At 55.3% G+C, this 117,489-nt stretch overlaps 6 protein-coding genes across 14 annotated transcripts; 3 read left to right on the forward strand and 3 right to left on the reverse strand.

Moving 5' to 3' along the window:
- Positions 1 to 5,019: 5,019 nt before the first annotated feature.
- UBXN6 (UBX domain protein 6) lies at positions 5,020 to 18,293 on the forward strand. The gene is made up of 10 exons (XM_081231483.1): positions 5,020 to 5,202; positions 8,476 to 8,639; positions 9,098 to 9,162; positions 10,226 to 10,354; positions 14,062 to 14,159; positions 14,716 to 14,791; positions 15,505 to 15,589; positions 15,698 to 16,048; positions 16,215 to 16,363; positions 16,926 to 18,293. Exons 1-10 carry the CDS (start codon positions 5,120 to 5,122, stop codon positions 17,049 to 17,051), a joined length of 1,326 nt encoding a protein of 441 aa, XP_081087609.1. The 5' UTR covers positions 5,020 to 5,119; the 3' UTR covers positions 17,052 to 18,293.
- Positions 18,294 to 19,439: 1,146 nt separating this feature from the next.
- On the reverse strand, positions 19,440 to 46,221 carry CHAF1A (chromatin assembly factor 1 subunit A). 2 transcript variants are annotated; one of them, XM_081231481.1, is made up of 15 exons: positions 46,045 to 46,221; positions 43,512 to 43,562; positions 41,357 to 42,222; positions 35,118 to 35,174; positions 32,646 to 32,875; positions 32,438 to 32,498; positions 32,035 to 32,103; positions 29,369 to 29,595; positions 28,717 to 28,885; positions 28,478 to 28,558; positions 27,970 to 28,062; positions 26,978 to 27,230; positions 25,822 to 26,312; positions 20,493 to 20,589; positions 19,440 to 19,922 (listed from the first exon to the last, which is right to left on the reverse strand). In XM_081231481.1, the coding sequence occupies exons 1-15, from the start codon at positions 46,094 to 46,096 to the stop codon at positions 19,822 to 19,824; spliced, it is 2,898 nt and encodes a 965-aa protein (XP_081087607.1). In that variant the 5' UTR covers positions 46,097 to 46,221; the 3' UTR covers positions 19,440 to 19,821. The 2 variants fall into 2 exon arrangements, with proteins under 2 accessions (XP_081087607.1, XP_081087608.1); XM_081231482.1 differs by lacking the exon at positions 46,045 to 46,221 and adding an exon at positions 45,582 to 45,694.
- Positions 46,222 to 48,740: 2,519 nt separating this feature from the next.
- On the forward strand, positions 48,741 to 80,351 carry SH3GL1 (SH3 domain containing GRB2 like 1, endophilin A2). 3 transcript variants are annotated; one of them, XM_081233097.1, is made up of 10 exons: positions 48,741 to 48,964; positions 74,622 to 74,690; positions 75,024 to 75,096; positions 75,917 to 76,060; positions 76,461 to 76,594; positions 76,777 to 76,935; positions 77,302 to 77,405; positions 78,083 to 78,207; positions 78,371 to 78,433; positions 78,844 to 80,351. In XM_081233097.1, the coding sequence occupies exons 1-10, from the start codon at positions 48,920 to 48,922 to the stop codon at positions 79,038 to 79,040; spliced, it is 1,113 nt and encodes a 370-aa protein (XP_081089223.1). In that variant the 5' UTR covers positions 48,741 to 48,919; the 3' UTR covers positions 79,041 to 80,351. The 3 variants fall into 3 exon arrangements, with proteins under 3 accessions (XP_081089223.1, XP_081089225.1, XP_081089224.1); XM_081233098.1 differs by having other exon boundaries at positions 48,742 to 48,964; positions 78,374 to 78,433; XM_081233099.1 differs by lacking the exon at positions 78,083 to 78,207 and having other exon boundaries at positions 78,374 to 78,433; positions 78,844 to 79,013.
- Positions 80,352 to 80,466: 115 nt separating this feature from the next.
- MPND (MPN domain containing) lies at positions 80,467 to 89,768 on the reverse strand. Of its 3 annotated transcripts, XM_081233094.1 has the most exons (14): positions 89,683 to 89,768; positions 89,323 to 89,585; positions 88,349 to 88,585; positions 85,869 to 86,001; positions 85,235 to 85,319; positions 84,790 to 85,034; positions 84,572 to 84,644; positions 84,417 to 84,493; positions 84,196 to 84,239; positions 83,422 to 83,590; positions 83,265 to 83,335; positions 82,395 to 82,484; positions 81,615 to 81,707; positions 80,467 to 80,816 (listed from the first exon to the last, which is right to left on the reverse strand). In XM_081233094.1, exons 1-14 carry the CDS (start codon positions 89,687 to 89,689, stop codon positions 80,730 to 80,732), a joined length of 1,674 nt encoding a protein of 557 aa, XP_081089220.1. In that variant the 5' UTR covers positions 89,690 to 89,768; the 3' UTR covers positions 80,467 to 80,729. The 3 variants fall into 3 exon arrangements, with proteins under 3 accessions (XP_081089220.1, XP_081089221.1, XP_081089222.1); XM_081233096.1 differs by lacking the exon at positions 84,196 to 84,239 and having other exon boundaries at positions 80,476 to 80,816; positions 84,938 to 85,034; XM_081233095.1 differs by lacking the exon at positions 84,196 to 84,239 and having other exon boundaries at positions 80,470 to 80,816; positions 84,417 to 84,644; positions 84,938 to 85,034.
- Positions 89,769 to 95,738: 5,970 nt separating this feature from the next.
- Positions 95,739 to 105,912, forward strand: STAP2 (signal transducing adaptor family member 2). 2 transcript variants are annotated; one of them, XM_081233103.1, is made up of 13 exons: positions 95,739 to 95,902; positions 99,507 to 99,578; positions 99,718 to 99,840; positions 101,726 to 101,782; positions 102,502 to 102,602; positions 103,086 to 103,220; positions 103,573 to 103,642; positions 103,735 to 103,837; positions 103,963 to 104,028; positions 105,008 to 105,163; positions 105,250 to 105,342; positions 105,419 to 105,499; positions 105,754 to 105,912. In XM_081233103.1, the coding sequence occupies exons 1-13, from the start codon at positions 95,801 to 95,803 to the stop codon at positions 105,894 to 105,896; spliced, it is 1,302 nt and encodes a 433-aa protein (XP_081089229.1). In that variant the 5' UTR covers positions 95,739 to 95,800; the 3' UTR covers positions 105,897 to 105,912. The 2 variants fall into 2 exon arrangements, with proteins under 2 accessions (XP_081089229.1, XP_081089230.1); XM_081233104.1 differs by lacking the exon at positions 105,754 to 105,912 and adding an exon at positions 105,662 to 105,747.
- Positions 105,913 to 106,112: 200 nt separating this feature from the next.
- Positions 106,113 to 117,108, reverse strand: FSD1 (fibronectin type III and SPRY domain containing 1). 3 transcript variants are annotated; one of them, XM_081233101.1, is made up of 13 exons: positions 116,993 to 117,108; positions 115,903 to 115,998; positions 115,607 to 115,738; positions 114,735 to 114,836; positions 114,019 to 114,041; positions 113,727 to 113,848; positions 112,992 to 113,201; positions 109,457 to 109,555; positions 108,497 to 108,656; positions 108,064 to 108,143; positions 106,838 to 107,089; positions 106,646 to 106,734; positions 106,114 to 106,544 (listed from the first exon to the last, which is right to left on the reverse strand). In XM_081233101.1, exons 1-13 carry the CDS (start codon positions 117,005 to 117,007, stop codon positions 106,434 to 106,436), a joined length of 1,491 nt encoding a protein of 496 aa, XP_081089227.1. In that variant the 5' UTR covers positions 117,008 to 117,108; the 3' UTR covers positions 106,114 to 106,433. The 3 variants fall into 3 exon arrangements, with proteins under 3 accessions (XP_081089228.1, XP_081089227.1, XP_081089226.1); XM_081233102.1 differs by lacking the exon at positions 106,646 to 106,734 and having other exon boundaries at positions 106,113 to 106,544; XM_081233100.1 differs by having other exon boundaries at positions 106,393 to 106,734.
- Positions 117,109 to 117,489: the final 381 nt, after the last annotated feature.

Below are 117,489 nucleotides of genomic sequence, written 5' to 3' on the forward strand. Positions count from 1 at the left end.
GGCAACAAAATCTGCCTTTAAATAAGCTCCCAGGACTTGCCTGGTGGTCCACTGGGTAAGACTCCGTGCTGCCAAGGCAGGGGGCCGGGGTTCGATCCTGCAACTAAGAAGTCCGCATGTCCCAACTAAGAAGCCCGCATGCTCCGACTAAAGATCCCTCATGCCGCAACAAAGATCACACGCACTGCAACTAAGACCCAGCACAGCCAAAATAAGTTAATAAATAAATCAATATTTTTAAAAATACATAAACAAGTTCCCCATGGGATTTGAGTTAGCATTATGGTTCAAGAAGCACCCACTGAAGTGTGATTGGGGTCTGATGGTCCTGGGTTTGAATCATCCCTCTGCAAGCTGCGGGGATATGAACAAGTCCATCCAGAACTTTGCAACCTCTCCTATAAATCGGTGAGAAATATCAGTACTTGTTTCCTAGGGTTATTTAGCCTAGGGGTTGTATTCATTTCCTATTGCTTTCGTAACAGATTACTACAAACTTAGTGGCTTAAAACAATGCAAATCTATTTTGACCATTCTGGAGGTCAAAAGACCCAAATGGGTCTCACTGGGCTAAAATCCAAATATAGGCAGAATTGCACTCCTTCTGGAGGCTTGAGGGGAGAATCAGTTTCCTTGCCTTTTCCAGTTCCTAGAAGCCGCCTGCGTTCCTTGGCTTGTGGCTTCTTCCTCCATCTTCAAAGCTGCAATAGCAAATCATGTCCTTCTCATACTGCTGTGGTCGTCACATCTTCTCTGACCCTCCTGCCTCCTTCTTATAAGGACCCTGTGATTTCGTGGGGCACATTCAAAGAATCCAGGATCATGTCCGCATCTCAAGGTTCCTGATTTAGTGACATCTGCAGCATCTCTTTTGCCACAAATGTCACCATATTCACAGGTTCTCAGGATTAAGGCATGGTCATTTTTAGGGAGCACTATTCTGCTGACCCCAGGGATTAAAAGTATGGACCCTTTAGGGTCTTCTGTGGCGGTCCAGATGTTGAGACTTCTCCTTCCAATGCAGGGGGTGCAGGTTCGATCCCTGGTCAGGGAGCTAAGATCCCACATGCCTCAGAGCCAAAAAACCAAAACAGAAAACAGAAGCAATATTATAACAAATTCCATACAGACTTTAAAAATGGTCCACATCTGGTTTCCCTGGTGGCGCAGTGGTTGGGAGTCCGCCTGCCGATGCAGGGGACACAGGTTCGTGCCCCGGTCCGGGAGGATCCCACATCCCGCGGAGCGGCTGGGCCCGTGAGCCATGGCCGCTGAGCCTGCGCGTCCGGCGCCTATGCTCCGCAACGGGAGAGGCCACAACAGTGAGAGGCCCGCGTACCACAAAAAAAAAAAAAAAAAAAAGGGAAGTTGGATACTGTCCCAACCTATAAAGGTAACTTGCCATTTCAAAAATTAAAGAGCCAAAAAACAAAAACTTACTTCCAGCTTTGAGATCTAACATCAAATCATGATTTTGGTGCACTGCCAAACTTAAGTCTCCGTGGCTTAGGAAAAAACTTTTTTCTCTGTTGTCCAAATAGTATTGTATAGTGAGAAAAAAAAAAAGACTATTTGCTTGATGGAGAGTTAAAAGACCTGGATTCCTGTCCAAATTCAGCCACTTAATTAGTTTTCTCTATCTCAAACCATGAAAACAAAGGATACCACTGAACAAGCATTATGTCATATTTGTCACATTATGCTATATTTAGTCCGTACTGTTCCTTTCCTTCCATCCCAGAATGAGCTGAAACTTTACTGAGCATACTGGAGCCTTTGAGAAAGTCAAATAAAGAGCAACCCTCTTCGCCATTCACAAAAAAAAAAAAAAAAAAGTGAGTCACCAAGTCCAGCCCACATTCAAGGAGAGGGGAATTAGGCTCCACCTTTGGAAAGTAGGAGCACCAAAGACTTTATGGACATATTTTAAAAGCACCACAACCTTACACCTATATTCAACAATTGTTAACATTTTTCCATATGTGCTTTATATATGTGTGTGAATATATACATATTTGGTTTTAAACATTTGAAAGTTTCATACATCCATCATGACCCTTCACCCCTAAATACTTCAGCATTTCCTAAGAATAGGGACGTTTTATTACATAAGTGCAATACTTTTATCACAGCAAAGAAAATTCATATTTATGCCAAGATATTATTTAATATTCAGTCCATTTCTAATTTTCATTGTTCTAAGAAGTTTTTGCAGCTTTTTTTTTAAACAGGGATCAAATCAAGGTTCTTGCACTACAAGTAAAGATTATATTCCTCTAATCCCTTTTACTTAGAATCTTGTTTATTTTTCACAACGTTGATGTTCTAGAGCAAACAGGTCAGTCAGCTTGGAGAATGTCTCACAGTCTGGATTTGTCTATCTCCTCATGAGGCTGTTTTTTTTTTTTTTTTTTTTTTTGGCAGGGGACGGAGCATGCCACTCGGCTTGTGGGATCTTATTTCCCCGACCAGGGATTGAACCCGGGCCCTCAGCAGTGAAAGTGCCAAGTCCTAACCACTGGACGGCCAGGGAATTCCCTTGTGAGGCTGTTTTATTCTTTGTCCATCCCTTGTAATTCCCATAAATTAGACCTAGAGGCTTAATCCAATTGTCTTTTTTTTTTTTTTTTGGCTGTGTTGGGTCTTCGTTGCTGCGCATGAGATTCCCCTAGTTGCAGCGAGCAGGGGCTACTTATCCTTGCGGTGTGCGGGCTTCTCATTGCGGTGGCTTTTCTTGATGTAGAGCACAGGCTCTAGGCGTGCAGGCTTTAGTAGTTGCGGCCCGTGGGCTCAGCAGTTGTGGCTCATGGGCTCTAGAACGCAGGCTCAGTAGTTGTGGTGCACAGGCTTAGTTGCTCCGCGGCACCTGGGATCTTCCCAGACCAGGGCTCGAACTTGTGTCCCCTGCATTGGCAGGCAGATTCTTAACCACTGTGCCACCATGGAAGTCCCCCAACTGTCTTATATATATATATATATTTTTTTTAAAGAAGATGTTGGGGGTAGGAGTTTTTATTAATTAATTAATTTATTTTTGCTGTGTTGCGTCTTCATTTCTGTGTGAGGGCTTTCTCTAGTTGTGGCAAGCGGGGGCCACTCTTCATCGCGGTGCGCGGGCCTCTCACTATCGCGGCCTCTTGTTGCGGAGCACAGGCTCCAGACGCGCAGGCTCAGTAGTCGTGGCTCACGGGCCTAGTTACTCCGCGGCATGTGGGATCCTCCCAGACCAGGGCTCGAACCCGTGTCCCCTGCATTAGCAGGCAGATTCTCAACCACTGCGCCACTAGGGAAGCCCTGTCTTATATTTTATTTATTTTTTTCTTCTATTAGTGGAAACTAATGCGGAACGTCCCCGCCCAGGAATCAAACCCATGCCCCTGCATTCAAAGTGTGGAGTCTTAACCACTGGACTACCAGGGAAGTCCTTATTTTATTTTTAAATTTTTTTGGCTGCACTGCGAGGCATATGGGATCGTAGTTCCCAGACCAGGGGTAGAACACATGCCCCCTGCAGAGGAAGCACGGAGTCTTAATTATTGGACTGCCAGGGAAGTCCCATTCGTCTTGTATTTTAAAATATTATTTTCTATCATAAAAGTCATAGAACCCCATTAAAGAAAACTTGGAAACTAGGGGGAAAAAAAGAGAAAAATCCTCTGTAATCCCCCCAACCCAAATAACCAGTGTTAGAGTTTTGCCCTTCTTCTCTGCCTTGTTTTTCCATAGCATGCTTTCTACACTGTAAACCAGTGGGCAGTGTCTCATCTATTGCAGTTTTACTCAGTGCTCTAGTATGGTAGGCAGCCTTCAACCTGGACCCCAGTGATCTCCGCCTCCCGGCATTCACATTTTTTAATTTTTAATTAATTTATTTTTTGGCTGCATTGGGTCTTCGTTGCTGCACACGGGCTTTCTCTAGTTGCAGCGAGCAGGGGCTACTGTTTGTTGCGGTGCCCGGGCTTCTCACTGCGGTGGCTTCTCTTGTTGCAGAGCATGGGCTCTAGGTGCACGGGCTTCAGTAGTTGTGGTGCATGGGCTTAGTTGCTCTGCGGCATGTGGGATCTTCCCAGACCAGGGATCCAACCTGTGTCTCTGCATTGGCAGGTGGATTCTTTTTTTTTTCTTTTTTCTTTATTTATTGGCTGCATTGGGTCTTTGTTGCTGTGCGCGGGCTTTCTGTAGTTGCGGCAAGCGAGGGCTACTCTTTGTTGTGGTGTGCGGCCTTCTCACTGCGGTGGCTTCTCTTTGTTGCGGAGCACAGGCTCTAGGCATGCAGGCTGCAGTAGTTGTGGCACACAAGCTTAGTTGCTCCACGGCATGTGGGATCTTCCCAGACCAGGGCTGGAACCCGTGTCCCCTGCACTGGCAGGCGGATTCTTAACCACTAAGCCACTAGGGAAGTCCAGCAGGTGCTATTCTTATCCCCATTTCACAGATAGGAAACTGAAATTCAGGAAGGTTAAAGTTTGGGCGGCACCAGATTCTTCCATTCTTCCTTAAACTTCGTCAATGCTCTGAGGATAATCTCCCGATCTCCTTAATTTAAACCCCGTGGGGTCCGCCATCGTGGGTCCCCAAGCCCCAGCTCTGTGCATCCTCTTCATTCTCTCCCACACTGTGTGCGTGGGGGACTACTAGGGCGGACCACCGGGTTGGCTTGTGGGGACCTTGAATGCCCCCACATTGAGTTGGGACTTTATCACGTAACCGCCGGGGAGCCAGAGGTGGTTCTTGAGGAGGGAAACGGACAAGGCCAGCGCCTTCTCCGTGGGGTTGTAGTTCTGTCCCTCCCTCTCCTGTCACTCACTCCTTGGGGAACGCGGTGGAAGGCGCCCAAGCACAGCCTCCCGCTGGAAGCGCCCTCGTTGCCCCTGGCAACAGAGTCCAGGAGAACCACCGAGACGCGGCCCGACAGTGCAGAGCGCTCACTCCGGGCCAGCAAGGCGCGAAGATCTAGAAAGCGGCGTCTGACCGATTGTCACGTGGGCTGCCCTCGGGAAGGCGGGACTTCCGGCGGCCCAGTATTTTCTTTCCGGTTGTTGGCTCCTCCGGCCCCTCCCTTACCGGCCCCTTCGCCCCCCTCCCCCCGCGGCCCCCCGCCGCCGGGCCCGCCGCCACCATGAAGAAATTCTTTCAAGAGATCAAGGCCGACGTCAAGTTCAAGAGTGCGGGGCCCGGTCAGAAGCTCACTGAGTCGGTGGGGTGCGTGACAGGCGCTGAGGCTTGAGGCCCGGGGGCGGAGATCAGCGGAGGGGGAGGGGCGGGGAGGCCAGGGAAGACGAGAGGCCGGGAGGGGCGGCAGAGAGAGCATGGGGAGAAACCTCGGGGGGCGGGGCAAGAGGGAGGGAGTGGGAGTAGGGGGGAGGGGAGGCCTCCGGGGGCGGGGCAGGAGGGGGCGAGGCTGGAGGGGGCGGGGCTGCAGAAAGTGAGGGGGTCCCTGGAGAGACCCTAGGGGGTTAGGGCGGGCGGTAAGGGAGAGGCTGGGGATGCGGAGAAGGGGCCCTGAAGAGGCATCGCATAGGGCTTGGGGGAATCTAGGTGACCAGAGATTGGGGACTGAGCCTGGAGAAACAGGTAGAGCTGGGGTCGCAAAAAGTCGTGAGGCTTAGACTCTGTGGCGATAGGGGTCTGGGCCTTGGTTCTGGAGCAGGAGGGAGGACGGGTTGAGGATCTGGAAGGCCAGGGAGCCTGAGGCGTTGTTGGAAGGGTGGTCAGGGACTTGGGAGGTGCGGATGCACTGGGTGGGTGGTGGGTTCTGCGAGGGGCTGAGGAAGGTCTGGGAGCAGAAGGGAGGCAGGTGGGTGGAGCTGGGGAGCTGGGGGAGTCTGCTACCGGAAGGAGGTGGCGGGCCTCGTGGGTGATGGCTGAGTGGCCTGGAGGTCCCGAGGGTGACTTGGGAGGGGAGGGGAGGTGGCCTGCATTTCCAGGCCTCTGTGACTTATCTGGGGAGGACTTGGAGAAGAGAAGGGCCTGGGGCCACAATGGAGACTCCATGGGCAGGTGTGAGGGGCCAGTGCTGTGCAGAGGATAGTGAAGAGCTGGAGCAGGTGAGGATGCCAGACTGAGGGCCGGTGGGCTGAGAAGGAGGCTCCACTGGGGGGGATGGGATGAGAAGAGGGAGTTCAGGAGGGGCTGGGGCTGCTACCAGGAGCTACAGAGGGGGCTGGGGGACCCGAGGGGTTTAGGTTCGGGAGTGACTGAAGAAAGAGGTCAGCCTGGGGAGGGGTCTGTGAGGCATAATGGAAGGGATTGTGAAGAGGTCGGGGCTGGGAGGGGGTCGGAGGAGAGGCAGGGAGGCTGGCAGGAAGGGGTGGTGAGGGCATCATGAGGCAGTGGGGGTGGGTGAGGGAGAGTGGGTGCGTGGCAAGGACATCAGGGCATCTGTCACGAGGATTGGGGGCCCCTGGGGTTCTTGGGAGGGGACAAAGGAGTAGTGGGACAAAGGAGGCCCATGAGGGTCAGATCCATGAGTACGGGAGGGAAGTGCAGGTCCTGGGAGCCTGGGGCGGTGACAGGGGAGGAGGGCAGCTTAAGAGGGGCCCAGGGAGAGCCGTGGGCCAGACAAGGGGGTTCATTCATTTGTTCATCAAGTAGCGGGTGGAGGTGGGGGGCTGGTGCAGCTGGACTGTGTGTGACAGGAAGGAGGTGGGGGCTGATGGCTGTGTCAGACTGGAGGCCTGGGAGGACAGGAGAGGGGAGTCACATGGAGATCCAAGCTTCTGTGACATACCTGGAGCCGGACTGGAGACTCAGGGTGCGTGCGAGGGTGTGTGTCCAGCACTGTTACGGCATGAAAATCCCTGCCCTCTCAGGGCTCACATTGTAGTGGGGAGAGGTGGACAAGTAGAACAATACATAAACAATGAAAGATCAGCCCTGAAGAAAAATAAACACGGTCCAGAGAGTGAACCATGTGGGTGACTGTTAGGTGGTCTGGGAATGCCTCTCTGAGAAGGTGACTTTTGAGCGAGAGCTGGATGAGGTGAGACTCAGCCGTGTGGAAATCAACCCCTCTCTGTCTCTGTCTCTCTCTCTCACTCACACACACACACACACACACACACACACAGTTGAAGCGGTGCCTGTCCCTCCCAGGCAGAACACTCCAGGCAGAAGGCACAGAAAGTGCAAAGGTCCTGTGGTAGGAGGTTGGGTCTGTGTGAAGAACAGCAGGGAGTATAGATAGGAGTGAACAAGGGAAAGGGGCAGGTTGTGAAGGGCCTGTAGCGTGCGGAGGCTGCAGGATTCTGTCCTGCATGGGATGAGAGGGCTTTGTGCAGAGGAGTGACTGGGTTTTTAGAAGGATCCCTCTGGCTGCCCAGAGGAGCCATGAAGCAGGTGAGTGAGGGGTCTTGGAAAAATGGCGTTTTCATGGAAAGATGGGGCTAGGGTGGCACTACGTGACTTGTCTTTTCTTCGACCTGAAACTCTCAGCTGTTGGGAGGGCGGGAGAGAGGGGCCGGGATGGGCAGGAAGCTCCCGGAGGCCTGGAGACAAGAAAAGAGGGCTGCCTGATGTCTGAGCAGAGTGGGAAGCATGAGGGCCATGAACTCAGAGCCTTGGCTCCTGAGAAGGTTCTAGAGATATAGCACAGATGATTCCAACTAGTGGCATCAGGAGAGGGTCCTGAGGAAAGGAGGGTGAGGCAGGTGAGTCAGACCCTGGTGGGAAGAAGGCCATCTCTGCTGAAACGTCAAGGCCAGGTCGTTCTCGAGCTAGGTTGGGTTAGGAAGCTGCCCATCCTGTGGGATGATCACCCTGCCTACTTCCCAGGGTGGAGAGGAGATTAAACCAGATCTTTGTTTGGGGTTTTTTTTGGCCATGCTGCGCAGCATGCCGGATCTTAGTTCCCTGACCAGGGATCAAACCCGAGCCCAAGACAGTGAGAGCACCGAGTCCTAACCACGGGACCGCCAGGGAAGTCCCTAAACCAGATCCTTGTAACACTCCACGCAGGGCCTGCGTGCGGCCTGGCCTGCTGCCCGAGCTTCCATGACCCTCTGGGGCTTGTGAAAGGGCGTCTGGAGCACTCGCTGGGAGGCACGTTGCCATGCGTAATAGACGCGCTGAGCGACAGCTAGCTCCTGGTGTGCTGTCTGGCACACAGTAGGTGCTCAGTAGATGAAGCCTCCATGTCTCACCCTCGTAGACAGTAAGGGTGGAGCCTCTCGCTCAGGGAAGGGGGCGAAGAGCATCAGCCCCTGCGGACGGTAGGCGTGCTCTTACCTCGCCTGACAGATGACTCCGAGGCCCAGGCCGTGCAGGATTTGTCCAAAGTGGTGGGCAGGGCGGGAAGCAGAGTCACTGTCTGCCTCCTGAGGCTCCTCCGTCTGCGTTAGACCCGTCTGGTGGCCGTGGTGGCCCCTGGGGCAGAGGCCCATGTCTGTCTGCTGGGGCAGGAGCAGAAGTGGGAGAGGGACAAAAGCTCTTCTATCTGCCCCCACGTCACCTCACGGTCCCACCACATCTCCCTAGGGAGAAGGCCCCCAAAGAAAAGCCCAGCAAGCCGGCGCTCCGGCAGCCCCGCCAGGGACCCACCGATGAGGCACAGATGGCGGCCGCGGCGGCCCTGGCCCGGCTCGAGCAGAAGCAGCCCAGGGCGCGGGGCCCCACGTCACAGGAGTCCATCCGGAGCCAGGGTGAGCCTCGGCTGTCCTTGGGCCACGGGGGTGGGGACGGGGGCGCGGTGGAGCGGGCCTCTGCCCCTCTGTCCTCGAGGCTGATCCTTGACTTTTCATGCGTTCCAGGTCCTGTGCTTGGCTCTGGCTGAAAATAATTTCATAGCCAGCGATTCGGGGTGGGAGGAGGGTTTAAATCACAGCTGTGAGCCAGTCCACAAAGGGGCCATGCAGGTGGAAATGCCAAGGGGTCTGCTGTGGTCTGGGCGGCACGGATGTCAGGGAGGTTGCAGAGGGGAGGGTTGGGACTCAGAGGAGGAGGGGGAACGTGTGGCCTGGCGCAGCCTGGGGGCATGGAGAGGTTGGCGGGCTGGGAGCACCTCGAGCTGGAAGGACTAGAATTTGACCCACACGAGGGTCCGTGCCGGGGAATGGTGTGCCTGGCTCGCACACTGACCCGTCCCTGCCTCTCCCCGCAGTGAGAAAGGAACTTCAAGCTGAAGCGACTGTCAGTGGGAGCCCAGAGGCCCCAGGGACCAACCCGGTAAAAGCATCACGATGGCAGCATGACACCCAAGGGGTGGCCTGGGGCTGGCAGGGGAGCTGGGAGCCCTCAGAGTGCCCGCTTGGGCTCTCTTCTGTGTTTGGTCTGATTGGTGCCCAGCCCTGGGCGGTAAGCATCTGGTGCTGGAGAGGGTAGGGAGATGCAGAAGGGACAGCGGGGTGGATCGAGGTCATCTCTGGCCTCAGGACGCTGGGGATCCCCGTGGTTGAGGGCAGTGTCATCTGGGACCTGCGTGCTTGGCATCTAATGACACCAGGCCCAGGCCCTGGGGGAGGAACTGCACCTCCGTTAAGTTCCCTCCCTCCCCTGTAACCCCATGAAGGTAGGTGCTGTTACAGTTCCCACTTTTCAGAAGAGAAAACTGAGGTTCAGAGAGGTGAGGCCCGGTGCCCTTGGTCATGCACCTCGAAACCAGCAGGGGCAGGACTGGAACCCCAGTCTGTCTGAGTCCAAAGCCCTTAGCCTTAGCGCTGCCCTCTGCTGCCTTCCTCGGATACAGGAGGGCACCACGGAGACTGGTGTAGTCAGGGAGGCCTTCCTGGAGGAGGCAGGCCTCAAAGGAGGACTTGGCAGAAACTGTGTTCTGAGCAGCACCACCTGTGAGGCCTCACTGAATTTCAGAATGGAAGGGACCCTGGATATTACCTAGGAATTGAGGCCCAGAACAAGGCTGGGACTCGTCCAGGGCACCGTGACTCCTCACTCTCCCACCAAAGCCCCTTCCTCACCAGGTAGGGGGGCAGGAAGAGCAGGAACGATCAATTCAGCACTTACACCATGTCCGGAGCTGCTCCACGCTTTCCGTTCCTTACCTTGTTGAATTCTGAGGTGGTCCCTCGAGGACATCTTACAGACCAGAAGACAGGCTCAGAGGGGCTTGGCCACTGGGCCACGGTGTCCCATGGCTAATAGGCAGAGGGGACAGCATTGGGACCAGGATGTCTGGCTCCCAGGGCCACGCTCTCAGGATTGTGGCACTCGGGCAGCTCGGGGTGGCCTCTGTCCACAGTCTAGGCTCAGACACCCTCACCCATCCTCCCAGGTGCCCAAGCCCAAAGAGGAGGGCTCGACCCACCTGGCAGTGCCCGGAGTGTACTTCACCTGCCCGCTCACAGGGGCCATCCTGAGGAAGGACCAGCGGGACGCCTGCATCAGAGAGGCCATTCTCTCGGTGAGTGCCGGCCCCGGTGCCGGAGCCACCCCCCGGAAGCCCGGGTGGCACAGAGCATATGCTGTGGTTCTGTTCTAACCTCTCTAAAGAGGGAATACTTACCTGAGGGACGGAATTCAAGATACAGAAGGGTAGGCGGGGAAAAGCCACCTCCCACCCACCTCATGGCCATTCTCCCTGAGGCAGCAGCTGTAAGTAGTCTAGGCCCCTTTTCAGAGATGCTCCAAATATGCACAAACTACCAATGCATCTATATCTGCCACACGTGCTGTGTGTTTGTTTTACGTAAAAGGTAATGTACCGTTCACGCCTGACGTGGAAACTGCTAGGTATTATATCAGTACAGAAAGAACTTCCACATTTTTTTCCCCTTAAAACTCTGTATTTGGAAATAATTTAAAACCTAAAGAAAAATCACAAGGAGAACAAAAAGAACATGTGAACATCCTTTACTCAGGGTGGGAGTGTCCTATTACTGTTCTGACAGATTACTACGAACTTGGTGCCTCCAGACAGCATGCCTCTTATAATTCTGGAAATTAGAAGTGGGAGTTGGGTCTCACAGGGCCACAGTCAAGTTGGCCGCAGGGCAGTGTGCCTTCTGGGAGCCCTAGGGGGAGTCAGGCTGTCTGTACTCCATGGCTCCTTCTCCGTCTTCACAGCCAGCGGTGCCAGGCCAGGTCTTTCCCAGCTGCCATCTCTCTGCTTCTCTCTCTCTCTCTCTTCCCCCTTTTAAGGGCCCTTGTGATTCCATTGGGCTCACCTGGCTAATCCAAGCTAATCTCCCTATTTTAAGGTCCACTGATCAGCAGGCTAACTCCATCTGTCACCTCCACACCCCCTGACCCATAACATACTCCCAGGTTCCAGGGATCAGGTCACAAATATGTATGTCATTCTGCCCATCTTACTCACATTTTCCAGTTGCTAACATTTTTACCCCATTGGCTCTGTCACAGCTCTCTGTTTTTTTCTGAGCAGTTCAAAAGCCTGCATTCTCCACAGTGATTGCGTGATGACTCATGGCAAATTGTTCCCTGACTCTTTAACCAACCCCGTGTTGATAAGCGCATAGGAAGTTTCCAGTCTTTTGCTAGTGAGGACAATATTTATGATGAAAACCTTGTCTGTACATCACTTTGAGCTGTAGGCTCCATTCCAGAAGCAGAGTTGTTGGGACAGAGGACAGCGTGTAGGGCTTTGGATAGTTGTCACCAGATGAACCTCCATGTGGGTTGTCCTGATTCACACTCACCCAGCAGTGTGTGAGAAAATACCCATTTCCCTGTCCCCCATTGTCACTGTGGGTTACCAAACATTTTTTGTCTTTACCCAAACTGATTGGTAAAAATAATATCTCAGCATAGCTTTAGTGTGCATTTCCTTTTTTTGGCTTAGGTTGGCTGTGTTTTCATATGAGAATGCATCCTTTGCCCATTTTTGTGTTGGGTGGTGGGTTTTTTTTTCTTATTGATTTGTAGGCACTCTTTACATATTAGGAAAAACTAGCCTTTTGCCTATGATCTGAGTTGTGAATATTTTTCTCCAGTTGTTTACTTTTAGAGTTGGCTTATGGTCATATGGCCATGTAGAAATTTTTAATCTCTATGTAATTCAATGTGTCGGTCTTATTTTATGGCTTCTGGGTTTTGTGACCTACTCAGGAAGGCCTTCCCCACTTCAGGATTAAAACAACTCTTCCATGGTTTTTCTAGTGCTTTTCTGTTTTGTCTTTTGTTGTTTGCTTTGAAGCTTTTTTTTTTTTTTTTTTTTTTTGCGGTACGCGGCCCTCTCACTGTTGTGGCCTCTCCCGTTGTGGAGCACAGGCTCCGGATGCGCAGGCTCAGTGGCCATGGCTCATGGGCCTAGCCGCTCCGCGGCATGTGGGATCTTCCTGGACCCGGGCATGAACCCGCATCCCCTGCATCGGCAGGCAGACTCTCAACCACTGCGCCACCAGGGAAGCCCTGTTTAAAGCTTTGATCCCACTAGAATTATACCTGTGTAGAATAGGATGCATGGAGCTAGTGTTATTTCTTTTTTTTTCCCGGATAGTTATCCAGTTTTCCCCAATCCTCATTTATTGAAACACCTGTCTTTTGGCCACTGTGAAATATGCCGTTATCACAAAGTAGATCCCTACATGGATTCAGTTCCTTTCTGGATGTGTCTGTTCCTTTGTCCCCTTGTCCGTTCATGTGCCCTGGTCCTAATTTAAACGAGGCTGCAGGCTGCCTAGGAACATCTGAGAACAGCATTTGGAGCTGCAGCTCTTCCCTGGGTGGGTGGGTGTGCTTGTCCTGAGGAGGCTGGAGTAGGGGGCGCTCAGCCTGGCTCAGCCGTGTCCTGAGGACGCCCCCCATCTTACTGCTGCTTCTCTGCAGACCCGATTTCTCTGCCCTTACACATCTTTTTGTCCTGCTCTGGCAACTTACTGGCAGACTGGGCTGGGTCCCAATTTGAAGTTCCCAGGAGAGCTGGCCCAGTTCAGATCAGACAACTAAGTGACACAGCTGTGGCTGCTGAAGGCTCACCCCAGTGTAGCTGAGGGAAGGTAGCTGGGGCAGGGTGGAAGCCCCACAGCTGCCTTCCAGGAGCTGTGGCTGGGCTTCTGCAGGGCTGCCCAGGGGTAGATCTGAGTGGGCCAGGTCTTCTGTGCTCTTGATTCATCACCTCTGGTGACCCAGCTGTTCACCCCCACCATTTTTTTGTTTTCTTTTTGGCCACACCTTGCGGCATGCGGAACTTCCCCGACCAGGGATCGAACCCATGGCCCCTGCAGTGGAGGCGCGGAGTCTTAACCACTGGACTGCCAGGGAGGCCCCACCCCCACTATTATCCAGGCGGTGCAAATGACTTTGGGGCTGACGCGGGTGCCAGCCCCACTCGCCATGTAACTAGTGACTTTCTGGGGCTGCAGAGAAACACCACCACACGGTGTGGCCGTGTGCAGTGGCTATCCAGAGTGTGAGCAGATCTGCTGCCCAGTCTTGCCCCTCGCCTTAGTTATCCATTCTCAGCCTCTCCTCGCTGGGGTGCTGTTCGCAGGGTCCCCGGGGGTGCCCAGAGGCTGGGCCGGTCGAGGGATCAACTGTGGGCCCTGCGACCTCTCCATCTGCAGCTCCTCCTCTTCCAGAGAAGCAGGTGGAGCCCCCAAGATGTGGGGACCGGTCAGTGATGTCTCCACTATCTTGCCTCCCCCAGGAGTGACCAGGCAGCTGCAGGTCACAGACCTCTTTTGTGTCCTGTCTCTGCCACCTCTGTCTGTTTCTAGAACGCCCTCGTAGGGATGGGGGATGAGGAGGGACGGCAGGTCCGCAGTGGCCGGCGGGTCCTGGGCACTCAGCTGCTGCGCCCTTGGTGGCGCTCAGTGCTGGCGTTGGGCACCAAAGCCAGAGCGGTAGGCAAAGGTCTGTGTCACGCCGACCCGAGGGGTGGCGTAACCTGGGCTGCCATCGCCCCCTTTTCCCTAGACGTGAGGGCAGGGCTGAGGCCCCAGGCTGGAGTCATCAAAAGGGCTTTCCTCCTCCTTTTTCTGCTGTTGAGTTTGCTTCTGTCCCACACTAGGGCCTGCTGTGAGACAGTTCTTACTGTTGTCACCGGTGTCACTGCTGCCACCTGAGTGCTGAGACCTGGCTGCTTCGCTGGCATGGCCTCCAGGCCCTGAGGTGGACGCTTTCTGACTCAGCTTTCCTCCCTCCTCCCAGCACTTTTCCACCGACCCAGTGGCCGCCTCCATCATGAAGATCCACACGTTCAACAAGGACCGGGACCGGGTGAAGCTGGGCGTGGACACCATCGCCAGGTGAGCAGGTGGCCCCCTCCCACCGGGGTGCCAGCTCCTGGGCCTCCATCACGATCGGCTGAGGGGCCCCGGAGGGAGCACGGCCCTGGGAGTGAGGCCAGGCCCCACCCTTCACTCCCCCTCGCCCTTGGGGAAGGGGCTTGGCCTCTCTGGGCCTCAGTTTACCAGTGTTTAGAACGAAGAGGTTTACTGAATCGGGGGTTCCCAACCCTGGCTTCCCTTTGGGATCATCAGAAGAATGTGAAGCAGGCAGGGTCACCCCCACCGCCAACTCCTCTGATGGGAGTAGGTCGGGGGCGGGGCCAGAAGTCTGTGTTGCTCAGCAACCCCCAAGCCAGCTCTGGGGACCCATCAGCTCTGGCTCTGGTTGCTCCACCCCCACCACGGTGGCTCCTTGGCGCCCTCAGGGGGAGGCAGGACTGAGGAGGAGGCCCAGTGTCGGGGGCACCAGGGGTTGGGCTCTATGGGGTGTACCAGGTATGACGGCAGCCTTCCCGAGGGTCACTCTTAGCACGAGCCGGTGTGGCTCTAAGCTGCTCTTCCCTGTCCGCCCCAGGTACCTGGACAACATCCACCTGCATCCCGACGAGGAGAAGTACCGGAAGATCAAGCTTCAGAACAAGGTGTTCCAGGTGAGGGCTGCCATCAGAGTGACTTAGCCTGGGGTGGCCGGCGTGGCCGGGCCTGTGAGGCCACCCAGGACCCAGGCTGGCGGTGGGAGCAGCTGGTCTGCAGCCAGCCAGTGGTGGCCAGAGCCGGCTGCAGAAGGGCCCTTGCAGGGCTTGGGAGTTGAGGTGGGCAGAAGGTGCCAGGCGGGGAGGGAGGGCTTCGTGAGCACAGGAAGAGCGCAGGATGAGCACAGTACGCGTACACTGTCTGCTCTCGCCACCAACCCACGGCGTGACTCGACTTTTCTTTGAATTAGCTGGGAACACATCGGCACTGGGGAGATTTTTCACGCAAACGCAGACTTCTGGTTTCTGTGGAGAAATCGCAGGGTCCTAGCACTCTGGCCCATGGTACCCGTGCAGCTGGCGGAGCCCCGCTCTCTCCTGGGGGTCCCCACCCACATCCAGCATCCCAGAGCTTGCCTCCCCCACTTCTGGGGACTCCCAGCCTCCGCTGTCCTTTGGCTCTTCAGCCTTCTTCACCCTGGTGTTGACCTTTTGGGATCCCAGGCCCTCTGTGAGCTCACCCCTGCAGACAGCTTTGGGGGTTCATCCTGTCCAGGGGCAGCGGCCACTCAGACTGGGTACTCTGGGCCAGAAGGGCGGGGTGGGCAGTGAGGCCGGTGGGGCATGAGGAGGCCCCAAGGGTCCCGCATGACCTCTGGCTCTGCTCTCAGGAGCGCATTAACTGCCTGGAAGGGACCCACGAGTTTTTTGAGGCCATCGGCTTCCAGAAGGTGCTGCTTCCGACCCCCAACCAGGGTAAGAGAAAAAGAGAAGGGCTGTGGCTGAGCCCAGGGGTGGGAGGGGTGGGAGGAGCCCGGCTCGGGGGTCTCCCTGCCACGGCAGTGACGTGCCCACGTGTCCCAGAGGGCCCCGAGGAGTTCTATGTGCTGAGCGAGGCCGCCCTGGCCCAGCCCCAGAGCCTGGAGCAGCACAAGGAGCAGCTGCTGCGCGCCGAGCCCGTGCGGGCCACACTGGCCCGCCAGCGCCGGGTCTTCCGGCCCTCGCCACTGGCCTCCCAGTTCGACCTGCCTGCGGACTTCTTCAGCCTCACGGCGGAGGAGCTCAAGCGAGAGCAGCGGCTGCGGTCAGAGGCCGTGGAGCGGCTGAGCGTGCTGCGGACCAAGGCCATGCGCGAGCGGGAGGAGCAGAGGGAGATGCGCAAGTACACGTACACGCTGCTGCGCGTGCGCTTTCCCGACGGCTGCCTCCTCCAGGGTGCGTGCCGGGTGCTGGCAATGCTGCCTCGGGTCCGCTGTGCGCCGGCAGGAGCAGCCTGCTCTGGTCTGAGCTCGTCCCGGGGGAGGAGGCCGAGGGCTCAGGGGGCTGGGTGGGCTCAGGGGGCCTCCCACGAGCTCCAGCGCCACTCTTGTCCCCCCGCCAGGGACCTTCTACGCCCGGGAGCGGGCGGCAGCACTGTACGCGTTTGTCCGGGAGGCCTTGCAGATGGACTGGCTGCCTTTTGAGCTGCTGGCCTTGGGAGGGCAGAAGTTGTTGGAGGACGAGAACCTGGCCTTCAATGAGTGCGGGCTGGTGAGTGACGGGCTCCCCGCACAGTGGATCCGGGTTCTCTGGGTTCTTGTTGAATCGGCACAAACCCCCGAGGAGGGGGATGCTCTTCGGTTGGGGATGGCATTAGGGGATGGGGTCCTGGGGCCAGGCTCCCTGGGTGTGAGTCCCACCTTTCCACTTCTTTACCATGTGATCTTGAGTAACTTCTGTGTCTACAAAATGGGAATGTGCCCAGTGTGTTAGAGTCCTCTGTGGCGCAGAGCCAAGGTGGCGTTCAAAACGCAAGGAATTACTGGGGAGGGTGCAGGAGGGGGCTAGAGGGCGGTCAGACCCTGATTCAGGGAGGCCTGGACAGGAAGTTTTGAGTGCTGCCCGACGCTGGGTTGGCTTCAGCCAGGCCAGGGGGCGTCCCCAAGCCCGGGTCATCATCAGAGGAGCCCCTGTTACGAGGGGACTGAGAGTGCATGGGTGTGCCGTCAGCGGCGGGGAGCAGCCCCTACTCCAGCAGGAAGATTTGAACGTGAAGCGGGAGCTCTGTCACGTAAAGGCCAGAGCGAGGCTTAGGCTTCTTACTCCACTGCAGGTGCCCTCGGCCCTCCTGACCTTCTCGTGGGATGCAGCCGTGCTAGCAGACATCAGGGCTGCGGGGGCCCAGCCAGACTCATCTGTCCTGAAACCCGAGCTCCTGTCGGCCATCAAGAAGCTCTAATGAAACAAAAGCAGGGTTGGCTTCAGCCCCTGTGGGGTCTGTCTCATGCTCTCTCCCTGCTTCCTCCACACTCCTCTCGTCCCCGGTCCCCCCACCACTCCGGGGCCTCCCAGCCTCCTCCGGAACCTCCTCCTGCCCACGGGCACCACAGGCATGGGGAAGGGTGCTGGTTGGCCGTGGACGTGTGCTGAGACTGCCACCTAGATGGGGCAGCCACTAGTAGCCTGCTTAGAGAAGCCCAGGCCCAGTCCCCGTGTGCTGTGGCCCCAGTGGCTGCGGCTAGCCCTGAGGTGACTGGCACAAGAACGAGACACTGGGCCTGTCAGGACACGGTGTGTAAAATTCTAAACCTGAATAAATAGGGTGTTTGACTAGTTTCCCGGTGGTGAGTTGAAGCCGTGGGAGGCAGCATAGGGTGGCAGCTCTGTAGAGCTGCCGGCAGGCGAGGCCCGGCCGTGGCTCCCGGTGAAGTGGGGCCAGGCGGACACCCCGCGGCCACCTGGGCACCCAGGAGCCCCTCACGTCTGAGGCGAGCTCTTCACTTCCTGCACCTTCCTAATTGTTGTCCCCACCAGCCTGATGAGCCAGCCCTGCTGAGCGCTTCCCAGGGCCCCGGAGCCTTGCAGGCCCCACAGGGCAAGCTCCCCCAGATGTCCACATCCTCCTCCCCGGAACCTGTGAATGCATTACTTTATGTGACACAGGGACTTGGCCTGTGATTGAGGATGAGATGGGAGGTGGCCCTGGGTTAACCTGGTGAGTTCTGATGTGTGGAGGAAAACAGAAGGGATGCGGAGATGTGGAGGAAGGGGCCACATGCCAAGGTTGGCCTCCAACAGCTGGAAGAGGGACATAAACAGATTCCCCCTAGAGCTTCCAGCGGGAACCAGCCCTGCTGACACCTGATTCTGAGCCAGTGAGGCCCTTGTCGGACTTCCGCCCCCCAGAACTGCCGGTAGAACAAGTCTGGCGGTTCATTGCAGCAGCCGAGGGGAGCCAACACAGACAGGGGGGCCAAGGCCTGGAGGGGGTGGGCACTCGCCCCTGGTCACACCTCTGCCAGGAAACACCTGAGCCCCCGCTCCTGACCACTCATCTGGATCGTCCCCTCCCTCTCACCTGCAGCCTGGCCCCGGGCTGTGGCCCCTACTGGACCCTTGCCTTCACGGAGGCCAGTGGTGGCTGGTTCTCTGGCCACTGTGAGATTAAAGCATCCAGGCCCCCAATGTGATTAGAACAAAATTCCCTGGTAACCCCGTCAGCCACACGCGCTTTGCCTCCCACCTGGGCCGCCGGCAGCTCTGTTCTCACATGCGGGCAGGACCTAGGCCCATCCTCCTTTGCCGCTTCATCTCCGGAACCCAGCACTGCCTCGGCTTGATACCCTACTCTCGACTCCCACTAGGAGTCGGCTGCAAATTGTCAGGTGGCAACTGAAAGTTTTAAGGCGACGTGACTGCTGCAGGTAGTCACATCACAGGTGGAGTCACACCTGCGTCCTCTCCCTGTGCTGGCACTCAGCCTCACCCCACCTGCAGCAGCTCATCCTGGATGGGGCCAGGGTCCTCACCCCACAACTGGGGTGCTTGTCAGCCCCACCCGTGCGGAGCTGGAGAGGAATGGGACCCTTCCAGGAGGATTGGGGTGCTGCCAGGAGAGGCAGGCCCGGCAGGGACCTGGCCCCCACATGGCGAGCTCCCCGGGGCTAGGGTCGTGTTGCCCTGTTTCGGGTGTATCCACAGTCAACACTGAACCATTCTTCACAATGAGATGCCAGCCGACTCTTCTCTCTCGGGAACAGCGGCAATAAAGACAGCATGATGTGAGGGGCCGGCAGACGGGAGCCCGGTTCCGATGGAGTCTGTGAATTCTGCCAAAATCTCAGCAGCTCCAGGTCCTCAGCGCATGCTCGGACGCCTCTGAGGGGCCTATCACAGCCCGGTCCGAGGGCTGCTCCAGGGCCTCGGAGGCCAGGGCTCAGCAGGCGCCGTGGCTGGCTCCACGCTGCTCAGCTTCAACACTCCCGAGGGGTGGCCTGACCCAGCGGTCGGTTCTGGAAGCCAGGATTCAGCTCCTGGAGGCTGGGAATACCTCTGCTCGCCTACCCGAGGGGCAGGAGGGATTAACCGGCGTAAGCCACCTGCCGAGAAGCCCTCACCTTGAACTAGGTCAGTGGGGAGGTTGAGGATTTCACAACAAAGAGGTGGGACGGCACTTTTGCAAAGCGTAAAGCTTTATACACATGCCACAAGTCTATGCGTGGCGGAGAAGGGGCAGCGGGGTGGGGAGCGGACACCCGACGGCACAGAGCGCTGGGCTCGGGCCCAGGGCAATGGACGCACCACTCACAGAAGTGACGTGTTTGAAAAAATCGACAGACATGCTAGGTCAGGCTAGACAATAGTTTATACACATCCATGTCAGGTCCAGGTGCCACGCCGCACCCGAGGGGCTTCAATTCATTTACAAGCATCGCATCACAGTGCCTGCCAGGGGTCCGGAGAGCACAACCAGGCTTCCCCCGGGCAGGTCATCACACCACAATAATGCTTTATTAAGGGACAGAATAATATGCAGCTTTGGGGGGGAAATTTTTACAAATATCAAGAAGAACTAATCAAGCATCCTATATAAAACTTTCCAAACTTCCAGGGAGGTCTGCGAAGCAGGACAAAGTGCTCTTTACACAGGAATCAGGACTTTCAAGTATCTGAGTGGCATTGAAAATACCCTAACCATTCTACGTACATACACGGGCCAGTCGGGGCGCTCAGGAGGGGCCGAGCGAGCTGGAGGCCACGAGGCTCTCACTGGTGTCCATTCCCACAGACCCCCCAGCTCCAGGAGTTGTTCCACACGGGGCCTGGATGTCTGCAAAGCAAGAGAGGGAGGAGCCTCAGCCGCCGTGTCCGCTGTGGGGCCGGGCAGGCTGCCCGCTCCTCACTAGAGCTTGGGCTGCGTCCACCTCAAGCCCGTGTGCTTCCGTGGCACTTTCCAGCGGCTTTACCCTTGACCTTCCAGAGCAGGGGAAGCCCGTGGCAAAGATGAGGAAAGTGGGCAGCAAGGCCCTGTGGCTTGCTGGAGCTCATGCTGCCGAGGATGGCCGGCCTGGGGCTCACTGCCCCTGGGAAGCTTAGTTCAGAGGCTGCCCCTCACCAGTGCCGGCGCCCCACCCCGGACCCTCCCTCCCTGACACGGCTCATTACCACCAACCTTCAGGTCTCTGGTTTCCTAAATGCAGCTTTCAGACCAGGGCAGGCGGCCCAGGGCCTGGGCTGGAGCCTACTGCCTGCGTCACCATCAGACCGGCCCGCCCAGTGCCTTCCAGGGCCTCCTCACTCAGTCCCCGTTAGTCAAGAGGCGAGCGGGAGAGTGACCGTAACCGTTCTTCCCTTTCCTGCCAGCCTGAAGGAAAAGAGGAGGGTTTGGGACCCTTCTCACCCCCAACATCCGAGATGTCCATGATCACACAGTCGCCTTCCTCCTCCTCCTCCTCCTCTGTGTCCGCCTGGAAGCCGTCCAGGTCCCCAGCTCCGACCTGAACAGACAAAGGTGCACGGCCGTCAGCAGCAGCAGACGGACGGTGTGACCCCTCCCGCCACCCGCTTCCCTACTCCTGACCTCCTCTGCCCATCTTGGCAACAAAATTTGAGGAGTCTGTTTGACGGGTTATGATCCAAGGAAACTTTGGGGGAGTTCTCTCAAATGAACTAATTATGTTCAGATTTCTGAAAACTACCCCCATCGTTATTTACCTGATTACAAAAATAATTTGTTTATTGTTTTTGAATTAGAACTCTGGGTTTCCGGTTTGGTTTGAAAGAGAGATGGATAAAGCACACACTTTCTCTGAATTATTATTTGGACTAAGTGGCTGAGAAGTTAGTTGGTCAGTGTTTTCTTCGCTGCCCCACAGCTTCATCCCCTCTGCCTGATGCTTGGTAACTCTCTCCCTCTGACTGAGGCTCCAACCAGTTCTGCCTGTGAGGACACCATCTGCCCTCTGTGGACAGGGGTTGGGAGGGGTGGGAAGGCTGTATGGAGGGTAGGATTTACAGTGAGATTCCCAGGCTGTTTTCATTGGCTTCCACCAGAGGGGACAGAGAGACAGACTGTGGAAAGTAACAGGACCGATTTTATACATCACCCATCCACACGCGGCTCGCACTCTGTACATGAACAAAGAGCCAGCAGAGGCGGTGGAGTTGGGGCTACTTCCGCGGGGAGGCTATTTCTCAAAACACTCCTGGAGTTCCTCTGCTACAGAAGTCTCCGTTTGCCTGGAAAAGGGACGACAGCACACCGGGGCTGTCCGCCTTGCCCACGGTCCTCCAGCCTGGCCGGCAGACGGGGCTCAAGCTCGCAGCCCCCTCAGTGCTAGTGTAAAAGCTCCACGCTGGGCTCCTCGGGCTGGGAGCCACCGAGGCAGGAATGGCCCCAGGCAGGCAGGGGCACCTCTGGGGACGCTGTAGGCAGTTTCCAGCTACCTGTTTCAAGAGAGCTGACTGGCCAAGACGAACAGACAGCGCAGCTCTCCCCCGCGCTGCCCTGGAGGTACTGGTTTGGGTTGGGTGAGCAATGGGACAGATGTGTCTCTTGGAGCTCTCCCCAGCCCCTGGGCCCTCCAGACAGGAAGCCAAGTGCAGACGAATGAGGAATTCTCGGAGGAACCACCGCCCACAGCCCCGCAGGCACGCGACAGGTTTCAAGTCTCTGAAGTGAGGGTTCAGGACGGCGCTCTGAGTCCTGCTGTGCTGAGGGCCACGGGACAGCTCGCCACGCTGCTGTCACTACTGCAGGGGAGGGTGCAGCGCCGGAAAGTGAGCCTCTGGAGTAGGAAGACACTGAACCACAGAACATGGAGACTGGAAAGGGCAAATGCCGCCCCTGCCCATGTAAAAATAAGACCAAGGCCGAAGGGTTGAGCTGCCGTGGGGCCGCACACACACTTGGTGGCATAACTGGCACCTGACCTCAGCCTGTTCGATTCACTAGATCATGGTACCTTGTAAACCCATAAGGTAGCATGGCTACTTTGGACTCTAAATGAAAAGATTTTAGAATTCCCACAAATTGAAAAAGCCCAACCCAAGCTAAACTATTCATATGCATTTACAGTTTAGCAACAATTACCCCCAAGCGTGTGGAAGGATCAGTTAGTGGCTTTACCAAAACGCAAGGGGAAGCATTCCCATGCTCCCAGGCCTCCTCCAATCCCGACCTCAGAAACTTCCATCCGTGGCTCCCACTTTATGCTGGCACCATGCAGCACAGGCCCTGCTCAACGCACACCCAGAGCTATCCTCCCACCCACCCTTCCAAATCAACCAGCATTTTGTCGGTCAACGTCTCATTGAACCAGCCTCTCTTGCAGCTGGGGTGGCTATGCCAGAGCATTCCAGCCAGAAAGATAAGGTGGAAGTCTGCCACCCCTCCAGCCAAACGGGAATCCTTCCCAGGGTGGGCTTGGCCATCCTCGTCTTGCTGGCTGGAGGCACAGCAGCCGTTCTGCCACCATGAAGACAAGGCCACAAACTAAAGCAGGAGGGAGCGCGACAGGAGGTGCCTGGCCCCGGACGACAATGTTCACAAGCTCCGGACTTCTTGTTGCTGGAGACAAACTCCCATGAGTTTAAGGTGACGCAGGGGGCTTTATACCTGAGGCCTGCACAGTCCCAGGGGACCAAGTGCTGTCACAAGCAGGGTGTCCCACCTCGAGCACTCAAAGGAGCAGCGGGGATGACTCCCCACTGCCCTGAACAGCCGGTGCTCTGAGCTTCCCTTCCCAGGATGCACCCATTGTGCTGGCCCACGCTGTGGTCCGGGGTCCTTCCCACAGGATTCCCTGAGAAGGGGCTTTTAAACTGCAGACTTTAGCACCTACCCCACACCCACTGAATCAGAACCGCTGGGCCCAGCACACCCAGAACCACCGGCTGTGAAGCCTTCCGTGAGTCCCCGCCATACCGCAGAGCCTCTTCAAGAACTGTGAACGGGGAGAAGCCGCACTGACTGCTGTTCACGTGTGTCTCGTGGGATGAAAGGCGTCACTGACTCTCATGAATCAACCCCTCTCACTTGGGGAGGGGCACCCAGTCTATGTGGGAGCATTTTCTCGTTCCTGGTAGCTCAGTAAACAACGAAGCACCAATGAAACGTAAGAATCCACGTCAAGTGCCTGGCGTGAGGAAAGTAATAAGGGCTAAACAGTCGTTTTCCACGTAGAGAAACACAGGCAATGTACACGCGTGGGGACGGCCACACCAGGAGAGGAAGAGCAGAGAGGGGCTCAGGAAGACAGCTGTGTCTCTCGCGAGAATCTAAGGGAGGGCTGACGGGGACAGGAGCCCACGCACACTGCTTGGATAAGGACACTAAGGAGGTCTTCCAGACCCAGCCCCTTTCAAATGGGCTCTCTGGCCAGTTTCAACCAGAGCAGTCACACTCGCGGTCCTGCTAAGATTGTCTGGCTAATGACATCGACCGTGAAAAGGCTCTGCGGCTTGAACACATAACAGATTGCCTTGGGTCGAGGCCCAGGGAGGGAAGTGTTTGTGGGGCTGGGGCCCCCAACTCCTCACCAGGTGGGCTCCCCCAGTACCAAGCTGTGTCCACAGGCCTCACAGGGACAGGGGCTGGAGAGTGGCAGGAACAGCCGGCATTACCACACCGGACGGTTCTGACGGTCCCTCTTGCTGTGACAGTTTAGGAAGCAGGTTTACGTCGCACCCAAGACCTCATTGGTCTGTGGGCCGCAGGGAGAAGGCTACACGTCACTCCAGGAGCCGTTGCCCCCCCACCCCGCCCCCGGCCTCCTCACCCTGATGGCCACACACTAACTAACAGCAGAGGAGCAGGGGGCGGGGGTGGGGGCGGACGCGGACGCCGGCTCCCCTCTGTCTCCGTCACCACCCAGCCTTCAGCAGCAGCTCCTGGAGTGGCAGCACCCCCGAGGAGAGCCCGGGGTGTGAGCGGAAGACCCAGCTCCTCCTCGTAAAATCAAGTCTCCCCACATCTCTAGGTCTGTGAGATGCCTGCCTCAAGTGAGGACCTGGTGGGCTTCCCTGGTGGCGCAGTGCTTAAGAATCCGCCTGCCAATGCAGGGGACACGGGTTCGAGCCCTGGTCCAGGAAGATCCCACATGCCGCGGAGCAACTAAGCCCGTGCACCACAACTACTAAGCCTGCGCTCTAGAGCCCGCGAACCATAACTACTGAGCCTGCACGCCACAACTACTGCAGCCTGCATGCCTGTGCTCCGTAACAAGAGAAGCCACCGCAATGAGAAGCCCTTATGCCGCAACAAAGAGCAGCCCCCGCTCACCACGACTAGAGAAAGCCCACGTGCAGCAACAAAGACCCAAAACACAGCCAAAAATAAGATTTTTTAAAAATTAGAGGCTTCCCTGGTGGCGCAGTGGTTAGGGATCCACCTGCCAATGCAGGGGACACAGGTTTGAGTCCTGGTCCGGGAAGATCCCACATGCCGCAGAGCAACTAAGCCCATGAGCCACAACTACTGAGCCTGCGCTCTAGAGCCCGTGAGCCACAACTACTGAGCCCGTGAGCCACAACTACTGAGCCCACGTGCCACAACTACTGAGCCCACGTGCCACAACTACTGAGGTCGCGTGCCTAGAGCCCGTGCTCCGCAACAAGAGGAGCCACCATGCTAAGAAGCCTGCGCACCGCAACAAAAAGTAGCCCCCGCTCGCCGCAACTAGAGAAAGCCCACGTGCAGCAACAAAGACCCAACGCAGCCAAAAGTAAATAAAAGGAATAAAATCTATCTTTAGAAAAGAAAAAAGTGAGGACCCAGTGCTCACACCACAGGTTTCCAGTAAGAGTAGCTACAAGAACAGACTCATTCACGCCCACATTCCAGTAAGAGAAAGAACAATCAAAAGTGGACCCAGGCCGAGGCTCGGGCCCCAGCCTCTGGGTGTCCAGGCAGCACTGGAGACTTCACTCTGGGGACCAGCGTCTCTCAGGAAGCCTGCCCACCACCAGGCAAGGGCAGGCCCCTCGCAACACATGTCCCCACGGGGCCACGTGCTTCCTCCTCCACGCGCTGTCAGGCTGCAATCACGTGGCTGACTGTCCGCTCCACCGACCCCCATCTGTGTCTCCCATTAGATGGTGTTTTGCTCACCACTGTCTACAAGGCCTAGCAGGGTACCTAGTGCACAGCAAGTGCTTAGTAACTGTGTTAACTGAGTGCCAAAACTAAATAAAAGCCACGACATGGAACATTATTCAGCACTAAAAAGAAATGAGTTCTCAAGCCATGAAAACACAGGGAAGAAGTTTAAAGGCACACGACTAAGTGAAAGAAGCCCATGGAAACACTAAACGGATGAGTGGCTGCCAGGGGTTGGAGGGAGGGAAGGATGAATAGGTGTATCGTGGGGGTTTTTAGGGCAGTGACGCTATTCTGTATGACACTGTAATGCTGGATACAAGTCCTCATACATCTGTCCAAACCCACAGGATGCACAGCACCAAGAGTGAACGCTAGTAAACCACAAAGTCTCAGTGACAGTGACGTGTCCATGTAGGTTCATTAGTTGCAACTGCCCAGAGCACAGCTCTGGCTGGGGACGCTGATACTGGGGGGGAGGCTGTGCATGGCAGGGGCAGGAGGCACACGGGAAATCTCTGTACCTTCCCCTCAATTTTGGTCAGTTTTGTCACCTCAATTTTGCTGTAAATCGAAAACTGCTCTAAAAAGAAAGATTGTTAAAGATAACAAAGCTGCTGCGGGGTCTCACCTGCCCGTCATGCCGGCGCTTCTTCATGAACTGGGTGATGCACATGCTGCCCACCGACTTCCTCTTGAGCGAGACAGGCGTCCCCTGGCTGGGCCCTGCGGCGGGGATGCTGCCACTGTCCTCCCTGGTGGCCGAGGGCACTGTGGTGACGTAACTCCACTGGCAGGGCACGGGCAGGTGCTCCTGGGCAAAGCTCTTTAGCACCTGTGGGTGGACGTACCAGCACATCCTGTAGTCGGGTCTCTTCTCATATACCGAGTTCTCAGAAATAATCCGCTTGAGCCTGGCCTTGGAGGGAACGGCGGTGTCCTCGCCGGCGGTGGGGGTCTGTGGGCGGGAAGGGCCAGGGCTCGGGGGGCTGGCGGCGCTGAGCTCAGGGCTGCCGGCGTCCTTGCTGAGCAGTCCTCGGCGGCAGCACTCCTGGAACTCCCGGATGATCACCTTGCTGCCATTCACGTTCCCGTGCAGCAGCGGGAGCAGCTGGGCCAAGACTGGCAGGGAGGGGGGGACGCGTGGATGAGACTCGGGGCGGGATGGGATAAACGTGGCACCTGGGTTCCCCAATCTGTCACCGAGGCCGAGAAACACGGTCAGCTTCGGGTGGCCTTTTTTTCCCTTCTGGTTTTATTGCGATATAATCAACACACGGCACCATGTAAGTTTAAGGTGAGCAGTAAAATGCTTACTGACATCATGAAATGACCAACCATGATAGGTTTAGTGCGGGTGGCTTTTTATGGGTGGACTTAAGACACATGAACTTGCTCCAGAAGAGATTCTGAGAGGCCCAAGCCCCAGGAGGCAGGACTCGTTGGGATAAAACTGTCATGTCTCACTTCATGTGCCTGTTTCCTTAGTAACAGTCCTCATGTTCTCCTGGGTAGCAGGCCCTCCCCCGCTTTGAAGAGCTAGGGATGTGTGTGCTGGTTGGGCAAACGGGACGACTGAAGTGGCTGCCCCGTGCTGCTCCCGTGAGTGTCACAGAAAGCACACATGTGCTCAACAAGCGCTGGCTTTGGCTATTTTTTTTTAAGAACTTCTGAATTACCATGCCACGTGCCTAGGAAGTCTCCTGCCTGCCCCAGGCCTGGAACTCCCTGGGCCTGGAGGAGGTGGGAGCCCGAGCCCTCCGTCCCCACCCGTCCCCGGCACTCACTCTGCTGGTCCCTCTTCTCTCTCTTGGAGGCCTTGGGCGTCTGCTCTTCCTCGGGGGGCGCAGTCTCCAGCAGGCAGGCTGTGAACTGCTGCAGCACCTTCAGGTCAGCTCTGCTATCCCTGTCGGCCGCCCAGACACAGCCGATCTTCACGGGCTGGAGGATGCGGAACCTCTTCCCCTTGGCCAGAAACTCGTCCCACTCCTTGGCCTTCAGTTTCTGGCGAACCTTGTGGTTCTCCGGGTCGGCACACTCCTTGCAGGTTAGAGAGCAGACGCTTGCTCAGGGTCCCCCTCCCCGGCACCCATGATCCCAGCCTCTAGGGCAGTGAGAGCACGTGCAGGGGCAGGCCAGCGAGGAACAGCGCCCACCCAGCTTCCAAGCCCCGACGGGTGATGAAACAGGCAGAGAGCATTTTCGGACTGAGCAATAACTGGCACTTTCCCCCATTTGGTGCCTTAGGTGCATCTGCCCCCTCTGGCCATCCCCGGATAGTCACAGGTGTTTTTTATTACCTCGCCAGTAAGCCTCTTAATGCCACTGTGGGTTTTCTGGTTAACATGTGATCCTGAAGCTGAAATCACCATGCCCGGCCCTCTCCCACCCCAGACTGGTGCCACTGTCTAAGGCAGATACACTGCGGGCCCAACGAGACCTGTCTGCCTCGTTGGCTGGAAACGTACGAAGAACACAGGCCCTGCAAGTCTGGCTCTGAGACAAGTCACTCCCGCAGTGGCATCAGCCCTGTCAGCTTCCCCACTACCCAAACACCACAACCCGGCAGGCCTTCGGAGCCCTAGAAATGGCTCCCTCAACAGTCCCACCATCTGGCAGAACTGAGAAAGCTGGGGGGGCGGGAGTGCTGAGGCTCTGAGGCTGTGGGGAGCGAGGTCCACGCGGAATCGGCCGTGGGGGTGGGCTGAGACCTATGTCACCACCCCCAGGTCGGCAGCCACCAAGCTCTGGACCCGTTCCCTCCCCGTTCACCCCTCACCTCGGTTACTCCTTCATCCTCAGACAGGTACCCATGGGGCACGAAGAAACCATCATCCTCATCCTCATCCTCTCCCACCTCATCATCGTCATCCTCAAGAAGAGAAAAAAGTACGTTCATGATGTGTGGAAACAACACATGCTTCACGTAAAATTTTAACCTGTGAACGTCTAAGAAAGAAAGAGCCTCCTACTGCTTCCAGTCTCATTCCTATGCACACCCTGAGGGATCAGCCAAAATCCCATTACCCAGCCCCACTGTGCTCCAGCGGGGGTGGGGGTCAGGCAGGACACAGATAAGCAAGGCCCAGATGTAAAGCAGCGGGAGCGGCGGGCCCCTTGGGGAGGCAGCAAGCAGGCGGGCCCGTCCAGAGGCGGGCGGACGCTGCCCCGTCCACCGCCAGGCAGGTTACTGCCACCCAGTAAGGTTTTCCCAGAACAGCCGTAAACCCGGACGCTGTGTGTGACGGAGCCCGCCCGGAAGCCGGAAGCAGCCCAGCCACGCTCACCCCTTCGCTGTGGGAGAGGGACTCCCCCGGCTCGTCCTCCTCCCACTCCTCGTCGCTGTCCACCTCGTAGTCAAGGAGGTTCTGAGGGGGCAAACACACAGTGGTCACTGTCATCCTCAGGGCGGAAGGGGAAGGCAGAGCACGAAGGCTAGAACACTCAGGGAGCTCCCAGAGCCCAGTGACAAAGGCACACTGGGAAGGAAGCACAGAGGGTCGGGAGCAGCTGCCCGCACGCTCACCCGGTCCTGGGCCCAGGGGTCCCTCGGGTGGATGACCGTCGTCTTCCTGTTCCACGTCCCCCAGTAGGCCGGCCGGTGGTTCTCGGAAAACTGCAGCAGCTTCATCCTGCCAAACCTCCTCCTTTCGGGGACGCCGTCCACTTTGCTGCTCTCCACGATCACCACGTCGCTGAGGGGAGAGACTCCCGCTCAGAGGCCCTTCTGTGGTGCGCCCGCCCACCACCAGCGGCCTTCCCCCCAGGGCGGTGGGCCGTGACGGGCGGCCCCACCTGCCCCAAGGCAGGCTAGTGTTTACTCCAGGGGCGTGGCGCGAGGAGAGGGAGAAGCCCGACTGTCCAGCAGCTGCCCCACAGCACGCACCAAGGCGGCGTGTGACGGGTAAGATGGCAAGAGTGGGGGAATGTCCCTGCCCTGCCGGGAAGCCGGCACACACAGCCCGCCCTCCAAAGCAGGGCTTTCTGCGAACCCGCCGCACCCAGGAGACTCCAGAGGCTCAGGGGAAGCCGCCGAGTCTGGGGCCTGAGGCCCGGGAGGGAGAGAACCTACCAAGGCCACGGGACACAGGAGCGACCAGAACGCAGGGGTCTGCCCGGGCCACCCAGGGCTCTCTGACATCACCAACGGGCAAACGGCAGTCTCCGCCGGCACTAACCTGTTAAAAAGCTCTGTGTTCTGGTTACAAACCACGGTGGGTCCAGACCTGAGGGGCTGCCGGCTTTTCAGATCTTTCAGGAAGGAGAATTCGCCACTCTGCTGCCGGAGGAGCTGGTCTAACTGGTCACAGAGGTCTTGGTCGAAGGCGGTCCGACAGCGAGGGGCGAGGACCATGTGCTCTTTGATTTCAAAAGGGGCAAACTTCCCACAGGAACCGGCCAGGGTCTGAAATGGAGAAGGGGCATGATGGCACCCCTACTGTGACAGACCCGCACACAGCAGCGGTGAGGAGGAGCCGCTGGACGCGAGGCCCGGTGCTTTCGAGTCGTCCAGGTTGGGAGGTCAGAGGAGACGCGTGCACAGGCCACACGCTGCTTGATGGCATTTACGTGGGTTTCTGGAAAAGGCGAAACTACAGGGCCAGAGACCGTGTCAGCAGTCACCAGGGCTGAGGTGGAAGGAGGGAGCGGGGGACGGAAATGCTCTACATCTTGATGACGGATGTGGCTGCAGGGCCCTGTACATTGTCAGAACTCGCTGATCAGTACTCCTGAAAAGGACGGATCTCACTGGATTTTTTTTTTTTTTTTAAGATAATTAGACCTTGATGAGCAAACAGAGACCTAGGAGAGTGACCCGCCACACTGTTACAAGATGATTCGAAACAGAGCTGAAGCCTGACGTGAACCTGAAACACGGGTGTCTGTATCCTAAGAATCCTTCTCGGTAAACCCTGGTAGGTTTTTTTTTTTGGCTGTGCCGGGCAGTATGTGGGATCTTAGTTCCCTGACCAAGGATGGAACCTGTTTCCCCTGCATTGGGAGCACAGAGTCTTAACCACTGACCCTCCAGAAATTCCCAACCCTGGTAGCTTTGAGTTCCCTTCTTGGAGCTCCTTCAGCATCATGAATGTCTGTGTCAGCAGATCCCGAGGGTGGCAGCAAGTGAGGACAACATGGGGGGTCAGGAGGAGCGTGTACGTCTCTGTGGTTGGGTATAAGAAGGCCAGCCTTTCACCCCAGCAAGAAAACAACAGCTGAGGCCAGCTACCCTCACTGTGGGTCGCATGGCAGGGTCACCCAGGGAACTGTTGAAAATCCTGATGCCCAAGCCAGGCCCATCAGATTCTCTGGGATGGGATCCAGGCTCCAGTGATTTTTAAAGCTCCCTGGTGAGTCCAACACACAGCCGAGGCCAAGAACCAGCAGACTGTCCTCCTCACTAACAGCTGCTGGGAACATTGGGTATCCGTACGGGCAAATACTAGGGCCACGCCCCAATCCACGGGCACAAAGAATTCCAGCTAAGCTAAGGAACTAAATAAACATAAAAAAACAAAACTTAAGCTAAAAAAAAAAAAAAACCTGGAAAAAATTAGAACGTGTCTATAACCACAGGATACATAAGGCTTTCGAAACAAAAGCCAATTACGATAAAAGAATAAAAATGTTCACATTAAAACGAAAAATTTCTGTACAACGAGACACCATCAACAAGTCAAGGGGGAAGGAATGGACTGAAGGAAGTATGTGTAGTGTATCCCACCAAGAATGAAAACCCAGACTATATAAAGAGCCAGAGATAGGGGAAAAAGCCCATCCTATAGAAACATGGGCAAGAAACAAGAACTGGCAAGTCACAGAAAAAGAAATAAAATGGCAAGCAAACATGAAAAGATGTTCAACTGCAATGAGAATCAAGGAAAAACGAAGTGAAACAAAGATACGTATTTTTCACCCAACAGGTCGGCAGTTATAAGAAAATTCGTCACATCCAGTGCTGGCAGTAAGTAGGCGGAGAGGACGTATTTTGACGCACTGCGGGGACGGGAGACTGTCCATCAGCATTTCCTGCTGGGAGGGCACTTGGACAATAACAAATACAACTCTGTCAATGTTGTGTCCCCCAGACATAGTGGCAAGTCCGCATCCCAAGAGGTGTGCTGGTGACATCCATGCACCGTTTGGGGGGATCAACAGGGGAGGGGGATATCAACGATGATGCCACCCACATCACGACACTTTATGCAGCAACAAAAAAGAATGGAGAGGCCAACATGGCAAGAATCCAAGATAGGACTAAGCGAACAAAGCGTTAACATAATAAATTCATGATTTGTTACCTACATAAGCACACAAATATACGAAGGGATGCACACGCCCAGAGAAAGATCTGGAAGGACACCCTTGCATCAGAGGAGGTGGGTCACACCTCTGGAGCATGGAGGCAGGTCTGGGGTCTCCATAGGCAGAGGATGGTCTAGAAGGTGACCGGATGGCAGATGGGGAAGCAGAATCCTGTGCTGAATCCCACATGTTTTATGCTCAACCTTGTCTCCTATGTTGAGCAGAAAATCTCCAAGGGTGAGGACCGGGTCTTCCTCCCTTACACCTTCCCACACGGCTCCCAGCACAAAACTGTTGATGAAGCAACCTCTAAACACTTGGCAGTTTTAGCAAACATGCCACTTTTTGCCTTTTTGAGCACACAGTGAATGACAAGGTATCGAACCTCCAGACCCTACCAGAGATCAAAGCTCCCTGGGCAAGCAGAGGCCCCTCTTGATGAAAGCAGAGCCAGTGGGTCAGAAGACGTCTTTTTATTTTTCAAAAGGAACAGCCTGACAAAGGCCAAAAGTAAAGCGAAAGGAAGCCAGCTGCTCACCTTGGGGGCCTGTGGAGTCTTTGGTTTCTGAAAGAACCTCGTGATTTCTGCTTTCTCGGCTTTAATGCGCTGCAATGTAAGAGAAGAGGAGGATGAGGAAGAAATGAAGAGGAACTGTTTTAAAACATGCAAAAGCCCCTAGAACTGAACCCCAAGCATTTTTAGGTTGAAAGCATTATTTTGATGTTAGCTCTCAAAACCCACAAGCGGGTACCAGGTAGTCTCAAAAGGTCAGAGCTGCAGAAGGACCGGGATGTCAAGCCAGCAGGCACATGTCAGTTCTTGGGCCCCCACCCCGCTTCCCACTACCTCTGGGACGATATCCGATATCCAGCAGTAGTCAGGCAAAAGACCCCGCTTCTCAAACACACAGGAAGATGCAAGTTCTGGGAGAACATGCTACCTTTTCTTCTTCTCTCAACCGTTTCTCCTCTTCCTTTTTCCGCTTCTCCTCCAGCTTAGCCCTAAGAGACATCAAACTCAGTTTCACCAACCAGCACAGGCCTGGCCCACGCCCCGCCATCGTCCCTGGACAGGGACGAGGCTGGGCATGGGGAGGGGGAGGGGGAGGGGAGGGAGGGAGAGGGGGCGGGGCGGGGCGGGGCACGCACTCCAGGGCCTCCTGGCGCTCCTTGCGCCGCTCCTCCTTGCGCCGCTGCTTCTCTGCCTTCTCCTTCTCGTCCTTCTCCCGCTTCTCGCGCCGCTCCTTCTCCTTCAGCTCCTTCTCCTCCTCCCTCTTCTTTCTGGCCTCCTCCTTGGCCCGCTTGGCCTCCTCCCTCAGCTTCTCCTTCTCCTCCTTCTCGGCCCGGAGCTTCAGCTGCTTGCCCAGGCGCTCCTTATCCTGCACGGGAGACGGTCCACAGCTCAGCCCCACGGATGCCACGAAGGGCCGCGCCAGCGTCCGGGGGCGGCCGTGCGCAAGCGGAGGGCAGGCACGAAGGAACCAGCCCCGGGAGCAGCCTGCTGGTCAGCGTCCTTACAAAGAGGGGGCTTTTCAGTCCATTACATTTCCTTCTGTCATGAGAAAGGCGATGAGGGTTAGCCGACTGCCACAGGACCTTCTGGGCAATTCAAAGTAAGATGCATTTAAGGCACCATCTTCAAACGTGGGATGATGTTCAATTTTTACTTAATTAAAAAAGATTAAGTAAGCACCTCTAGGCTGCTTACGCCGGGTACCTGCTCTTGGATCTGAACTGCATTTATCTGCTCAGAAAGCTGTGGTGAAATAAAGACACAAAAACACCCACAGGTTTTGCCTCCCTACCTTCAAAACAAAAACATTTTCCTTCCCATCCCCCCAAAACTATTCCACACAATAGGGTTTCTTTTCTTTCTCTTGAAATGGGAGAGTAGGATGAGACAAGGAGGGGGAAACTGACAAGCAAGTCTTAAAAACGGGGGGAAATGAGACTTCCTTGGTGGTGCAGTGTATAAGACTCCACGCTCCCGATGCGGGGGACCCGGGTTCAATCCCTGGTCAGGGAACTAGATCCCACATGCATGCCGCAACTAAGAGTTCACATGCCACAATTAAGGAGCCCGCCTGCTGCAACTAAGACCCGGCGCAACCAAATAAATAAACTAATTAATTAAATATTAAAAAAACAAAAACAAAAAACAACAGTGGGAAACAGATGAGAACACATTAAAAAATAAAAGCAAAAAAAATTTTTGTCTAATCTTTACAGCCATTTCTCAAAAGAAAAAATTCTATCTTTAAAACCATTTCTCAAAAAACCAAAACGAACAAACATTTCTTGGCATCTGAAAAGGTCAGGTGTTAAGAAAGGACCCAGAGTGATCTCTATGACTACAGCAGTGCCGTTTCATCACCAGCAGGAGGAAACAGCTAGTTTTCTTGGATACTCTTTAAAGTGGGAACATCTCCTTTAATCACATCAGTTCCTCATTCCGAAGAATTCGTATGTGGCCTGGGGCGCTGGGTTATTATATAATTTTGATTTTGTATTAAACAAGTTTCACCTCCCAGACTGAAGGGCATTACCTTCTAACATAGCGCAGGGTAATTCTCAAGGACAGGAACCACCAAAGATGGGCTTCTCACCTTTGGCAGAAGCCCGACAACTCAGCTTTTGGTATGGGCCTATGATCATGCCCTTGTCCCTAGAGAATATCCTACCCTCTGCCCTGATCAACCTTTGCTCGCTTCACAAGAGCCATGGAGGCATGCTGGTAGAGATCTGAGAAAGTCCTTGCCAGGTACCCTCCGCACGTGACTCATGGGATACCTGAAGAAGGGGCTGGTCTGGATCGAGTAACTGAGTAATGAGACCAGCCGCGAGTGCCGGGTGGTGAGGAGGAGTCTCTCCCTGCTAACTACGAGGACAGGGGGCTTCTGGAATCAGGCCCTCCCCACTCCCGCCCCGCAGATGCCCATCTCTGAAACTACAAAGAAGAATGAGATAAACTCTAAAAAAGCCATCAAAATCTGACCCACAAAAATCGAACACAGCCATAAGGCAGACGGCACAGCAAGTGCCTGGTAAGCGCACAGCCAAGGGTCATCAGCGCCCCTTCCGTGAGCTGGTCGGGGAAGAAGTCCATGGCCTTCTCTGCAATTCATCCAGTAAGGAAGAAGGCCCCTGCACTGCTGGGTGTGAAACGTGCTGACCTCCAGATAACAGAATGGAAGACTCAGCAGGCAACCACTAAACAGTAATCACCCATCTGATGTAGGGGCCATCACGGTATGGCGCCTGGGAAGGGATGGAACTTCAAGCTACACGCGTAGGAGGCTGGGGCGCAGGGAGAGCCACTGGGTTCTTTTTAAGGCAATTTTAAACTACAGTGGGGCTGCCCAACTATTACGACAGTCAGTACTAATTATAATAAGAGCTTAGAAAAGCCTACGTGCAAAACCTTAGGATTCAACAAACCTAAAAATGATGCAACCTATAAGCACGAGGCCCAGTTATGCAAAATGAAGCAAGAATCAAAATAATGCTCAGAACAAGCAGGGGAGAGTGAAAACCGGGCCAGAGAAGGGCAAAGGGCTTTGCTTCCTATTTACTGCGAAAAGCGCACCAGGGGAACTTTCTATTTCAGGGGACATGTCTTACTCTTTGCAGTCTCATCTTGTTCTTCTCTGCAGAGCCTTTGACCAATTTCTTACTTATCTGAAAGGAAAGACATTGATCTGTAAACATGGGTTGTTTCTATCACTTTAACACGTTTAACATACCGCACAGTCCTTGGGGAGGGCAAGGAGGAAACAATGTAAAACAACAACAGTGAAAACCTTTCCAGGTAACCAGTTCCAGCAAACAGAACCAAAACTTCTTAGTTGGGTCATAAACTCCAACACATGTGGGGATAAAAGGGGAGACCGGGAGGCAGATAACCAAAAAACGTAGGAGGCCAAGCTGGAAATAAGAAGCCACAGCCAGGGCCCTTGGTGTCAGGGAGACACAGAGTAGTAGGCCTGTAGGCACCTGGAGAGGAGGCGCCCTGGCCACAGAGGACGGAGTCTTACAGGCACGCAGCCCAGCACTGCTGCTGCCCCTTCTGCTTCTCCCCAGAGAGGCTGACAGTGGAAATTTCCTGTGTGAGTACAGGCACACCAACACAATGCCATTTTCCCAACAGCATTTGCTCCCTTTGTGTCTCTGTGTCACATTTTGGTAATTCTCACACTTCAGACTTTTTCATCATTATTATACTTGTCATGGGATTCTGTGGTCAGTGACCTTTGATGTTACTATTGCAAAGATAGCGACTTGCTGAAGGCTCAGACAACAGCGTTTTTTGCAGTGAAGTATTTTTTAATTAAGGTATGTGCTTTTTTCAGACATAATGCTACTGCACACTAAATAGACTACAGTACAGTGTAAATATAACTTTTATATGCACCGGGCAACCAACAGATCCACATGACTCACTTTATTGTGTTACTCGCTTTACTGTGGGGGTCTGGAACCAAATCCACGTTATCTCCAAGGTCTGCTGTAATGTCTACAAATCAACACCCCGTGAGTCAAGTAAGACACGTGTACGGGCTGGATTCCCATGTTTGTACCCCCTGCCCAGCACAGCCCTGCTTCTTAGAACACAGAGTAAACGCCCAGGAAGAAAGGTCAGCTGGCCAGAGGTGGTAATCTGGTCTAGAACCCCTGTGTTCTAGAGCACAGCATTCTCTATCGTTCTGCTTCAAACTGAGCATGGGCTACAAGGACTGACCAAGACACATGGCTGGACTCCCTCGCCGTGCTGGCTAAACAGTCCCAGGTAGGAATACGCACAAGGAGTCCAGGCTACTGGCCTAAGCTACCTCCAGAGCAGGGAATCCTAGCGAACAGACCATTCATTGCATGGAAGACCAATGGGGAGAATTCAGACTGGAAAGAAATACCCAGCCGGGCTCATTTTAGACTTGAGGAGGCAGCCAGAAAATGAGACGAGCTGAAAAACCAAAAGCCCATTTCTCTTGAAATTGTCTTGACATGCCAACAAAACTGTGTAAAAACAGTGCTTCCTCTATCTGGGAAAGCCTCGCCCTAAGACTTCCTACCGAAGAAAACTACAGTTTAAGACATCCTTCTTACTCAGGATGCACCGAGTCCTTTCTGGACCAAGCCTTCCCTCAGGAGAGGGCCGCGCACCATCATGTGAAAGCCATGTGATCGGGAGAGCGCTCAATCCCACCTCACTGCGCAGGCGCCCACAGAAACGCCAAAGCTGTCTTACCAAGGGCTTAAGAAAAAGCATCTGCCGGGCTTCCCTGGTGGCGCAGTGGTTGAGAGTCCGCCTGCCGATACAGGGGACGTGGGTTCGTGTCCCGGTCCGGGAGGATCCCACATGCCGTGGAGCGGCTGGGCCCGTGAGCCATGGCTGCTGAGCCTGCGCGTCTGGAGCCTGTGCTCAGCAACGGGAGAGGCCAAAACAGTGAGAGGCCCGCGTACCGCAAAAAAAAAAAAAAAAAGCATCTGCCTCTCCAGCATCCACTTGGCCTGCCAAGCCTGCAGACTTGAGCCCCACAAGAAAGGATTTAACAGCAGGACTTGTAAGGTGCTGTGTCTATATCGTTGTCCTTTGTGTTCAAAGATGGTAGCACCAGGACTTCCCTGGTGGCGCAGTGGTTTAGAGTCCGCCTGCCGATGCAGGGGACACGGGTTCGTGCCCCGGTCCGGGAAGATCCCACACGCCACGGAGCGGCTGGGCCTGTGAGCCATGGCCGCTGAGCCTGCACGTCCGGAGCCTGTGCTCCGCAGCGGAAGAGGCCACAACAGTGAGAGGCCCGCATACCGCAAAAAAAAAAAAAATGTAGCACCAAACGTGACTGCCAGACCGCTATATGAGGGTGTTTGGGGAGCAAGATGCATCTGTTCGGTCTTGCCCATACTTGTTGAATTTCAGCTGCAGAATCAGTGCCTTTCACAATCTTCCCCTTTGCTGTGAGTCCAGGAATGAGAGAGTTGACGTGACTACCGAGAGCTGGCTTAACGATATCCAACAACCAGAGCAGTTACGATTTTATTTAAAACTAGTATCTCTATTGCTTTACCAGGCACTCGGATAGACCTTACTGAACTGATATAATTTTAATCTTCTTGACCTTTGGCCCAAGTATTTATAAAACTCTCTCAAAATATAGGCCACACATTTTACCAACCTGGAACTCAGCTACCAAAAAACAAGATCCAGGATTCCACAATGAGGTTGAAACACACACATCAACTACCCCAAAGACTCAAGGCAGCTATAACCACGTCTGTGAGGTAAAATTCCTGCACTTTATTCGGGAGAATCCTAGGGCTCACTCACTCTGATGTGATATATAAGGAGGTCTAATTTCTAGGCCCAGAGCAAGTAAGCAGCAGTAAGTGAGGGGAGGAGAGGTGGCTGTGGACAGGCCCCTCAGCAGCTAGAAACCTGACAGCAGGGGAGGGACAGCAGGTGGAGGGGAGACACGACCCTAACTGGTCCAGGCATGTGGGGATTGAGAGCAGGCAAAAACTGACACGCCCGTTCCTGTGAGCCACTTAACAACTCAGGGAAGCTCATGACAACTATTGTCTGTCAAGGCCAAGAATTAGAGACAACAGAAATATCCATCAAGGAGAATGACTATGCAAACTGCAGTTTATCCACACCATCACAGGACCATCAGCGTATGATATAGCAGTTAAAAAGAGATCTTCCCATCCCAATGTAAAAAAATTGCTAAGACACCCTGGAATGAAAAAGAAACATATTTACACTATATGGCCCATGTAAAGAAACAAAAATGATACTGTTTATTCCTAGGGATCTCTCACATACACACCACTCAGAGAAATGTAAGATGAAGATAGTGGCAACCTGGGGGACAGAAAAAAGCCAAAGGGGGCTGCAATGTTTCAGTGATCTTTTTTAAACATGGAGAATTTAATACTTGTATAATTTAAATTACCTGGGAGACAGTTCCAGCGTCCGTACAGAGGCAAGCCATAGATTCCAGTAACACCACCGTATCCACACAATCCTTTATGGAACAATACTCTTGAGTCATCAATAATGTAGGCTGAATTACACATCTAACTGCAAACAAACTGGAGAAATGGTTCTATCCTAGGTGGTAAAAAGCTCTGATGACAAATAGCCACGTTCTGGCTAATCAAGAGACCCTGGATTATCTCAAAAAGGTGTTCCTAAATTGTTTTTCAAAGTCGGACTCTCTAGATACCTGGGAGTACTTTAAAAAACAAAACAGGGACTTCCCTGGTGGTGCAGTGGTTAAAAATCCACCTGTCAATGCAGAGGACACAGGTTCGATCCCTGGTCAGGAAGATTCCACATGCCACGGAGCAACTAAGCCCATGTGCCACAACTAATGAGCCTGCACTCCAGAGCCCACGAGCCACAACTACTGAGCCCATGTGCTGCAACTACTGAAGCCAGAGCACCTAGAGCCTGTGCTCCGCAACAAGAAAAGCCGCTGCGATGAGAAGCCTGCTCGCCACAAGGAGAGAAAGCCCACGCGCAGCAACGAAGACCCAACGCAGCCAAAAATAAATAAATTAATTAAAAAACAAAAACGAAACAAAGCTCTCTCAGGACACACACACACACACACACACACACAAAATAGAGGACCAGCAAATGCTTAGGGGTTCCAAATGCAGAGATTTTACGATTCCAAGTCCAGAACTAACAGAGCCCAATAAAAACCACACACATGACATGGTAATAGGAAACAACCTGTAAGCCTTCAACAAGTGTCTGCCTACAGTCTGGAGAGGAGGAGGAGGAGACAGAGAGGAAAAACAGAAGAATAATAGTATTCCCCACAGTCACAGGGGTCAGGAAAAACTTGGGCCCACAGCAGGGAAAGGTGTGAAAGTCAGGTACCAACCATGAAACCAACCAACCAACCAGGAAATCCAGCACTCCCGAAAGGTGAGGAGCTAAACTGGAAAGCTGAGTATGTGAGGCTCAAGGTGGGCTGTCTCCGCCAGGCCCTCAGGCACCTCCTGGTGATCATTCCATTTCGCTCTCATACCTGTGTTGTCATCCAAAGTCACGGGGTTCTACTCCCATCCTGTGGGTGACTGGGGCGATTTCCTGCCACAGGCTGGGTGGCTGGGGTGGGGGGGCCTGAAGGCTTCGCCACCTGCAGTATGAATTATCTGCAAAGCTGTGTGGTAACACTGTCTTCTAGAACATCTCAAAACTCCAAGCCTGGGCTTCCCTGGTGGCGCAGTGGTTGAGAGTCCGCCTGCCGAGGCAGGGGACACGGGTTTGTGCCTTGGTCCGGGAGGATCCCACATGCCGCGGAGCGGCTGGGCCCGTGAGCCATGGCCGCTGAGCCTGCGCGTCCGGAGCCTGTGCTCCGTAATGGGAGAGGCCACAACAGTGAGAGGCCCGCGTACCGCAAAAAAAAAAACAAAACAAACTCCAAGCCTGTGTTCAGACCCAGATTGAGTGTCTCAAAGGCAGGATTTCCTAAACGCAGCACACTTGGTTTCATGTGCTCAGATGTTGCATGGCCACTCACCCCAGCGGACAAGATGTAACACTCTTCTGTGATAAGGCCCAATTGCATGGCTTCCCAGTCCTCAGGCTTGGCTATGGGCATAAAAACAAACTTAAAAAAAAAAATGAAGCTGTTAAGGAGAATGGAAACATGTGTACATGTCCTGCTCTCCAGGTTCACTGGCTGTCATGAGTCATGTGACAAAGTAGCTCTGCAAAGCAGAAGCAGCAGTCTGGAAGGATTCTGAGCAACTGGATGGACAGAACAGAACAAGATGGCTGACGGCAAGGGACTCAAACTCGGATTTTGAGTCTAGGTAAAAGCTCAGATGGAAGTTTAAAAAATGAGTATGTCAGTCTGCCACATTTAGAAACTTAGAAGGAAAAAAGACAACCCCGCTCTTGATTGATATTTTGTGTACCTAAAGAGGAAGCCGTTTTCCCATTCTCCAATCTCCTCAAGGGAGTAAAAGACAAGAAATGGAATCATCTAGAAAAATAGTCCCTTAGAGATCGAATTTTAGAAAGCAATCGAGGTTGGTGGTTTATGGTCAGATTAAGCAGGTACAGTTAGCAAATGAACAACCCACCCCAGGATCCAATCTTATGTGAGAGCCTGATGTGAACAAACACAAGTGCTACAAAACCAAAAAAAAAACCAAAGAACACTGTTCAACATGCTTTGGTATTCTTGACTGATTCTATCAGTTTTACCCACAGGACCTCAAGGACAGGTGAGAACAGAGACATCGGCCACCGTGCCGCTCGGAAGCCAGTAACAGAAACAGGCATTTCCAAAGTCACCTGTCCAGGTCCTTAAACATGGTGCCAGGACTCTCCTGTTCTCGCCATTCTGGGTGAGGTTTTTAAGATAGGCAGGCCGCGCTGACAAGAGCTGACCCTAAAGAATGCCCGTTTTATTCTTCCTGCTTGGGGTCTCTCCACCAACGCTCACTGACTGCTGACAGCAATGGCCCTACGAGTCTGTGTTGGAACAGGAGGTGTGCAGGGAGCTGAAGCTAAAGGCTGAGTCGAGGGTCACAGCTGCCCACTTACACCCATTAGTCACTAAAGTGGCTGAGGTGACCAGCACCGTTAATTACGTGAACAGCGCTACCAGGATGGCACCGACACACCGGCGACTCACGGATCCATCAGCATATCGCAACGTACACACAACCAAACACCCCAATGGCTTTCGATGCCGGAAAGTCACAGGACTTGGTCTCCGGCGCCACTTGCTCGGCCACTAGCCATCTGGGGGACACAGCGTCCATGGGTGAAGAGGGAGGGGCCGTACCCAGAAGCCTCTGGATTCCGACGGCACTGATTCGGGGGAGATACTCACTCTGCGGACGGGTGTGGAGGCGGGGAGGGGTCTAGGGTTGCTGTGCTGCTTGGCGGGCGCAGACTGCCCCTCGGGTGAGCTGGTGGGAGAGGAGGAGCTCAGGGACGAATGGCTCAGGACAGAGTCCTCTTCGGGGCTGGACTCCAGTGTCTCGCTCTCGGAGGGCACAGACTGGCCCGGAGGTGTGGCAGGAGGAGACTTGGCTTGGGGTCTGGCAGCCAGGATATCCTGCAGGACAACCACGGGCACCTTCCCTTTGAACAGGATGCCCCTGGCCCCACTCCAGCCGTCCTGGTCCTTCTCTGAGCATGTTCTCAGGCCACTGGTCAGCTCGGGGCAGCTTTGGGGCGAGCCCTTCTGTGCGAGTCCCCTCCTCTCCGCGTCCCCTGAGTCAGCACCCCCTGCCTCCATTTTGCACGGGAGGTCTGAAAGGGCCTCTTCGGGAAACAGTAGCTCGTCCTTCTGACTGACCGTTGGCAGCCCCCTGTCATCTCCAGCTTCGTCTGTGACCCCGTTTACACTCTCCTGGGAGGAAGAGGCTGCAGAATTTAGCTTATTGTGGCCCACGGTGCCGTCCGGTGGGCCACTTGAGTCCTCTGTCAAACCGATTATGACCACAGTCTGGCCAATACTGGTTTCGACTTGACTTCTTAAAAAGTTATCTAAGGGGCCCTTCCCGTTGACAAGTTTTGGCCTAAAATCTATGTTGGAGCCCATGTGACAGCTGTCCTCCAAGTGGTCCAAAGAGGTCTCTAAACCAGGGACATGACCCTGCACAGGAGCACCCTGAGCGCCCCCCATGTCGTCCAACCCGTCGTCGGTCTTCTCCTTTGGGACAAGATTCAGGCGCTTGAACGGCAGACGAGCTGAAACCAAAAGAGAAGGAGGCCGTCTGTTGAGTGAGAGTGTGAAGAGTGACAATCAATGCTTTAATATTCCACGTGCTCAATGAGTAATCGACCTTGCTGTGCTTGGGGGTGGGGGGACTTTCTAAAGTTTAAAAAGGGGTTATCTTCTCATTATGTACTTTTCCAACATCCTAATTAAAAGCAAAAGCAACAAACAAACAAACAAAAAACTGACAAGCTTTCATAGCGAGGACATTGCAAGAATTTCAAAGGAGAAGACACTTTCCGATCTGTTTGAGATTCAGTTCAAATTCCAAAGTTTTTTATTATGGGTGGAAATTTTGTTTGAAGATAAGTGCATCTGGCTCTGAAAAGCGAAAGAGATAGATCCATTTGCGGAAAGACTTCGTTCTGCTCCCAGCATCCCAAGCTGTTAGCTTTTCTTGACAATGAAACAAGTACCCTCCCACTGCATGCCAGCCTTCTGGCTGGTCCCAAGAGATACACAGCAACACCTCAAGAGAGTGAGGAAGTTCAGGTGAGTGACTTCCCAAGGAGTCCACATGTACTCAAATGCCCAAACATCTTATTAACTATTTTCTAATTTAATAGATTCAACAAACAAGCCTGGTTTTGGTCAGTTTATAAAATTATCATGCCCTTGGATTCTACAGTTTGCCCCTAATTCTTTAACCTCAGAAGACGGTTGCCCTTCATGTGATTCCCACCAACACCAAACCTGCTATCAGTTGACACAGGAGAAGGCAAACTGCTACAGGGGAACCAGATAACCAAGCTTTGAAAACCAGAAACCATCCTTTTTTATACAGTCCAGCCACTAACCTGGCCTAAAGGTAAATCCACCCCCCTTTTTACACGAAAGGATTTGGGGACACGTCCTATAAAACGCTGTTCAACCAGGGGCAGCTGTGCCTGCCATGTCTGGAGACATTAAAGGTTGTCACGACTTGGGAGACGAGGCTAGGAATGCTGCTAAACTCTCCACAGTATACAGGACAGCCCCCCATGACAAAAACATTACAAAATATCAATAGTGCTGGAGTAGAGAAATCCCACTGTAAGGGCAGCAACCTCTGGATATGCTCCTGGCAACAGCAGTGTAATGAAACGGATTTCCCAGCTTCCAGTTGTAAGATGCAACTGTTTTCTCCCCTTCAGCCCCTTGGAGGCTTCTGCTGGGGACCCCAAGAGATGGCCTCTGCTCAAGGGGAATGGAAAATATAATTGAGCGGACAATGAAGGATATAAACCAGGAACAAATATTTAACCCATTCCCAGAAAGTTACCTTGTATTAACTTCTTGACTGGAAAAGCTGGTCTGTCTTTGCAATCCATGGCTGTGAATAAGTGTCAAAGGATAAGTTATTAAGTGCTGGAAATAATGAAGTAGCAAACACACATGCAGTACCTACTGTGTACAAAGTGGTTGTCCAGTGTGGCTGATTTCGCCCCTAATCCCACCTCCCCAGGAACATTTGGTGACGTCTAAGGACATTTCTGGCTGTCATGACTGGAGAGAGGGTGCTACCAGCATCTAGTGGGTAGGGGACAGGGATACTGCTAAATATCCTGCCACACACAGGACTGCGCCCCACAACAGAGAATTATCTGACCCAAAAATGTTAATGAGTTGAGAAATTCTGCCCTGGACACCGTCACAGCTGGTTTTATTTTCCTTGAGCATATCACTCTGAGACTTCTGTGTTTATTTATGTCTCCCCCCCGCATAAGAACGCCAGCTTTATGACAGCAGGGAGACTTGTTCCACACTGTACCTGTGGCACGGGCTCAGGGCCTGGCACATAGTGGGAAACCAATGAACACAGTAACAGGGACAATGAAAAAAAGACTGAGTAAAAGTAGAGATGAGAGAAAACATTGTATCACTGATTTCACCATTCATATAAGCCCAAATCATCCTCCTCCAAACCAACCCCTCCCCACCAACAAATCTGTAAAAGTAGAATAGGGTTTATTTTCTTTCAAAACAGAGTTTATAGAAGGTAATACATCTTAAAGCATTTCAAGCTTGCCAAGTGCTGTCAAGAAGTGATAAGGCAGAATGTTTTCCTGCACGCACACACAAAAAATCTCAAAAAAAGCGTAACAATATCAAAGCTGATGCAGCAATGACTATAAATAGAACCAAATCTTTGGATAAATATCTTCAAATGGCTAGAATAAGTTTAGAAGCTGACACCCGCTAGATCTGGCTTGGAAAAGTCTAGTTTAGTTATTTTGGCCAATCCACATTTTTTTTAAAAAAAGATACATACAAGTGAGTATTTTTTAAAAGCATATCAGGGCCTTTTAAAAAACTCAGCTGCCCTTAGATGAAGCTGCTCTCCCCACTTCCAAGCTTGGAATATAAGAAAAGTACCCAGGGACTCACATTTCCTTTCTACCCATTTCAAGATATCATTCTCAAGTTTTCAGTTACCAAAAACATGGATTTCCCCCCATCAGCTGAAGGATACATAATCTTTAGCCACTTAAATTTATTTTTAGGACAACCACAAGGCCTTATTGGCATGGCCCTGAGTCACCAGCTTTGATGCAAGTGGAACAGAGGTGACCCGGGGCCCAGAAGCAACCTCAGGTCGACATAAAACGGGATCCCATCCAGGGATTCAGATTGTTCAAAGGTACACATACAAATTAACAAATACTTCTGTATAAACTTACCACTGCTCTTTATCCTGAGATTATATCCCTCATAATTTTAGTTGGCATTAAAACATCCTTCCCTTTTATGGTGCATGGTCAAAACAGATGGTGCTTTAAAAATTTTTAAATTAAACATGCTTAATGGGTCAAATGACAATCAGTCCCAACTTTATTTATATGAATTCTATGTCTCTTTGAAATCCCGAAGTCTGGAAACAATTAGCACACTGGTTTTCAGCTAGGGGGCCCCTTGACAATGCCTCGGATACATTTTTGGTTGTCACAACTGGGAAGAAGAGGTTGCTACTGAGATCTAATGGGTGGAGGTCAGGGATGCTGCTCGACACCCTACAGCGTACAGGATGGCCCCAAATGTCAGTAATGCTGAGGTTGAAAAACCCTGAACTAGACTAGTTGATGTCCCTACCAACCCTTAATTCATTCAACCAACCCATCTTTATTGGGCACCTACTATGTGCCACGCATTGTGCCAAGTGCTGGTGGTAAAATGGGAGTCAAGCAGGGGAGACAAGCCGTCTGGTCTTCCTTGGTTCACCACCCCACGTTTGGGGGGCCTGCCAGGAGCCAGAAAGCCCCCTCCCAAGACACAGGAAGCAGAAAGACAAGTCTTCACCATGCATATCCGGCAGCATCAAGAACCCGAGACCCCTACCATCCGGGCCGCTTACCTGGGCTGGCCCTGACCCGCAGACGCAGCTCTTCTGGTCCCCAAGCCCGTGTGACCCTGGACCTCAGTTTCCCCACCCGGCCACAGGGCCGCTGCAGGTTCCAACTTGTCCAGGGGACACAAACGCACTCGGTAACCTGCAAACCCCTCCCTTTCGCCTCCCTGGGCTTCAGCTTCCCCTCCTGGCCACACACACACCCGTCACCGCAAAGCGCTCTGGAAGGACAAAGTGACGCAAAAGTGCCGGAAAAAAAATGGTTGCGGCTGCAACAATAACGTCAAGGAGGGTGCCTTTCGGACTGCAAGGCCCTTCCTCGGGACTGCTAACGGCTCCACGGACCGAACGCCAGGCGGGGAGGAGCGGGTCCGGGGCCGGGAGGCCCGTCCGCCCCCAAACCGCCGCCTCAGCCCGCACAGGCCGCGCGCCGCGCCCCCCCTTCCCCTCGGCGTGGGCCGGAACCGACCTGCGGCCGCTACGCGGGCGCCCGGCGCCCCGCACTCCGGCTCCTCCAGCATTGCCCCGGCGGCGTCTCGAGCTCCCCTCAGGCGGCGGAGGCGCGGGCTCCGCTCAGGCGGCCGCTGCTGCTCGCCCTCCCGCCCGCGCCGCTGCTGCCGCGGCCGCCGCGCTCGTATTTGGCGGGAACCGCGGCGACCCCCGCGGCCCACGCGCGGATTGGGTGAGGCCAGGTCACGTGACGGTCCTCCTCGGGAAGAGGGGAGCTCCGGGAGCATCCTCGCGAGAGCCGAGGCTCCCATTGCTCCCATGGCTCCCCTATTGATATTCCCGCGGTGGGCGGGGCTTCTTCTCGGCCGCCTGTCGTTGGCAGGGAGCAGGCGCCCTGCGATTGGCGGTGGGTGGTGTCAAGTTGAGAGCCCGACACTGTGATTGGCTGAGCTCGTGGGCTATGTCTCTGGGAGGAGGGAGGGTCAGGCTCTACGTCATGACGAAACGCTTTACGTAGGGCGCCGGTGACAACCTGAAGCTGCAATTGAGCTGGACAAGTTTTTTTTTATCCTAATGGGACATAGGCCGAATACAGCCATAGCAATTTAAAATTATAAATTATTTTTATATTAACAATAAAAATAAAATTAATTAAATAAACTCTGGGCATCGCTTCAGAAGCATTTGAGAGGCAGTAAATATATTCAGAGGGAATGAATGAAATGGATATTTCTGGTTTAATCCTCAGGGTTTTGCACATGCTGTTTCCTCGCCTGGAACACTCTTTCCGCAGCTCTTTTCCTGGTTGATTTCTACCTAACTTTCAGATCTTAGATTGAAACCCCAGAGGAGCCTTTCCTCTCCAACCCCCAACAAGATGAAGTTCCTACAACAACACTGTTCTTTTTCTTGGAGCAATTACAGCTTGTGTTTATTTATGAGCGTGTTATTGGTTAATGAATTCATTTCTGTTTTTGTCATTAGCTCCATGAGGGCAGGAATCATTTATCACAGTATCCCCAGGACCTACCGGGCAGGACCTACCGGTGACATACATTAGTAGGTACCCAATAAATATTTGAGTGAATACATAAATATCATTTAATTGAACTGTGTGATCATGTAAGTTAAAAGCATTACACGGAACAGAGACCTTCAGAGTCAGCCTGCAAGCCTTAGGACAGGTTTTCTTCAGCACCAATTTAACCTCTCAAGCAGAGCAGAAGTGAGGAGAGAAGAGTGAAATTTAGCCCAATTTTGGAACTCTATTTATTCTGTAGATTGGATAATTAAATCAGTAGAATTGTTTGGAAATAATGTGGAAAAATAGGAAATTTGAGGACATCACTTTGGGCAAGTCATGTCTTACTCAAGGCCTCAGTTTCCTCATCTGAACCATTAGGATGTTTTCCCTTCCTTCTCTGACATTCTGGCATCTGAAATGATTTAGACCAGTGGATCACCATTCAGGGTGCCCATCAGAATCACATGGTAGATTTTTCAAACTATTCACAATAGCCCCATCAGGATCTTGGGGAAAGACGTTGGGGCATGCATATTCTAAAGCAATCCTCTGATCTAGTCCTTCTGTTGAGGCACTTGTAAACTTCCAGCAATCCTCTGCTTTACAAAATCACTCAACTCTGTCAGATATTTCAGCACTGAAGTTGCAAGCACTTTAGCTCTAGTCACGTTATTGTTCTTTTTCTAATCCGTAGTCAGACACGTTATCCATTGTGCAGCTGGCCCCCACCCTGTTCTTTCTGGACTCATTTACTCATTTCGATTCATTATTAATTTCCAATTCATTCAATAAAAATAACAATTGATGAAAAAATCAATATCAGTAAACATGTATCAATCTGGGAAGGCTTCCTGGAGGAGGTGACATTCCAAATAGAGTTCTTTTTTATGCACAAGGGACTGGGGAAAGATTGGGGAAGAATGTGCATGAGAGGAATAATGTTAGCAAAATCCATAGGCAACAGGGACCATGGGTTATAGAAGACGAAGAGAGCCGAAGTTAGACAAGGTGATGGGGCCAAATTATACAAGCTTTGTAGTCCATGTTAAGAAATTGGGAGTGTATGCTAAGGCCAGTAGATGGACTTTAAACAGGGGGCTGATGTGATCTGAATTCCGTTATAGCAGCATCATTCGGGCTGCCTTGTAGAAGATGAATTGGAGGGGAGAACCTGAAGGTGGGCACACCAGAGAGGAGGCTGGTGGAATAGTCTGATCAGGGCAGAAGACAGTTGGGGTAGTGGAAAGGAGTTATAAGTGATAGCGTGATGTCTGACTTGGGCAACTGAATGGCTGAACACGGGGCCGGACGGGATGGTGGTGGAAGACCACAGAAGAGTTGGGTATAGCTGAGATTACCGAACAGGTATCCGAAGATTTGTAAACCCAGCCTCTGGAGTTCTACCTGCCCCTTCGCCTCCCCAACCTCTGCAAAAAGGTGTTAAGCGCCTTTCCTAAGACGTCAGGCCCACCTCCGGGACTCGAGGGGTCGCTGCAGCCGCCACAGCCCCTCTAGGTTCGCCCCGGTCCACTCACTGGGCCAGGCGGCCGCTCCATCCGCAGGGGAGTGCGCGTGCGCTCCCTGACCGGCAGGGGGCGCGCGTGCGCAGACGGGGCGGGGGGGGCGCGCGTGCGCGCGCCGAGGCCGGCACCGGAAGTGTGTGGTTGCCATGTAATATCCTGGCCGCGCGGGCGCGCGAGGGGCTGAGGCGGCGCCGGGGCGGGCGCGGAGCTGGCTGGAGGGTGGCGGAGGCGGTGCCGTAGGGGCCCGCTGAGGCGCGCGGGGGGTTGGCGGCGCCCGGAAGCCTGTCGCTTGCACGGTCTCTCCGGTTCGCTGAGTCCGCGCGGGAGGCCCGACGGCGGGAGGCAGCATGTCGGTAGCGGGGCTGAAGAAGCAGTTCTACAAGGCGAGCCAGGTGAGCGGAGGCCGAGGCAGGGGGCGAGCTCCGGGCCCCAGGCTGCTCGGAGGTGGGGCCCGGCCACGCGCTTGCTCGGGAGGGAGCCGTGGGTACTGAGGGGGCGGCGTTGGCACTCGTCCCCCGCCGGGTGGGGACAGCCTAGGAGGGGCGGGAGTCTGCGTGCGAGATGGCCCAGACCCTCCCTGCCATGTGGGCTCCAGTCTCCTCGAGACGGGTGGGCAGACGCTTTAGAGGCGCGGAGGTGCACCCAGAGGTTGGCCCCGGACGTGGACGCCTCTCCTCCCGTCCTTCCCTCTAAAAGGGCGGGCGGGCGGGGGGGCAGGGAGAGAAGGGGAAGAAGCAGTCCTGAGCTTGTCGACACAGGACTCTTGCTAGAGAGCCCAGGGAAGGGGAAATTTTGTGTCTAGAACAATTCTTCTTTTTTCTTTTTTTTTTAAAGACAACAAACGAAAAAACCTTTTCAGTGGGCCGGGTACAAAGTTGAAAGCGTAGAGTGAAAAGTCAGTTTCCCACTTCATTCCCTCAGGCATCCAGTCGCTCTCTCCAGAGACAGGGACTTTCACCAATCACCAAAGAGAAGGGTATGCCTCTCCTTTAAAAACACAGACGTAGTGGTAACATCGTCTACACAGAACCGTGTAATTGATGTTTTTCATTAAATGTCTCGGAGATCGCACTAGAGCAAGAATTCTCCACCTTGGGTCATTCTCTGTTGTGGTGGCCCTCCTGGGCACTGTGGGGCGTTGAGCAGCATCCCTGGCCCCTACCCAGTCGATACCAGGAGCTCCCCCCACCGACCACGGATGTCTCCGGATGCTGCTAAATGTCCTTAGGGGAAAACCCCCTCCCCTCCCCCTCCCCTCCCCCCTCCTCCCCCTTCCCCAGAGCTACCCCTAGAGCCTCTTGTATCCTTTTAATGGGTATGTGGCATTCCATTCCATGAAGTGTGTCATAATTTATTTAATTAGTTGTCCATCGATGGACGTTTAGGTTGTTTCCAGTAGTTTTCTGCCGCAAACGATACTACCGTGAATAGCCAGTGAATATCTCTGCTCACAGGTGGGATTGGATTTACAGGATAAGTTCCCGGAAGTGGAATGCAGAATCCAAGAATATAAGTGTTCTACTTTGACAGATAGAACAGGTGTTTTGGAAAGTCCAGGCCTCATTGCTCACGAGTCTGGTGAAAGCTGAGTGGATCCACTCTTCAGAAAACTGGGCGAATGCAAAATTCAGTTTATAATTTCAGATCCAAGAAGTCCCAGATCCCTTGATCCTATGAGAACCTTAGGTCTGGAGTTTGTGTGGATAGACTCCAGGAAGGAACGAGCAACAGTCATAGGAGTTGTTTGGCCCGTGCTGGCAAACCAGACTCTGCCCACAATTTGGAGAGGTCCAGTGGGAGGGAAGAGAGATGAGTCCCCAGTAATAGGCAGCCGGGACCTTTTGCCCCTAGAGGGGGAAAACTAATGACCCTAGTAGTTGTCCAGGGCTAAGGATATTTGGGGTCTATCTCTAGACTCCAGGCTAAACCCTGGAGGAAGAGAGGTTTAATCCAGAGGGATTCTAGTATTGTTGCTGAGAGTACAGCCCTTTGCCCCAGCCGGATGGAATTAAGTGACCTGGCCCTGGGTTAGACCTTGCCCAGCAGGCCTCAGACCCCACCCCCGCACACTTGACCAGAGCACCTTGGAGTGCTGCTCACTATCTTGGGCCCTGACGTAGCCCCTCTCGCAGGAACTGTGGGTCTCGGAAGAATTCCTGGGCCACTTTGTTCCTTCATATAGACAGGTCTCTGGAAGCCCTCCCTGCCCCGACGCCAGCCGTGAGGGCCCGTGCTGGTGGCCCACGCTGTCCCCAGCAGATACGCTGTGCCGGAGGAAGCAGCTGGGCCTCTCAGGCCCTCCACCAGAGCCTTTCCTCTCGGGGAAAGAAGGATGGCCTGCATTCAGACCTGTGGGGAGTGCTTGGAAATCTGGAAAGCTCAGAGCAGTGCAAGCTGGTGGTGCGGATCAATTTATTATCTCGATATTCTGAGGCCCAGTCCCAAAGAATTGCTGCGACACGTCCTCCTCTGAGAGCTGTCGTCTTGGCCTCCTGACCGATTCCATGTTGAGTTGTGCTCTCAAGAATCACCCTGGCTGTGTTCCATTCCCTTCTGCAATAGTTTCCATAGACCTCCACTGTTTATCTGGATGTGTCCACCTCTTTGTGTGTTTCTTTACTTTTTTTTATATATAAATTTATTTATTTATTTATGTGGCTGCGTTGGGTCTTCGTTGCTGTGTGCGGGCGGGCTTTCTCTAGTCATGGCGAGCAGGGGCTACTCTTTGTTGCAGTGCACGGGCTTCTCATTGCGGTGGCTTTTCTTGTTGCGGAGCACGGGCTCTAGGCATGCGGGCCTCAGTAGTTGTGGCTCGCGGGCTCTATAGAGCGCAGGCTCAGTAGTTGTGGCACACGGGCTTAGTTGCTTTGTGGTACGTGGAATCTTCCTGGACCAGGGCTCGAACCCGTGTCCCCTGCATTGGCAGGTGGATTCTTAACCGCTCTGCCACCAGGGAAGCCCTGTGTTTCTTTTCTTGATCTTAGGAACACCTCTTTCAAGTAGGGTCGTCTGTGTCAGGTAACATTCTTGTTAAGTTGTCATAATATATATTGAGTTTTCACTGCGTGAACAGGTAATATGCTTTAAACCAGTCGGTCTCAATTGGTCTCACTTATCTGGCCTAAGGGTAAACACTGTCCCCTTTTTACACAAAAGGATTTGGGGGCATTTGTCTTCCTGTAGGACAGTAGTTCTCAGCCAGGGCCAGTTCTACCCTCCAGAGGACATTGGCAATGTCTGGAGGCATCTTGGGTTGTCACAACACGGTGGTAATTAATTATATTACAGCGTACTGGGCGGCCCCGCACAACCAGGAGTCACCTGGCTCTGACGTCAAGGGTGCTGAGGTTGAGAAACACTGTTTTATGGTTTGAGAAAAGTGAGGATAATTTTACCCAAACAGAAGAAAAACAAAAAATCCTTCCTGGGCATTCTTCTGGCAGCTGCCTGCTTTTTCGAATTCTCGAAGTGCAGATAACCACATATATGCAGATGGACACGTGCGTAAAACTCAGCATCCAGACACCAAGTCTCCCCCTCCCAAGTCCTCAGGAAAACCCCAGAGTGTTTTTTGGCATCTGGCATTTTTAAGAAGGTACAAGCTTGCATTGGTGCCTCTCAATTAGGGGCGACTAACCCTCCCCTCTCCCGCCCTATGCACCACCCAAGGGACATTTGGCAACGTCTGAGACAGTGTCACACCTTGGGGAGAGGGTGCTACTGGCACGGAGTAGGTAATGGCTGGGGATGGTTGTTAAGCATCCTACAACAGGACAGTCTTCTACGCGACAAAGAATTATCTGGCCCCGCATGAGAGAAGCGCCAACGTTTCTGTAGCAAGAAACCCTACTTTGAAACGGGTTCTTGATTTCCAAGGCTTGTAAGAGTGTCATTTCTAAATTGAGAAATAGAAGCCAGGTGGATGTGTGAGAGAGAGCTGGGAATAGAGAAGCTGGGTTTCTTGAAGGTGAGGCTGTGATGTTAATGAAAAGTTTCTACCTCCTTGGTGGCACTGGTAACAAACCAGGTCCCGGTGTCTGGCAGTATACTGGCAGATTCCACGCCAGTTCATCTCTGGTGAAAACTTTCAGGTCTCAAATAAAATCGGTTTGAGCTTGAGCGGGAAGTTTGTGGGTTTTTACTTCTTAATAGGAACTGGTCACCTGAGCTGAGGAAAGCTGAATGTATGGAGTGAAGCGGCCAAAGAAATGGGCGTCTGTCTCGGGCCCGTGGTTTCGGTCCCCTCCGGCCTCGCTGTGTAATGCCACTCAATAGCCCTCTGGTACTCATGCACACCTAGAATCCGGGGAGATGCTTTTATGAGCCTTTCTGGGGACCTGAGGTGGGTAAAGGAACCCAGTAGCGAGATCTAGGCTCAAAAGTTCACTTGTCATTGTGGTGTGTTTGGGTGACATTAATTTCCAGGCCTAACCTTCTAACTGGTTTCCTGATAATTCTTGTGGCTGGGCTGTGTGGAGATTTGAGAGTGTAACTAGGGATAGGTCTGGCAGCTGCCTGGAATGCTGGCCTGATTTTTTTTTTTTTTGCCTGAAAGGAGGGAGAGAGTTTAAACTGAAAGATTGGTTCCGTCCGATCTAGGAGGGAAATTCATGACCGTCATATCCCATAGCTTTGACGTTTGTTGGATACTCGCTAGGCTCCGGGTTTGTGTCTAGGAGGAAAGATCGAGCTTCCTGGGAAAGGCATGGGGTGGGGGTATGACGGAGGGCCCAGGACCCCAACGTATTGGAGTAAACAGTAGCCGGGGGAATGTCCGACATCCCCAGATACTGCCTGCTCTGACCTTTTTTGTTTTTGTTTTTTTGGCTGCATCAGGTCTTAGTTGTGGCACCACAGGGTCTTCGTTGAGGCGTTCAGGATCTTTCACTGCGGCGTGGGCTCCTCTCTAGTTGTGGCGTGCGGGTCTTCTCTCTCTAGTTGTGGCATGAGGGCTCCAGAGTGCGTGGGCTCTGTAGTTGCGGCATGCCGGCTCTCTGACTGAGGCACGTGAGCCCACTAGTTCTGGTGCACGGGTTTGGTTGTCCCGTGGCATGTCTTAGTTCCCCGACCAGGGATCAAACCCGTGTCCCCTGCATTGGAAGGCGGATTCTTTACCACTGGACTACCAGGGAAGTCCCTCTGACCCATTTTTTAAACTTCGTTTTATGGAATCATGCTTTTGATTTCCCAGTAAAGTTCTTGGCCTGCTAAGTAGTGGACATGGAGTGATCTTAGGATACAAAAATCTGGAATTGTAACCCCTTAGTCTCAGCACGAATCAAAGTATGGAACCTGTGAGCCGGGAGCGACAGGTGTCAGGTGAGGTCTGGGGGTGGCGGTGGTCTCTGGCCCAGACCCTTGAGCTGAGCAGCTGCAGGCTAACCTCCGGAAGACCTTCTGCCTCGGGACAGCAGACCTGGGAAGGGCCTTTGGCCATTGCCATGTCCACATGCGATGGGAACTGGGTTAAGTCCACTCTTACAGGAAGCCACTCTGCTGATTCATTCTGTAGGAAGACCCTTGACCTAGCGGTGTCCCTGCGGGACCTTGGGCAGAGATGATCCTGTCCTGCTCCATCAGTGTTCCGTCCCCAGCTTGCTGGGTGGAGTAACCAGCCCTGTGTTTTAGGCCGCACTGTGGAGCTACAGAAGAGATTTGAGACTGCCCTTCCCGAAAGGAGCCAAGGGGCCTCTTTAAACTCCACCACTCCCCAGGCCTGTCTGTAAAACCAGGTTAACCCGACCTCCTGGGCAGGACCTGCTGTTCGCAATCAGGGAGGCGCCCTGTAGCCAAGCAGCATCCTGCGTACTCTTGTTATTAACATACCAGGACCGAGGGGTCATCTGTTCTGTTTCTGCTGCCCATGACTGCGGTACATCAGACCTGAAGTTCACCTCTGACTCAGAATCCTGTGTGTGGTAAAGAGCAGTTTATCAAAGAGGGCCCGTGGGAGCTAATTGCCCTGCTTATCTGGGTATGTTTTGAGGCAAAGCTGTAGGATACTTAATTATATTCCGTGTGCCACTTAATAACAGCCTGTGAGGTTAGGGGTTCCACAGTCTCTCCGTTTGGTTTCAGAAATTGGAGGCTGTCACAGTTTTGCGACCCCAGAACTGTCACTGATTTAGCAAGTGAACTAAGGAAATGGTGCTATTTACCCACCCACCCCCCATCCACCCAGCCTCCCTCCGGAGCCAACATCCAAGCAAACGCTTAGTGCCTTTGGGGGCCTGAGCTCTCCGCCCGCCCGTCAAGTGTCCATCTGCGCATCTCTTTGCTTCTTTCCTCAGAGGACAAACTGACAGGCTTTGACCGGGCCCCTCAGGCCTGCCACTTGCCTCTGGTGTGCGTGTCCCATGGCCTTTGACCCTGGCATGTGGGCCACAGTTAGCTCTACCCTGGCCTCTGTCTCAGCCCTCTGCACTTTGTTGCCAGTATTTTGAAATGGATCCAATCTGGGGAAAGTTAGTTTTTAATTTGGGGCGTGCAGCCAACTTCTTCCATAAGATTTCAGAGACATCTGCACATTTTGACACTGCAGGGCTGCCGTTGGCCGCGGAGTAGCAGAGGAAAGTCAGATTGTCTTCTATTTCTGGTTTTCGAGGTCATGGCGGGGGGTGGGGTGAGGTTTCTGAGGTTTAAGGGGGGTTTGATGCTGGAGCCTTCCAGCCACTGGAGGGGTGAGCAGGCCCGTTGAGGCATCTTTACCCCCTGTGCTCAAACCCTCCTGGCTTTTAAGTGCCTGGGGAAGTGTCAGGGGCGATTTTTTCTGGTTCTTTTTTAAAGCTGTCCCTGGAAAGCTGAGGAAGGATGTATCAGACTGTGGAGCAGCCGGTTCCTCTCTTCTCCCCTCCTCTCTGCAGCCCGCTCCTTCCTCCTCCTCTTCTTCTTTCTCTTCTCCCCACCACCCAAACTTTTTCTCTCCCCGCCCCCCTCCCCAGGGCTGGATTTGCAGCCACTTCTCTCGAGCACTGCAGTTTGGGTCCAATTCTGCCCATTTCCTGTTAAGCAGTAACCAGGGCTCCACAAACTCAGGCTCCCAGAGGATGGCCTCGTCTTCCTTTTCCACTCAGCTCCTAGAAAAACCTGCTGACTGGGCCCGAGAGGGGGGTCACGCGGAGACTCCCAACCACAGCAGGAAAACAGACGTGCGATTTCCTCTGAAGGACCTGACTCAGCATCAGCCGTGGCTGCCCTGGGAAGAGCCGCTGCCTGGATGCTCAGATTTCCACACCTGGGCATTAAACCCCTCCAGCGGTACCACGCCCACCCAGGCTGTCACAGCCAGTGACGTGAGCTGCCTCCCACCCCGCCCCCCGGGAGGGGGTGGGCGGTGAGGAGGACAGTGGGTCGCTGTCCCAGGAACTCAGTAAAGGTCAGCTGGATGGAGTTTGCCCCACATCGTAGGTCATGAGAGCACAAAAGCGGGGCGGCCGTGTGGGCACACCTAGAGAAGACAGGGCTGGGGTCTGCTGAGAGGAGCGTCCCCCGCCGACCTGGGGTGCGGTTCCAGCTCCAACCTGGCATTCAGGACCTTCCGGAGCCCCCGCCCTGGTCCTGGCTTTCAATCCCACCCTCCCCCTCGCAGCCAGCACGCTCCAGTCCAACAGGTCTGCTCGGGCTCATACCTTCTCTCCTCCTTCCCCACCCCAGCCCGGGTCTCCCTGTCCACTTCCTGTTTGTCCTCAGAGCCCTGCGTGTATCTTCCTGTATCCTTGCCATCTCCTGGGTCCCCCCCCCAAATATTTCTCCACCCTCCCTGGTGGTCTCCTGCCCACGTGCCACACACCCAGCACATCCTCACACCCAGTGCGCTTTTCTTCTCATTGGGTGTGAGCTCCTAAGGGAGCAGGCTGCCTGGCGGCTGGTGACAGGCCCGGGTCCCCACGGGTCGTGGCTTGTTGGCCAAGTTGTCAGAAATGGTAGACTCCTTCTCAGAGCAGGAATGGGGCTGTCCGGTGCCCGTGGCGGTGCCCATACGAAGCCAGGTGGCTGGCAAGGCCATGGAGGCCTCGGTCAGGAACAGGTCCGACTGGTTTAAAGAATAAGAAATCAAAGCTCAGAGGTTGTTCCCTTTGGTTTAGGATCTGTCTTGAGGGCTCCAGGCCGAGGGACCGGCGCTTGACTGGGCCAGAGGGGCCCAACCTGTGTCACGGGCAGTCTCTGTCATTTCAACCCCACAGCCAGGCCTGAACTTAACTGGAGGTGCCCAGCCTGCTGGGAAAAGGAGTTCCCTGGCTCCACTTTCCCCAGGCCCCACCACTCTGGCCTCAGAAGCCTGCTCTCTGCCCCTGGACTTCTGACCTCTTAGACTTGACCGGCGTTAGCCCGGGTCCTGTGTGCAGCCCCTCCCTGGCTTCCACACCTGGCCGCCCTTCTGCCTCTTCTCCTGTGTCCTGAGTCAGCTGGCCAGCTCTCTCACCCCCTCCTCCGCTTTGCCCCGTTAGTTCCCCCTGTGGGCTTGTCACCCCTGCCTCTGGGCCTTCTCCCTCCAGGACCTGAGGGACCTCCCTGGCACCTGCCACTGCTCATGCACCTGTCCTCCAGATCTTCATCCCCAGTCATGGCACTCCCAACCACCCTCTAGATGGTGGTCCCTGCCCGTCTGGCTGGTACTGGAAATGCAACAAGCTCGTAGGCCCAGTGCACCTGAGGCCAGCCTCCTCACCTGCGGGCCCTAACCTTCCCTGTCCTCACCCTGGGGCCCAGGGAGCCCCGCCACCTTCCCCGAGGTGCTGTGTCCATCACACCAGCTCCTGGGCCTGCAGTAAATACCTGGAACCAACCACCTAAGCCTGTGACTTGAATCAATTAGTTAACTTGACTTTCAAATAGACTCACTTTTTAAATTTATTTTAAAAGAGATCTCGATGTTATTTCTTGCTCTAAATCATAGTAACCGGATCACCAGATACAACAGAAACAAAGCAATGTAATCGATTCCTCCTGGATTCCTTACCTCGGAGGCTGGGGTCTGCTCCCTCTAATTAAAGAGTTGCTGAAACAATAAGTGCCCATGAGGGACTTCCCTGGCGGTCCAGTGGTTAGGACTCTGCACTTTCACTGCAGGGGGGCTATGGGTTCGATCCCTGCTCAGGGAACTAAGATTCCACATGCCACATGGCACGGCCAAAAAATAAAAATAAAAAGCCAAAAAATTTTTAAATGTGCCCACTGGAAAGTTTTTCCTTTCCAGAACGAGGGGTACTGAAAGAGCGTCGCAGTGGGAATAACTTTCTCACTTGTCCCTGTGTTACCTCTTCTCTTGACACCCCCTCCCCTGCCCCTCATCGTCTTCCCGTGGAGCCAGGAAATCCTGCAGACTTGAATTAAGGCTCAGAAGAGAGAGCTTTCCCAAGTGTCTGGGGAGAGGCCCGACAGTAAGTGGCACCGTTCAGTCTGTGTGTTCAGTCCCCCGACACCACCTTGGCCGATAATTCAGACGTCTTTGGCCAGCACACCTCAATCCAGTCCCACTTTCTCTAAAGTGGAGCAGCTGACTGATGGTTTTTCCTCTGTCGTTTTGGGTCTTGGCCCCAGGAGTGAGAGGAGACTTAGGACGCCCCCCGGGAAGGAAACCGGGAACTTTATCACTTCCGAGGCCCCCTCCTCATCTCCTGCCAGCTGCCTCCCCAGGATGAGGCCCCTCGGCTGCCTCTGGGCAGGCACGCAGGCAGGCAGGCAGGCAGGTAGGTGTCCATCAGCTTGATGGCCTCAGGTCGTCAGAGCCGTGATTGTCTGAAGTCGGGCGGGCAGCCCTGGCCCTTCAGGGTCAGCCTTTGTCTAGAAGAGGGCAGTGAGGGCACGGGGACAAGGGCGGGATTTCTCCGTCCCCTAACCCTAACCTCCTGGCCTAGGGTTTTCCTTTATCTCCTCTCCCTGGGGTGTTTCCTCCAAGGTTGAGAATCCTTGCTGTCCCGCCAAGTCAGCATTTCACCCTTGAGTCTTGGAGCTGCTGCAGCTCCCCACTGATTGCCCCAATACAGTTGTGTGTGCTGCCCTCAGAGGTTGGCTCTGAGGTTCATCTTTTGCCCCCAGCCTTGATGCGTTTACTTCACGGCTGAGAAGCCTTAGGTGTTTCTCCTGGGCTCTCTGGGAAGTTCCACATCACCATTCCTTTCCCCCCAGTGGACTCAAGGGTAGCTGAGCGCTCTCTCCGCTTTGTTTCAGAGCACCCCATGCCCTTGGCCTCGGCCCAGGGTGGGCAGGAGGCACCGGTCGGCATAGTCCCTCTGCCACCTCCAGACTGCCAGGCTTGGGAGGCTGCTGTGGGAAGTTGTGCAGACAGGGGCGCACTGGGGACCCGGGAGTCCGGGCCTGCTGGTTCCAGGGAGTGGGGAGGAGGACCTTTTGCCCGGTCTCGGTCCAGGCGTCTGCTCATCTCTCAGCAGAGCCTGGAGGAGAGTCCACCGCTGTCCAGGGGAGTTTGCACTCAGCTAGTTCCCCGCACCAGGCAGTGCCAGTGCATCGTAAAGGGCACGTCCCTTTTCAGGCACTTGAGTTTGTGTTAAAATGTCTCAGCTGTAGAGGGAAAGGTGAAGAATGGCCAGCTGATAGCCAAGCGCCCACAGGAGCTTGAGTAAACACGAGCAGCACAGTTAGAGTCGAGGGCCCCTCCCTGATACATCACTGCACACGAATCTACCGCTAAAAAGTCTGCAGCTTTGTTTTGCAAGTTTACACCTCCTGAAAATGGTGTCACATGGGAGCTTTTTCGGCCTGCTCTTTTCGCTCAGCACTGCTGGGGTGCGTCGTCCACACTGAGCATGTGGTTCGAGTTTTTTTGCTTCCACAGCTCCCTGCTGTCCTTTGTGTGCCGACAACGACTTGTCCTCCCTCCGCTGGCAGTGGGCATTTAGGACGTTGCCGCGTTTTTGCTCTCGGCGTCGCAGTGAGCGGTCACATGGATGTCCCCGCAGGCAAGGTCCAAGTGTTCCTCTAGACTCCTGGCCATTTAATGTCTTAAAGCTTTGTCTGGATAAAGGTTTTCAGCTCAGCATTGAAGAGTGTGTGGGCGCGCGCGCGCGCATGTACACACGAGCACGTGTGTTTCATCCTCCCTTAGCTCTCACCTCCAACTTAACGGCTGGGGTCAAAGAGGAAATAGAAGTGATTCGCTTTGCCAAGCTGATGGATGGGTGCTGTGCGAAGAGCGGGCCTCCCACCGAGCCATCTTCGTTTCAGTGCTCCATGGAAGTCGTCACCTGGTTCGTGGAATCCCACCTTGGTGACTTACGAGCTAGTGGACTGATAGGGAATCCTCCATCGTCAGCTTGAAGATCGGCTCTGTGTTCAGGTTTTACACAAAGAACGCTGTGGCCCATCTAAACCTCCGGGAAATGCCACAGTGGGATTTCGACCTGCATCACTTCCCATCTACTGTAGACAGAGGTCGGCAGTTCTCGAGCCTGATGGCATGCCTTTCTTCCCGTCACGGACACTAGAGGCTCGTGCCAGGCAGCCTTCACTAATCACTCCCACACCTTCAAAGGGGACGCTTCAGAATCACATTCTGGGAGTTGGTTTCCAAGCCGGCCCTTAGCGCCTCTGTCCTCTGCATTGGTGCAGACCCCGCGTCCTCTGTCTCTGCCTTTCCTCACGTCGTGTCCTTTTCTCCTTCTTGCCCCCAAGTTCAACCCATCCTTCAAAGCCAAGTCCAGGGACATCTTGTAACTCCTACCTGGTTCCCTCCCCACAAGGAGGAAGGGGCTCCTTATCTTAGGTCCGTAAGGTGGTGCCGTTTTTGTGTGAGCTTGTAGTATCCATCTCTTTTTCCCTCTACTATACCTGGCACGTACAAATATCTGTTGAATGAATAAGGGCAACCTTCTCAAGTGGGGAGCTGGCCTGCTGACTTTGACCCCAGACATTCAGCCCCATCCTGCTCTGATGGAGCAGGTAAGCTCAGGGCAGGAGAGTGTCCCAGACACGCACAGTGGCTGAGCGATTGAAATAGGGCAGATACAGTGACACAGGGTCCTGTGACATGCGCCCTGAATGGAGAAACCAGGGATGACTCACAAGGAGGTGACCTGGACCCTGGCTTTGAATGTGGACACGGGAAGGAGAAGGGAGAGGAGGATGCAGACTGTCCTCAGCAGGCAGCAGAGCGAAGCCCCCAGTGCTGGGGCCTCCGGGTCACTGGCCTGCCTTACTGTGTTCTTGTTCCTCGTCCAGGAGTCCAGACACCACCTGTCTGTGGGCTCAGTCCTTCCAGGGGAGCAGAGGCTGGCCTGGGTGCAGGGGGAGGCCCTGGCTACTAGACCATCGTCATCGGGTGGAGAGAGATTTGAATATGCTTACGGCTCCTAGCTCAGCAAGTGGCAGCACCAGACACACGTCACACGGTGACAGCAGAGAAGCAAGGACGAGGGCAGGGCTGCTTTACTCCTGCAAAAATCAACATAAAAAGGCATTGCTGAGGGAGTTCCCTGGCGGTCCAGTGGTTGACAATCTGCCTTCCACTGCAGGGGACGCGGGTTCCATCCCTGGCCGGGGAACTAAGATCCCACAGGCTGCAGGGCAACTAAACCTGCGTGCCACAACTAGAGAAGCCCGTGCGCCACAACTAGAGAAAAGCCCCGCAATGAAGAGCCTGTGCACACAATGGAGACCCAGCGCGGCCAAAATATTTAAAAAAAAAAAAAAAAGATTAAAAAGGCATTGCTGGGCTTCCCTGGTGGCGCAGTGGTTGAGAGTCCGCCTGCCGATGCAGGGGACACGGGTTCGTGCCCCGGTTCGGGAAGATCCCACATGCTGTGGAGCAGCTGGGCCCGTGAGCCATGGCCGCTGAGCCTGGCGTCCGGAGCCTGTGCTCCACAAGGGGAGAGGCCACAACAGTGAGAGGCCCACATACAGCCAAAAAAAAAAAAAAAAAAAAAAAAAAAAAGGCATTGCTGAGAAGTGCCTTGAGTCAGCATCACCCAGCCATCTAGGCAAATGCGGCAAGACCCCCGATTTAGGGGGTAGGGTCTCCCACGCCCAGAGCGTAAGTGTAGCATCTTGGGGGTGCATACTGGCACCATCCTGAAGGATGGGCAAACTGTTGATACACCAAGGTAGGGTGGGACATCCCAGGGGCACAGTCGTGTTAGCCAGGATCAGGGCAGAAAGCCACTCAGGGTACTGAGGGTCGGCCAGCAGGCCGCGTCGGTTGGCTGGGCAGAAGCAGGAGGAGGGGTGTGCCCCAGAGGCTGGCAGTAGCCTGGGCCAGGGCTTGGCAGGGGTTTGCTGCCCATCTTCTTCCTTCAAATTCTGTTGCTCTGCTTCCAAGCAGAGCTTCAGAATCGTGTATCACGGCCATCCGTCAGCAAGTACACTTAGTGCTGTGAGCCCTCTGGAGTCTGGGCTGTGATCTCCAGGAGCTTTTGGTGCAAAGGAAGAGCTAGCATGTCAGCCTGCTAACGACACGGTTTACACAGTTTTTACACGTGTCCCTCTGTGTGCGGAACCACAGATCTCTCACAGAGGGCCTTCACTGCACAGACACAGGCGTTCTCATGCCCCCGTCATCCAAGCCACTCGGCACATCCTGCCTCTGAACCTGGCCTGCACGGGGACCCCGCCTCGAGCTCCCTGCACGCGGCCCTCCTGGCCTCATTCTTTCCTTGGGACACGCATCATGCAGGGACTGGCAGGCTCATCTTTTTAGAGCAGTTTGTGGTGCTTGAAGCACATTCACACCCGGGTCATCACGGGTCGTCATCAGCACCGCGTTTTACAGTTGAGGAAACTGAGGCTCAGAGGGGTCCACATTCTTGTTAAGTGACAGTGCGGTGACCGGATCCAGTCCCCGTGCTGTGATCCACACCCCCACTGCTCCCCGGTGTCCCCAGCCCTGCCTCAGAACCTCTTGGGCACACCCTTGTTTTGGCCTGTTACTGACACACCTGACTGGCGGTGTTCTCCCCTGGGCTCCTAAGGGTGAGGTCTGTGTTATCTCAGCAAATACTGATTGCCCATCACCTGTTGGGCGTCAGGCCCCCTGCTGCTCTACCAGCCCCATCCCAGCAGCTGGCAGCCAACGGGAAGTCAGTGTTTGGGGACAGGGTGCGTTTGGGTGGGGAGGCGAGGCTCTCCCAGGTGCTGTTGCTGGAATGAAGGTGAGCTGTGGCAGAGGAGACGGCCCCTGAGAACTGCTCTCCTCTGTCTGTGTTCTAGGGCGGGGTCCCCGGGAACCCCTCAGTCGGGTGCTCACCCACCACTGGGGCGGTTACAGGCAGTAACATCAGGGAGCGTGTGCGCCAGGCCTGATGTGCGTCCTGAGAAGGAGAAGGCCCACCCCCTCTGCCACTGCAGGATGGATGGCAGCCGGGGACAGGAGCGGCGGCTCTGGTGCCCACCTGGCCCCAGCAGGCCCCTGTTGATCTCCTCATCTGTGTGCTGAGATTCCTTCCAGCTCCGGGTTTCCAGGACTGACTCTGCAGTTTAGAAGGGAAGGTGCCCCTGGACAAATAGGGTGGGGGACAGCGGGAGGAGCGGCCGTGCAGGGTGACAGGGCGCCGGCATCTAACACGTGGCCTAGTGTCGCAGTGCCCGTCACTAACCCTCAGAGGGGCTGGTCCGCTGTGCCGAGAGGGGCTGATGGGGTCACCTCCCCTGGCTTGCCGTGTACTATCCTGGGGTCATGACCCGCCCGGGTGCTTCTGGTAGCCACGCCTGAAGAAACTGGTCTCGGTGGCCCTGAGTCACCTGGTGCCGCCGCCCTGGGGTGACAGGCGAGCCGTGGAGCCAGGTGAGGGTATGTTCCTCAGCGCCCACTCAGAGCTTCTTCCTGGATCTCTCTTGGAGGAGCGCCCAGGCCGAGCTCTGCCCTCCCCGAGAGGTCGCCCCCGATGATCCTTGGAGAACCTAGGTGTGCGGCCCCTACGGCTCCAGCCCGGCCCATTTGGGGGCCATTTCCCTCTGGCCTTCAGAGCCTGTTTGCCTGTCAGCCTTCCTTTCCCGTGTCCTGTCCTCCCAAACTGCAGGCATATGCCTTTCACAGGGGGTTCCTCCTCTGGGAGCAGGGTCCTCTGGATGCAGGCCAGCCTGGGCCCAGCTTGCTCAGATTTTTTTCCTTTGCAAACTTTCCCTTCACCTTCTGGTGAGGGGGCCAGCTATGGGCAGACCCTGGGTGGAGAGTGGGGAATTCAACTGGCAGCCCCCAGGCAGAGTGCCGCCTAACTTGGAACTTCCCATAAGCAACGCAAAGGAAAGTTGGGGGTTCAGGGGTAGGGGGTGCTGTCATCCGGCCAGCTCCTGGGTCCGCAGCCCTCCCAGTACTTAGCCACTGTGGAATGGCGCCATGAGGTCAGACCCCTGTGAGGTCGTTCCTTCCTCCCATGGGGTGCTAAGTATCAACTAAGCACTTGCTAGTCTCAGACACCGTTCCGAGTGCAGGTACAGCAGTGCTGGGGTTGCTCACTTGGTGTTCACAGTCCAGTGGGAGGAGGGCTGTAAACAAACAAGGGGGGCTTGAGAGAAGGATGAGTGACGGGTGGGTCAGGGACAGCCCCACTGGGGAGGGGGGAACCAGATGGACAGGACCCAACCATGGGAAAGTCTGGGGCAGAAGGAACAGCAGGGCAGAGGGTCTGACATGAGGTGAGGTGGGTGCTTTTGTGGAACAGAGCCTGGTCCAAGGTAAGGTCCAGAGGGGGCGGGGGGTTCTGGCCTTGATGGAGGAGGTGCCAGTAGTGTGCTGGGAGAGGTGGCCAGTGGCCAGGTCACTCCCACCTGGGTAAGGAGGCGAGCGATGGAGAATCAGGAGGGCTTCCTCGAAGAGGTGGCTTCACATTAGTTAAGTGTCTCAGAATGGAAGTGGTCGTAGAGATTGGGGGGACAGCATCTGTGTTCCAAGGAGGCTGGGGCTCTGGGCTTTTAGATCGTTCTGTCACCTTAGCTTGGTGCTGTTGGGGTACACGTGGCCCTCCGTGAGACTTGTGACCTGGTGCCTACAGTCTCTTACGTAGTAGGCTGCGGTGATGGTGTTGGATGCAGGGTCTGTTCCGGTGCTTTCTGGAGGCCGCACAGCTGTGCGCCTCACAGGGTTTCCAAGCCCCATTTCCTGTCTCTTCCTGAAGGGCTGCTCTTGCGTCAGCTCTGCCATTGACAAAAGGTGAGTTTGCAAAACACCTCATTTACTGGTCTGTGGGGACCGAAGTTTGCTGTGCTGCCCTGAGGCGGGGATCTGCGGGCGGTAGTTCCCCAGCAGCGCACCCCGGCACAGCACGCGGTCAGCGGTGCGGAGCGGGCGCGGCAGGACTCGGGAATTTATTACCTCATTTGTTTGTGGGTTGGGTGTTTCTTTTTATGAGTTTTCATCTGAAATTGATTTTCCTGGTTGTGTGACATGCAGCCTTCCTGCCTCGTCCCTGAGATGAGAAATTAAAATGCATGAGGCCGGTTTATACCCAGGCTTCTCAGCTCTGGCAAGAGTTCCAGATGAGATTTGTTCCTAAGAGATGAGCCTCAAGTAATTGCTGGCCTCGGTCATTGGGTAAAAACCCTCAACACAGCCCGGGATGCCAGCTGGGATCAGGCCCCCCTTAGAGCCCCTGTTCAGCGGGCCTTGTTCCCTCCCTGTGTCCCGGAGGAGGCAAAGTCCTGAGCCCACACCCCAGTCTGCCGCCCAGATTCCTCAGTCAGGCCTTGAGGCTTTGGCCCTCACCTCCCCCGATAACATTTGGGGCGGGGCCCGTCTGATTCTCCCCCACATGAGCTGCATCATGTCCCACGCAGGGGTCTGTGTGTGACTGGTGTCCTCCTCCCTGAGCAGCTCCCGGTCCGGGATTCCACTGGTATTCATAGAAAGCTCTGTGCTATTCCAGGGGCTGTGGCCTCATGCCACCCTGGAGTGGTGGGTATCGTGTGAGAGACTGGAGTTCCAGAAGGCCCAGGGCAGAGCCGGCCCTCCAATGCACGCCTTCCGCCTCCAGGCTCGTGCACTTAGTGTGGTGTAGGGTGCCATCCTGGGTGGTCCTCCCCTACTATCACTGTCCAGGAACAGCTGTGGTCCTCTTGACCGCCTGCTCCCAGGGGCTGCGATGTGGCCTCACACTTGCTTAGACGCTTCCCCAGCCAAGCGGGAGGGGCGGGATTTGCGGCCGGATCCTGAGGGCTGGCCCTCGTCTCCACAGCACCCTGACTGCCCTGGCCAGTCTTTGAAAATGAGGAAGCAAACCAGGGAGATGCAGGGCAGCCTCCAGAGCAAGGTGGTTTAAGACTTTGGGGACCCAGTTACCCCTCCTGTCTGGCTTGGTCTCACACACACACTACACTACACTACACTACACTGCCTGGCCCTGGGAAAGGCGGGTCACCTCCTGGGGTGTTAGTTGCTCCATTTATAAGGTAGAGATAACTGCCCAGAGGCTGCAGCTGGGCCACATGGGTGCTGGAGATCCCCGATGGCTCTATCTCTTCCTTCTGGGGCTCTGTCCCATCCTCAAGGTTGACAGAAGGGCTGGCAAGGCCGCGGGTCCAAGGAACAATGCAGTCTCTGCTGTGTTTCATAGAAACATTAAAAGATGCACATTCTGTGGTCCCTTCTCCCCTCCAGCAGTCTTGCCTCCCCCCACAAGCCAGAAGTGCTTCAGTTTGAAGCCTGCTTTCCACACCTGTCCCAGCACCCAGCAGGGCCCACTTCCTCCCCCAGACTCTACCAGATGACCTGGGGAACTGGTTAACCATGAATGGAAGCAGGGAACGCTTCTTGTTAAGTGCTTCTGCTTTCTTGTGGAGGAACTTGGCGTCTTAATGGGAATCCCAGGACCAACCATCATTAGAGTCGAGCCCGGGCTAACGCTCTGGGCCGGGGGGTGTTGGTCCCCAGAGGAAGTGCCCACCCCTCCACAGCACACCAGGAGGGCACTCGGGCCTGTGGCTTCTGGCCACACAGGCTGCGAGGGGAAACACTGGCCAGCCTGGGCCCCTGTGGCCGACACTCAGCTGAGCTCCACGTGGAGGTCGGGCCAGGCAAGGAGTGAGTTCCTTGTCACCCCATCTCCAAGGACTGCTGGGTCACCTCGGGGTGAGGGAGGCATTTTCCTCAAACAGAGGGCTGAGGCAACAGGAAAGGCACCGCACAGCCACCCGTGTCTGCCCAGCCCCTCGCTCCTCCTCCAGCTTTGTGTCCTCCTGAGCTGCCACTCCACTGCGAGGCCAGGAGAGGACCCCCCAAAAGTAAGGGGCCTGGGTGCTTGGCCAGATGCACTGGGCTGGGTGATGGCACAAAGCAAGACACACGGGGTCCCTGCGCTCGGAGACGAGCACGGGCGCGTGGGAGACTAACACGGGGTCAGGCCAGGCCTCGGCCTCCAGCCCCTGCAGGAGGAGGGGAGCAGCCCTGGGATCGCAGGAGCCTGGAGAGGGCACAGACCCTGACACACAGAGGGTTCTGGACCCAGCTCTCGGGGGCTGCCGTGGGCAGGAGGCCCAGCAAGGCCGAGGAGGGGAGAGCAGCCAGGAGGGGTCCTGGGGAGAAGTGAGGAGAGTCTGAGCCAGGGCAGGGCAGGCCTGGTTTACACACAGGGGCCCTCGTGACGGATCCGGGGTGCTTAAAGCCAGTTTGAGGCCCCATCAGGAAAGCAGTGTCACAGCAGCGGGAGGTCTGGCAACATGGTCGTCAGCCTGGGGCTGAAGGGGCAGCTCTCTGGATGTCTGCTCTGGGTGAGCCTCTGGCTGCTGGTACTGGGACCCGCGAAGCCTGCAGAAGCAGAGGTCGGGGCTTTGAGACGAGGCTGAGGCTACACCCCAGTCCATCTCGGGAGCTCCATCCCCCAGCTCGTCACTGCCTTGACAGTCACTGAGCGACTGTCCCCATGTGCCATTGCTGCCTTCCCTAGTCCATTCTTTCCGACAGCCGGTTCCTGCTTTGCTCCCACTGCCCGTGCCGTGTCCAGACCAGACTCTCAGATTAAGCCAGACGTGACTTTGAGGGGATTTTTCTCACGTAACGGTTTTCCCCCTCATCTTAGCAGCATGTGCCACGCAGGGGAGCAGCCCCTGGGACTCACATGGCGTTCAGCTTGCTGCCCACCAAGCCAGCCCTGGGAAGGTTTGGGCAGGGAGGCGGGAGGGGCACCACGGGGCGGGGGCAGAGAACCAGGGGGGTTCAGACTGCGAGAGGCTAGCTCAGACCAGGCCCCCTGGCCCGTCTCCTCTCCACAGAGACAGCCAAACGCTTCCCCCGCCACCACCTGGGGGACCCTGCAGCTGGCTTGTCCCTGCAGCCTCGGGGACCTGAGGGGTTCTGCTTCTAAGCCAGCATCTCAGCCGCCGGCCTCAGGCCAGAGGTGCCGTCCGTCCTGCTGAGAGAACACCTTGGGCTTCAAAGCCACTGTCTTTGTGCTGCCAGAACTGGGTTCCAGATACACCCTGACACACTGCTGTGTGGAGGGGCGTCTGTGGGTCCATGTCTGCCCCTTGGGGCCAGACCTGGTGGTCGTGGTGCCCAACTGGGGGTTTTCACGGGAAAAGTAACTTCAGAAGCCTTTTCCTGCTTGATCATTTCCACTGCTCCTGTTCACAGAGCTGCTTTTTAAAAACCACGTAGCTTTGATCCCTAGGAGGAGAGGAAGTGTGTGCCCGGAGGCGTAAAGGGTACCAGCAAACCGGGAAAATTTCAGAATTCCCGGTATGCTGAAGGAAGTTCTGACTTGTCAGGACACTTCCCTCTGTGGAGCTTGACAAAGGGGGTGGTGACTTATTCTCCATCAGCTCACAGATATTTACTAAAGACCCGCCACAGATGAAAGCTCTCCTGCTGCCAGAGCCCTCAGGCTTCCTGCTGGCTTGCCTCCTTGGGCTGAGGAGTTGGGTATGAATAGTGTTTCTGTGGCCTCTGCTTCAGTGGCACCTCTCCCTCGTCCCTTAGGGCGGTGGCCCGGCCCCACGCCTCGTGGCCTTTACTCTCAGAGCCACGTGGGATCCAAGCTGCCTGGAGTCCAAGCGCCGCCCCCATCGGCAAGCATTTCGTACTCACAAGGGCCCAGGATCTGGAAATCATCCCGACACGGGGGCCACTGGAGGTTTCTGGGCAGGGACGGACAGGAGGCTTCAGCGTGGCAGTGCACCGTGCACCTTACCTCCCCAGAAGCACCCTCGGCTCGCCTTTCCAGAAAGGGCGTCAGTTAGCCAAAGAGTGCACCCTCTGGTGTGTCTGCCAGCAGCTCTGAGTCAGGGGCCCAGGGCCCAAGCAGAGAAAGGAGACTCGAGAAGGCCAGCGGCCTCATGTGTTGGCCGGGTAGCAGGCCAGCCTGGGCTCTGCCCGTGTCGTGGGCTCTCCAAGTCATGAGACAGAAGGCCATAAAGGAAACTAGAAGGGGCTGCTCTGAGGTGTTTGGCAAGCGGCTCCCAAGTATTGGGAGGCCAGCAGGAAGGGGAGTAGCAGTTGGAAGGGATGTAGAGGTGAACGAGTCCATCCCTGTGTCGCTGCCTCCCGTCCCTGTGCCGTCCTCCCCATTCAGGAATTTCTTAGCCCTGCCCGGGAGTCATTGCAGTTGCCTCCCGGGACCTCCCACGTCTGGGCATTCTGCACACAGGCACTCCGCCTCCTCCCCACAGCCTCGGAGGCCCTGTGCCCTTCCGGCAGGTCCTGCATTGCAGGGAGCAGGGAGGGACGGACCGACCAGTCCAACAGCTCTGGGCGCAGCTCCCAGCTTCTCCACTTTCAGCTCGCAGCCTTGCTGTTCCACCTCTCACCCCGGGGTTTCCTCATCTGTAGAATGGGTGTGCAGGTCCCTGCATTGTCATCGCAGAGGGGTGACAATCAATGGCAGGATGTATGGAAAGCGCCCGCACAGTGCCTGGCACGTGGAGGACCAGGATCGGCAGCCCCTGTGCCTCCGAACCTGGGTCTCACCCAGAACACCATACGCCTGCCCGGCCAGGCTCTGCCTGCTGGAACCCTGCCCTTTGAGGTCTGGCTTGGACAGCACTGGCCCCCGCAGCTCACACAGCCAGGAGCATGTTTGGCGTGTTTAAACCTCCCTTGCAGCTCTTATCACTGTGTCTCTGTTCTGCCTGATGTTCTTATCTCCCTCACCAGAGGGGCGCTCCTCAAAGCCAGCACAGCCTCTGCCCTGGCGGCGGGGTAGCGGGCCTGTCCACCCCACTCCCGATGGTGGTCGCTAACTGGAGCCGGAAGTGCTCACACCTGACAGCCTTGGGTCACAGCGCCTCAGCCACAGGGCATTCACTGACCCAGACCTGAGGATGGCTGGAACGGGACCGCACCGCAGGGCGGCTGGGCCTGGACCCCGAGGCTCTTTCACCCCCATCGCCTTTTCTTTTTTTTTCTTTTTTTAATTTTGTTTATTTTATTTTATTATTATTATTTTTTCTGTGGTACACAGGCCTCTCACTGTTGTGGCCTCTCCCGTTGCGGAGCACAGGCTCCGGACGCGCAGGCTCAGCGGCCATGGCTCATGGGCTCAGCCGCTCCACGGCATGTGGTATCGTCCCGGACTGGGGCACGAACCTGTGTCCCCTGCATCGGCAGGCGTACTCTCAACCAGTGCGCCACCAGGGAAGCCCTGTTTATTTATTTTTATAAATTTATTTATTTTATTTGTTTATTTTTGGCTGCGTTGGGTCTTCATTGCTGCGCGCGGGCTTTCTCTAGTTGTGGCGAGTGGGGACTACTCTTCGTTGTGGTGCGTGGGCTTCTCATTGCGGTGGCTTCTCTTGTTGCGGAGCATGGGCTCTAGGCACGTGGGCTCAGTAGTTGTGGCTCACGGGCTCTAGAGCGCAGGCTCAGTAATTGTGCACGGGCTTAGTTGCTCCGCGGCATGTGGGATCTTCCTGGACCAGGGCTCGAACCCGTGTCCCCTGCGTTGGCAGGCAGGTTCTTAACCCCTGTGCACCACCAGGGAAGTCCTTCCATGCCTTTTAGTCCAACTCTCCAGCTAGTGCCTGAGAGCAGCTGCCCCCAACGTGCGCCCCCTCCGCCTAGCGCTGGGCTCCTCACCGCTGAGGAGGGAGGGAGAGGCGGGGGCTGCTCTGTTGTAGCGTGGGGTGGGGGCAGGGAGAAGTTAGCCAGGCAGAGGGCAGGAGGGGAGTTGGGGGAGTCAGGAGAGGATGGGGACCTCTGCTGTTAACCTGGAGCGCGGCAAGCGGCCCCACAGAGCATGTCGGCTGGACGAGGCGCGAGGGTGCTGAGCAGGACGTGCAGAGCATCCATCCTGCATTGCGAGGCCCTGAGCAGCCCTGCTTTTCTCTCTCCCGGCTCCTCTGTGCCAGCCTCCTCCTGCTGCTCTTTTTACTTAAACTCTTAATTCATCAAAGCGGATCGTCTGCCCCGGTCACCGAGCCTGCAGATCGGCTGTTTATTTTCCATGTCATATTGATCGGGTTTCCCCACTGAGATGATTCAATTACAAGGCCTCGCATTGGTGCATCCCACTTGGCAGGATTTGAGCTTCCGCTGCCCCCGAAGGGCCACTGCAGCATGCCTGCCTGGTCTGGGGCAGCCATCCGTCCCCACGTCCCTTCCTGGGGGAAAGAAGCTTCTCCTGCCTTCCTGTTCTCTGCTTGACTCCTGGAGCGGCTGTCCTGCCGGCTCTTGGCGTACAATGTCTTGTGTTTTTGGATTGTTCCACTGTGCATTCTTTGTTTCTCTCCCGCGTGTCAGATTCCTCACTCCTCTCCAAACATGGCCAAGGCTAGAAGGCCGAAGAACGCCAGTCCTTGAAAGAACAGCCTCTTCTCTGAGTGGTCTTTATTATGAGTGCCCACGGGTGGCTTGCATGGGTGGAGGTCGTGTAGGTCCTCAGGGATGAAGCCCCATCTCCATTCCAAGTTCGCTCACTTCCCAGGTGCCTGGGGCAGGTGTCCTCAGACCACACGGCTCCACTGCTCCTCTGTGTTAGAGCCTGAAGTGGGTGCCCTCTGCCTGTCGCAGTCACTTGGGGGTCGTGTCGTCGTAAGTTTGACCATTCAGAGTCCAGGTGGGAGCTGGGCTGGGGCCGTCGCTGGCGGAGCAGCCCAAATGGGTCGGCACATGGGGAAGTGAACAGGTTGGGGGTCCTTCCACTTTCTGGCTGGTAGTAACCACCTCTGCAATTTGAACTTAGGGGGACCTGGAGCTGGAGCCCTGGAGGTGCCTGCAGGCTGAATTGCAGGCAGGGCACGCTCCTCTCGGAGGTTAGAAATAATATAAGGGCAGTAACATAGGTCAGACCAAACATGGTGGGGGGTTGGCTCGTGCAGTTTCCCGGGGAGGTACCGCCAGAGGGACAGGCTGCAGAGGGAGCCTCCTGCGGGGCGGAGGTGTGCACTCCCTGGTGGGCCGTGCACAGGCCAGCAATGCCTCGATAGAGCCGCCATCACAGGGGACCGACAGACACAGGAAGGCCCGCGCTCAGAGGGTCTCAGAGCAGCACTCACTCAGCAGTCCCACCTGGTGGCTGGTCTCAGAACCACCCGTGGACCTTTTTACCAGACAGCTGCCCAGCCTCCTCAGAAAGGACCCTGTTCTGGGCCTTCATGGGACTCCCGGTCCCTGAGCGCCCTGCCAGGGTGGAAGTGAAGCCAGGCGTGCAGGTGGGGAGCCAGGCTGAGATCTGAGAGGCCCGTGTGACGGGCAACAGCGAGTTCATCTCCGAAGGCCGCTGCCAGCTCTGGCTGAGTGCAGCCTCTCCACAGCGACCCCTCAGCCCAGGCTGTCACCTGGCGGGGGTGGCTGGGGCCGTGGCTTGGCCTGGGCCCCACGTTCCCCCAGGGAGGCACCCACATGGGTTTCACGGTGGCAGCTAGTGTGGGTCCACTGCTGGTGACTCAGGCACCCACCCAGCTGGGCAGGCCCAGGAGGCCATGATTTCCACACCACCGTGGTCATGGCCCTGCTGGAGAGTGGGCAGTACTCCCCCACCCCCTCTGCTGCCTCCCCCACCCCGGGGGGGTGCCTCAGCCGGCGGGGCCAGCCCCTCTGCACTACGGGCCGGAGTGGGGGTGGGGGCGGCAACTGCAGAGAGAAGAGTGGGCTTCAGCCCGCAGGGCCCCTGCCAGGGCTGCGCCTCAGTTTCCTCTCCCGCAGCCGGGGAACACCGTCAGTTGTGGGGAGTGCTGGATGCAGACGCTACACATGAAGGTGTTACTTCCATGGCGGTGCTCCTGCTCTTGCCGGGCCCGAAAAGGTGTGTGTGGGGTCCCTGAGCAGGACTGAGCAGCAGGGTCCTGGCTTCCCACACAGACGGGGCACTCCCCGCCCTCCGGCCTCCTCCTGGGGGTTCCCCAGGCCCCTCCTCTGGAGCACAGCCCAGCTCTCAGCACAGCCTCCCTTTGCTGATGCTCTTGCTGTGGTTGGCATGTGGCTTGCTTTTTCCCACTTTTCCCTTTTGGCCTTTTGTCATCCTTTTGTCCACTTGTGCCAGTTCCGGACTGTGGGCCTTGGAGAGAAGGGACGTGGGGCAAATCAGCCTGAGGGACTGGAGCTTGGAGCTCCCAGGTCGGGGTAGGGTGAGGAGACTGGTAGGGACCCAGATGTTCCCAGCACAGCCCCCCAGGTGCCAGAGCAAGGAGGCCCCACGTGGGAGCTGTCAGAGGGCTCCCAAGGAAGATGGGGAGGTGACACTCCTGGAGGGCCTGGAAGAGGCTGTGGGGTCTGCCTGTGCCCTCTCCTCTCAGAGGAAGGACGTAGTCCCCGCCAGGGGCTGCTCCCTGGGGGCGCCCGTGTCCCCTGTACTGAGCAGGCCCTCGGCCCGGAAAGTGTGGTTTTTGAGCCCCAGCACTTCAGCTACCCTTTCAGTTCACCAGAAGTGTCTTGTCTCACATCAGACACCTAACTCATTTCCCTCTGGCAACCACTGAATTTGAGAACGTCCTGTTTTACCATAATCAAAAGAAGTGAAACTGCCCCATGAAATAAAGTAGAACACCCCAGAAACACCTAGGAGAGACCAGAGTCTTTCCTTATAAAGTCAAAAGCAGGAGGGCAGCCCCTGCCTGCCCTTGGAGGTCCCCCAGAGACTGGTGCATGGTGGAGGGGCCCTGAGCCAGCCCTGCTTCCTTTCTGTGCCCCGTCCCCTCCTGGGCTCCCGGGGTGCAGCTGCCATGAGAACACTGACTTGCAGGGACATGCAGCTCCCCCCAGACTCCCCTCGACCCCAGGCGGGGAGAGGCAGGAATAAAGGCCTATAGGCTAGGCCTGCCCTACAGTTCTGTGGTTCCCCTGAAGAACAAAGATGCGTGGGGAAAGTAACAGCAGTCGTCGGTGTGGGCAGCACAGGTGTCGCAGGAGTACCCCTGAGCACACACGTGCACACAGCAGCCCACGGGAGCCTGGCCACAGCCTTGTGAGTGCACACCTGTTACCCCATTTTACAGAGGTGAAAACTGAGGCCCAGTGAAGCTGATAGCCCAGGACCACACAGGTTAGGGTTACGGTTAGGGTGCCTTCAGGAGCCCCAGGAGCAGTCCTGACAAGTGGGCAAAGACTGCTGCTGGCCACCAGGAAATTGTGTGTTTGTGTGTGTTCACACCCGTGCACGCAAGAAGTGACTTCTGGGCACCACAGTTGGCCCATGTGGGGCAGGTCTTCCCTCCCGCTCGGCGCTTGTCCCATGGCAGTCCTCATGTTCATTTGGCCTCAGGACCTGCTCGCCTCTCAGAGGTGCCCCTGGGGCATGCAGACCCTTGGTCCCCAAGAGTCCTTCGCAGAGAGGCAGGAGTTCAGTGGGAAAGGAAGGCCACAGTTCCCTGAGCGAAGGGGCTTCCGTGAGCCTCGGCGTCTCGCTGAACCACAGCAGCCCCGTCCGGGTGTGGGCCCCGTGGCCCTGTGAGGGGGGCCCGGACAGTCTGCACAACCCCGCGGGAGTGGGGGACCCTCTCAGGGGCTGCGGAGCTGCCAGCGCAGCCTGACCGGCTGGGTGCAGCCAGGGAAGGCTTCCGGCAGGAGGAGCCCCCGGCCCTGGGTTTGCAGGAGTGTGTGGGTTTGGAGCAGGAGCTCGTTTGGCTCCCCGTTTTGCCATTGGCTGCCACGTACAGCATCCCTGGGAAGCCATCGTGGATGCTTGAGCCCTCGCCCTCCTCCCGAGGCTCACACTCTTTCCTCCTTTCGTTCCCCAGCTGGTCAGTGAGAAGGTCGGAGGGGCTGAAGGGACCAAGCTGGACGATGACTTCAAAGAGATGGAGAAGGTAACAGGAGAGGGGTGCCTGTCTGACGCTGGCAGTGTTACCAGCCCCCATAGGGCCTGGCCCTGGCATCCAGGGGGAGGTGAGGCTTAGCGGGAGGTTCTAGGTGGGTTGCAGGCCTCCCCCCAGCCCAGAGCAGGCAGCGACGGGGGCACAGCACAGCCAACAGCAAGGAGGCAGGGAGGCGAGGCGGCCCCCAAAAGCAGCGGGCAGTTCTTGCGTGGGCTCTGAGGCAGTTGGGGAACTGGGACCAGGGCAAGGGCTGTCCAGGTGCTCCTCGTTTGGCCTCAGGCTCCCTGAGGGTTTTGAACCCCCACACATGGACTCTCTTTACAGAAGGTGGATGTTACCAGCAAGGCTGTGACAGAAGTGTTGGCCAGAACCATTGAGTATCTGCAGCCCAACCCAGGTAGGGCACCAGCCAGCTGCAGGGGGTCTGCCCCCAGCTCCTCGGGTCTCTTGTCAGTCCAGAATCTTCTGGTTACCGGAGCATGAAGAAGCAGTGCGTGGGCCCACAGAACTGAAATGCCCAGGGGTGGGCGGGTTCAGGCATGGCTGGATCCAGGCATCCAAAGGATGTTCTCAGGGCCATGCGTTTCCTTTCTGCTTTTCTGTCAGCTCTCGCTTTTCATGGCAACCCTAGCCTTAAATTATCCTTAGAGCTAATGGTCCCAGCAGAAAAGAGCATCTTTTCCCCCCAGTCAACTCTTTGGACCAATTTGAATCAGGTGCCAGGCCCCAGCCAGAAGCCTGCCTTTGGAGCATGAGGTGGGGTCTCCGAGGCTGAGAGGGAGGCAAGGACTTTTCCTGGAGAAAAATCCAAATGTTGGTTCCTGTAGTGAAAGGCAGAGGATGCAGGACAGGCAGCAAAAGCAGCCATGTCCACCTGAGGCCTACGCTGGGGACAGACTGGAGCTGGTAGAGGTGCAGGCACGCCCCTCACCTCCCGCCCCCGGTAGAGGGCACCTGTACCTGTCCACACCTCTACCTGCCTACCCCGTGTCTCTGGGGGTCTCGAGGAGCTGGCCCCCTCTCCTGCCCACTGCCAGTACTCCTGCGCGAGGACCAGAGCAGAGGGGGGACGTCTCTTCGGGAGGTTCTTCTCACGCTCTGGTTCCTCGGGCCGAGGGAGCACTTCAGAAATAAACAAGCACCCGGGCAGAGAGGGGCAGCTGGCGGCCTGGTGGCTCCTTGAGAGACCACACCCACCCGGCCCCGCCCTCTTCTAGCCTCGCGGGCCAAGCTGACGATGCTCAACACGGTGTCCAAGATCCGAGGGCAGGTGAAGAACCCTGGCTACCCGCAGTCGGAGGGCCTGCTGGGCGAGTGCATGATCCGCCATGGGAAGGAGCTGGGCGGCGAGTCCAACTTCGGTGAGTCCAACTTCAGTGAGGCTGTGGGGAGGCTGGAGGCGGGGGTGGGCCTGAGAGCTTGGGGCCAGAGTCTCTGTGCTGCCAGCAGGCTGGCACTTTCCCGTAGCTCGAGGATCTTCTCCAGGGCTGGCTGGTCCCCTGGATGAGGGCTGCCTACAGCATCACGGCCATGCAAAAGCCACCCTCCCGGCCCACGGTGGACCTGGGTGCCTTCCAAGAGGTGGGAGGGCGGCTCATGAACACCTGTCACCACCGGCCCCCGTGGCTCCGGGTCAGACTTAAGGGTCCCTTGTTCCGTTCTCTGTTCCGGCGTCCAGGTCCTTGGCCGTGGGGTGTGCCTCGGCCGCGCAGGCCAAGGCCTCCTGTGACGGCTTCCTCCGCCACTCCATCCTCTCCCCAGGCGACGCCCTGCTGGATGCGGGGGAGTCCATGAAGCGCCTGGCTGAGGTGAAGGACTCCCTGGACATAGAGGTGAAACAGAACTTCATCGATCCCCTCCAGAACCTGTGCGACAAGGACCTGAAGGAGATCCAGGTATGCGGGGCCGCTCCAGGCCCATCCTCGCTCCTACCCCATCCTCGCTCCTACCCCCTCCCTCCACCCCCACACATACAGCCCAGCTCGGGCCAGGTTTCCCAGCGGGAAGGGCTGCAGGGCATCAGGTGGCCCTCCCCGAGGTCCCAGGCACGCGTTGTGACCCTCGTCCTGGCCCCCAGCACCACCTGAAGAAGCTGGAGGGCCGCCGCCTGGACTTTGACTACAAGAAGAAGCGGCAGGGCAAGATCCCCGATGAGGAGCTGCGCCAGGCCATGGAGAAGTTTGAGGAGTCCAAGGAGGTGGCTGAGACCAGCATGCACAACCTTCTGGAGACCGACGTACGTGTTTGCGCCCTGAGCCCCTCCCCGCGTGCACCCACCACACCGGCCTGCTGGGGACCACCCTGAGGAGCCCCTGAGACAGGAGCCCAGCGGCAGTGCCCACTTCCCAGGGCCAGTGGGCAGGCTCTGTGCCTGTTCAGGGTGTGAAGGGGGAAGGAAGGGGGAACAGGAGGCCCAGAGGAAGCCACTGGCTCACTGAGGCTTTGGGGTCTCAGGCCCTTCACCCTCCTCTGGCTGCAGCTCAAGGGTCAGGCGGGGGCTGGGCCCACGTCTGGAACAATCTGGGAAGGCTCCCTGCAGGAGGCAGCCAGAGATGGGGGCCAGGAGGAGGGCAGCTCTTCAGCCCTGGCTGGTCTCTTGCAGATCGAGCAGGTGAGCCAGCTCTCTGCCCTGGTGGATGCCCAACTGGACTACCACCGGCAGGCCGTGCAGATCCTGGACGAGCTGGCTGACAAGCTCAAGCGAAGGTGGGCCTGGTCCCCTGGCCTTCCCCGCGGGAGCCCCGGCCCACCCTGCTGGCTGGGAGGCCCGGTGGCTGGGTGCTGTGGCTGCTGGGGCCAGCCCTGGGGGACCCGTGGGATGCCCCCGCCCCTGGACAACCCAGCCCCACTGTGACATGTTCCTTCCAGGGCAGCGGGGTTATTTCCTTTTCAGAAAGAATCCCCAGGCTGCATGAGTCGGGGCGGGGGTCCCAGGAGGGAGCAGGACCTCATCACGCTCATCCTGGCCCCCAGAGGAGAGGCTTGGGATGTCCTGTGGGGCGAGGGTTTGGCCAGCCCTGCCCCTGGGGAGCCCCTTCCTCCTTCCCTGTCTCTGAAGGGCCATCTTGCAGTCAGGTAGCATCCAGGGCCTAAGGAGGGAAGTCCCGGTGGGCAGTGGTTCCCTGGTGAGGGGTGGGTATCTGTTGGGCACCAGCTCCCCAGCCGCCACTGCCGAGGAGGCTTCTGGGTGCAGTAGGACCAGGCCTGTAGGCAGCCTTGGAGATACATGCCTGGGGGCCCCCTCTCGCCACCTCCCACGTGCATCCCAAGTCCCAGGGCAGCAGCATAAATAGCTGGGGGTGGAGGCCTTGTTCCCTGACCTCGACACAGGAGGGCTCAGGAGGTGGCTCTACAGCCGCTCACAGGCGTCCTATCACATGCAGGATGCGGGAAGCCTCTTCACGCCCCAAGCGGGAGTATAAGCCCAAGCCCCGGGAGCCCTTGGACCTCGGAGAGCCTGAGCAGTCCAACGGGGGCTTCCCCTGCGCCACGGCCCCCAAGATCACAGGTAATGGAGGACAGGGCACCACTCTGCCCCAGGCCCTTTTGGGGGAGCCCCCAGCCTGCCACCCATCCAACCGCAGGGCCAGTTCTCTGCACGAGGAGCCCCAAGGATGGGCACCAGGCCCTGCGCCAGCATTCTCAGCCCACCTCTGTTCTTTGTCTGCAAGCAGCTTCATCATCTTTCCGATCTTCCGACAAGCCCACCCGGACCCCCAGCAGCAGGAGCATGCGTGAGTGTCCCCAAGAGGCCCAGGCCCTGCCCCGTGCCCCTGCCTCTGTTTATGATGCCGCCTTCTAATCTGTGCCCCAAGGGTCCTTCTCCTCCACCCCTTCTCTAGTAGAAGTGGAGCTAGGCTTCCCTCTGTTCCAAGTGGTACCCTGAGAGCTGTGTGCTTCTGGTCACTGTCACCCTGATGCCACTGGGTGTCCCCAGCTCCTCCCAGGAGCGTTTTGGTGACCACTCACAGAGCCGTTTTCTCTCCCCTTGTCACTTGGCTCCTTCTGATAGCAGTGGGGGCCACCGGGGAGGGAGCAAGCAGTGAGTGGGCAGGACAAGGGGGTGGGGGGAGGGGAGAGGAGGCGACATCCCCCTGCGCACCCACAGGGGCAGGTGACAGCCTGGACCTCCCCCCGCCCCCAGCACCCCTGGACCAGCCGAGCTGCAAGGCCCTGTATGACTTTGAGCCTGAGAACGACGGGGAGCTGGGCTTCCACGAGGGTGACATCATCACGCTGACCAATCAGATCGACGAGAACTGGTATGAGGGCATGCTCCACGGCCAGTCGGGCTTCTTCCCCCTCAGCTACGTGGAGGTGCTGGTGCCGCTGCCCCAGTGACCGTGTCCCAGTGGTGTGTCGGCCCGCCGCTCCTCCATCCAGATCTCTGCATTCCACAGGCCCCGCAGCTGGGCAGTGCTCACAGCCTGTGGGGTGGCCCGCTCTGGGCCTGACCCAGCCCCAGGGCAGCGGGGCCCCTGTTTACACTAGTGCTCACCCCCGGAGGTGGGGGCTCCCTTCCCCACTCCACGTGGCCGTCTTGGGGGCTGGGCAGTGTTCCTCCTCCCTGCTGCTCACAACTCTGCCCCCCCAGCTCCGCCCACTCCACCCCAGGAGGCTCACACTAAGGTGCTCTTAGAAACACTAACTCCTCCCACCCCTCCAGGGACTGGTAACTCCAGGTGGGCCCCCCTTCTTTCTCTGTCTCTCTGTCTCTCTGTCTCACACACACACACACGCACACGCATCCTCTCCCACCTCCATCCAGCTCCACCCGGAGACCTGCCTTTAACAGGAAAGGACTGAACATCAGTGTGATGGGGTGGTCTGGGCAAGACCCCTGTCTGAGACTCGCCACCCTGCTTTTAAATTCCCCCCGGACACTACCAGCCCCCTCCAGAGCTCCCTAGGCCCCTGAGTGCCTACAGATGCCACCTTCCTGGAAGGGTTTCATCCCTTTCTTCTGGCTGGGGACTTGGGGAAAGGCGAGCCTGGGGTTCTTGAGCCAGGGCCCCTAATGACAGGCCATCTCCCCGCTGCAGGGCACTAAGCCCCAAACTTCCATGCCCACCACCGCATCCCAAGCCAAGCACATGGAGCATCTCTCTGGCATAAGCTGCCAGCACGCACGTGCGTGTACACACACACACACAAAAACCACAGGAGCCCAGCCTACACACATACATGCGACCACAGGAGCCCACACGACCACGGGAGCCCAGCCTCCACTATGTGGAAGGTCAAGCACAAAGCCTTTGTTAAGTGAATGTTCCCAGACCCCTGGCTGCTGGGACCCCTGGGGGAGTCACGGGCACCACCCTGGTGAGCCAGCCACCATACCCTCTTTGGACAGTGGCCCAGGCCATCTCCTCCAGACCAAGGTAGGCAGCTGCCCAGACCAGCAGGGCCCCAGCCCTGCACCCACTTCCCCTCTTGCCTAATCCAAAACTTGGCTAAACAGGGGACCCCCGGCCTGGTTCACATTCCCCTCCTCTGGTGACCCGGTAAAGCCCCCAAAGACACCAGGCCCTCCCTGCTCCTCTGAGAGGTCCCCGGTCACCAGTACCTGGAGGAGACAGACATCCCAGCCTAGGGCAGATGAAAATGTAATCCTGATTTTTTTAAAAAAAGTATTAAATGTCTCTTTCTACAGCCTCTTGCCTGGTTGCGGGGTGGGGCGGGGTGGGGTGGGGTGGGGCAGGGTGGGGTGGGCCCTCCCGAAGGGGTCTCCAGCCAGGGTGGGGCCCACATGAGCACCAGCCCAGAGAGCCTGGGAGGGATGGCTGTCATCTGCCCAGTCGCCAGCACAGCCCCTCCCCATAGCCACGGCTGCATGAACAGCAACCCCTCCTGCATCCGTGAGACACATGCCTAGGCTGTTTCTCCTTTATTATGTGAGCCCCTGCCGTCACACACCTCAGTCACACAGGAACAAAGCAGCACAAAGGCCCTGGGCCCACTCCCCTCACGCAGAGCCTCGGGGAGCCACATCTGACCAAAGGCTTCCCCGGTCCTTGGAGGCTGGTGCTCTCAGCTCCCCTGCTTGAGGACGCTGTAAACCTGCTCCAGCACATGGCACAGGCCCTGGTCCTTGGGCGTCCTGCTGGCCAGGGAGATCTGAAACAAGGAGGCCTGGTGCCTCAGGGCTGCAGCCTGCCAGGGGGCTCTCCTAACCCAAGCACGCAGCCGTGTCCCTAAAGCCACACCTCGAGGCCTGGGGACGTCATCCTTTGGGGGTGAGGTTCCTCCACACCTTCCAAATCCTGCTCTTACACGCGCCCCCCTTGTGTGCCAAGGCCACCCCACCCCACCCACCTAGCACCGGGCTGGGAGGTGACCAGTGGCAGCTTTAAGCCCTGGTCACGGTTAAGTCTGAACAAAAGCAAACGCGTGAAGCTATTTCTCTGCAAAGCGGAGTGGGTAGTGTCTTCTGAGAACGACTCTCAGGCAGGAAATATGCGGAGCCCCTGCCGACACGTCCCGTTAACCAACGGTAGGGCCAGCGGGCTAAACAAACCCACTCCCAGCACCAGCCGCTCTGCTCGGTTCAGCTTTGCTGCTGCTTAAGATTCAGAACCCCTCCTGCACCTCCGTGGGCGGCCCCGGGACAAGCAGGGCCCGGAGCAGCATCTCCAACTGGGATGTCCCAGGGGTGATGAGGTCTACGGGGCTTTTGCATTTTCATCTGCGTTTCGATGGTGATGTCCACCAGCGTCACCACCCCCATGTGATAAAACACGACTTTTCTTTGGTAGCATTCATTTCTGACTGAAGTATTTTTGTATAGGCCCGGGTAAGAACTCACTTCTCTTCAGGCTGCCCACGGATACATTCAGGGGAGGGGGCGGGGCCCCTGGGGCTCCCGGAGAGCTTTATAAAAGGAGGGGTTTGCACGGGACTCGGCATGAGTCTCACCTTGAGCTTGTCGAGGTAGGTGTGCTCCTGGTTCCAAGGCTCCTGGAACCTGACGAGGTCAGGGGCGCCCTTGTAGAACTCCACCAGCAGCATCTAAGGAATGGGGGGCAGGTGAGCCCCAGCAACCACGCTTCCCGGGCAAGGCACTCAGGATACAGCAGCAAGTGGGACAGACACTGCTGCCACCCCTCAGGGGGCCTCTAGTCTAATGCAGTGTGGCATGTAGACGTTACCCAGGTCCTGGAGAAATTAGGGGCTTGGCAGGAGGGCCCCCCGGAGGGGGAGACAACTTCCACAGAAGCAGCGAGCACACTGAATGGGATTCTTTATACCCGCCCCGGCCCTGACAGGGCTCCACGGTTTAGCCAGAGCAGTAACATCAGTGAAGTCACAGGTGTGACGAACTAGCTCCGTTTGTTTAAGTGCCTGCTTGCTATTCATCTGAGGAACACCTGAGGTTCTCACGTGTCCCCACTTGGAGAATCTCTGGCAGCTGCAGAGGCCCAAGGCGGGAGCGTCCCTAGCATGTTCCAGAACAGCCAGGAGGGCGAGGGGGGAGAGGTAGGAGGGGCTGAGGCAAGGATCTGGGACTTGATCCTAAGAGCCCGTGATTTTCAGGAGCCGAAGAGGAGCCTGACTGGGCCCTGATGTGGCTCATTCAGTCAGCGCTTCCCAAGTCCTACAGTGTCACGTCCATCCAGCTGGGCGCCCTTGGCTCCCACCTGCTCCTCCCAGGGCACCCACCCCACCCCCACCCACCTCACGCGGTAGTGAACTCACCATCTCATGAAGGACGTCATTAGTCAGGAAGCCATCCTGGACGTAGGCCATTTCCACGTCCATGGGGATGCCATAGTCACTGGGCCTTTGCTGGCAGAGACACACGCCAGTCACCACTAGCTACCCCCAACCCGGCCCCCCTCCAAGATGGCAGAGCACAGCAGGAAGTGCCCAGGGCTGGGAGTCAGGGAACTGATACTGCAGGCCTGGCTCCGCACTTGGATCAGATCCAGAGCCGCACGAGACCTTAAAGGAACCCAGGGCTTCCCTGGTGGTGCAGTGGTTGGGGGTCCGCCTGCCAATGCAGGGGACGTGGTTTTGTGCCCCGGTCCGGGAGGATCCCACATGCCGCGGAGCGGATGGGCCCGTGAACCATGGCCGCTGGGCCTGCGTGTCCGGAGCCTGCGCTCCACAACAGGGGAGGCCGCAGCGGTGAGAGGCCCGCGTACCGCAAAAAAAAAAAAAAAAAAAGGAACCCAGCAATGCGACTAGGGAAGCAGGGTGGCACCCACCCCACCACACACAGAGGAGTGGCCATGGCTCCGGAATTCCTTTCTAAAGCTGATTTCTGACCCCGAGATGGACTTGGGGAATGAAACCAGACAGGGCTCAGGAAGGAGGCTACGTTGGTGGCAAAAGCAGCATATGCTACAGGCAGAGCACCCACCTTCTCAACAGCCCTCACACCCACCGCCTCAGGGCAATGATTATGTTCCCATTTCACAGATGAGAGAAACAGGCCCCAGCTCCCGAGATGAGCTCGGAACAAGAGTACTGGCTTCCTACTGCTAACAAGGCCTCCTGACCCCTCCCACGCCCACACAGGGGCCCGCCCACGCCTCACAGCCTACCCCCAGCAGCCCCACCTACCTCAGGGGGCGGCATCACCCAGAAGGGCGAGATCTTGGACTCTGGGCCCGGGTTACCAGAGTAGTAAGGGGCTGGGGGAGGAGAGAGAGAGAAGGGGCTGGGCATGGAGGCACGGTGGCCCGCTGGGGCCCCACGCCCACCCCTTCCCGGGACTCACAGCAGAGCAGGGCGAGGCAGGGCTGGAAGCCGTTGCTGGAGCCCTGCAGCCGCAGCTGGTAGTCCATCTGCGCGTCGATATCCTGCAGCGACGGCAGCGCCGGGCTGTACGGGTGGCTATGATACCAGCCCACCAGGGACAGGCCTCGCAGGAGCAGGCTCTGGTAAATCTGGGGGCAGAGAAGCACGGGGCCGGGGGCTCTAGCAGCCCTAGTGTGCTCACGTGCCTGGCACCCATCCAGCCCCACGCTGCCAGCATTTAATGAGCGCCTGCTGTGTACCAGGCCTGAGGACACAGCAGTGACAGAGACACACCCTGCTCCACCCTCAGCGAGTCCAGTGGGGGGGACAGTCAACAAATAACGTAAAAAAGTTGCTGCTATATTCCCTGGCGGTCCAGTGGTTAGGACTCCACGCTTTCACTGCCCAGGGCCTGGTGTTCAATCCCTGGTCGGGGAACTGAGATCCCGCAAGCCAAGGGGTGCGACCCAAAAAAAACCAAAGATGCTCCTCGCATAAATCTAAGGTAAAAGGTTATTTTGCTCACTGCTGTATCCTCAGCTCAAGGAACAATTCCCGGCACATAGTAGGCGCTCAATCAATAGTTAAATAAAGAGATAGGGTAAAGAGAAAGGAAGAAGTGGGCGGAGAAACGTGCGAGCGCCGAATCCACACCCATTCTGTGCCCTGTGACAAGGTGAGTGTGGAGCACAGGCGCGTACTAAGCACCCTATGAAAACATAAAGGATGGCAGCTAATACTTATCGGCCTTTACCAGGTGCCAGACAGGCTGAGAGGGGAAGGGGCCGGCGGCGGCGTCTGTACAGAAGGAAGTATGACAGTGGGGGTCACAGGTGAGGGGACCGGAGGTCACACACACCCATTTGCACCCTTGCTGAGCAGCGACACGGTGCTAGGCACCATGACGCGGTAGCCAAGACAGCTGTGTCCGCGCCAGCCCTCCCCAGAACGCCGAGTCGCCGTGCGCCCCCTCACCTCCTCTTCCACAGCGGCCGCGGTATCCGCGTCCCCCAGCCGGCTCCGACAGGGGAAGGCTCTCAGCACCGTGAGCACTGCGCGGAGGCGGGAGAAGGTGTGGACATCGACCCCAGCCCCAAACATCCCCCTGCCCACAGGCCCCAAATACCCACTCTGACTGTTGATGTCCCAGCGGCCGCCCAGGTACCCCACGACCTGGCTGCGGGTCAGGTGGCTGTGGAAGTCCTGGGGAGGGGAGGGACATTGGAAAACCCACTCAGACTGCACACCGCCGCCCCAAGGCCGTCCCGAGGGCCAGGGCCCCTGCGTTGTGACGGGGTCAGCCCACCCACCTCCTTCTTCATTCAGACATTGAGTGCCTACTGTTTACCGGTAGCGAACAGAGCAGACAAGGTCTCTGCTCTCATGGAGCCGACCTTCCAGGGATCCTCTGGTCGGGGTGGGGGTGGGGGGACACCCCCTGCCCAGGCCTGAGAGCCCCTGACCCCTAAGGGGCAAGGTAGGAGCTGGGCACACACCAGCAGGAACAGCACGTTGCTAGAGATGGCCACGTTGAACGGCTGGAACTTGTTGATAGCTGCGAAGGATGTTACTTCCACCAGGGTGTGTGGGTTCCTGAAGGAGCCAGGAGGGTTCCACAGCCTCAGGAACCCCCAGGCCCTTCCCTCACCCCCACGCTGGCTCCCCAGTTGCCCACAGCCAGCTCGGACCTGAGGCCTTGTCTCCACCCTACCCCTGCCTCTGTTCCCCATATGCCGGCAAGAGCTCACAGCGATGGGGGGTGAGGGTCCCGGCAGGCATGGGGTGTATCTGACCTGGCAGAGTCTCGACTACCCAGCATGCAGTAGCGCACAGGCACCCGGATCTTGTTTTCCACCCTTTTCCCTGGGAGCGTGGCCTCTGCGGGGTTGGGGGGTAAGGGGAAAAAAAAAAAAAAAGTCAGTGTCAGTTCCTTCCCCAGCCAGGCACTAGAAAATGAAGACCAGGCAGCCGGAGGAAAAAAAAAAAAAAACACTCCAGGGGCAGCCTTAAAAATCAGGCAAGTGGACTGGGAAATCAGGCGGCAGGTTAACAAATCAGACAGAAGAGATTTAAAAACTCAGATGAAGGGCTCAGGAAGTCAGGTGAGGACCAGGCAACGGGGCAAAGAAATCAGGCAGCAGGGCTAGAAATCAGCCAACAGGGCAAAGAAATCCTATGGGGGAGCAAGGAAATCAGGCGGCATGGTGAAGAAATCCGGCAGCAGATAAAGAAATTGGGCAGTGGGACCAAGAGATGTAGTATTAGAGCTTAAAGAAGTCAGGCAGTGAGAGTGAAATTAGGCAGCGGGGGCTGGGAAGTCAGCCAGGCATCTCGGGGGCTCTAAGGAAAAGAAAGGCCAGACTTGCCCCTACCTGAGTTCCCTCGGCCTCCTGCCCTTCCTCCTCCCCTCCTCCCCCAACCTCTCACCAAGGTAGACAGACTCCGAGGGGCCCTTCACCAGTGGTCTCCGACTCTTGTCCTCTGCTGAGACTCCTGTCAGAACCTCCTCCTCCTCTTCCTCCATCATTAGCTCCTCCTCCTCTCCTTCGCTGGCCGGGCTCTGGCGGGGTCGGGGTTGGGGGGACAGCGACGGGACTTTCAGCTGGCTGCTCCCTACCCTCCCGGCAAGTTCCACAGAGACCTCTGGCTGGCCTGAGCCTTCGGTTCCTGTCGTTGCCCCAGGTGCCCACTAGAGGGAGGGAGTGAGCAGAAACAATCGAGGCTGTGAACTAGCTTCGCAGGTTCGAATCCCGCCTCTGCCTATTACAAACAGACTTCGGGCTCTAGTCTCCTCATCTGTAAAACGGCACAATGACCTCCAGCCTCACAGGGGTGGCGTAAGGGTGAAATGAGAATGCGTGCAAAGCATTTAGCATATGCCCTGTTGCTCCATTCATCCAGCAAGCAAGCCAGCACTTTGCATGGATTATTTTACCAGATTCTCTCAATAACCTCTCCCCCTACTCTCTCCTTAAGACCCCTTGCCGAGGTGACCTCTCTGTGTCCAAACACAATGGTCACATCTCAGTCTCTGTCGCCCCGCCCCCCTCTCGGCAGCGTCTGCCCGGGTCAGTTCCTCTTCTCCCAGAAACTCCTCAGGGAACCCCCCACTCACCTGGCTTCCCTCCCACCTCTCCTGGACCCCCTTATTCTCCCCCATCTCACTCGCTGGCCCAGGGCTGGGTCCTCGGGCCTCTTTCCTTCCCCACCCACATCCCTCCTGGGTGACCTCAAACCCCATCTACCCCCTGAACAACTGCCCACAGTCCTGACTCCAGCCTGGGGCTCTCCTGTGCTCCCGACTCGGGGTCCAGCTGCTCCTTGACATCTCCTCGCGGGGGGTTCACACTCAACATGGCCACCCTGCCCCGACCATCCCCCCAAACCTGCTCCTCCCCACCTCTCTGATGAGGGCAATCCTGTCTACCCACTTGCTCAGAACATCTCCTAACACCAACATCAGATCCATCAGCACATCCCATCAGATCCACTTTCAGAATTAACCAGAACTTGCCCACTTCCTCCCCCCTCAATGGTTGGCCTGATTCACCCCATCAGCCACCTGGATCTGTACAATCACCTGCACCCCGATTCCCCGGCTCCTACTCTCACGCCCCGGCCCCAGTCTGTCCTCCCTACACCCTACAGCACCTGAGTCAGGTCCCGCCCCCTCCTCTGCCCACAGCCCTCCAGGGCTCCCACCGCCCTCAGGGTAAAAGCCCAAGTCCACCCCGCAGCCCATGAGGTCCTGCACGACTTGCCCCTGTCCTCCCCCCCGCCCCGGCCCTGGTCCTCACCTCCTCCCTCTCTGCCCCTTGCTCACTCTGCTCCAGACACACTGGAGCCTCACTGTTCCTCAAAAACACCAGCCACAGTCCAGCCTCAGGGCCTTTGCATGTGCTGTTTTCCAGAAAGCCTTATGGCTCCCTCCCTCCCCTCCTTCAGTTCACTAATCAAATATCACCTTCTCAGTGAGGCCTTCCCTGACCACCCTAACCCTCCCACCACTCCCATCCCCTGCCCCTGCTTACTTCCGCCAACGTACAGTAAGATAGACTTATTTGTTTCTCTCTCCATGAAGGCAGAGATTTTTTCTCATTTTGGTCTCTGTTTTATCTCCAGCACCTAGAAGAGGGCCTGGCACACAGGTGGCATTTACTAAAATACTTGCTGAATGAATAGCCCTATGCCATGATGTGAAAGTTAGTTTTAAAAGTCAACTTGGCTAGGATATAGTACCCAGTTATTTAATCAAACACTAGTCGAGATGTTGCTTTGAAGGCCTTGGGTAGATGTGGTTCACATCTACAGTAAGCTGACTTTCAATAAACAAGATTACCCTTGATAATGTCAGTAGGCCTCATCCAATCAGTTGAAAGGCCTTAAGAGCAAAAACTAAGGTTTCCTGGAAAACAAGGAATTCTGTCTCAAGACTGCATCTACTCTTGCCTGAGTTTCCAGCCTGCCAGTGGCCCTAAAGATTTGCCAGCCAGGTGTGTATGTGTGTAATACACCTGGGTACCGTTATCATCTCTATTTTACATATGAAAAGGACTAGGAACCCAGAGAGGGTCCTTGGCCAAGTTCAACCCAGCTGGTGAACATTCAAAGAATATCTATTACTATCATGGCATTCAAGACCCTCCCAGATCTGGTCCCTGCCGATGTCTCCAGCCCCTTCAGCTACTAAGGCATCTGAATGTCCAGCTGCATCAGCTAATAATGGTTCCCTAAGGAGGCATGTGTTGCTTCCTACAAGGCTTTGCATATGCCATTCCTTCCTCTGGAAAACTCTTCCATTCATCTTTCTCTGACCAACTCCTGTTCATCCTTCAAGGCCCCAGCTCCAACATCCTCTCTCTGGTACTCCTTATCCAACAGTGAGTCAGGGAGGCTGAAGGACGCACCTCATCGGCGGCAGCTGCAGGTATATGGAGCTGGTTTCGCCGGAGCCAGGCAGCCTTGTACTTGTCCAGTTTCTGGCCCTTGTACTTGACAGAGGCCCAGCCACAGCCAGACTTCTTGGCCGGGTTCACCAGCTTCTTGCAATGGGTGGCCCAGGCGCTGGGTGAGTTGAACACCTGGCCCGTTTCCTGCCACACAATCCTCCCATCGGGCTGCAGGTCTCCCACGAACTTCTTCCCCTGCAGTGACAGTGGGCTGGCTGAGCCCAGGAGCTGGTACCCATCAAGACCCCTCCTCTGGGAAGTCCTCCCTGACCCCATGCTGCTTCCCAGGGTTTGGTAACCGCTTCCTGCTTCCTTCCAGGAAGGCTTCCAGCTTAGGTACCATCCCCATCAGCCTGGATTGGAACTGTCCAGTTATATGACTGTCCCCCCTCCCTTCACTGGACTGTGAGCCCCAAAGGGCAGGAACAGGGTCTGTCTTGATCTTTGCTGTGTCCCTAACACCCAACACAGCCTGGCACACAGCAGGTGTTCAATTCACAAATTGCGGCCACTCACAAAGGGCACAACAACAACAGTAACAATAATAGTAATAATAGCAAACACTTATAAAGCACTTACTGTGTAGCAGGCATACTGCTGGGCACTTTATTCACTGAATCCTCACGCAACCCCATGGGAGGAAAGAAAATCCCATTCTACAGATGGGAAAACTGGTATACGGAGAGGTTGAGTGAGGTCACACAGTCAGGAAGGCACTAGTGTCCTCTCTGAGCCTAAGTTTCTCCTTTGTGGAGTGGAGTGTTTGGTGAACAATGTTCTCCCGCCCAGAAGGACTCGTGCTGGGTCAGGATGCTCCGTACCTCAGTTTCCCCTCCCCACACCGGGGCTCGGCCTGCTGCAAGAAAAGTACACTGGACTCCGGTTTCCCCTTTTGCACCAGCTAGGATGGGATGAGGCTAGGGGACGCTCACCAGATAGTAGATGGACAGCACCCCGGCGCCGGGCTCCAGCAGCGCGTCTTTGAGGAGCACCCGCAGCGTGACCGCGCGCCTGGTGAGCGCGCCCCCCGGCCCGCCGCAGCCCCCTGGACCGGCCCCGCCGCCACCGCCGCCGCCTCCGCCGCCGCTGCGCGCGCCACCCGATACCCCCGGCCGCTCAGAGTCCTCGGCCTCCGCCTCGTCCTCGTCCGGCGCCTCCTCGCCCGCGCCGCCCGCGGGGGACAGCGGCTCCGGAGCTGCGGGCAGCGACAGGCTGCAGCGGGGCCGCGCACCCCGAGCAGGTCCAGCCACCCCACCCAGCGCCTTGCCGGCCCCCTGCCAAGCCCGCCATACCTGCCATGGCCGCTCAGCCCCACGCCCAGCGGGCCTCTGGTTCTTTCTTCCCGGCACGTGACGTGGCTCCGCCCCGAGGAGGAAGCGCCCCAGCCATTGGCCGCCGCCGGTGGGCGGGTCAGCAGGAGCGAGCGGGGAAAGTCAGGCCTCCGGCCTGCACACGCTGGAGAAAGAGGTGGCGGCTCAACCCTCCGGGACCATTCGGAAAACTGAGGCCTGAGGCCACCTTCCATGGGAGGGGGCTGGTAGCCGAGAATTCAGAGTACCATTGGGGAAACTAAGGCCGGGGACTTAGGCTTTCGGAGAACCAATGACTCCACCCGAGGCCATCGCCTACAGGATTGAGGCCTGGGGCTGGGGGACAAGGGGGGCTCAGCCCACTACGACGAACGAGGAAATTGAGGTCCGCGGCTGGGACCGGGGAGACACTGAGGCCTGGGAGAATGAGCCACACTGCCCTGGGGCTACGGGATAGAATGGGGAAGTAGCCCCGCGCCACGACTGTAGAGCGCCCAAGCCGGTCGGCAGTCTCTAAAGGGTTAACTTCCACCCTCCCCGGCGGCCCTCGACTGATTCCATGATTGGATCACAGCAGAGCCAGCCAACCAATTATAACTGGGTCATTTCATCTTCAGCCAGTAGACGGTAGAGGCTGGATTCCTTTCAGCCAATCAGTGGTAAAGTGCTCCTCCTCTAGCAGTCAGCAGGAGACTCCGGCCTCACGCATCCAATCAGTTGTAGGGTCTTGTCCTCAGCTAGCCAATCAGCTTGCGGGTCAAACCTGGCTCGCGGCCTCCACCCCCCAACCCAACCCTAGCGCTCCGTGCATGTGGGCTGAGCCCAGCAAGTGCTCCGCACAGCTGCAGCCCATTCTTTTCTCGGTGGCCACTGTCCCGGGACCTCTGCTCCGAGTCGCAGGGCCACCTCCCAGCGCTGGGACTCACCAGCCCCTCGCAGGGCTTAAAGCCCGGGGTGGGGGCTCCGTTAAGCTGCAGGGCACATTTGGCTGGGCTCAGCCGCAGATGGGTGTACCCGACCCCGGTCTGGAAGAGGGGACAGGATGTTAGGGGCGTGGGTGTCCAGCCAGGATGATCTGGAATCAGACTGGACCTGGTTCCAAATCCTGCTCCACCACTTCCCAGCTCTGTGACTTTGGCCAAGTGTCTCCACCTCCCTGTTTCCTCCTGGGGATAATAATTCCTACTTCAGAGTTGTTAAAGACCAGGGCTTGACAAAGAGTTAAGAGCTAGGGAATGTGAATGACTATTATTACTCATGATGAAATAAAATTTGTATTTTAAGGCAGGACAAGAAAAAGTAAACAAAATTCTCTGTTTGTTTGGACCTCCTTCCTCCCTCTCTCCCCAATCTGCATTACACATTAACCAGCGATCCTCAAACATGGGAAGATGGGAATGCCTACTCAACAGTAAATGTAACTTCTTAAAAGAATAGTGTTCTTTCCCAGCTCTGTAGGGGATCAGGATGATTTGCTCCTCCGTGTTGTTGTTTTTTTTTTTTTTTTGCGGTACGCGGGCCTCTCACTGTTGTGGCCTCTCCCGTTGCGGAGCACAGGCTCTGGACGCGCAGGCTCAGCGGCCATGGCCCACGGGCCCAGCCGCTCCGCGGCATGTGGGATCTTCCCGGACCGGGGCACGAACCCGTGTCCCCTGCATCGGCAGGCGGACTCTCAACCACTGCGCCACCAGTGAAGCCTGCTCCTCCCTTTTACGGGCTTACCTGGACTATCTATCCTTGGTGAACTTTATGTAAAATATCAGTATGTCATTTTGATGTATGATCCTTTGTCTCAAGGCGGTCCAGTGGTTAAGACTCCATGCTTCCACTGCAGGGAGGGCGCGTTCGCTCCCTGGTTGGGGAACTAAAGATCCCGCATGCCCCGTGGTGCAGCGTAAATAAATAAATAAAATGTGTATGACTGTGCCTTCAGCTTCTAATAGGCAGAACAGCTCTCAGCGCTTTCTGAGAATCTGCTTCCTCTGTTATAATCCTCAGTTTGGCACAAATAAAATTCCCTTTTTTCTTTTTCTTAACTTGATAGTTAAATTTCATTGACACTCACTTTGTGTCCAGTCCAAACCTCCTTTCGGAGTCATCTCACCACCCACGCAGGAGCTAGCCATCAACTAGGCATCCCCCAGCCCCTTAGACTCAGCAGAGCTCAAACTGGCCCGTTTATTCCCCCATACCCTTGCCTACTTTCTCTTTGGCTCTCTTATAAAACCCAGGGCTGGATCTCGAGCCTCTCCCATCTGGATAATTTCCTAGGGACTCAGGTCTCCACACTCACCCACACCCTGTCCATCTCTCACCCTGGCTGGCCCCAGAGAGATCTTTATAAAATACAACTATGACCACCTCCCTCCCCATTGCCTTTGATAAATAAAATTAAAACTAACTGCTGTGTGGACTTGCCTGGTGGTACAGCGGTTAAGAATCTGCCGGCCAGTGCAGGGGACACAGGTCTTAGCCCTGAGCCTAGAAGATCCCACATGCCGCGGAGCAACTAGGCACGTGTGCCACGACTACTGAGCCTCCACTCTGGAGCCCACGAGGCATAACTACTGAGCCTGCGCTCATAGAACCCGTGCTCTGCAACAAGAGAAGCCACCTCAATGAGAAGCCCGGGCACAGAAAGGAAGAGTAGCCCCCACTCGCCGCAAGTAGAGAAAGCCCGTGCGCAGCAACAAAGACCCAACACAGCCAAAAATAAATAAATAAATTTATTTTTTTAAAAAAACAACTAGGGCTTCCCCGGTGGCGCAGTGGTTGAGAGTCCGCCTGCCGATGCAGGGGACGCGGGTTCGTGCCCCGGTCCGGGAAGATCCCACGTGCCACGGAGCGGCTGGGCCCGTGAGCTATGGCCGCTGAGCCTGCGCGTCCGGAGCCTGTGGTCCACAATGGGAGAGGCCACAACAGAGAGAGGCCCATGTACCGCAAAAAAAAAAAAAAAAAAAAAAAACAACTAACTGCTGTGACCTTATTAACCATTAACCATTTACAGCACCCCTATATGGCAGATAGTATAATCAACATTACCAGACAGTTCAGAAGATGAAGAGGTTGCCCAGAGGTACACAGTTCCTGAGTAGATTCCAAAGGCTATTCTTTGCTATGCGTATAAAGTCCAGGCAGCCCTATAACTACTAAGGAAATTGAATTTGTAATTTTAAAAGTCCCTAAAAAGGGACTAGGTATCTTCAAGATTCATAAATTGTTTAGCTACACGTTCATTTCTGTAGCAGACCTGACAAGTATTTGAGGTCAAAACCCTATGTGTTTTAAAAAAATGTTTTTTACCATGCTAATAAAAGTATTCATTTGCTTGGGGAAAAAAAAAAAAAAAGTCCCAAAAAAGAAATCTCCAGGTCCAGATGGAGAATTCTATGAAGGTTCAAAGACGAATTCCCAATTCATTTTTTTAAAAGATTTTTTTGATGTGGACTATTTTTAAAGTCTTTATTGAATTTGTTACAATATTACTTCAGTTTTATGTTTTGTTTTTTTGGCCGCGAGGCATATGGAATCTTAGCTCCCTGACCAAGGATAGAACCTGCATCCCCTGCATTAGAAGGCAAAGTCTTAACCACTGGACCACAGGGGAAGTCTCCCCAAGTCATTTTATGAAGCTAGCATCTCCCTGACACCAAAACCAGATAAGAAGAGTACAAAGAAAGAAAACTACAGGATATACCTCATGAATCCAAACACAAAAATCCTTACCAAAATATTAATAAATAGAATTAAGCGATACATAAAAAGAATTATATACATCATGACCAAGTGAAGTTTATTCCAGGGGTGCAAGGCTGGTTCAGTATGCCAAATTCAATCAGTGTTTTCCACCATATTTAAGAGACTGTGGTGGGTGGAATAATGGTTCCCTGAAGGTGTCCATGTCTGAATCCCCAGAGCCTGTGAATATTTAGCTTACATGGTAAAGGGGATTTAAGGTTGCAGATGGAACTACAGTTGCTAATCAGCTGACTTTAAAATAAAGAGATGATCCTGGGACTTCCCTGGTGGTCCAGTAGGTAAGGCTCCACACTCCCAATGCAGGGGGCCCGGGGTTCAATCCCTGGTCGGGGAACTGGATCCCACATGCATTCCACAACTGAGAAGCCCGCCCGCCACAACAAAAGATCCCACATGCCACAACTGAGACCTGGTGCAGCCTAAATTAATTAATTAATTAATTTTAAAAAATAAAAATAAAATAAAGAGATGATCCTGGATTATCTGCTGAGCCCAATGTAATAACCGGGGTCCTTAAAAGTGGAAGAGAGGGCTTCCCTGGTGGCGCAGTCGTTGAGAGTCCGCCTGCCAATGCAGGGGACATGGGTTCGTGCCCTGGTCCAGGAAGATCCCACACACCACGGAGCGGCTGGGCCTGTGAGCCATGGCTGCTGAGCCTGCGCGTCCGGAGCCTGTGCTCCGCAACGGGAGGGGCCACAGCAGTGAGAGGCCTGCGTACCGCAAAAAAAAAAAAAAAAGTCGAAGAGAGTCAGGAGGAGATAACTATGGAAGAAATTCAGAGTGATATGATGTGAGGTTCTTACCCACAGTTGCTGGCTTTGTGGATGGAGGAAGGAATGAGGAAAGCTTCTAGAAGCTGGAAGAGGCAAGGAAATAGATTCATTCTTTGAGCCTTCAGAAAGGGAAACAGCCCTGCCAACAACCTGATTTTAGCTGTGTGAGATCCACGTAGGACTCCTAACCTACAGAGCTGTAAGATAATACATTTGTGTTGTTTTAAGCCTTTAAATTTGTGATAAGTTATTATATCGACCACAGAAAACTAACACACAAGCTAAAGAAGAAACATCATAAGAACGTATCAATTCATGCAGAAAAAGCATTTGACAGAATTCAACACCCACTCATAATAAAAACTCTCAGCAAACTAGGAACAGAGGGAAACTACCTCAACTTGGAGAAGCACGTCTACAAAACTTCACTTAACATTGTACTTAATGGTGAAAGATGGAACACTTTTTTTTCTTTTGGCCGCACCACGTGGCATGTGGGATCTTAGTTCCCCGACCAGGGATTGAACCCGTGCCCTCTGCAGTGGAAGCATGGAGTCTGAACCACTGGAATGCCAGGGAAATCCCACTTTTCCCCTTAAGACTGGGAACAAGGCAAAGATGTCCACCCTCACCACTCTTATTCAACAGAGTCCTGGAAGTGCTAACCAGCACAATAAGACAAGAAAAGGAAATAAAAGGCATACAGATTGGAAAGGTGGAAGAAATGAAACTAACCCTATTTGCAGATGACATGATTGCCTGTGTACAAAATCACAAGAAATCTATCAAAAACGTCCCTTGAACTAAGAAGTGGGTTAGTTCAGCAAGGTTATAGGATAAGAGATCAGCACACAAAAATCAATGGCATGTCTGTATGCTAGCAATGAATGTGAAAACTGGAAGTAAAAATACAATGGCATTTATAATTACTAAGAAAGAAAGAAAGAAAGAAAAAGAAAAAGAAAGAAAGAAAGGAAGGAAGAAAGAAAGAAAGAAAAAGAAAAAGAGAGAGAAGGAGGGAGGGAGGAAGGAAGGAAGAGAAAGACCATGTCTGTGGGTTGGAAGACTCAACACAGGACATAAAAGATGTCAAGTCTCCCTCAACTGATATACAGGTTTAGTGCTATTCCTGTCAAAATCCCTGCAAGATTTTTGGTAGATACAAACAAGATTGTTCTAACGTCCAGGCAGCCTAACAGGCTTCCTGGACATTGTATCACTCTCTGGTCTCATCTCCTCACCACTCTGGCACCAGACTCCATTCTCTCCCTTCCAGGCCTTTGCTTAGGCAGGTCCCCCTCCTGATGCCCTGGCACTGACAGCTCCCAGCAGCTCTCTCCTCTGTTCCCTTACTCCAGCCAGGCCTCCCTGACCTCTTCTGGGCACCAGAGAGCAGGGGATTTCCCTAGGATCTCGGGACCTGCCCAGGCCCAGCCCCCATCCAGCCCTGGCAGGGGAGGGAGCTCGGGAGCTGACAGAAGAGAGGAAATTCCCCTGGAACCTGTTTCTCTGCTTCCTGGCTCAGCTGGGGCACCCACTGTAGGGAGAGGCCAGGCCAAAGACCCGCCATGGCCTTGGCCCTGAGGCCACCCCGGGTCCCCAAGCCCAAGAGCAGCCTGCTCTCACACTACCACGAGAGCTTCCTGGAGAAGAAGGGACCCCGAGACCGGGTAAGACGGGCCAGGGAGCTGGCGCTGCTGGGCGGCCTAGGCAGGTGCAGCACCTCTCTGAGCCTAGACCTCCGCAGCCGGCCAAGGAGAATGCGGTGGGTGCTGGGTGGGGCAGGGCATGGACTGGGGGCTGGGAAAGGTTACGTCCCTCTGTCTGTCTGTCTGTGTCTCTCTCTGTGTCTCTGATTCTGATCTGAGCTCTTTCTCTGTATTTTTCCCTGCCTGGCTCCATCTCTCTCTGTCTTGGTCTCTTTATGTCTCTCTCGGATACAAACAGGATCAGCGACTTTACTCCAGGAAATGGGGAGTCTTCTGATTCCCACACCTCCCCCCTCCCCCCCCCCACCCTGAGCTAACTCTGTGAACTTCAGACCCAGGGGTCAAAGTCAGTACAGATTGTGAGGAGGCACAGTGAGAATTAATGGGGGCTACGTCCCACAGGACCAGATACTGGCCAGGGGCCCAATGTGTGTGTGTGTGTGTGTGTGTTTGTTCTTCTCAGAATAAAGCCCAGCCTGGTTCCCACTAAGGCCCATCCCCCTCCCCATCCGCATACTCATCTCCTACCAGTACGCAAACCAACCAGGCTTTTCTCTGCCTTTGCCCTGGCAGTTTCCTCCTCCCGTCCTTCGGCCTCCACGCATCCACATCCTCCCCAGCCTAGAAAGCATCCAGAGGCAGGAGATCTCAGGGGTTAAGAAAGAGCGCGAGGGCCCCAGAGGATGAGACCCAAGTTCACATCCCTGCTCCGCGCAGTCCTGACTCCCAAGCCGTGTACAAGTGACTCTGCATCTTTGTGCCTCAGTTTTCTCTATTATAAAATGGAGAGAAAAAAAAAAAAGGACTCCCTTGGTCGTCCAATGGTCAAGATCCCACACTTCAGCTGGAGGGGGCGCAGGTTCTATCACTGGTTGGGGAAATAATATCCCACAGGCCACACCATGAGGCCAAAAACATAAAATTAAAATTAAAACTAAAACAATAAAATAGGTTGAAAAGGCCATAGGCATGGTTACAGAAGAGAGATATCTCTTTTTTTTAAATTTATTTTTGGCTGCGTTGGGTCTTCGTTGCTGCGCGCAGGCTTTCTCTAGTTGCGGCGAGCGGGGCCACTCTTCCTTGTGGTGCTCAGGCTTCTCATTGCGGTGGCTTCTCTTGTTGCGGAGCACGGGCTCTATGTGCAGCGGGCTTCAGTAGTTGTGGCACACGGGCTCAGTAGTTGTGGCTTGTGGGCTAAGAGCACAGGCTCAGTAGTTGTGGCACACGCACTTAGTTGCTCCATGGCATGTGGGATCTTCCCGGACCAGGGCTCAAACCCGTGTCCCCTTCACTGGCAGGCAGATTCTTAACCACTGCACCACCAGGGAAGTCCCGAGGGATAACTCTTAATATGCCAAGGATATGACTCAGCGCTTTGCATGTATTAGTTCACCCAATTCTCACAACAGTCTCTAAGGCAGGTACCTTTTTTTGGTTTTTTTTGGCCATGCCAAGAGGCATGTGGGATCTTAGTTCCTGGACCAGGGATCGAATCTGTGCCTGCTGCAGTGGAAGCCCGGAGTCTTAACCACTAGACTGCCAGGGAAGTCCCAGGCAGGCACCATTATTATTGCCATTTTATAGGTGGGGAAACTGAGGCACAGATAGCTTGAACAATGTGAAATGGATGGCACATAGCTGGTGTATGACAAAGTAGGTCTGACCATGTGAGTTTAATCACTTACTGCTGAATTCCCAGTGCCTGGCATATAGTAGGTCTTCAGTAAATGTTAAATGTATGTATGTAGTATGTACCTATGGATGGACAGATGGGTGAGTGGGTGGAGGGACAGATAGGTAAATGGATGGCTACAGAGAGCTATACTTCGGAGACACTGGAGGTTTGGTTCCAGACCACCACAATAAAGCAAATATATATTATTTATGTAGGTATGTATTTACGTATTTATGTATGTATGTATTTATTTATTTTGGCTGCTGCCAGGTCTTAGTTGCAGCATGTGGGATCCTCAGCTACGGCAGGCGGGCTTCTCAGTTGCAGCATGCAAACTCTTAGTTGTGGCATGCAGGATCTAGTTCCCCAACCAGGGATTGAACCCAGGCCCCCTGCAATGCGAGCACCAAGTCCCACCACTAGACCACCAGGGAAGTCCCACAGTAAAGCGAATATTGCAATCAAGTGAGTCATATGAATTTTTTGGCTTCCCAGTGCCTATAAAATTTATGTTTACATTAGACTGTACTCTATTAAGTGTGAAATAGCATTCTATCTTAAAAAAGCAATGTACGTACCTTAATTTAAAAGTAACGCTGTTGGAAGAATGGCACCGAAAGACTTCTTCAAAGCAGGGTAGCCAGAAATCTTCAATTTGTAAAAAAAAAAACAAACAAAAAAACAGTATCTGTGAAGTGCAATAAAATGAGGCATGCTTGTAGACAGGTGGATGGATGGGTGGGTGAGTACATAAATGGATAAAAAGAATGAATGGATGGATATGTGGCTGGATGAATGGATGGGTAGGCAGATGGATGAATTGATAGGTGGATTAATGGATGGATGATCGCTGTCAATATAAGAGCTACCCTCGTTATCAATATGGACTAACTAAAGTACCTCCTCTTTCAGGAAGTCTTCCCAGATTTCCCAGTTGGAGGGCTTCTCTCCTCCTCTGTGATCTCTTGGTCCAGGATCTATCCCTCCCTGAGGGTGCTAATTTCTCTTCTTTGGAGGATTTAAGTATCTATGCTTTCTCTATCTTTCTAAAACATCATTTTATTTTATTTGGCTGCACCATGCAGCTTGTGGGATCTTAGTCCCCATCCCCACCCCTCACCCCCAGGGATGGAACCTGTGCCCCCTGCAGTGAAAGCACGGAGTCCTAACCACTGGACCGCCAGGGAATTCCTGGAATGTCATCTATTTAGAAAAAGAAGCCATGCCCCATTTATTATTTTGCCTGCAACAGAGCTGAGCGCAGAGTAGGTGCTCAGGGAATATTTGCTGAAAAAAAACTCTAGAATCTTATAATCTGACCTGTATCAACCCCTTCGGCCTCCAGAGAGCTAGGACATTTGGAATTCAGAATCCTGACGGGGAAATCCTGAATCTACAGACCTTGTAGTGTCCAGAGCCTTGTGAAATTCTGACTGTAGACTGAGCACCTAGCCCAATGCCTGGCACCTAGGAGATGTTAAATTTACAGGGTGGATAAGGGAACAGGAGGTTATATGTATGTATGGGTGGATGGGAGGGTGGAAGGATGGGAGGGTGGAACAGATGGATGAGTGGGTGGATGGATGGAAAACCATAAAGTGAGCTAGCACAAATTACTCCTAAAGCTCCCACCCCTGTAGGTTCCCTTTGGTCCTTTCTCAGAGAGTAACAGATCCCCAGAAGCCGGGCCATGGATGAGGAGGGCTTCCCCGAGAAGGCAACACTTGTTCAGAGACCCAAAGCAGGTGATGAAGGAAACTATGTAAAGATCTGGGAGAAGAGTGTTCAGGCAGAGAGAACAGCCAGTGCAAACGTCCTGAGGTAGAGTATGATGGAGGTACCCAGCCTCGCCACCTCACCTCCTTCTCTTTCTCCAACTCTGGTCCACAGGATTACAAGAAGTTCTGGGCAGGCCTCCAGGGCCTGACTCTCTATTTCTACAATAGCAATCGGGACTCCCAGGTAAGGATGGAAATGAAGGCTCAAGAATTGGCCCACCTTGACCCCAGGGACCAAGCAGAGGACGTGGATGGTATGTCTAAGACAGGGGGCCTGAGGGGCCACAGGCCTGGTGCTCAGACCCTGTCTACTGTGCCCCCAGCATATGGAGAAGCTAGACCTAGGTGTGTTTGTGAAGCTCACAGATGAAGCTCCCTGGGGGAGCTCCCATGACCCTGGCACCCACTTTTGCTTGGTCCTGCGGAACCAGGAGATCAAGTTCAAGGTAGGTGTCTTAAGGTGGGGCTGGTAGGAGACCCTTCCTTGTTGTCGCACCCACCATTAACACATACTAGCATGGAGTCACACAAAGTTTACCACTGGGTTGATGACACTGGGCAAGTCACTTAACCTCTCTGGGCCTCAGTTTCCTCAACTGAAAAGTGGGATAATATATGTAAAGTGCCCAGAACAAGATCTGATCCACAAGGACCATCACTGCCATCATCCAATCTTTTAGCTAACATTACTGAGCACCTACTGTGTACCAGACACTCTTCTAGTGTCACGGCAGTGACTAAGACAATTAAAAATCCCTGCGCTTAGAACATTCTCTAACACCATACCCAAAAATAAACTCAAAATAGATTAAAGACCTAAATTTAAGGCCAGATACTGTAAAACTCCTAGAGGAAAACACAGGCAGAACATTCTTTGGCATAAATTGCAGCAATATCTTTTTGGATCCACCTCCTAGAGTAATGGAAATAAAAACAAAAATAAACAAATGGGACCTAATTAAACTTAAAAGATTTTGCACAGCAAAGGAAACCATAAACAAAATGAAAAGACAACCTACAGAATAAGAGAAAATATTTGCAAACGATGTGGCTGACAAGGGATTAATCTCCAAAATATACAAACAGCTCATACAGCTCAATATAAAAAAAACCCCAAAAAACAACCCAATCAAAAAGTGGCAGGGGGCCTCCCTGGTGGCGCAGTGGTTGGGAGTCTGCCTGCCGATGCAGGGGACACGGGTTCGTGACCAGGACCGGACTAGGAGGATCCCGCGTGCCGCGGAGCGGCTGGGCCCGTGAGCCATGGCCGCTGAGCCTGCGCGTCCGGAGCCTGTGCTCCGCGGCGGGAGAGGCCACGGCAGTGAGAGGCCCGTGTACCGCAAAAAAAAAAAAAAAAAAGTGGCAGAAGATCTAAACAGACATTCCTCCAAAGAAGACATACAGATGGCCAAGAGGCACATGATAAGATGTTCAACATCACTAATTATTAGAGAAAAGGAAATCAAAACTACAGTGAGGTACCACCTCACACCAGAAAGAACGGCCATCATCAAAAAGTCTACAAATAATAAATGCTTGAGAGGGTGTGGAGAAAAGGGAACCCTCCTACACTGTTGGTGGGAATGTAAATTGGTGCAGTCACTATGGAGAACAGTATGGAGGTTCCTTAAACAACTAAAAATAGAGCTGCCATATGATCCTGCAATCCCACTCCTGGGCATATATCTGGAGAAAACAGTAATTTGAAAAGATATATGCAACCCAATGTTCACTGCAGCACTATTTACAATAGCCGAGACATGGAAGCAACATAAATGTCCATCGACAGATGAATGGATAAAGAAGATGTGATTATATATATATATATATATATATATATATATAGTGATATATATATATGTGATATATATATGTGATTATATTATATATATATATATATATGTGTGTGTGTATATATGTATATATATATATATAAAGCCCCTATGGCTGGAGCAGAGTGAAAGAGGGGGAGAGAGGGAGGGAATGAGGGTTGGGGGGAGGGAAAGGGGAAGGTTGTACAGGGCCTGTGGGTGACAAGGAGGACCTGGGCTTCTACCTTGAGGGAGGTAGGAGTCAAGGGAGGGTTTCAAGCATAGGAGATACATGATCTGACTTATGTTTTTTTAAAATGTTGATGTAATAACATTAAAGAATAACAGTACCCCACATTACTAAGAACTTATATTCAGACATCATTCTAAATTAACCTGTTCACGCTCATTTAATCTTCAAAACAGCCCTTGGACACAGGGACTCTTATTCCTCACTCCCATTTCACAGCTGACTAGACCGAGACTCATCGACACAAAATCTTTTTCTTTCCCTCCCTAGGTAGAGAGTCTGGAGTCTCGGGAGATGTGGAAAGGCTTCATCCTGACGGTGGTGGAGGTAAGGGTGGTCGTCCTCGGCCCCTCTCTCCCCCATTCCCCACTAGGCCTGCTCAAAAACCTCTTTTTAATTTCCAACCTTCATTCCCCAAACAAACCTCTCCAGTATAGCAAACTGGTCACAAACTGGCGGCCTATGAGCCAGATGTAGCCCATAAACGTCTTTTGTTTTGCCAACAAAGTGCTATAAATTTAAAAGTCATTGGCTTCCCTGGTGGCACAGTGGTTGAGAGTCCGCCTGCCGATGCAGGGGACATAGGTTCGTGCCCCGGTCCGGGAAGATCCCACATGCCGCAGAGCGGCTAGGCCCGTGAGCCATGGCCGCTGAGCCTGCGCGTCCGGAGCCTGTGCTCTGCAACGGGAGAGGCCACAACAGTGAGAGGCCCGCGTACCGCACAAAAAAAAAAAAAAAAAAAAGTCAGCTGCTATCACTTAAAAACCAGGAGTGTTAGTAAACATTCCTGATTTCTAGGTTACTCATTTGTTCCCAGTCTGCCCCCTGCAGGCCGTTGAGTTTGAGACCCTACATGCTAGCATTTGCTCTGTCCTCCTCATCACCGAAGTCCTCTCTATGCTCTCTCTGCCCCTGAGGTGTCAGGTGGCTCTGGAGCCCCCAGACCTGGCTTCCCATCCTGGCTGTATCCGCACTCTGGCCTCAGTTTGCCCCTCTGTGACACAGTCACAGCCTCCCATCCCCTGACGCCCCAATGCCCCCCTCAGCTCCGTGTCCCGTCCAACCTGACCCTGCTGCCCGGACACCTGTACATGATGGCCGAGGCCCTGGCCAAAGAAGAGGCACGACGTGCCCTCGTGATGCCCTCGTAAGTGCCCGAGGGTCTCCAGGATGGTGGCGGGCTGGACAGCCTGGAGCCGGAGAGGGCAGTGAGTGGCGTCTCCAGGCGTTACGGTCTTGAGCGTAGGACTGCTTCCGGGAAGGGGCGGGGAATTAGGTCTCACAGCTGGGAGCCCTACTGGGTGTTTGGGGCGGGTCTAGCTGCCTGGGGGCGGGCCTGGCTCTCCATGGGCGGGCCTAGAGGCCTGGGGGCGGGACAAGTTTTCCAGGAGAGGGTATAGGTGCCTGGGAGGCGGGTATGGGTCTCTGAGTGTTGGCCTGTGTGCCCGCAGGATAGCCTGAGCCTCCAGAGGCAGAGCCTGGGCCTGGGGTCGGGCAAGGCAGGGTCTCCAGGAACCATGTCGTGGACGGGAGGGCAAGGCTGGGTGCCCAGGGGCGGGGTTACGTGGGGAGGCGTGGCTGTGTCTCTGGGGGCGGGGCCTGTCCTGGTGAGTGACGCGGCCCGCCCTAGGTGCTTCCTGAAAGTGAGCCGGCTGGAGGCTCAGCTGCTCCTGGAGCGCCACCCCGAGTGCGGGAACCTGCTGCTCCGGCCGAGCGGGGACGGCGCGGGCGGAGTGTCGGTCAGCACGCTCCAGACGCTCAACGGGTGCGCATGCGTGGCCCCGGCGCCGGGGTGGGAGAGGCGTCGGGCGCGGGGGTGTGGTCAGATATAGGGGCGGGGCCGAGCAGAATGTGGAGCCGGGGGCGGGGCCTCCCGGGATTGAATCCATACAGGACGGTCCTCCTGGGGGGCAGTGCCAGGACCAGGCGCAGGGTTTTTCTAGGAGGTGGCGTCTTTCGAGGGCCTGGTCCCCAGCAGAGACCCACGCCAGGATGTGGCGTGGTCAGTGTGCAGGGGAGCAAGTCGGGGTTAGGCCCTCCATGGTGGCGGGGTCCGGACGAGGGGCAGGCCATTTTTTGTCCTCACCCAGGCCACTCACTTGCCCCTGCCCTTGCAGGACGCCGGTGGTCCGGCACTACAAAGTGAAGCGCGAGGGCCCCCGGTACGTGATCGACTTGGAGGAGCCGGTGAGCGCTGGGCCCGGGTCCCGGGAATTGCAATGGCTGGGGTCTGCTCCCCGTCCCCGCCAGCCCTGATAACATCCCCTATCTGACCCCAGTTCTCCTGCACCTCGCTCGACGCAGTGGTCAACTATTTTGTGTCGCACTCCAATAAGAAGCTGATGCCCTTCCTGCTGGACGATGACTACGAGAAAGTGATAGGTTGGTACAGCCTCAGGGAACTCAGGGGGCCCAGTCCACGCCTCTCCCGCCCCCTCCCCGACCCGGACACCCTTGGGTCAGCCCCCAGCCGCCGCGCCTCCTTCAGGTCGCCCTCTCTGTTGCAGGCTACGTGGAGGCGGATAAAGAGAATGGCGAGAGTGTGTGGGTGGCGCCCTCGGCCCCCGGCCCAGGTGATGCCCTGTCCCCGCGGACGCCACTGGGGCAGAGTGGGGAAAGACCTAGGAACCTCATGGCGTGACCTGTGCCCAATCTTCTACCCAGAGTTGCAGGGACCGAGAAATTACCCAGACCTTGCTCTCTAGGGGCTTCCAGGTTATGGAGGGGGTGGACATGGCTGGGCACAGATAGTCCCAGCCCTGAGGAGTCGAACCTGGGGCTGGGGGGGTGGGGGGGGAAGGCGCGGCACCTAGAGCTGGGAGAAGAGGAGGCAGGGCAGAGTAGAGGGGAGTCTTCCTGGAGGAGGGGGTGTTTGCTGAAGGTCTCAAAGGATTTCAGTAGGTAGAGATGGGAAATCAGGGTGGGAGGTAGTCCCGATTACGAAGCAAGAGACTGGAAAGGTCTGTGGAGTGAGCAGTATAGTTCTCCCTGGGCTGGGCAGATGCTTCGGACCCCACGTGCATGATGGGCCCAAGTATACATACATACATACAGGCCACACTCATGAACACAAACCTGTATGTGTCCACCTGCATAATCAGAAGCCCTATGTAGATAGTGGCTCCACACATGCATGAATACGGGTGTCACACAGTTCCAGTCCCATGTAGCACACATATCCATACCTCACATCACAATCACATACGTACACACAAATGCAGACATACCCACTCAAGAGCACAAATTCAGACTTTTACACATACATGCATGCACACACTAATATAGACAAGCACCCAAGCACATACCTTAGCATCCATGCGATGTCATGCACACATGTGTGTATAAACCCTTTGCATATATTCAACTTCCGCAAATTCACCCAGTGTCCATGTATATGCTACACAGGGACACACACACAGACTCATAAACAGGCACGTGCACAGACACACATGCACAGGGACACATGCATGCAACGAGGTGTGCACATACATCCTCACCCTGAGGTGTCTCTGCACCACGTGGGTCCTGACAGTGACCACAGTTTCCCACCAGGTCCTGCACCCCCTAGGAGTGGCCCTAAGCAGCTGCTTCCCTCGTCCATCGCGCCTGTGTCCAGCCAGGACAAGCTGCCCCCACTACTGAACCAGGATGAGAACTATGTGATCCCCATTGGAGATGCCCCAGCTGCCAACTACGTGAACAAGGACGGTGGGTGGCGGCTGGGGTGGATGAGAGCTGGAGATGAGGAGCGGGCTAATGACTGGATGTGACATGCCACGTCTCTGTCCACGCAGTGCTTTCCCCTAGTCGACCAGTTGTCCTGAAGCCCAGGAAGTTGGCCATGTTTCAGGCAAAGACTCCAAAGCCACCCATTGTGCCCAAGTCAGGTAGGGGTCCCTCTTCCCAGCCCCTTGCCCATCCAGCCAAGAGCCAGCCTCAGCCTTCATCTGCCTTCTCCACCAGAGCCCCAAAAAGGCCTCAACAGTGGCCTGGCCAGGAAGCTGGCAGTCAGCTCAGCGCAGGCTTTCTCCTCCCCGACCACAGGTAAGGGGTCAATGCAGGGTGGGCTTCACAAGCGGGGGACCCGTGTGGTCACACGTGGGTGACCTCCACACTTGGTTTAATGCTCTGCTGTGTCCATCTTGAAATTCCTCATGTCCACTGAACACATTTTTCACTTTATGCTGGGCCCCGAAAATTCTGCAGCAGTCCTGGGTGGATATAAGAGAGAACAGCCTGGACTGGGGAATCCCTGGTGCTGCTGAAGCCTCAGGGACCACCCCCCTCCCCACTCCCAGGGCTGGCAGATGTGACAACAGAGCTGAAGGTGAAACTGCAGAGGAGGCTGGCGCTGCAGCACGCGGCCGAGCGCGCAGGGGACCGGCGGGCCGATCTCCAAGTGTGGCGCGTCCGTCAGTCAGATCCCTCCTCCCAGAATTAAAGCTCAAGTGACCCCAGGACCTGCGTGTTTGGCTTGGCTGGGTGGGGGGCAGTGCGGGGTCCTTCAGATGACTGCCCACAGTGGTCCTCAGCTTAGCAAAACCTGCCTCCTGACCCTCAAGAAAAGCCTTTCTTGGGGGGGGCTGTGCCTCACAGCTCATAGGATCTGAGTTCCCCGACCAGGGATCGAACCCGGGCCTCAGCAGTGACAGCTCCGAGTCCTGACCACTGGGCTGCCAGGCAATTCCCAAGAAAAGCCCACTTTACAGCCAAGAAAGCTGAGGTCCAGAGAGGGCCAGGCACACCCAGTGCCACCCAGCCCCGAAAATAATACCCGCAACACCGCCTGGCCAGTGTTTGACCTTTATTAGGAGGTGAGGTGGGGAGGAGGGCCCGCCCCCGTGCCCGCTCCCCACTGGTGACCCCCGTCAGGAGTTAAGGCTCCAAGCAGCAAGTGACAGGAGGGTGCCCAGCCGAAACAGCCGAGGCCTGGAGGCGCCCCCCCGACCTCAGCCCGGCTGAGGGGCCGTCCCGAGGCCTAGGTGAGGCTGGTGTTGGAGCTGCTGGTAGCACTGGCCCGCTTCTGCAGGCAGAGCACAGAGCTGGGGACCTGTAGGCCTGCCGTCACGTGGAAGCTGCCACACCACACCTGGGGCACAGCGTCGGGGGGGGGACACAGAGAGGCTCAGTAGTGAAGCCAGCCCTCACGCCACACCCGCTCTTACCCCTGGGCCGCGGAGGAGGCCTCACCGTGAAAGCCGGCAGCAGTGGCTGTGTGAACTTGGCCTTGAAGGTGTGCAGCAGCTGTTTGGTGCGGGCGTTGTAGAAGGACAGGAGGCCTGGGGTGGAGGGCAAGAGGGACAGGGGGACCGGTAAGAGGGGTTTGGGCAGAGAGACGGCGGACAGGGGTGGCCAGAGAGGTCAGCGGGGGCTCGGGGTCACCTTGGTGGAAGTCGCAGTGCACGCCCAGGCAGTCGGGCACGGGGGTGTCCAGCACCTTGGCCTTGTTGGCGTGCTTGGCAGTGAAGCTGACCTGCAGCCAGTTGTTGACGTACAGGCACCAGGACGCGGCTGTCTTGCCCAGCTGCTCGAAGCGGCCCAGGCTGCGGTAGGCCACCCCCAAGCCAAAAGCCTTGCTGTCCGGCTCATAGCGCACCTCCCAGTAATGCTCCCCGCCGTCAATCAGCGTGTCCCCTGTGGGGCGGAGCGGGCGGGGGGGACTGGGTAGAATCGGATCCCAGGTACCCTTTCACAAAGGGGCAACCAGAGCCCAGCTATTCCCTCCAGATACTGCTTGGTCCTCAGCTGTTCCTTCCAGATACTCCAGGCGTCCCTAGGTATTCGTTAAGTCCGGATCTTCTCCAAGCCTCAACTAGATCTCAGCTACTCCCTGAGTCCACATCCTCCCCATACCCCGGATCCAGATTCTTGCCGCCTCAGCTACTCCCCAATCCAGCTACTCCTGAGCTGCAGCTTCTCCGCACGCTCCTGCCCCACCAGATGGTAGCTTTTCTCCTCACTCATTCCCAGAAACCAGCTACTCCCTAAATATATGCCCTCCCCGCCGCCACCTGCCACAAAGTACAGACCACACTGGCCTCCTCATTTACCCTGGCTTCTTTTTCAAGCTTTTTTTCCTGGACAGTGGTGATTCCCCTGAACTCCAGGTCCTCCTCGGACTCCAGCTTCTCCTTCACAGGATCCAATCAGTCCTGTGGTGCTAACCGCTCCTCTCATCCTAGCCATTCTCTCCACTTCTCAGACTCAGCGACTCTCTCTGGCTCCTCCACTCACCCTAAGCCACTTCCCCGAGCCCCTGTCTTGCTTCAGCTCCTCCACAAACCTGCCTGCTCCACAGGCAACTGTTCTTTCCAGCTACTCCCCGAGGCTCAGCTACTCCACAGACCCCAGGAAATCCCCTCTCAAGCTCCTGCCCAGCCACTCCCCAGTCCAGAGCATCCATAAGCTCTGATTCCCCCCAATAATCCCTCAGCCCCAAATCTTCCCATTCCTCCAGTGTCACAATAACACATTATTGGGACCATTCCCACAGAAGCTTTGTTGATAGCTGCCTCAGTTTCCCCAGCCAAAGGAATTCTCTCCCACCACCCCCCATCAGGGTCCTGCCCAGAGTTCTCCTCTCTCCTCCCATCTTCCCTCCTCCTTACCCAGCACCGTGTAGGACTCAGCTGTGAAGCGATCCCGTCCCCCACGACCTGAGGGCATCCTCTTGGGAGATGGAGTACCTCTGTGGGTGACAGGGAAGGGGAAGTCTCAATTCAGAACTCACCTCTCCCATCGGAGGGCTTCCCTGGTCCACCCCAGCCACCAGGAACTTTTCATCATTCCTTGACTGTCTGTGGTTCTTTTCATACACAGGGCCTCTCATGTCAGAACACACCAGTGCCCTTCCTCATCTGGAAAACTCCTATTCAACCGTCAAAACCCATTTCAAAGTCTCCTCTCCCTTCATTCACTCTTTGGGTCCCCCAGCTCCACATCCCTCCCTCCACTCCAGCCTTGAGCACACTGGGCTTTGTGTGTCCATGTCCAGCTTGATCTCCTCCACCAGAGACTCAGGGAGGGGAGAGGGCAGGCTACCTGGCTGGGGAGTTGACGGGAGACGCCGTCCGTCCCTTGCCATCTTTCTCGCGAGCTTTGATATCCTGCACCTTCCCGCCCATGGCGTCCCACTCCACGGAGAGATCATCCACCCGCAGGTTCTGGTGGGATGTGGATGCATCCAGGTGGAACATGAACGCTGGGGCCAGGCAGACGTGGGAGTCACAGAGATGGGGAAACCCGGAGGCACAGAGAGAGACAGACAGTGACCAAGACAGACCATGACAGGGACAGAGAACAGAAAAACACAAAGAAACAGAGACTAAGACAGAGAGAGAGCAAAAGAGACCAACGGACAAAGATTCAGAGACAGAGAGATACAGAGACAACAGGCAGAAAGACACCAAGAGACAAGATGGGGAAGAGTGGAGAGGGCAGAACATGTAGCCAGAGGAGTGAAGACCAAGGGCTTGTTGCCTAAAGGTATCCCAGGTCTGAAGCCATTTTCAAACCACTGTGCTGCCCTGTGCTTCCACTGGGGATTAATCCCCGGAAAGGGGCTGGGCTACAGCATGACAGAGTTAAGCAAGATTGCAGAAGAACTTCCTATCAAGACATTCAAAGGTGTCACTGTGGGAGGCTAATAAATCTGTCTTCAGTACTGATATCCCATTCCCAATTCTATAGCATGCTTAGCCATTTTTTGTAAGACAGAGAGAGAGAGAGTGTGTGTGCGTGTGTGTTTGTGTGTGTGTATGTGTGTCTACAAACCATCCAGGTATAATGGGATCAACTTCAAATGCAAAGAACAATACCAAGTTTATACCAGACACTCAGGCTAAGGAAGCTACTGTGGACCGAGCACTGAGCTTCCTGGCAACCATGGCAAAAAGGGTCATAGAATCCCACTTAGAAGATTCTCCTCAGACACCAGTCCCTGGGGCCCTGGGAGCAAGGGCTTATGCTGTCTCAGCCAGGGCAGGGGTGGGAGCCAGTCACCTGGTGTCTCCAGGGTCACTGGCTCAGAGAACTCGCCTGAAACTGCCTTATTACAGGCCTTCACACGGAAATTCATGTATTTCATGTCAAACTTGAGACCTACGAGACAACAGAGGAATCAACATTATGTACACTTTGAGCAATAGATTAGAGGCCCCTGTGTCCCACAGTAATCCCACCACCCTTCATTCTAAGGAGTATCTTATAAATGACATCCCTGAGAAACCATCCTTGCCCTCATTCACCTGTGGGGTATCACTTGGTTCTGCCCACAACCCAGACTGGCCAATCAGGATGCTTTATGGCTCAGTCACACCAATTGGTCCAGGGATAGGCACATGACCCAAACTAGCCAATCAGAATCTGCCCTGGGACTCTAGTGTTATAAAGAGCAGATTCTGTCTTTCCTCTGGGCTGGCCAGCTAGGAGGAAGCCCCTTTTGAGAAAATTTTCCAGCACGTCAGCAAGTCTCCTTGAGAATGCAGGCCCTAGAGCCAACGAGTGCTGGGAACGGAGCTGAGCGAGTCATTTGCTGGAACCCCTGGATCTAGCCATGCCTGGTTCCTTAAAGACTTTCCATACTACTAGAATATATCCTACCCTCCATTTCTATACTTTAAAAAATATATTACTAATTTCTTCTAATCGTACAAAATAAAAGCAACCATCAAGCTGTCTTCTCCCTCAAGCAAAACCTCTTTGGAGAGCTGTCCACACCCCCCTTCTCGGCTGCCTCACTCCCTCTCCTTCCTTTGGCCTTGTTAATCCTCATCTTTCAGGATCTCCTGGCTGACCACTCCTTCCTTCGTGGAACATTATCTTTCCTTGGCAGCCATGGCATTGCCCTCTCCTGGCTGCCCCCTCTGATTGCTCCCCCTTGGTCTTCTTTGCAGGCTCCTCCATACCCTCAAATGTATGGGTGCCTCAGTCTGGAACCCCTGCTCACCTCACTCTGCTGACTGTCCCCTTCTCACCCTTCAGACACCACCTCTCCACCCACAGCACTCACAGCCCAACCTTTAGCTCAGACCACATGTCCAGCTGCCTCCTGGGCATTCCTCACAGGGTGCCCATTCTCTGGGCATCCCAAACAACACTTAGTACCCCCTGCTCTGAAATCTCCCATAGATCCCCTTGCCCTCAGGGTAAAGTCCCCGTTCCTCCTCTCCCCTCTCCCTACAGTTGTTCCCTCTGCAAACTTAACTAGTTCCAGGCACAAAGGCTCAGTGTTCTGGCCTCTGAGCCCTTGATCAGGCTGTTCTTCTGCCTGGAAGTCTGTTCTACCCCCCTTCTCTTTTGGGCCTCAGCCTGGCTGTTAACCTCCTCCAGGTGCCCACCCAGACTGCCTCACCCTTCCTTGGAGCCCCTTTTCTGAGAGTAAGGTGGTTTGCTCAGCAGCGCCATCTACTGCCCCGGAGCTAAGACTACCTACCACCCAGGAGGCTTGGTTTCAGAATCACGAACCCATCTGACTTTTGACAGCGCGTGCCTCAGTTTCCTACTCTGCAACCCAACAATCATATCCCCAACACTGAGCAGGGTTCACAGGAGGATGAGACGGGTCAAGGAATGTAAGTTATAAACTCTTAACCAAAACCTTCCTGTCTTCCAAACAATCAACGAGAGGAGGTGGACTGCAAATAACCACATAGGTTATTTACATAGGTGAGCGAATTCATCATTATCTTGAATATAGCAGGTCTTTTGAGGGATTCAAGTTCCTGCCCTCTGGATTTTGGAAAAGGCCAGAGAGGTAAAGAGGATGCATCCAGAAGCCTGTGATGGAGAAGATCTACACCTTGATGATGGTGGTGATTACACAAATTTACACATGGGATAAAATTGCACATGGGATTACACAGGCACACAAGAATGAGTGCGTGTAAAACTGGTGAAAAGTGAATCAACACTGCAGAATGTACCCGTGTCAGCTTTCTTGTTCTGGTATTGAGTTCTAGTTATGTAAGCTGCCACTACTAGAGAAAGCTGGGTATAGCCACACAAGGGACTATCATTCAGCCTTAAAAAAGGAAGGACATTCTGACACAGGGTACCACGTGGGTGAACCTTGAGGACATGATGCTCAGTGACATAAGCCAGACATACTGTGTGATTCCACCTATATTAGGTACTTAGAGTAGTAACAATCATAAGGACTGGAAGTAGAATGGTGGGTGCCAGGGGCTGCGGGGAGGGGAATGGGAGTTAGTGGCTAATGGGGACAGGGGGACTTCACTGGCGGTCCAGTGGTTAGGACTCAGCTTTCACTGATGAGGGTGCGGGTTCGATCCCTGGTCAGGGAACTAGGATCCTGCAAGCCGTGTGGTGCGGCCAAAAAGTTAAAACAAACAAACAAACAAACAAAGCTAATGGGGGGCTTCCCTGGTGGCACAGTGGTTGGGAGTCCGCCTGCCGATGCAGGGGACACGGGTTCGTGCCCCGGTCCGGGAAGATCCCACATGCCGCGGAGCGGCTGGGTCCGTGCACCATGGCCGCTGAGCCTGCACGTCCGGAGCCTGTGCTCCGCAACGGGAGAGGCCACAACAGTGAGAGGCCCGCGTACCGCAAAAAAAAAAAGCTAATGGGGACAGAGTTTCAGTTTTGCAAGATGAAAAGTTCTGGAGATGGTTGGTCAGGAGGATGGTAGCACCACATCGTGAACGCACTGAAAAGCTGATCTGTATACTTAAGAATGGTTAAGATGGTGAATTTTATGTTATGTGTATTTTACCACAATAAAAAAAGATTTGGGGAAAAAAATGGGATGTGTTTATTTTGATTCCCATGCAAAGGATAAGCCAAGAGTTTCTCAGGCCCTCTTGCAGGTTGCTGGCTTTTCTTTCCTACAATTAGCATGATCATTATTAACCATGCATGCTGATTACAGATACAGAGCAGGCTGATTACAGCCCAAGAGCCCTGGTGATAGTTATCTTGTCAGCAAGACTCTCCCTGCCCCTGAGGGTTTCCCTTGGCTCAGGACAGCTTCTTAACTCATTAGGGACCCCTAATTTTATCTTCCTTCAGACCCTCCCCTACCAGCTGGATGGATTCCCCCAGGCTTTCTGCTCTCTTATAACTGCCAAGGAAATCCCCAAATCCTGGGAGGGTAGCCCCCCAAACACCAGTCCACCAGAGGAGGGATTTTCACCCACTTTGCTCCCCCACTACTCCAAGGATGGTGCTTGGTACCCTGTAGGCATTAAGTCAAAATGAATGAATAAATGAATGAACGAATGCTGGATCATAGAGATAAGACAGGGATGGAGGAGGCCCTCTCGCCCCGTACCGTACCTCACTCAGTTCCTTCATCTGTAAAATGGTAATGATAAGCATGCCCATTACATGTGGTAAAATGCTTAGCGCATAGTAAGCCCTCAGCACATGGTACAGTGGCTGTCACCAGTATCGTTTTCATTATTGTTATTTCTGCTGCTCCCCATCAGTCCAGCCCGGCTGCTCTCACACCCCACGTGCCTCGAGGATCCTCCATGAGCCCCAGGTTGACTGATGGGGAAGGGTGAGCTGCCCTTACCGGTCAGGGTGTATTCTGTCTGCTGGATGCCCTCGATGACCATCCAGGGCTGGTCCTCCTTGAGGCGGGGTGGGCCCTCAAAGTTGGTCCGCCGATACTCCAGCACATAGTGGTCAATCTTGTTGTCCTCGTCCGGCATGCGCCACACCAAGGTTACACAGTTGTCGGCCACCAGGGACTCGGCCAGGTCAATCACAGGGGCGCTAGGCACTGCCCAGGACAGAGCAGAGAGGGGTGTCAGGGTGCTGTGCCTGCAGGGATGGGCCTTGCCGTAACCCCGCCCACATAATAGACCTTCTTGGGGGCGGGGCATCCTCCAGATCCCAGGATTAGGGGCGGGGCCCCTCTGGGTTGTGGGGCCTGGGGGTGGAACGTCCTCAAAGGGTGGAGGGTAGGGAAGAGCTTTCTCAGGGTTTAACCAACAAATGGCTGGGCCTTCTCTGGATTCCACCATTTAGATGTAGAACATTTCCAGAACACTACCAATTGGGGGTGTGGCCTCCATGGGACTCCACCCCTGGTGGGTGGGGCTTCTTCAGGGCTCTGCCACAGGGTGGGTCTTCCTCATGGCTCCACCCACTGGGGGTGGGAATTCTCAGGGCTCCACCCCAGGGCGGGGCCTCCTGGGGTTTCCACAAATGGCTGTCAGCCCTACTCTAGGCCTTATCTCAGGGCCCCCCAGACTCCCGGGCCATTTCCCTGAAATCTTGGCCCTCCAGCAAGTTCCCCTCTCACCAGGCAGGAACGTGAGTGCCTGTAGCATCCTCCGCTCCTGGGCAAAGTCCACCATGAGGTGACTCATGTTGTCGCTGACCTTGGCTTTCAATGACAGCCGGAAGGCGGGGGCCATTGTCACACTGCAGGGAAGGAGGTGGACGCCCAGGCCTAGTCCTCCGAGGTGTGTGTAGGGGACCCCCTCCCCCTTGTTCCTGTCCAGTGCTCTGGGCCAAGGGACCCTCACCTGGGCATTCCCACCTTTACAACAGGGGTGGGGCAATGGGGTGGGAGCCAGGTCCCAGCATCTTACCCATCTTTGATTTGCTTGGCAGCCTAGAAAGAGGGACAGAATAAAATCCAAAGAATTGTGTTGACTGAATCAGAAAGCCAGGATACAGATAGGAAGACTGAGGCCTAGCCAGGCATCTATGTGGCAAAGTGCCCCAACACTGGGGCAGAAAACCTTGGCTGTGCCCCGAAGGGATGGGGGCGAAGACAGGCTCCCACCTCCACCTCCTGCCTAGTACCCAGTACATACAGTTGGCTGATTTAGCAAATAAAAATTTTATAGGATGCCCAGTCAAGTTTGCATTTCAGATAAACAGGAAATGATCTTCTAGTATAAGTAGGTCCCATCCAATATTTCAGACACACTTATACTAAATATCGCACGTGACATATGACTAAAAAATTATTCGTTGTTAAATCTGAATTTCAGATAAAGAATGAATATGTATTTTTGTGTAAATATGTCCCATGCAACACTTGAGAAATATTTATACTAAACATTTGCATGAGATATACTAAAAAATTTATTTGTTCTTAAATTTGAATTTCAGATCAACCATGAAGAATTGTTTTTTTTAGCATATGTCCCATGTGATCTTTGGGATGTACTTAGACTAAATATTGCATGGGCCATACTTATACTAAAAAATTACTCGTAGTTGATCTGAAATGCAAATGTATCTGGGGGTCCTGTATTTTATCTGGCAGCCCTACCAGTCTGGCTTCCGAGGCACCTACCTGAGGAAAGTCTTCGCGGTCCGTGGCCTGCAGGGTTTGGTTGGCCGTCTCCAGAAGCTCCTCAGAGCTCTCCAGGGCTCGCGTGCAGGCAGCCAGCTGGTTCTGCAGGTGCCATGACACCGAGAGAAGAGACACCTTACTCCACTGCCTCAAGCCCTCCCAGGGCTCCCCACTGCCTTCGGGATCCAGGGTACCATGCCCTTCTCCAACTGCAGATGGGAGAGGGAGGCTGGCCCTCTGCGAGCAGGGCATCAGAACCACCTGGGGATCCCTTCCTTAGAAATGCACATGCCCAGGCCACATCTAAGCCCAGGGCTCCACATCCCCCAGGGATGGGAATCTGGGGTGTTAGGAGGTTGCCCAGGAGGTTCTGGTACAGCTCCAGCGACCCCAGCTTGGAATCTGAGACCCCAGGAGACTCACAGGGGGTGTTTGGCAAGGGGTGATGCCCTCAGATCTGGGGCACCAGTGGGAAGGGCTGAGAAATTGGAAGCGCTGGGTGAGGACAGGTGGGGAGGAATAGCCAGATGTACGGGTGGGGCTGCAGCAGTGGAGAGGAGGGGTGGATGGGAGAGGGGATTAAGAAGGAGAGCAGGTGGGTGGGACATTAATAGATCATGGCCAGGGAGGAGGCTGGGAAGACCCCAGGAAAAAGAGGAGGTGTGTCCGACACCACTAGAGGGTCTGGCTCTGGACACCGGGGAAACTTGGGGACATCTCTGGGAAGGGGCACGGGAGGAGGAGCAGGTTTGGAGGAAGATGCTAAGGTCAGCTGGGCTCTGCTGAGTGCGAGGGGTGAGATGGGGGATGGCGTCTGGGCGGGGGTCCAGGAGAGCACCCTCCCCCGACCCGCCCACCACACACACACACACCTGCAGCTCATAGGCGCGGCTGGCACGGTCCTGCTTTATCTTCATGAGCATGCCCTCCTTCAGCTCCTCCAGGAGGGAGAAGAGGGACTGGAATTCGGCTTCCAGGTCCTCCTGCACCTTGGCCGAGTTCGCCTTGGAGAGACATTGCGCGGTCAGAACGGCTAGGATTGTCAAAGCCGGTGCTCAGGTGGGGAAACAGGCCTGGCCGTGGCAGCCAGGCCCACGAGTCCCATGGACATCAGCAGATTAGCTCGTATGGCTGCCCCTCCCTCCCTCCTTGGGGGTGACTTCCTCACCTCCACGTTCAACAGCATCTGCTTGAGGGAGTAAATGAAACTCTGAATCTCTTCATTTTTCACAGCCAGTGTCGTGATGATCTTCCGCAGAGCCTCCTGCCCCCAGGGAAGCGCGTGCACAGGTAAGCCCCTCAGCCTGGCCGGGCTCCCCGACTTGAGGCCCCCCATTCTGTCCTCCAGGCATCCAGGGAGGGCATGCGGGGGCCACTGTGCCAATGAGCTTGGGCATCCACCAACAGCAGGCCCTGGGCGGAGCTGTGGCCCTACAACCCTCAGGAAGCGGGCAGGCATTAGGCACCCTGTGCGTGCCCATTTCACAGGGGAGGAAACTGAGGCTCTGAGAGAGCTTCTCAGGAAGGGACAGACCCTGGGCCCCAGTTAGGTCTGCCTGAGCGCAAAGCCTTCAACCAGGTACCTATATCCTGAGGGCAGGGCATGATCCAGGGTGAGGGGCTAGCTTGGGGAAAGAAACCCCAGAGGAAAAGGAGGCCTGCAGCACATGGGCTCATCTGGGGAAGGGGATACGCTGGGAAAAGGGATTAGCAAGGAGAAAGGAGGTACCTGAGGAAGGATTAGAGAGACCAGGTAAGTGGAGAAAGGCAAGGAGGCCTGGAAGAGGGGATGCGGGAGGGAAGGAGGCCGCGTGGGGGGATGCTGCTGGGGCCTGTATCCCTACCCCAGGCCTCCGACGGGTGCTTTTCCTGGGGGCGCGGGATGGATGGGGTCACCAGTGCTGAGCTGGCGGGGCGTCCTCCGAGGAGGGGCGGGGCGGGGGCCGGGACACCTGGTCCGCAATCCGGGTGGAAGGCGTGGGGGATGGAATCAAGGCTGGGTCCGGGGTACTGGGAGGGCGAGGGGGACATGGAGGGGATGTGCCCGAACCCAGGCCAAGATGATGTGGGGTCGTGGCGAGAGTGAGGGGGCTGAGTCTAGAATCGGGGCTAGATCCGGGCGCGGTTGCGGTGGGGGTGGGGCTTCGTCCGCAGAGCAGCTGGGGCGGGGCGGGCGGGGAGGGAGCTGCGGCATCACCTGGTCCCCTCCTCTAGTATACCCCCGCCGCGGGCCCCGCCCCGCCCCGCCCCGGTCTTACCCTCTGGTCCTCCATGGCTGCAGCCCAGGTCGTCCCCGGCCAGGGCCGCGGGTCTCACTCGCTCTTCTAGTCCCCAAGCTGCCTTTGCCGCTGCCGGTAGCCAATGGCCCGCCGAGCCCTCGCCGCCGCCGCCGCCGCCGCCGCCGCCGCGCCCCCAGTCAGCGCTCCATCACTGGCCGCAGGGCGCAGGCGCGCCCCTCGCGGCAGGCTGGGAAATGTAGTCCTTCTTGCGCTAGGGTCGCCGAGAGCCGAGACCCACAGAGCCCGGGTCGTACCAGCCGACATTGCTAATGATGTCTGAGCTGGAGAGAGTCCGGAACTGGGAGGCAGGATGCCTGGGTTCGACTGCCATGTGGCCTTGAGCCTACCCTACTCCTAGTGCCTCAGTCTCCCCACTCTCTCACCCACACAACTTCTCAGCTGCCACTCAAACTGGAATTCCACTGCAACCCACCTCCACCTGGCCCAGAGATCTGCCCCCTGCAACTACTCACGGC

The sequence above is a fragment of the Mesoplodon bidens genome (assembly GCF_964165515.1).
Source record: "Mesoplodon bidens genome assembly, chromosome: 4".
NCBI lineage: Eukaryota > Metazoa > Chordata > Mammalia > Artiodactyla > Ziphiidae > Mesoplodon > Mesoplodon bidens.

What these genes read in the sequence shown, in the direction of transcription:
- UBXN6 (XM_081231483.1), top strand. Translation starts at nt 5,120, where the DNA reads ATGAAGAAATTCTTTCAAGAGATCAAGGCCGACGTCAAGTTCAAGAGT. An exon ending in AGGCCCCAGGGACCAACCCG is followed by an intron (nt 9,163 to 10,225) that starts GTAAAAGCATCA and finishes CCATCCTCCCAG; the next exon opens with GTGCCCAAGCCCAAAGAGGA. An exon ending in GCTTCCGACCCCCAACCAGG is followed by an intron (nt 15,590 to 15,697) that starts GTAAGAGAAAAA and finishes CACGTGTCCCAG; the next exon opens with AGGGCCCCGAGGAGTTCTAT.
- CHAF1A (XM_081231481.1), bottom strand. Translation starts at nt 46,096, where the DNA reads ATGCTGGAGGAGCCGGAGTGCGGGGCGCCGGGCGCCCGCGTAGCGGCC. An exon ending in AGTCAAGAAGTTAATACAAG is followed by an intron (nt 42,223 to 43,511) that starts GTAACTTTCTGG and finishes TTTTGGTTTCAG; the next exon opens with CTCGTCTGCCGTTCAAGCGC. An exon ending in CCTCCACACCCGTCCGCAGA is followed by an intron (nt 35,175 to 41,356) that starts GTGAGTATCTCC and finishes CTTTCCTTTCAG; the next exon opens with ATAAGTAAGAAATTGGTCAA.
- SH3GL1 (XM_081233097.1), top strand. Translation starts at nt 48,920, where the DNA reads ATGTCGGTAGCGGGGCTGAAGAAGCAGTTCTACAAGGCGAGCCAG. An exon ending in AGGACCTGAAGGAGATCCAG is followed by an intron (nt 76,595 to 76,776) that starts GTATGCGGGGCC and finishes CCTGGCCCCCAG; the next exon opens with CACCACCTGAAGAAGCTGGA. An exon ending in GCTGACAAGCTCAAGCGAAG is followed by an intron (nt 77,406 to 78,082) that starts GTGGGCCTGGTC and finishes TATCACATGCAG; the next exon opens with GATGCGGGAAGCCTCTTCAC.
- MPND (XM_081233094.1), bottom strand. An exon ending in CTGCAGCTGCCGCCGATGAG is followed by an intron (nt 86,002 to 88,348) that starts GTGCGTCCTTCA and finishes CGACCCCGCCAG; the next exon opens with AGCCCGGCCAGCGAAGGAGA. An exon ending in GGTAGTCGAGACTCTGCCAG is followed by an intron (nt 85,035 to 85,234) that starts GTCAGATACACC and finishes TGGCTCCTTCAG; the next exon opens with GAACCCACACACCCTGGTGG.
- STAP2 (XM_081233103.1), top strand. Translation starts at nt 95,801, where the DNA reads ATGGCCTTGGCCCTGAGGCCACCCCGGGTCCCCAAGCCCAAGAGCAGC. An exon ending in CGTGCCCTCGTGATGCCCTC is followed by an intron (nt 102,603 to 103,085) that starts GTAAGTGCCCGA and finishes GGCCCGCCCTAG; the next exon opens with GTGCTTCCTGAAAGTGAGCC. An exon ending in CAACTACGTGAACAAGGACG is followed by an intron (nt 105,164 to 105,249) that starts GTGGGTGGCGGC and finishes CTGTCCACGCAG; the next exon opens with TGCTTTCCCCTAGTCGACCA.
- FSD1 (XM_081233100.1), bottom strand. An exon ending in ACCGCGAAGACTTTCCTCAG is followed by an intron (nt 114,042 to 114,734) that starts GTAGGTGCCTCG and finishes CCCTCTTTCTAG; the next exon opens with GCTGCCAAGCAAATCAAAGA. An exon ending in AGTGACCCTGGAGACACCAG is followed by an intron (nt 108,657 to 109,456) that starts GTGACTGGCTCC and finishes GCCTGGCCCCAG; the next exon opens with CGTTCATGTTCCACCTGGAT.